The sequence below is a fragment of the Lactuca saligna genome, chromosome 9 (genome assembly GCF_052625555.1).
Source record: "Lactuca saligna cultivar CGN05327 chromosome 9, ASM5262555v1, whole genome shotgun sequence".
In the NCBI taxonomy this organism is placed as follows: domain Eukaryota; kingdom Viridiplantae; phylum Streptophyta; class Magnoliopsida; order Asterales; family Asteraceae; genus Lactuca; species Lactuca saligna.
This window is the reverse complement of record NC_136425.1, coordinates 148377249-148521427: the sequence shown is the minus strand read 5'-3', so window position 1 is coordinate 148521427 and position 144179 is coordinate 148377249. Positions and strand designations below refer to the sequence as shown.

At 35.3% G+C, this 144179-nt stretch overlaps 5 protein-coding genes and 3 pseudogenes across 5 annotated transcripts; 2 read left to right on the top strand and 6 right to left on the bottom strand.

Moving 5' to 3' along the window:
* The first annotated feature begins 3526 nt into the window (after positions 1-3526).
* LOC145017183 (alkane hydroxylase MAH1 pseudogene) lies at positions 3527-5417 on the top strand (annotated as a pseudogene).
* Positions 5418-18841: 13424 nt separating this feature from the next.
* On the top strand, positions 18842-24276 carry EMB2729 (Alpha amylase family protein). Its single transcript, XM_078975456.1, has 19 exons — positions 18842-19169; positions 19389-19460; positions 19605-19669; positions 19740-20417; positions 20656-20918; positions 21030-21105; positions 21204-21311; positions 21392-21482; positions 21589-21690; positions 21804-21906; positions 21983-22120; positions 22206-22277; positions 22368-22460; positions 22579-22656; positions 22754-22864; positions 22985-23065; positions 23162-23266; positions 23344-23429; positions 24058-24276. Exons 1-19 carry the CDS (start codon positions 18892-18894, stop codon positions 24143-24145), a joined length of 2688 nt encoding a protein of 895 aa, XP_078831582.1. The 5' UTR covers positions 18842-18891; the 3' UTR covers positions 24146-24276.
* Positions 24277-64657: 40381 nt separating this feature from the next.
* LOC145017602 (uncharacterized) lies at positions 64658-73697 on the bottom strand. Its single transcript, XM_078975600.1, has 10 exons — positions 73537-73697; positions 66824-66909; positions 66360-66630; positions 66180-66264; positions 65968-66101; positions 65815-65896; positions 65637-65727; positions 65407-65561; positions 64953-65332; positions 64658-64887 (listed from the first exon to the last, which is right to left on the bottom strand). The coding sequence occupies exons 3-10, from the start codon at positions 66484-66486 to the stop codon at positions 64802-64804; spliced, it is 1140 nt and encodes a 379-aa protein (XP_078831726.1). The 5' UTR covers positions 66487-66630; positions 66824-66909; positions 73537-73697; the 3' UTR covers positions 64658-64801.
* Positions 67127-73641, bottom strand: LOC145017601 (uncharacterized). Its single transcript, XM_078975599.1, has 3 exons — positions 73531-73641; positions 70187-71631; positions 67127-70089 (listed from the first exon to the last, which is right to left on the bottom strand). The coding sequence occupies exons 2-3, from the start codon at positions 71613-71615 to the stop codon at positions 67142-67144; spliced, it is 4377 nt and encodes a 1458-aa protein (XP_078831725.1). The 5' UTR covers positions 71616-71631; positions 73531-73641; the 3' UTR covers positions 67127-67141.
* Positions 73698-77476: 3779 nt separating the features above from the next.
* Positions 77477-79707, bottom strand: LOC145017481 (alpha-1,3-arabinosyltransferase XAT2-like). The gene is made up of 3 exons (XM_078975507.1): positions 79551-79707; positions 79314-79424; positions 77477-78810 (listed from the first exon to the last, which is right to left on the bottom strand). The coding sequence occupies exons 1-3, from the start codon at positions 79705-79707 to the stop codon at positions 77615-77617; spliced, it is 1464 nt and encodes a 487-aa protein (XP_078831633.1). The 3' UTR covers positions 77477-77614.
* Positions 79708-97110: 17403 nt separating this feature from the next.
* Positions 97111-97228, bottom strand: LOC145018952 (5S ribosomal RNA; annotated as a pseudogene).
* A 2449-nt stretch (positions 97229-99677) lies between these two features.
* LOC145016807 (ACT domain-containing protein ACR6 pseudogene) lies at positions 99678-100577 on the bottom strand (annotated as a pseudogene).
* A 3489-nt stretch (positions 100578-104066) lies between these two features.
* Positions 104067-107150, bottom strand: LOC145013979 (beta-1,2-xylosyltransferase XYXT1-like). Its single transcript, XM_078972326.1, has 3 exons — positions 106882-107150; positions 106610-106780; positions 104067-105435 (listed from the first exon to the last, which is right to left on the bottom strand). Exons 1-3 carry the CDS (start codon positions 107036-107038, stop codon positions 104240-104242), a joined length of 1524 nt encoding a protein of 507 aa, XP_078828452.1. The 5' UTR covers positions 107039-107150; the 3' UTR covers positions 104067-104239.
* Positions 107151-144179: the final 37029 nt, after the last annotated feature.

The window sequence follows — 144179 nt, the reverse complement described above, 5'->3', positions numbered from 1 at the left end:
TTCTCATTAGAGACTGATAATTAACTATCATAGACTGATTATGTCAGTCTCTGATACCCCTTTTTCTTGTAGTGTCATAAACCAACGTATTTTTAGTTTAACCCAAAATAAATTGTGAATATGATACTAATCGTTGTCGAAATGACCAAACGGTATAACCATACAATTTTCTATGACAACAAGAGTTGAATAATTGTCCTCTGCATAAATACATAGTTAAAATGTGACCAATCAAAAAATTAGTAAGTTGATCACAAAATAGTTGTAAAGTAAAAAACCAAAGCAATAAAGGATACATGAAATGAAACAATTTGGTGCTCGTAGCTATACACCTAGCTAGAAACTATTTGCCCGAAAATAACTATCCGACAAAAAACAATCAGTGAAAATGATGAAAGAAACTATCTGGCGTGAAAAGTAAACATATTCGCATGGAAACGGTTTATCGAAATGTACAATTATCTAGCACCACCGCATCACATAGGTACCCTACTAGTATATATATATATATATATATATATATATATATATATATATATATATATATATATATATATATATATAGGTATTTAAAATAATTATTGCGTTATTGTATGCACCAATCAGATTTTAGATAAATCAAATCATTTAATAAATAATATAAGGGTATTATAGTAATCTTATTATTAGTTAATTATGGTAAAATAGATATATAATTGGATATTAGTTGTATTCCTAGTAATCGCAAGAAGCACAAACATATTTATAACATTCAATCGGCATCAAGATTCAAAACCCTAAATTGAAGCCAGTATTGTTCCTGATCCACCATCTGATCCTAAATTGAACATTCAGTTGATTATCAAGATGTAAATCAAAGTCAATATCGTCTCTAGTCTACTGATTTTTCGTCTTCTTTAATCGATTGTCAACATTCAAAACCCATGACTAGGTGATGAATATCCATCTTGAATCAATCGGTAAGCTTTTTTTCCTTTTCGTTTTTTTTCTTTAATCGATCAGTCGAAATCTTAACTGACTTCCTGCTCGTGTCAGCTTCCACTTCTTCATCATATATGCCATTTCTTCTTCCCTCTTTTCTCTAAAATCACCAGCAAAATGAACATTCATCTCCACGCCTTCAGCCTTCTTTTTTCTGTCAAAAATTAAGGTTTATGTTTTCAAGTTGCCATGCCTGGACTCGATTTTCTTTCAGCAAACTAATTTACCATCTGCTTTTCATATCCGATAGGTTTTAATTTTGTCTATTTTCAGCCTCATTGGATGTTTATAGAGTGAATTTTGAGTTTTTATGAACCATTTATGCTACTTTGAGAGGAGTTTTTAATTTAATCATACAAGACTGAAATAATTGAATTGTGATTTTAGAACATATCCCGGTCAGATTCAATTCATTTGGATTTGCATTGGCTATTGTTTTTCTATTGAATTGCATATGTGAGGTTTGATTACATAAGCATAGTAGAGAAAAAGATTGAATTAACATAAACACTTTGATTTTCTTGTTCCTAAACTAGCATTGAGCTTCCAATTCAGAATGCATCTGATTTAGTGTTGGAATTAATGGAAAGCAGTTAAGTAAAATTTGTTTTGTGAGCTATCTTGGATTGGATCAGATTACGATAGCAGGTTAAGTGTGTATTTGTATGTGTAGTTTCTATATGTTTAATGTTTTTTTGTGTGTGTAGTTTAAATTCATCAACTATTTTCCTTTCTATGTTAGTACCTTCTTTATTTTCGTACACAGGGTTTGCTTTAACTCTTGATGTTATTTATCTACATTTAGAATATAAATGGCTATTTATCAGTTTGTTAATATTCTAGATATTTTTTTGTTTCAGGCTGTGATAAAGCAATTATGTGTGTGGGTTAGTGTGGGAAGCTGAAACCAAAAATTACATATTTTGCAAGGATGCATTTCTGCATTTCTGACAGCAATTCTGCCGGAATGGAATCTCGAATTCCAATTCCGTTAGAATGAGAGAACTATCCGTCGTTATATTCTGATAAAATAATTTACAATAGAATGATGAGACTATATGTAATAATATATTCTGCTAAAATATTCAGGTGGAATAATATACATGTTTTTGTTTGTTATTATTGAGTATTTCAATATCATAGAATGTTATATAAAGTTTTTATTTTTTAAGAAGGTAATGAAAATTTTAAGTTGTATCCAAAAAATTGTTATTAGTCGGTGACATTCGCATAGAAGTTCATCATAATAGACTAGAGAATATGATTCTAACAGAAAGTCATTTTAACAGAATAAAATCCAGGTTAAATAAAAAATAAAAAGTATGTTATAGTTAAAATTGAATTAATTAAAAAATTCAGAATTTTAAAATCAAGAGAATTAATTATCCTTAAAAATATGAAAATTTTCTTTTTTAAATTGATCTCAATTGTCTAAAATACTTTTATAGTGAAAGTACATTGTATTTTTTAATTATCTTTAATTTAAAAATATATATTAATCACTTTCTTAAAATAAGTAAAAATAATTGGCCCACAATCATTTGTATATTCACATAATAATCTACTATAATAAATGAAGTTTTTTTGTTACATGTCATCTTCTCATTCATTTGGACACATGGTATTTTCTAGAATTTTTAAAATTTCTATTTTCCACTTGTCATTTTATTAAATTAAAATTACACATTTAATGTGTAAGGTAATATATATGTAAAGTATTTATTAGAAAGAGTTTATATATATATATATATATATATATATATATATATATATATATATATATATATATATATATATATATATATATATATAATGTATCTAATACATTAAAGTCTTATTAATTTTAATAATTCAAATTTTTCTCATTTTTTTATAAATTCAAACTTTTCAAATTATTATAACTAACTAGGTGTGAGATTCATGTATTACATGGGTTTAATTAAAAATAAATAAATAAATATAAAATTTTAATAGTTTGAAAAGTTTGAATTTATAAAAGAAAATGAGAAAAAAATTGAATTATTAAAATTAATGAGACTTTAATGTATTAAATGCATTATATATATAAACTCTTTCTAATAAATACTTTACATATATATTACCTTACACATTAAATGTAGAATTTTTATTTAATAAAATAAAAATACAATAAAATGACAAGTGGAAAATAGAAATTTTAAAAACTCTAGAAAATGTCATGTGTCCAAATGAATAAGAATGGGATATGTGGCAAAAAAACCTTCATTTATTATAGTAGAAGCCTATATATATATATATATATATATATATATATATATATATATATATATATATATATATATATATATATATATGTGTGTGTGTGTGTGTAAAATGTATTTTTAAGATAGAAAGTATGGATAGGCCTTAATTGTATCAAGCTGCACTTAATTCACATTAGTACATATATTTTCCAAGGGTTAGAATATTTTTATTACGTACTTATGGAGAAAATACATTATGTTTATAAAATAAAGATAGGATAAGATTAAGAGCTAAAGGTTGAAATTGCTTTATTTCCTTCGTATACCAACTATCATCCATAGTAGGGGCCATCTGCTATAGTTTTTTTCCTTTAAAAGAGAGCTAACTATCTAATAGTAAACAGATTTCCCAGTACCGGCTTTCCTCCGTTACTTCGATATGCTTCTCCTTTCAGTTGTTTTGTTGGCTTCCATTGGCTTGTTTCTTTACCAAAGAAGGTCCTATCATGTCATCAATTGGGTCCTTTTTGGCATGACCCCCGATCTCATTCTAAATGCTTACCGTGTTCATGATTTCGTCACAGATCTCCTCAAACTGAGCCATGGCACTTTCATGCTTAAAGGTCCTTGGTTTACCAACATGGATATGCTCCTCACCTCCGACCCAGCCAACGTTCACCACATCTTAAGCAAGAACTTCCCCAACTATCCCAAAGGTCCCGAGTTTCGTAAGATCTTTGATATCCTTGGAGATGGAATCTTCAACGCCGATCATGATTTATGGGAATTCCATAGGAAAACAAGCATGTCTCTACTCAAACACCCCGACTTCAACTCTCACTTGGAAGAAAATATCAAAAACAAGATAGAGAAAGGGCTTCTTCCTCTCCTTGAATTCGTCTCCAATAATCAACAAGAGACGGATATCCAGGAGATATTTCAGAGGTTTACTTTTGACACTATCTGTCTATTGCTTTTAAATTATGATCCTGAAACCCTGTCTCTTCACTTACCATATAATGCATGCGAGAAGGCCTTCATGGAAGCAGAAGAATCTATTTTGTGGAGGCATTTGTTGCCGGAAAATGTTTGGAAGTTGCAACGCAGATTCAACATAGGCAAGGAGAAGAAATTAATCGAAGCTTCTAAGGCTTTTGATGAATTTATATATCAATGTTTGTCAAGGAAAGAAAATGATCTCACTGATGTTGAAAGAGTAGAGAAGGAGGTCGGGTTGTTAAAGTTCTTGATCACTAGTTTCCAAGGTCAGCATCACGGGACTTCAACGAACACAAGAACGTTTTTAAAGGACACCATACTTAATCTGATGATTGCTGGAAAAGACACCACAAGCACCGGTCTTTCTTGGTTTTTCTATCTCCTCGCTCAAAACCCTAGCACAGAGAGCAAGATCCGAGAGGAGATTGAGAAGCAAGTGGGAGGTTCAAAATGGAAATATCTTAATGCAAAAGAGTTGGATGGACTGGTTTATCTCCATGGAGGTTTATGTGAAGCATTAAGGCTCTATCCTCCAGTTGCTTTGGAGCACAAGGCACCATCAAAGGCAGACGTACTCCCGAGTGGGCATGCAGTTAATGAGCACAGTAAGATAATTCTATCGTTCTACTCAATGGGGAGAATGGAATGGATATGGGGGGAAGATTGCTTGGAGTTTAAACCGGAGAGATGGTTTTCAGAAAAAGGAGGTGTAAAACACGAACCATCTTATAAATTTACAGCGTTTCATGCGGGGCCACGAACGTGCTTGGGTAAGGAAATGGGTTTAATTCAGATGAAAATGGTGGCGACTGCAATCATTTTTCATTACCGTTTGGAGTTGGTTAAAGGTCATGAGGTTTGTCCAGCTGATTCTATTATACTCCAAATGAAATATGGTTTGAAGGTTAGGCTCTTTCCTATTAGAGAGATCAAAACTTGAGATTAAGAAACCTAACACGCAGGTTTTTGGGCATGCTTTTCATGAATTAAGTTTTTCTTTATTTAAAAGGAATAATTAAACGCAAGAATTATTTTCGATATCGTTACAATGTTCATGTATAATATTGTAAGTTTAAAAAATCTAGTGATTGGTATTAATTGAATTATGAGTTGATACCAAACATATGTTGAAATTTAGCGGTGCACGTTTATCAAATTCAAGAGGTGGGGGAGAGAGGATGACAAATGCTAATAATAATTACAAATGTTTATTTGTGTTTGTTTTAATAGATATATTTCTTCAATTCAATCAATGGTTAAATCAATCGTTAGTAATATAAAACATGAAAACTTACGTGGATGATCTCAACCTATTTTTATATCTTTCTCTTCTTTCTGTAATGATAACTTTATATCTAATCTAATGGATAGAATTAATATACACTTAATTTTTGTTAACATTTAAAGACTATAGGAATGAGATGTGGTACCCTCTCAAAAAAAATATATAAATCGTTCACATTTGATACGAAACAATGACCACACAAGTTTGGTCCCTTGTGTTTCCATGTTAGTTTATATATATATATATATATATATATATATATATATATATATATATATATATATATATATATATATATATATATATATATATAGAGTCAAGATCAAATAAGAAGGAAATTTTTGGTAGGAAGGTAAGAAGTTTTTTTTCTACATATTTTTTTGACGAACAAAATAAATGAATCACTAGATGATTCATTTCTAAGATGATTCACAAGAAAAAATTCTCAAAAAAACATCTTTATGATTCATTTATATAATGATTTTGTTGTTATTCACTAAAATTATCATAAAAATGAATTTTTTCTTAATTTACTTAAAAATGAATCATAAAGATGTTTTTTTGAGAATTTTTTCTTGTGAATCATCTTAGAAATGAATCATCTAGTGATTCATTTATTTTGTTCGTCAAAAAAATATGTAGAAAAAAAACTTCTTATCTTCCTACCAAAAAAAATTTCTTACCGGATCTATATCCTATATATATATATATATATATATATATATATATATATATATATATATATATATATATATATATATATATATATATATATATATATATATATATATAATCTTTCACATTCTATAGGAAACAATAAAGACCACACAAGTTCGGTCTTTTAGATTTTCACATTAGGATATATATATATATATATATATATATATATATATATATATATATATATATATATATATATATATATATATATATATATATATATATATATATATATATATATATATATATATCATAACTAGTCGTTTATCCGCGTAAAACAGCGGGCGGCAAATAGTTTAGTTCGGTGCAGAGATGGAAGAGAGAGGTGGTGTTGGTGATGACAGATAGTTGAAAAATTCAAGATCGGCAGATCGAACGTCGTGTTTACCTTACTTGTTAGTTCAACAATTTTTTTGAATGTATAGTTGGTTTATATTTAGTCTTTATACGGTTCAGATCAGTTTGGTTCAAGTTAATGCATGTGAGGAGCCCTCGCCGTGCTCATGGTTCACAATTTTTTTACTATCCGAACCGAACCACCTCATCAACACCCCTAATACACGTTTGATTCTTGTTTTAATAAAAAAGTAGTTATTTTATTGTAAACAATTATGTCAAAGTTAGTGAATTCCAAATTGTATAATAAGTTTGGTTTCAACCCATATTCCAACAAACGAATGAAAAATGTTAAAATAAAGTATATAGAAATAGGTTTGTGTGAGAATTATATTAATTGATCGTATTTACAGTGGGGTTTTTTAATTGAGTTTTGAACCTTTAGAAGTGCAAGTTTTTGTTAATGTAATAAAAATTGTACTAAATGTTTAGATTGATTAGATTGATGTATCTCTTAATTTTCAAAAAATATCTAATATGTTTTATAATATAGTAAAGATTAATTGTTCTATATAACAAACCAATTATTATTTATTTGGAATGTTAGTGGGGTTTTTTAATTAAGTTTTCATCTTTAGAAGTGCAAGTTTTTTTCTAATGCAATAGAAATTGTACCAAATGCTTAGAATAATGTACCTCTTAATTTTTAATATGTTTTACAATACGATAAAGATGTTAAGGATAAGCAAACCTCATAATTAATCAATAGTTGTTATAAACTAGTTGTTGTAATATAATTGTACCTATATCATATTCAATCAAATTAGTTTGTAATTATCATGTACCACAATAAAATATATATATATATATATATATATATATATATATATATATATATATATATATATATACTATTTCTATACTATTAAGTTTTTTAAAAGCATTAAAATAAATAATTGAAAGGATAATAGCATTTAGGTGTTTGAAATTGAAAGCATGGACGCCCCCAAACTAATACAAAATGTATTATTTAATTCAATGTGTGAGATCTATGTATTATATGAGTTAATTTAAAAATAAAAAAGTTAAATATAAAGATCAAAATATTTGAGAATTTTGAATTTATAAGAAAATAAGCAAAGTAATGGATTATCATAAAGAAACTGTTTTTTATCTTTTAAATTTAAACAAATAATTTAAATAAATAAAATAAATTAATGAGCTATAATTCTAGGAATTTTGAAATTAAAAGGTAGGTTTATTAATGAAATTGATATCTATTTATTATTACATTTATTGCAATTGTTATATTAAAACATTTTGTGAAATTTAGTAAAATAGAAAAACTCATAAAATGATATGTGTAGAAAAAAATTAATTCAAAATAACTACAAAAAGACATTTGGCAAATTGAATGAGAGTGTGACAAGTAGCAAAAAAATATACACTTATTAGAGAGGATAAATAATGATAACTAGTAAATAACCCGCGGCTACGCCGCTTTTGGGGTAATATGGAAAAAATCGACAAACTTTAAAACATATGTGCTGAAATTATAAATCACCACAAATTGGGGAGAAAGTCGAAAGCACTAAAATTAGATGTCAAAAGTGTACAACCAAAAGAAGGGATACAGGTAGACAAAATCCAAAAATATTGTGGCAATAATGTTAAAGTTGTCAAAGTTGGGAAAATATGGTGGCAAAATTCTAAAGGAAGTTTTTTGTGTTTTTTATGTCAAAATGTAAAAGTTTTGACTACAAGGACGAATAGTGTCAAATTCATTAAAGATTTGTGGCAAAAACACCAAAATGTAAAACCTTTGACAGTAAGGACTAAAAGTGTCAAAGTCACTAAAGATTTGTGGCAAAAACCTAAAGGCAGAAAAACTTAATCAAAAGGTAAAAATGTAAAGGCTTTGACCTTAGGGACAAAAAGTGTCAAATTCAGCAAACATTTGTGGCAAAATCCTAAAGCCTAAAAATATATTGTTCCTAAGCTCCTTTAGATTTAATATATACTATGGAAGATGCCCGTGCAACGCACGAGTCAGATGTTTTTGACTTTTGTTACCCATAGCAACAATGGACTTACATTTATAGACACATACCTGCAACAACTTTACAACAATTTTCTCATAATAGCAATGTACTTATATTTCTTTACATAAAAAATGAGTTATGCTATACAGCCATGATAATGGTTTCATATCATCCTATGACATGAATTGCTGAGGAACCCCCGAAGCATGTGTTATCACCCCAATGAAAGTCCTTAGACTAGGTCCCTTGTGTTAGATGTGTTTAGGGACGTAAAGTGAGAATAACGGGAATGGGTAAACGGGTTTGTTTGGTTTGATAAAGTTAATAAACTTATTTATTGTGGGTTGAAAACCCTATGTACTCACCAGGTTTCCCAACCTGACTCACTTAGTTTATTTATATCACAGGTGTTGATATGAAGTTACATTACACTGAGAGATTAAGGAGATATAAATCATTAGTGATAATGAATGTAAGTTCTGTTTATGCTTATGATTCTGTATTAACGATGACATCCCAAATGTTTTAAAAATAAATAGAAATACTTTTATTCGGAAATGCTTTGATAACGTATTTATCATGTTTTACTGGGAACAAATTCCGAAACATTTTTATTAAAAGAGGTACTTTGACTTTTATAAAGCATAAACAAAATCGGTCTTTTCTGGCCGTGAAAATGGGGATGTCACAACTTCACACATCGTCATGCCCGTTTTGTCGCAAAACTTCGACAAGTCATAACTTCTTCGTTATAACTCGGATTTCGGTATTCTTTATATATCCGAAATCCTTATTTTAACCGCTAAAACTTTCTTCATAGATATCAGGTTTGTATAACATTTATTTTCAAGGCTTATTTTTATCCTTAACTAGGTTACAACCCGTAGAACCCACGGGTAAGAAAGAAAACGAATATTGATGATTAAAAATGATAATAGAAAATTAAGGAATTATAAAATTTTATTAAAATAGTTTATTAAAAACATGATAGTAAAAAATTATTTTGTAAATAATAATGTATACAAAGATGAATTTAGATTCATATCCAAAAAAAAAAATCCGAATTGAATTGAATATTGAATGAAGGAGTGGTATAACTGGAAATTCACTTTGATGTAAAATGCTTGGTGGAAGTGACATGTGGACAAAAGATTTCATTTATTAAAATAGGAAGCTTCATTAAATTATAATAATTAAGCATAAAACGCATAATAATAAAATAATACATCTTATTATTTCAAAACAAGTTACAAATGTTGGCCTAGACTATTACATCATCACTAGTGTCTAGCCTAGAAACATGGGCGTTACAATAATTGTTATGCTAAGTGGTTTAAGTTGGCAATACTAATTGTAGGATACAAAGATTTCAAATATACAAAGTTTGGAAATTGTTTCGCTATACAAGGATTTAAGGGAGAGGACACTCGTACTTCCTTTCTAATCCAACAGTTTAGATTGCTTAGTTTAGTAAAACTTAGTCATGAACATATATGAATATCGTGTTGAAATGATTCAACATAGAAAATTCAATATATGGAAATACTATGGCAAGAAATTGATCAGATATCAAGTCTTTATGTAAGACAAAATGAATCAAGTCACATATTCAACAAGGAACCATTTTAAACGATCGAACCAAGGAACCATTATTTTTTAAAGTTTTAAATCTTATTATTTATCGAAAAAAATTCTAAAAATATAGAAATTCATAACTTTTTATCTTCTTTCCATTGATCGAACCAAGGAACCATTATTTTCCAAAGCCGCTGTCAACTCTGATCCTATCAGATACGCGAGTCCTTTAGATAAGGGATCATATATTCCTCCATTCTAGATATCGTACAAGACATGATTTCAAATCATTCTCTCTGTACTATTTCCCGACTTCCAATTTATGACTACTGACTAATTGAACAAATCAAATTAGCCCTAGCCCGGCCGAGCATTTACGTTTGTCATCACTAAATCATCGAGGGGCCCAAAGATATCGCTTTTATCCTACTTTGGATAAAAGGAACGGATAAACTTTGACTCAATGTTCGCTTGCACTCACTCACCGAATCACACACAATAATATGTTTTATGACACCAAGTTACTAGTGCGTTTGCATATTATCAATGTGCAACCGATTTGCAAGATACAACTCACACATCTTGGTTTCAAGAATATAAGATGTTATCATCTCACCAATCACTCGTGATAAAATCCATGGAGTTATCCAAGTGAGCGTGGGTTTAATCCAGTGCTCAAATCATATTCATAAGCGCTCATGAATGTTGCAGCAAACATTTGCTTATGTCTAATACTCTTTTAGACAATCCACACACTAATTCATGACAGTCTTCACTCATACCTACTTCCAACATATGAACGACTGTGGCTCGTTTGAATAATTTGACCGTTCTTAACCAATTAAATTATTCAGGAAGTCAAAACATGCAAAGTGAAGCACAAGAATAATACTAATCTCATATGGCCTCAAACCCTTGATTATAAATAAAACACCTTTTATTCATCACCATATCAATTACTCATTATTTGTTGTTTCGGGTAATCAGCTTCTTACTTGAATTACAACACTTGTCCCATGCTCTCAGCATGCACACAATGTTTACCTATGGTTCTTACTTTTGTGAAATAGATCAAATGAACACATTTCCAATCATACTCATTTCACAACTCTTAATCCTTTCCACAAGTGATAGAATATCAAATTCTTGCCACTTATAGAATATCTTAGATTCTAACATTTTATGCAATGATCCTTTCGTAATGTCACTGCACTAAAGTCACAATGACTATTGCTAATGAAATTACAAAGTCCTCTATCGGAGATTGTTACAATACAACTCCTTAGATATGATGTCTCTGACTCAAAGTACATTCCTTTGAATATCCTTTTGCATAAAAGTTTCTAATCTAGACATAGATTTTTAATATCTAACTCCCAATATGGAAACCTTTCCATGATTACCATATGACAACTTATTCTTAATAGAATCTTATCTACTCATAATAATGTCGATATACTCCATCCAATACTATACTTCCAACTACTCACAAGCGACCAATCCTAGGCGAACTTTGGATTGTCCTTTGATAGTTGTTTAATTATCTTAGTCAAAACCGATTCTTGTCCTTTTTCCCTCTAAATGCGCTAGACATTTGGAAAAATTTTAGAATGGTCAAATACCATAGCATTTGCAATCAATCCTATACCCGAAGTGTATGGTATACGATACGATACTTTATCAATCTTTTGTCATAATATTTTATGTGTCACGTTCTCACAATTCGAACTATGAAGAGGGATGCCACAACCATAATCGAAATTTTGAGAATGCACTATGTACTCTTCACTAAATCTCTTAACATTTCACAACCTAAGCCTTTAGATTTGAAAATGAAGCATAATATTCTCTCCCTTAATTATAGCAAAACAACTATTCAACCCTTACAACTTTGCAAAGTATGACTCTTGTTTTCTATAATTAATATTGCTAATCTTGCAATACTTGCCTTAATAATCATACAATCATAACATTTATGCTCCCACTATCATGATTATTATTATAAACATAACACTTATGCTCCCACTAGCTTTGACATGTATTCAGAAAACAGCTTAACTTCCAGAAAAACAATCCCTATTAAATCTCTTAAGTTCATGTTTCTAATACTTAATGCTTTGATAATCCTTTATCAAGGCTTCTTAATCTCATACACCTTTATCCAAGATAGCACATATGTGTCTTAAATAATTAAGACTAATTGCCAAATCTCACAATCCGAGTCATGGAAAGGGATACCGTAACCATAATTGAATTCGAGAATACAATTTCACAATCACTATCTTCTTAAAATCTCTATTAGTAAAAGCATTTCCTCACAGTCATTTTCATGAAAGAGGGAATCTTATGACACTTAGATTTAATGGTGTATGTGTTCCTATCCATGTGAACATGGACCGAACTTTCTTAATCTTGATTTCTTGTCTTATGGTAACACGGCTGCCCACCATGTCTTCCAAGCAGTTAAGCAGCTCACCCTTTCATGTCAATGTACTTTTCATTGATTAAGGTCCTTGCCTTTTATGCATAATGAGAACTCATAGGTCTCATATGCATAATTAACTTAATTGGAACGGCACATAAACAAAATAGTGTCAACACGATATGTTGTAAACCTCAACTCCTGTGCTAGTGATGATCAATTAGGTCAATTTGATTTGATTTTGAAACCTTTCAAGACCATTAAGACTTTCACTGACTCTTTGACATATAAGATTCTCTTGTCAATAAACATTTCTTGACAAATATTCAAGAGTTAGTGTAGTTTTTATCAAAACACTTCATAAATTGGTCCTAGTTGGTCTTTGTCTTATCCAAGACATCACAACTTTCCACATTTGATGAATGTTATAAACCTTCTTATCACTCAATGTCACAATCTTAACTTTAAGACTTGTTTTGGAATGAAGTATGATTGACTTCTTGATCTAACCATTTCTTCAATTCTTGATTCCTCTTCTTAGACATACAATTGTACTAAGACTTACTTAGAGGATCAATTGAGATATGGTTCTTAATCATTGAGACCTATCATAAGACATAATAAAAGGTACTATTCCTTCTTCTTAGAATAGAGAAACTTTATCTTTCTGCCTACTTGATTCTTCTTATTCGTTCTACTTATTGATTTAAACTTTTACAATCAATTCAGAATTACACTTAATCTTATAAGTGTAATCATATTTGCTAAACTTTTAGTTAATCATGACGAATATCTTTGTTACTCTTGTGGTGGACTTGATCAAGACATAACCTTGTGTACTCGATCTCCTAGTCCTTCACTTGACACTTTGTCAATGAATTAGTCTAATTTCTAAATGTGAAAGTTTATTCATTCATCATACAATTCTTGTTGTACGATTCCAAATTTCTATCCAATAGACACTTGGGCGATAAGAAACCTTCCCTATTTGGTAAATTCTCGACATTTCCACAAACAACATAATTGAGAATCACATCCATTTGTTGAACATCAATTTTTCATAACAATTTCATTGCAAGGAAATAAATAAATAAACACATCAAACAAAATTTATTTTAATTTATAAAAGCAGCGGAAAACATTTGTCCTTACAATGCAAAATCAACTGAAAAACTATGTAATAAATATTCCTAACAACTCTATCTAAGCTCAAAATCTAATCTTCGAATCCATGCGATCGAGATCTATTTCTTCATGATTAGACTCATCTTGCTCTATTTCGTCAAGCTTCCTCTCCTTTCATCGATCCTGCAAAACATTCAAATGCAATCTTATCACATTATGTATCAAGAATCAACGAATAGGAACTTAATCGAGTTAGATAGTGGATTTTACCTGAAGCATGGTCATACTCTTTGACTCTCCCATCTTCTGGACTCTTCAGGCTCTTAGGGCATACTTGTATCCAACGCCCTTTCTCTTGGCAGCAAACGCAGGTCGGTTCTCCTAGAACGTCCTCGGAAGCATGGTTGGTTGACTTTCCCAACAAATATGCTTCATTGCTTTGCCAAATCATTTCTGATTCAGCAGCAAGGAGCATGTAAGTTAGGTCAATGAGGCTTTCGTCATGATCATCATATAATACTTTCTTTTGAACTCATTATATGATTCAGGAAGTGACTGCAAAACCCAGTTCACAACCAACTTATCCGGAAATGACACACCTAACATTTTCAACCTATCAATGTGTGATTTCATTCCTAGAACGTGGGCACACACGACTTTACCATCTTCATGTTTCATTTCCAACAGGGCTTTAGTGACATTGAACCTTTCAATTGGTCGATGTTGTGGGTTAGGGAGAATAACGGGAGGAGGAGGAGGAAGTGAAGCATGCTTTCTTGTTCCTCAATCAAATTGTGGAGTATCATCTTCGTGTGGAATGCTTGTTCCACGGGATTTGGGAAGACCATAGTTGTCGAACTTTGACATCTACAAAACGGGAGAAAACGTAAATTCAAGTTAGTTGATCGATTAAGTCCTTAATAAATCACCCAAATGAGATATTAAGGCTAGGACCCAACATAATATGCTACAACCTAGAAAAGGGATGCCGTAATCTAGTTGCAGAATATTTGAAGGTAAGTGAAAGACGATTCACTAATTTTCCACTACGAAAAACGAAAAAGAAATTTAAGTTTTAAATCTATGAAAACTACTAGATCTTTTGAGATTCATTGAACTTTTCAATGGCATGTTTAAATCCCGATATGTCCTTCTTGTTTGTGACTGGGATGCCGAGGATCACAAAGCGGGTGTGAAGAACCATGCAAACTTACATGGTGCCCTCACATGTTACGGTCACCTATTCGATGTGCTGGTAAACCACACACGCTCCACCGAACTATGACAAACATTGAGTCACCCTTTGCTATCTTTACTTAGAACCATTTAGTGTGCCGGTAAACCAGACACGCTCCACTAACGTCTTCGCAAGGGCATAAAGTGTAATTTCATGGAATTGCATCAATTCACTTTTGCCTAAGTAACTAAGATTGGGAATTTTTTTTAAAAATTTTAGTTACTTTTGTACTTCATTATACTTATAATGGAAGGTTTTGTCCTATCCTACCCATTCGGCTAACAACCCTCCACTAGTCAAGAGTGCGGTGGGTAAGAGTGGATACCCATTCAATCGTCATTTTATAGGCAATTTCCTTAAACACCTCTTATAGAACATCTTCGTGAATGAGGCCTACTAACGGTAAGACTGACTTTTACTCATACATATATATAATGTTAGACTTTTAATATTATATATAGTATAGGGTGTATTTTACACTTTTAAAATACTAGGTGGTCAAATTTAACGATTATACTTTTAATTCAATTAAATATAAACCAAAACTTTTTATGGATTTATTAAACCTCTTTTAATTATACTCCTTAATTAATTAATAAAACCATAAGGGTGTGATTTGATGTTTTTCAAAACAATTCTAGGGTTTAAGAATTTAACATTTCTAAATTAACTTTTAATCAACATTTAAATTCAAAAACTTGAGGACAAGTTTTGAAACATTTCAAAACATTAGGGTTTGAAATTTAAATATATATCAAAATTAAACTTTTAATCAAACTTTAAATTCCAAAACTTGAAGGCAAGTTTTGAAACTATTCAAAACATTTGGGTTTTAACTATTTAAATTTCAAAAACAAAACTTTTAAGTTCAAATTTAAATTATAAAACCTAAAGGGGAAAATTTGATACTTTTCATAACACAATGATCAAATAACAAATAATATAAATTTAACAATTAATTTCATCATTATCTATATTTGACCTAATTTCAATTTCTTGCAAAATAAGTTATCCAATTAATATAAATAATTCAATCTTTATCATATAAGGAAGTTATTATCTAATCAATTGGTAATTATCTTGTGTTTTGGCAAGGATATTCATTAATAAACAATAAAATTCGTATTTTATAGGTTTAAAACGAATATGGTAATTATCCTTAAGCAAAACAGCAACAAAATCCGAAAATCCCTCTGTCTGACGCTCCGACTCGCCGAGTCACACTTTGGAACTCGCCGAGTAGGGCTGACTCGCCAAGTCCAGGTAGTGACTCGCCGAGTCAGGTCGAACAGAAGGCCACAAAACGATTTTCAACAACATATAGCATCAATACAATAGAAACCAATTTAGGCTCTGATACCACTGATGTGTTTTAGTCATAAGAACATCCTATGTGCTCATACAAACCCTAATGCTTGTATCTAGGTTTCTCTATTGTACATGCAATTTATCCAAGACTATAAACCCTAATACTAGCATGTGATAATCGATATTAGCACAATAATAGGTTTAAGATATTACCTTGATTGTTATGTAGTAATAACAATCACAATTCCTTCTTGTAATGACTTTAGAAAGCTTGGAGTCACAAATGTCACTCCTCTAATGGTTCACAAACACCAAGAGCAAGAGGATGAAGAGGAGAAGAGAAGGAGGCTGCCCAAAACCGTCCAAAACCCTAGAAGGAAGATTCTCCACGTTTTTGGGGCTTAAGGGTGCTATTTATACATGTAGGCTATTACGGATTTAAACTAGGAAACCCTAATATGACTGCTTAAGCCCTAAGTAGCCCATGGATTCGTTTCTTAAAGGCCTTGGACGATTTCTAATGGGTTTCCCCATAGAATTCATCCAACCTTATAATATAAGGTAATCCATAGCCCAATTGCAATTATCTTATAATTACAATTCCAATCCCTTAAGTTTAATTAATCTCTTTTAGCCACAAACTTACTTCTTATTAATTCTTGACTAATATTAATTAAAAAATGTGATTTCTCCTTTAATATATTATTCTCATAATATATTAATAAATCATATTTAATCATTTCTCTCCATAATTCATCCTATCAAGTTGCTTTGGTGAAGGCAACCCAAAAGGACCATGCATCATCGGATCAAGTACATACCAAAATAGTTATGGACTTAGACACTAATCCAACAAAATATATATATATATATATATATATATATATATATATATATATATATATATATATATATATATATATATATATTAGACGAATTGGAAACTAAAAGTGCAGGGAGTGGAATGCCGTTCCTATCATAAATGTAAAGGAAAACGAGTTTACGATGGTTTTTTAACGAACGCTGAAAGTTCAAGGGCCTTTGTTGTAAATTTGGTTTAAAAACACCAATGCGACCATTGTTTTATATGCATCTTATCTCCTTTTCTTTCAGTATCTATGTGTTTGACGTATGATCCCAAGTACGCACGATACCTTCTCCTTGAACCGTGGTCAAAAGCAAGGACGAATCTAGGATTTCGTGGTAGGTGTTGCTGGTGGTACGTAGGTGTTGCCGGTTGCATATTTTTCCTTTTAAGTAGTGGTACAAATGCAGAAAAAACGAAAAATTCGAAATTTTTTACACTGTATCCGAAAAAATAAGGGGTTGCCGGTGCCACTATGGGCACCATAGTGGAACCGTCCCTGGTCAGAAAAGAGACGAAGAAAGAAAGGGGAATTAGGGAGAGATAGACGTAAATGAGAGAAAAAAGGAAGTAGTGGTTGAATTTCTTGATTGTTGTGCGACTCTACCAGGTACTTATGCATTTTAAATTGTTTTATATGCATCCCATCTCCTTTTCGTTTACGTATCTATGTGATTGACATACGACCCTAAGTACGCACGATTACTTCTCCTTGAACTGTGGTCACAAGAGAAGAAAGAAAGGAGAATTAGGGAGAGAGAGACGTGAATGAGAGAAAAAAAAGGAGCAGTGGTTAAATTTCTTGATTGTTGTTTTTAAATGGTTACTAGAACCGATGTAAAGGGGTTGTTTGATTAAGTTTATTAAGGGCTTATTTTTCGAGCTTATTTTTTATAAACCTATTTTTTCTAGACTTATTTTACAACTTAAGAGTTTATTATGACTTACACTAAGAAAATAGACCGATCTCATGAAAAATAAGCTAGAAAAAATGAGTATAAAAAATAAGTTCGAAAGATAAGCCCTTAATAAACTTAGCCAAACACCCATAAATTTAACAAATTTGGTTATACTCTAGTCGAATATGATCCGGTTTTTCCAGTTTCATGGATGATTAGTGCACACCCCTTGATATCACATTATTAATCTAAAAGAGTAATTTACACTAGTGGTACCTATATTTTAAGTAATTTGCACGTTTGGTCCATAACTTGTTTTTTCAACTCGGAAAGGTCCTTACTATTTATTTTTGTTATGCGTTTGGTCCTTATTTTATCTAAAAAGACTATTTTCCCTTGATTTTTTAATTTATTTAAATAAACACCCTCAACTCCACTTCTTATCTTATCTTATCTTACCTACCTCACAATTTTTTCTTATTTAAATAATAATCTTTTTAGGTAAGATAGAGACCAAACGCGTAACAAAAACTAACAGTACCGACCAAACGCGTAACAAAAACAAATACTATGGACTTTCCGAGTTAAAAAAAAAAAGTTAAAGACCTAACATACAAATTACCCCAAACCATAAAGGACCATTCGTATAATTTAGAAATTTGTTAGATGTAAGGGATACTTTTTAATAAAGAAAAAGATATTATTCAAGGGGGTATATTGTAATTACTCTGTAGTTTGGCAGTTTTTTGTAACTATACGTAAGTTAAAGAGTATAATTGTAACAAACTTATAGTTAACGGGCATATATTTCCTGGTCATAACGTTGTCTGTTAAACCCAAAACCCCAATTCCTCCCTCCCTTTCGCTCTTATCTAATGACTTCATCACTCTCACTGCTCACTTTATTTCGTCTCCCGCCATCAAACGACTGCTCTCCTAGTAATCCGAGAATCAATCACCGGCGAGCCGTCGTATTTCCTTCCAAGAAATGGAGGTGTTCAATATCTCCCGGGCAGCCGCCTCCGCCTCCGCCGAAACAGCGGCAGCGGCAGTCCAAGAACTCAGAATCCGGCGAAAAAGGAATCGACCCTGTTGGGTTTCTCTCAAAATCTGGAATTACACACAAAGGTTTCGCACTTTACCTCCGTGAAAGGTATGTAAAGAATTACCCCTGAAAATTTCAAACTAATTTCGCTTCTTGATTGTGTGAAAACTTTAAAATGTTATGTAAAATTTCAGTCCTTTTCTTGTTTTTACCTATGCTTTCAGTTGAGGTTTTTCGTTAATTAGTGTAAAACAAGTCCGTTCTTAAGATTTTGTTCTTGATTTTTGGTCAATATTTTAATTTGGTTATATATGTTATGAATCACAGATACAAATCATATAAGGACCTAAAAGACGAGATCTTGAAACGCCACATTGATTTCAGAGACATGGCTTCTGGGTTACTCTTACATTGCTTAATCTTTGTTTTTCATCTTTCTATACATCGTATTGAGAAACCTACAAAATTACTTATCTTTCCTCAGTTATGGAAGATTTCTTTACTTCATTTTCTTAATTGATTCTCTTATATTCTTCCCACTAGATTCGAATTGTTAGGAATGCATCGCAACTTACAACATCGAGTGGATTTCATGGAATGGGCTCCAGGTTTTGCATCATATCAACACAATAATCCAAATTCAATCGTTTCTTCTTCTAATTTTTGAAATCAAATCAGGCGCACGCTACTGTGCAATTGTCGGAGATTTCAACGACTGGTCACCAACAGAAAACTCCGCACGCGAGGGGCATTTTGGTCACGATGATTACGGCTACTGGTTTGTCATCCTTGAAGACAAAGTAAGAGACGAAGAACAACCAGACGAACTCTACTTCCAACAATACAATTACACCGATGATTACGACAAAGGCGACACGGGTGTCACAGCCGAAGAAATTTTCCAAAAAGCAAACGACGAATACTGGGAACCCGGTGAAGATCGGTTCATAAAATCCCGATTCGAAATCATCGCAAAGTTATACGAAGAAATTTTTGGGCCAAATGGGCCTCAAACGGAAGAGGAATTAGAAGAAATACCAGATGCGGAAACTAGATACAAGAAGTGGAAGGAAGAACATAAAGATGATCCTCCTAGTAATTTGCCATGTTACGATGTGATCGATAGTGGAAAAGAGTATGATATCTTTAATGTGATTGATGATCCTGTTTCAAAAGCCAAATTTCGCGCTAAAAAACCACCTATTGCATATTGGATTGAGACACGTAAAGGAAGAAAATCTTGGGAGAAAAAGTATACTCCTGCTATACCTCATGGAAGCAAGTATAGGGTTTATCTTAATACCCCTAATGGGCCTTTAGAACGGATTCCAGCTTGGGCTACTTATGTTAATCCAGGTATTGTATACCTTTGGGCTAAATGCAAGAAATAGCAATTTGCTTTCCATTTCTTCCTTATTATAATATTGTTCCACTTTTTTGTGTGGGACAATAAATATTTTTTTGTCTTATCGACGTTACTGTCAGTCCTAGTCCAATGCATGTCAAACAGTACAACCTATTCTGTTCTGTTCTGTCGTGTCGTGTCCTGCATAACAAACTAGGAATAAATGGTTGTGTTTCTTGATATATTTAGAGGTGGAAGGAAATCAAGGTTACGCAATACATTGGGAACCTCCTCCTGAAGATGCATATAAATGGAAACATAAGAAACCAAAAGTTTCAAAGTCTTTGCGTATATATGAAACACATGTTGGTATTAGTGGTTCTGACTCAAAGATTGCCTCCTTCAATGAGTTCATTGAGAAGGTTCTCCCTTATGTTAAAGAAGCCGGATACAATGCAATACAATTAATTGGGATTCCCGAACATAAAGACTATTTCACAGTTGGATACAGAGTGAGTTTCATTTTCTACTTATCTTTTTTTTTTTTGTATTTCCATTTAACTTTTTAAAATTTTCAATTATATAAAGCTATCGAAATATTTCAACTACTAGTGTCAATATAGGTAACGAATATGTTTGCAGTCAGTAGTCGATATGGGACACCCGAAGATTTCAAGCGCCTTGTTGATGAAGCACATGGTGATAAAACATTAGAATTAATTCTAGACTTTTTTTTTTTTTTTTTTTTTTTTTTTTTTTTTTTTTTAAATTTAATTTTAATCTTTATTATGAACTAGGACTTGGATTGCTTGTGTTCATGGACATTGTTCATTCTTACTCGGCTGCTGATGAAATGGTTGGATTGTCTCTCTTTGATGGATCAAATGATTGCTATTTTCACACTGGTAACACGTGTAAACCTTTTGGATAATGGGAATTTATTACATACTCATCTTTATATATCGATATTTTGTTAATTCATTAGGTAAGCGAGGACAACATAAGTTTTGGGGTACAAGAATGTTCAAATATCAAGATCTTGATGTTCTTCATTTTCTGCTCTCGAATCTAAATTGGTAATAGTCAAGTATTAATGGATTTTAATTTGTACACGATTTCTTTTTTACTTAATACATAAACAACAAATGCCTTAACGTGTATATAAATTATAACATTTTGTAGGTGGGTTGTAGAGTACAATGTTGATGGTTTCAATTTTCATTCTCTTGCTTCAATGATGTATACACACAACGGTTTTGCCTCATTTACGGGTGATATGGAGGAGTAAGTATCCATTACCCTAATGTTTTTAACTTTTTTATTTTTTATAATGATATAAGTTTAGTGTTCTTATAATATTTATTTGGTTGGCTAATTTTTTGTTTCGATTGTTTTAGGTTTTATAATCAATATGTTGATAGGGACGCGATATTATACCTCATATTGGCAAACGAAATTTTGCATACTCTTCATCCTAAAATAATAACCATAGCGGAAGATGTAAGTAACACGTTTCATGTTTTATGGATATTGGTTACAAAAAAAAAAAACATAAATTTTTTGATCGATTTTTTAGGCTACGCTTTATCCTGGGTTATGTGAGCCTACTTCTCAAGGTGGATTAGGGTTCGATTACTTTGTAAACCCTCGTGCTTCAGAGATGTGGTTATCGTTTCTTGAAAATGTTAAAGACTCTAATTGGAGTATGAGTAAGGTTCGCATTTATAACCTATTTCTACCTTTTATAACTTCTAGAGATTTCGTTCACTTTTTTTATTAAATTTGAATCTCGTTTTCAGATTGTGAACACCCTTGTTGAGATTAGTAAAAATCCAGATAAGATGCTTTTATATGCTGAAAACCACAATCAGGTAAATTTATAACTTATAAATTTCCTTCAATTTCTTTGTCATTCGCCTTTTTTTTTTTTTTTTAAATTCTTATAATTTCTTTTTTTGCAGTCGATATCCGGAGGGCGATCTTTTGCTGAAATATTATATGGTCAATCATCGGTTATGAATAAGTCGTTACTTAGAGGCTGTTCTCTTCATAAGGTTAGTTTAGTAATTAGAAACTGTAAAAAAAAAAGAAAAGAAAAAAGAAAAAAGAAAAAAGAGGAAAATGGGGTAATTAATAATGTATGTTTTGATGGTTACACGTGTTGTTATTTAGATGATTAGGTTAATTACGTACACAATTGGTGGTCGTGCTTATCTAAACTTTATGGGGAATGAATTTGGGCATCCGAAGGTTAGATTATTTTATTTATTTATTTATTATTTTAAATCAGTTCAAAAACCCTAGAAAATGAAAATTTATAATAATGGTTGTGATTATATTTTGATAGAGGGTGGAATTTCCAATGTCGAGTAATGATTTTTCCTTCTCACTTGCTAATCGAAATTGGGATTTACTTGCTAAAGAAGGTGTTCATCAAGATTTGCTTTCTTTCGATAAGGTAACTTTTTCTCTTCAACTAAATTTTAAGGTAGTGTTTGGTAGTTTATTCCATTAGAATGTAATGGAATAAACAAGCCTATATTTTACAAATTATTTTTCTCGCTCATTTCTTTTATAGGACATGATGAACTTGGAAAATTCAGAAAGAATAGTTTCAAGATGGCTTCCAAATATTCATCATATCAATGACACTAATATGGTGAGGCGATTTTGTTTATGTTTTAATAATTTCAAGTTATATCACTATCAATAATTCAATATAGGATATTAAACCGTATTCTTACATTGAAAACAGGTGATATCATATTTACGTGGTCCATTTCTCTTTATTTTCAACTTTCATCCCACAAATTCGTATGAAAAATACAATGTAGGCGTTGAAGAAGCTGGAGAGTATCAGGTAAGCTACTTTTTTTTTTTTTTTTTTTTTTCACTGTTTGTTAATGTTATTGTGATTTTTTTTTTTTTATGTGACAGGTTATTCTGAATACTGATGAAAAAAAGTACAGTGGTCAAGGATCAATAGGGCCTGATGAGAACGTTCGGAAAACCATAAGTAGAAGGTAAGCGAATGACATTTTTTTGGCTATGTAAAATGACTATTTTGCCCTCAATTTGTCATGTGCTTAAATTCAAGGGAGCGTTTTTATAGCCTGGGATCAAACATGCAATAAAAATGCACTTTAGGGAGCATCTATGCAACAAACTAAACATATAGAGTAAATTACACGAATGGTCCCTATGGTTTAGTGTAATTTGCGCTTTTGGTCCCTAACTTATTTTTTTAACTCGAAAGGTCCCTATTGTTTGTTTTTGTTACGCGCTTGGTCCCTGTCTTACCTAAAAAGACTATTTTGCCTTTGATTTAATAAATTTATTTAAATAAACACAATCCTAACCCCACCCATTCACCTTACCTTACCTACCCTAACATTTTTTCCTATTTAAATAATAGTATTTTTAGTTAAGATAAGAACCAAGTACATAACAAAAATAAACAGTAGGGACCAAGCGCGTAACAAAAACAAACAATAGGGACCTTCCGAGTTAAAAAAAATAAGTTAGGGGTCAATCACGCAAATTACCCCAAACCATAGGGACCATTCGTGTAATTTATTCAAACATATAAGACTACATCTATAATTTTTGACATACCACAGGGGCTAATGTTGTATTTATGTTGTGTTGCAGGGTTGATGGAATGCGTAACTGCTTAGAAGTACCATTGCCAAGTAGAAGTGCTCAGGTTTACAAATTAACTCGGATATTAAGACTATGAACATCGCCACGTGGCATTATTTTTGCTGATTTTGAATGGAAACTTGTATTTAACATGTCTATAGTTCGTATTCATCTTGTACTTTTTTTTTTCAAATGTACATTTTAATGTAACATAAAACTTTAAGGTAATTAGTGTTGAGCTTGAGTTTATCGAGTATGAACCTAATCAAATCCGTGAGAATTTTTTGAGGGTTAATGTCACAAATGGGTAATGAAGTATTTGACATGATAAAAAACAACATTGTTTTACAAAAGATTATTAGAAGGTAAGCAAATGGAACATTTTGTTCACAAAATACTCTTATTTTAAAAGTTCAAACCGCTTACCTTCTCCTAGTACAATTGTTTAAAACATTGGTGTTTTGTAAAAAACAAAAAAACAAATAGTTTGTTATCTATTTATGATATTAACTCTTTTCTGATTGACACTGCTTAATTTTGTTCAGTTTGATTCGATCCATTTTTAGAGTAATCATCATATAAAGGAGGAATTATACACATGCAATGTGGATCTAGAGTTCTTATACATATACCCACGAAAGATTAGCATAAAATTAAGAAAAAAGAAATGAAAAAGAAAGGGGGAAGATTGCTTGAGCTGCAAACAAAACCATCCCTTTTCCTCTCCCCTTTCGTTTCTTTCTGGATTTGCCAATTTCTATTGAAATTTTTTACCTTAGGTAAAATTAACCATAAAAGTATAATCAAGTTTTATTTTTTGTTATAATCATTCGTTTTCCACTTCATTGATTTGTTTGTAATTACACTTAAAGCTGTAGTTAGGGAATGAGGTATTGATTCACTTTGTGAATTTACATTCCGTTATACAAATAACTCTATATAAGAATGTATAAATAACTATATATAAGATGAAAGTTTTATTATTTTTGTCTATTGAAATCTATCTATTAATTTATTGGAGTCAAAATTGGCTGTCAAAACACTTGAATAATTAAAATCTTGTAAAATTGTTGGACAACTCTCGCTACAATCACTTTCTTTGCCTCTTGTTAATTAAATAGATAGTAAATATTCCAACAATTACTATAAAACAATATATGATCTAGTTATTTAAACAAAAATAATTCAGAAGGTTGTAAACACCTACATACATTTTTGTTGACTTCTAAACCATTTGACCCATATCTTTTTACCTTTTTAATTTTTCCTTTCAATTTTTAGCATTTTGATTCCTTCAAATATGATATTAACCCAATTGACATATTTTCAACATAAATGTATTGAAATTGCTCTTTTATAAGTGGTGTACGTTTAACAATATGCTAAAGACACTTTAGTGTCGTTACATTTCTTTTGTTTTTTATTATGAAGAGAGATGAAACGTGATAAATGGAATTCTAGAATTTTCAATATATTGCGATTCACATGGATATGCAAAGAATTAATATTCATAAGAGTTAAAACTGTTATCAATTTTCAAAGCAACCTGCAAAATGGAAGCTTAACTCTTGAGGGTAGAATGTGATTCTTTCATTGAGATGTAAGTTTAGGATGAAGTTGGAACACTACAAGTTTACTATTTACAACAATGGAAGGTAACCCCATAACCATTTGTCCATTTTCTAGTCATTCTTTCTTTACTTCTTTAATTATATTACCTCAGATTTGATATCAAAAAATTGGTGAAAAACAAGAAAATGACTCCTCTATTGTGTGTGTTCTTAATAGCCGAAATGGGAGTGATCATGATCTTGTTATTTAGGACACCTCTAAGGAAACTAGTGATGATTGTTTTGGATTGTTTAAAGGAAAGTAGAGGTCCCGTGATATCAACCGTTGCAACAACCTTGTTTCTGATCTTGATATCTTGTTTGTATAGTATAATGAGGATTCAAAAACGTTCGATTGAGACTGGAGCCGTTAATCCAACAGATCAGGTTCTTTTGACAAATCATATTCTTGACGCATCGCTAATGGGTATGTTGTTCCTTTTTATTGGTTAAGACTTTTTTTTTTTTTTTTTTTTTTTTTTTTTTTTTTTTTTTTTTACCATTTAGTGTTGAATATATGATGTTATTTGGAAAAATGATGTTTTAAAATGTATTAAAGAAAATGACAACACGCTCGATGAAATTGAAGGAAAAATAAAACGAGGGAAATTTTTTCAAAAGTTGAGACTTAATGAGAAATTCTATTTACCCTTTCTTTTTATATTAAATCGATCATTTCTTTATTAAAAGTATGTTCTGCAACGAACTTTTGTGATCTTTCATGTGTTTTTGGCTTTCAGATTTTAAGAAAAAAAAAAACTTAAAATAAAGGAAAAATTACATTCGGATGTACGAACTTAAAGCTTTAAGTTTAAAAAAAAAGTCCAAACAACATTAAGATCCTTTAACTTTTATTTTTTATTGTACCTAATTTTATATTTTTTAAAAGCTTAAAACTATTTTTACCGAACATTTATATATACAAATTAAAGTTATAGCTTTTAGCTAAGGCTGATTTTATCAAAGATATCATAAATCAAAAGAAAACACACATATATAGGTTACCAATTAAAGTGTCATGTCCCCATTAAGTTTATAACGTAAAAAATGAAGCATCCCCAAGTTATTTGCTATACACACAAATTGATAATTATATGATTTATATAACGCAGGTTTCTGCTTATTTCTTGGATTGATGATAGACAGACTTCATTACTATGTTAAAAGGTTTGATGATGCTGAAAGTGTCAAACCTTTCGTCATAAACAAGAAACTTTTGGAAACAGACTCCGATTGAATCCACATTCATGTAACAAAGTTATACTACTTTCGATAATAGATTTCATTCTTTAAGTGGCAAATGTACCACACCTTTGTTAATTTATTATTAATGTATAGAAAAAATAAAAGGATGTTTCGGTCAACTTGACTATATCATCTCGATTCCTTTGGTGACCATAATTTTATCATATGATAAAATAGATTTCATGAGTTTGTATCTTATGTTTGTGATTAAGGTTATATTTAACAACAAGTTTTTGAAAGATGTTAGTTTTAGCTTTTGAGAAAAAAAAGGATTAAAAAAAATTCAATTGGATTTACGAGCTTAAATCTTTTAATTAAAACAAAAAACTTTAAATTCAAAAGTTACTTCAAGTAGATTTTAAGAAATTTTATCTTTTAAATTTTATAAATTATGTTATTTCATAAATTTCAAAAGTTTACAATTACTTTTGTCGAAAACACAAATAAAAACATATGTCTTACATTTAGGAAACCTAAATCTCATTTTAGGGATTAAGAAGTAGAAGCTAAGGATCCTAGGTGGTGTGGTTGAATTCATAGGAGGTTTTAACAGGTATAATTAAGTTAATGCACAAAGAGAGTCGTAAATAGGTCGAGTAAAAATTGATCTTAACTCGATTGTACTACATTAAGATTTAAAATTTACTACAAAACTATTCGAGTCATTTTGATAAATGCACAAATTAAGCGAATCCGAGATCGATTATAGAGCTTAAGTAGCAGGAAATTATACATGACTTCTTTACGAAATCTCAATTTAATGGGACAACATAAGTACAAGTTCAGAAATTCTACTTTTTATTACTAATATATATATATATATATATATATATATATATATATATATATATATATATATATATATATATATATAGAGAGAGAGAGAGAGAGAGAGAATAGTTTTATTCTCCTATTAACAAATGTTAGAGTATTACAATTCTTAATTAATATTATATGTCAACTATCATATCACTTGTCAACATATTAATTATCCATTTAAAATTTTAAATTTCTCACTCTAATTAAATTAAATTAATAATTGATTTTTTATTTTAAATTTCAAATTTTCTCACTCTGATTATATTAAATTAATAACATTAGATTAAAAATAAAATAAAATTAATACAGATTATAAGGTGATACAACTTTACGTATTTAATTAAATCAACGATTATAATTTTATATAACTAAAAAAAATATCCCTTAAGTAACCATTATTTAAAATATTGATTAATAATTTTGATTTTTCAACATGAAAGTTTAATTAATTTTATAACCGTGGTTTTCAGGGGTTATAACTACTATATATATATATATATATATATATATATATATATATATATATATATACATATATATCCCCTATTATAATAAAACAGTACCTTATTGACACGTGGCATCTCCTTAGCCCCCCTTCTCTCAAAGTGAATTTCCTAAAATGCCCCTACTTTTTACCCCTTGCCATTCATTACGTCCTATTGATTTAATTGCTTCAAATCAATTGTCTTCTCATCTCCATAAATCTCTCAAATTCTGGTGGTATAGATCCATAAAGCTCGCTAAATACATCTTTTTCTCTATTTTATCTCTTAAACCCTTAATCTTCTTCCCTCTCCATCAATCGATGCGATGTAGATTCCTGGAAATCTCCGTTGACTGAATCATATCGATTTCGAGTGTATTCGCTGAGAAAACCATTATCGATTGGGTAGGACTCCGATCACTGATGCACTACCGGTAGAAGATTTAAAAATCAAATAATTTCTCATATATTGATTCTCTCAAACGTGATGGTAAACATCATAAATAAGGGGAGATAGTCAAGAAATCAGAGATATGGAGGTTAACATCAGAGTTGATGGGTGTCAGTTGAGGCTCAACTCAAAGATTTCAAGATTTTCAGGTAAAATTGAGTTTCAATTTACATCATCTATAGGCCCTAGCTATAAAACAGGGTTTGTTGTTGATAAGCATCCGGGAAATATACTAAGTAAATGACATGTGGTTCTCTTCTATACAGTTGTGTGTTGATCTACAATCGGTGCTAATGGATGTGGCAAGTCGTATTTTGTAGTTCTCTTCTATACAATTAGTAATAATTATATGTTTAGAGTAACTCAATCTTTTTTGCTTTACTAATTTGGGCTGAATTCAAGAAATATGAATCTGCATTCATATATTTATGTATCATAACATCATATTTTCCTTTCTTCTAAAACATCCTTATACTTTTTTTTTCCTTAGAGTTGTTTAGGGAGGTTTAGTTTATATGTAATTTGACTTTTTTTTTGTTTTGATAGTTTTCATCTTCATTTATGAAGTAAATTACTTTTCGCTTACATGCATTTATGAAGAAATTGCTTTGGATTTATTGGATCTGATGGGATAATTATATGAACCGATATTGTTCCATGAATTTCTAGCTTTCTTGCAGTGAATATTTTGTTTTTGTTTTGGTATCTCTATTTTTAAAATTTTGTTTCTGTGTGTGTGTATATATATATATATATATATATATATATATATATATATATATATATATAAGCGAGCAACTCACTATTTATTACTCTTCTAATGACAACTGGTTGTCTTCGTCTTCGTGTTATATGTCATAATTATGCGCACACTTTGCAGTGAATTATGGAGCTCCACACAAAGAATGATAGAACATCATGGATGTGGGAGGTATGTAGTCAGCGTTTCCATTCCCATCTCATTTTATGTTTATGTTTTGTTAACTTGATTTAGATTTTGTTTGCTTTTTGTTTGTACGGATTTTATAGGGTTATATCTAATTTCCTTAAATTAATATATTTTTAGTTAGGTGCTCTCGTGGGAAAATGATGTTGCCAGAAAACATGGTAGTGGTTGTTTTGCTGCCACGTAAATGTTGGTGGGAGTTTTACAGGCTTACATTTATTTGTCAAGTTGTCTTTTCTTTTTTGGTTTGTTGTTCTTACGATTTACTAATTCCTCTATAAATAGATGTATATACACCGTAAAAATTTGAATAATGGTTTGTGCAAGTTTCTATTTGATTTTTTGAGTGCTTACAAAAAATTTAGTTGTAATCTACACATAAAAGAAATTTGTAATATACATTAGCTCTTGAATTTCTATAAAATGAAGAAGCAAATAGAGTTCTGGACATGGAAGCACCAAACAAGTAGAGCGAGTATTAAAAACGGACAAGAACATTACTGTGAATGGAAACTGAATTTGGTGAGTCTCTTCACTTGTATCTATCATTCTGATTTGAATTTGCATTGCTACTTATTTGTAACCCAGTTAGTCTATTACCAAAAACAAATGCAAAATGTATAAACATGTGTTAACTTTTCATGCAAGTTTTTTTTCAAAAAAAAAATCCGTCTTTTCAAACCACAGACACATATATGATGTTTAATGCAAGTTAGGTTTTCTTATATGATGTTTGTTATCCTTAGCTACTTATTTGTTATCCTTAGTTCCATGTTTTTTGCTTTTGTTTTCTCAGATCTTTTATCTATTGATAAAACGTAAAATGGATAGATTAGAATTTGGTTGTAAGATGTATTTGCATTAGACTCAATTATAAATTATTTCAATTCTATTTATTTTGTACGTCCAGATTAAAAATGATTGATGTTTAATGCAAGTTAGGTTTTCTTATAAGATGACATGGAGATGTATAATTGAGAAAAAATATATATATGAAATTTTGCGAGGGTATATAAGTGAATTGAGTGCTTGAAGGTCATTATTCTTTGTAATATTCTTTTTTGTTCGTGGTTTCTTTAAGCATAAGAGATTACGATAAAATATCAATGTATCATTCTCATTTTTTTTGTTTGACTTTTTATGATGCTCATTTTAAATGAGGTATCCGGAAGTAAGTGCAATAAAAACAATAAATCAATTCCATGTAAACTCAAATACGTAAATATTAAAAAAAAAACACTTGCAATGCAAGACTTTTCCGATAGGACTTAAAACTTTAGTAAAAATAGTTTATATATACCCTCTATCTCCCTAATAAAAAGACTCATAATTTAAAACAAAAGTTTAATAAAAGATATATTATTTTACTATATAATCAACTAGGTGTAAGACCCGTGTACTACACGGGTTTATTAAAAATTAAAAATTTAATATCAATATTTAAACATTAAATTTAATATCAATATCAATTTTAGAGCTCTCATTAATTATGTCATTTATTACATTATAAATATATCATTTCATTTTCAAGGAAGCATTTATTTCTCTAAATTATAACCGAAATAAGTTATGATATGTGAACAAATCAGAAAATTCCATGTGGAAATAAATAAATTCTAAAAATCTATTAAAATGCCATGTGTCCAAATTAATGAGGACATGACATGTGGCAGAAAATAGGTTTTATTTATTAGTATAGATTTTTTAATTATATTTCAAATTATTACTCGTGGGTTCCACGGGTTTTAACCTAGTATATATATATATATATATATATATATATATATATATATATATATATATATATATATATATATATATATATATATATATATATATATATATATATATATATATATATATATAAGTGTTGTAAAAATCGTTTTAGGCGGTCGATTAATTGCTAGACGGTCTTCAACCGAATAGGAATAACGCTAATCAGTTTTGATTAAGGGGGTCAAAGTCGGAGCTAGACGGTTCTAATCGGTCCTAGGCGGCCAAATTTACCAAATTTTCAAATTTTCAAATGTTTAAATATTAAACCAAAATTTTCAAAATTTCAAAAGTTCATAGTATTTCAATACTTAACTAATATATAAAAAAATTTAAAAATTAAATTTTAAAGTTTTTCTCTAAAATTTTCAAAATCTCTCCCTTCAAATATATAAATACTCAAATTTACTTCTTTTCTTAAGATAGATTAAAATTTGAATAACTTATCATATTAATTGGATGATAAATTGCTTTGCTTGTTAAACTTATTATTAAACTTTTAGGCTTATTTATTTATATTCTTACAATTAAAGTTAGATTTATAAATTTTTGAATAATTTTCTTAATAATTAATTGTCCCCGATTAATCGTTGTCTAGCTGATTAATCTCTAGACCCTAGTCCACCGACTATCTAACGTCTAATGTTTTCTGCAACCTTGATATATATATATATATATATATATATATATATATATATATATATATATATATATATATATATATATATATATATATAGAGAGAGAGAGAGAGAGAGAGAGAGAGAGAGGTTCAATTGAAAAAAAAAGTTGAGAATAGGGGAATCATCCTCAGGCGATCGTTTAATGAGCTTTAAAAACATAAAAACACGGTGACAAACTTGTAAATAATCCAAAAAATTAAACCATCCAAGGCACTTTTGTAATTTTATCGCACATCAAATCTCGGCAGCAAAACCATCATTTCCCTCTTCGAACACATCATCGTTTCCCCATAACACAAAAACCATTTGCAGAAAGATTCAATCACCGTTTTCGAATAAAAACCATATATTGGTATCACGAAGAACAAATCGAAGAAAATGTCTTCCGACGAAATCCTAAATGAAACCATTTCGTCACTGTTGACTATGAAAGGTAATCATCGGTTTTTTTCCCGATTTTTAACGATTTGTAATCATTTCTAAACTTATCACGTGATTACTTGAAATTTTTCGTAATCATCGTTCATTATTAGTTGATTTAGAACTAAAAATTTTGTATTTACACTGTTCATTCTTCTAACTAGGTTGTTTACTTCAATTTTGTAATCCTCGTTCATTATTAGTTGATTTACTTGAAGTTTTTTTAATAATCGTCCATTATTAGTTTATATATAAATGATTTTACATATTCTCTTCATTTTTCATACTTATTCACAAATTCTTTGTTAAAATATAAACGTTTCTTCACATTTCGCTTATGTTGTCCTAATATTAATCAGAAACAACACCAAGAGTCAAACATATACATAAACGAAAAACAAAAACAAATGAAAAAGATAAAATTTGTATTCTATTTAAATCTGATTAATTTTATTCATATGTGAATGCAATTAGATGCGATTTTACTTTAAAATACAACAAACAATGAAGATACCGAAGATAAATTTGTTTTGATATCATGACAAATAAAGTAACATTTAGTGGCACAGAAAAAATGCCATAAAAAACCGAAAAAATGTCAGTAAAGACCCCTCTGGCAATCAGTGGCACAAAAAAAAGTATCACTAAAAGCGCTGCCACTAAAGATCTTTAGTGACACTTTTTTATTGTGCTACTGCAGCCTATATGGGTTTTAGTGACACTTTTCGATTATGCTACTAATGCACTTGTAGGTTTTAGTGACATTATATTTATGTCACTATTTAACTGCAAAAATAAATATTATTTTCATGATTTTAGTAACACATTTTTAATACAAAAAATTTATATTAACAAATTAGATCCAATTTTTTTTATTTTAAATGGTATGTAAAATAATAATAGGAAAATTAAGATAATTAACAAAAATAAAATATCATTATATCCATTCAAACTTGTCTAAAAAAATTACTTTCAATATATATAAACAAAAACTAAATGTTGTCCAAGTACTCTAAACATAATATTATTAAACTAACTACAATATTATTAAACTAAATACTTGTTGGCAAGAAACATAAAACATCATTGACTTCAAACTTTGTATAATGACTTCTCTCGTTCATCCAACATAAAAGTAAACATTTAGTGGTTCTTGACTCATTAAGATGCACATGATACAAGTCTAACATTTATGGTTTAGTAAATCACCAACATTTCTTGTTCAACAAACAAGCAACACTTGCACTACGAGCTCCATCAGGTTGAGCAAATAAGAACTTGATGTTTTTTGTTCAGCAAACCAGTGAATCTGCTACATAAAGAGTGAAAATCCAAAAAAAAAAAAATACTAATCAACAAGGCATTATGTTGTCATGTCATATCCTTTGTGAAAATTGGAGCCTTAATATTCATGAAGAATTACCTCAACTAGCCCCATAATGATAAGCTGATGCCATTGAGTTACATCAATTTACCTGTCATGAACACGTGACACACAATAACGAAACTATGCATACCCGGGTTAACCAAATCCACAAAGAAATTACCCCAACATTCTAATTTTAATGAAAAATAATGGGATAAAAATTAACATGTCAAAACTTAAATCCTCAAATCTATTTAATAGTAAAGAAACATACAAATTAGAAGAAACATACAAATAATAATAAAAAAAATGTTAGACATTTTATTAAACTTTTTTTTTCTAATTATAGCTATGTACTTTGAAAGTACAATGCTATAAGATTGTTACCTACTTCAAGTAACATACAAATGATTTTATAGGTATAAACCCTTTCTTACATAACATAAAAGAAGTAAACACAAATACATAATATAAGAGAATGGAAGACACAAAAGTATGAATTACAATATAAAAGATTATGTGTAACATTCTTAAAAATCATGACAAAAAATTTCGTTTTAAAATCATCAATCAACCATAATCAAGTCATACATAGATCCTTATATAAAATCAAGTATCATTTCAAACACATTTATTTTATCAGAGTGAACATCCCAGGCTCAAAATTTCTTGGTGTGTGCCATGCGATCATCTCGAGCTCTTTTCTCCGCTACCGGAAGTACCTGAAACCAAAACTAAAAACTGTAAGCACGAAGCTTAGTAAGTTCCCCATACTACCACATACTAGACATATAACCACAAATTGGGCCCCCGCTCGCTGCATCGGGACTTACCCGACATCGGACTTGCTCCGACATCGGGCCCCGCCCGACATCAGGCCCCGGCTGGCATCGAGCCCCGCTCGGTATACAAATCTATTTCTCTTAGGCCCTGCCTGACTCTGGGCCTCGCCCGCCATACACATACAATCATATAACATGTTCACACATAAGGAAACATACCCTACTATATTCCTATCCTAAGGCCTTACCTAACTTGGGCCTCGCCCCTGACCTGCGACTGATGAGTCATGGGACCCCGTCCATACTCCTGCTGATAATGAGATACGGGCCCCGCCCACACTCACTTCTCCCCTATCTCGGGCCCAGCCCCTACTCTGCTACTAATGAGATATGGAACTGCGTTCATTACAAAGGTCCATTCTTGGGACCAAAATAACTCCAAAACCACACTACACTAGATCTAAGCATTCTTGAGTAAAGTTATGAACTTTATACCTCCAAAGAGTTCCAAATGACGATGCTAATCCATATCTATAAGCTCCAACTTCCCAAGTTCTTCCTTGCCAACTTCCTATTTTCTTCTTCCAAGCTTACACCACCAAAATGAGCTTCTTGAAGTCAAAATCACCCAAGGATGAAGAGATGAGGCGTTCTAGGGTTTCTTTGGGGTTGGGAGACACAGATAAGGAGACTAGGGTTTGAGCCATTATGTTCTTTATATAGTGGCTCACCCTAAAAGTTAGGGTTTCTAGACACTGAACGTATGCTGGGTGTATGCCAAAAAACACCTGCGACCTTATGACCTTATACGTTGGGCGTAACCCAGCCTTACACTGGGCGTACTCTTGCGCTGGCCACCTTGCATGCATGGTCCTTTCTTGCCATCTTTCTCCATTAAGGACCAATATTGCTAATAACTTCAAAGTGCTATAACTCCTGCGTTCTAAGTCCGTTTCCGACAAACTTTATATCCACAAAAAGGTGGCGAGAAGCCCTACGCTTCTAGAAACACACCCCGACCCCAAAATTGTTGAATAAAAACTTCAAAACCCATAAAAGACCGAAATGTCCCTGGCCCGGGCCTATGAAATCCATAAACAAACATTTTCAGAACAAAGTGTTACAACTCTCCCCCGCTTAAACTAGACTTCGTCCTCGAATGCTATCCTTACTAACACCCATCTCCCAAACAACTTATCTATGGAACACAACCGATGGTTCTACACGCGAAACAACATTCCCTAGACACTGAAAGAAAACTCGGTCTTCCCTTCTAAAGAAAACGAACTTTAAACTTTTGCAAACCCCAAGCTACTTCGCACACAGGACCCTCATGACAGACACTTCTGCCTGAACACAATACCGCCTCTTGCCTTCTTTCCAAAAGAAAGAGGACCTCCCAGGTCCGAACTTTTCTGTCCACCATCCGAAATACTGGATTCCCTCCGGTTACTTAACCCACGCTCCAAATCTCAGTCACTCCCAGCGACCTCCGAAGAAACTTCGGCTAGCTAAAACTTCTCTATCTACCTTGCCACTCTGGCTCCCTAAGTCCTAGGATCCTCGATCCTCTAACTTGGCCCTACGGTCTCAACCACATCCTACCGACACTGCTATAATCATATGGGCCTCGCCCATGGGTCTCACCCAACTACATCTTGGAGTGGCCTTTCCCACAGGTCTCACCTATCTTGGGCTATTCAGGCCCCACTCCATCCTAAAACTCAACGAAATACCCTCTCTACCGATCTTCATCATGCTAACTAGGAGATATGGGCCCTCGCCCACACTCCTCTAACTAGCTGCTAACAAAATGCTACGGTTATCCCGCAACCTTACTACTCTTCCTGCTCCGCCTAGCTGCTGGAGATTGCTACGACGACCCCGTAGTCTTACATCCTGACTAAACTTGCATCCCATCGAGAAAATCTCCCACCTGGTTCCCACCCAGGTATTAATAACCACAAAACCCGAACTTAATGTTGGGAAGTTTCCCAAACTCCCAACCCGCGCGCTCCTCTAATCCAACAACCACTGGGGCTGCTTTCCTTTCTAACAAAGTTGCGAACTCATCCCAATTTGCACTTACTCCTGCTCCTGACCTCTGGTATCTTTCTCCCCTACTTCGATTCGACTAAATCCCTATAGCTCCTAGCTTGGGAAGGATTCCCAATCCTTCTCTCCATTTAAAGGGTCGATCTACTGACATCCAACACTCACCACTGCTAACGCTCTAACCAACCAATACCAAATTTGAACCACTCTTGAAGACTAACATGATACTTCTCGAGCCCCACTCACACCTGCTACATCGACTACATCCCGAGAACCGGCTCAAAAAGGGGGGGGGTACTGTTATGAACTACCGCCCAAAAATCCATGGTGTGCAGATGGCATATGATCCAAACACGAACATAAATAAAGTTATAACATACATTCATTAACATAGATGCAGTGCCATAACAATATGATCATGAATAAAAGTTGGCAGGAAAGCAAAAGATACATACCTGCAACGTCCGGTGCTACTCACGTCTCCACTGTAGATAACTGAAAATCCATGCTCCTCACCGTAGGCGCCTCTGCTCATCCCTGACGGCCGTCGGTGATCCTCAAAGTCACAGGGGTAGGTGCCATCACCTGTCCTGCTGCAAGAAAACTTGGATAATGGGCCTTCTTGTGGCCCCTTTGACTGCATTGGAAACATATCAGGTCTGATCCCTGAGTGGTGGTAGAAGTACAATCCCTACTGAAATGACCAGTTCGTCCGCACTTGAAGCAGCCATAATCACCCCCACTACCACTCCTACACGCACCCTTGTGCGTCCTGCCACACTTGCCACAACGACTGTGGCCCTGATAATCCCTCGATCTCACATCCAACCCCTTGGGTCTCTTGCCTGAACCTGCGGCTACCTGTACCTCCTCCGACTTCCTCTCCCTGAGGTGCTCTAGATCGATCTCCCCCTCCCTAGCCCGAGCAATCATATCCTCCAGCATCTTGTAGCTGGACCTGCTCACAAACTACCTGATGTCACTCCTCAGCATCTCATGATATCGGGCTTTCTTCATCTCCTCGTCCGCAACATACTGCGGAACAAGAAGAGCCCTCTTCCTGAACTTGGCGGTGATTTCTGCCACTGTCTCTGTAGTCTGCCGTAAATCCTAAAACTCTCTGTCACACCCCTAAACCAAGGATGGCGGAAACGTCTGGGGGTGGAGGACTTCATGTACAGTATCACAACAACGTGTATAATAGTGCTCAAAGTAAAAAACAACCACCATATATGTAATTGCAAAAGTTACACCAAAGTATATGTTTACATGTTTCAAAAGCAATTACAGTATGATGACAAAATAAATTGTTGACGGTTTAACGTCCCATCCTCAAAGCGATGAAGTTTTCCTGTTTCACTGACTTCCTGAGAATACAAGTAGTTTTAAAAAGTGTCAACACAAAGGTTGGTGAGTTCATAAGAGTTTTGTTTGAAGTAGAAACCGCTTTTCCTTGTAAAATCGTTATAGTTTGATTTCCAGAAAATCCAATATTTTCTTAGTTAAGTATGAATAGAAATATTCCTATATGATGCATTAATGAACCCTAGAATGACCCGTAGAGTTCCTCTATAATCGTCCAGTGTATATAAGTTATATAAGATTTAAATTAGATAAAACGTTGAATATAGTGGGTCTGCCCTAGGTCCACAACCCAACGAGGAACAGGAGATGAGGCGGGCACCACCAATTCTAGGCCAATCAAGACTAAATTCTTATATGACTCAAACACATACGGTCAGCGATTATAGTTGAAGTCTAACAGTTCTAGATGAAAAATAGTTTGTTAATACATTATTTATATGTAGTCCTAAATTAGAGGACCGAGTAATAACAAGTATTGACCATACTTAAAAGTATAAATGTGGTTTCAAACGATGTGTAGTTGTAACTACCAAAACAAAAAGTGTACAGTAATATTTGTACTCATAGAGATAAAAAGGTGATTTTAAATCGACATAAAACTCATTTAGGTTTTAAAAATAAAATCCCGTAAACTTATGGGTTGTTATATCCCTATGTGAGTCGCTATAATCATACTATGACTATGTGAACCTGCCACGACGTTCTCAGTGTCGTGAAAAATAAAATGACATTTGTCACCCGTAGACCTGCAGGTCCAACTGTAGCTAGCAGCAAGGTGTGGGGTGTCAAACCCAATATAGATCTATATACAAGTATCACGTTCTCCCTCAAGGAGATTCTGATTATAACTACCAGGAATTATATCCCCCACTCGGACGTACGGGGAGAGAGAGAGAGAGAGTCTCACAATATAGGTTAACAAGTTTACGTGAAATGTGTGTGAATATAAATCTTTCTTGTATGAATGTACCCTTCTTGTACGAGTGCGTTGAGTGATGTATCATAAACTATACCTATTATAGTTTATCTAAAATGTATGTAATATGTATGAACTCTTTTATGGAAATGTATTAGTGTTGTAAATATATTCAAACTATACTTTTTATAGTTAAATAATACGTGTTCCAAAATGAATGAATAATATTTAATATGAATGTCTTAGTTTCAGTTCATAATGATAAACTAACAAGGAAACACATTCAAATATTAAAACTTATGATTATACACTTTGCTCAACATAATACAAAGTGTTATGATATTTACATGCTGTTGGCTAACTTTAGCCATTCTGCCCAGTTTTTGGAAAAATCATAGAAAAATCATACGAAGTCGAAAACTAGATCCGTAAATTCTGAGAGTTCAAAAAATGTGTCTAGTTTACTCATAATTTTTATCACGATTTTTAATGACCTCCAACTTGGGTGAAAAAGTCCAAAATCACAGACTGATCCGGATTGTTGTTTGAAATGATAGGCAGTTTTGTAAAAATCACCATAAATTGTAGAAAAATCGTATGGAGATGTGCAAGTAGCCATTTTAAAGCTAAAAACTTGAACTATTTGCACCTTGTACAGTTTTGAAAACAAAAATGTTTAAGATGCCCAAAACAGTCCGTGAATGGAGTTGAACTTTTCTGATGAAGGCTGTTAGAAAAATTTAGTTATGTTCTTAGTGTTTTAACTTGTATCCCCCCCCCCCCCCCCCACTGAAAACTTGAGAAAACATGAAAATGTAGGGGTATGAACTCACCTTGAGTGATTTCAGTAGATAAGTGTTGAAGAAGAGAAGTGTTCAACCCAAGAACACTCGAAGAATCACTTGAAGATTCGAAGCTCTAACGCAAATATGATGGAATTTGTGTAAGATATCCATGATTTGAGTAAAATGAAGTGAAATAATCATAAGGAGGATGAATTATACTTACTAAGAGTGGAAGAACACTTGAAAATCATCCTTGGATCTCGAAATTGGAGTGGAAAAAGTTTGAGAGAAAAGTGGTGTTTGATACTTAGTGAAATGAGAGAAAATGAGAGAAATGAGGAGAGAGGATGAATATTTCAGCTCTCAAAAACGTGGGAATGAGGGTAAATTGAGTGTGAGGGACATTGATGTGACCTAGGTAAGGTGGGGAGGTGTGGTTAGTCAAAGAGTGGGTGTGGGGTGGTTGCTTGTGACATTGGATAAGGCAAAGTCAACACTCCACCTTTAATAATTCACCCATTTGATTTTTATTATTTAAATAATGATTTTCATCAAAATATGTTTAAATTATGAATATTTAGAGTTTATTATGTTAAAATATAATTTCTGGAGAAAATCCCGCTTTAAAATCATGAAAAACGGGCTTAAAATGTTAAAAATATCAAAAATGGGCTAAAAGTGGCAAATATGCGAAATTCTGGCCGAGGCTCGGCCTTCAGGTGCTGAACCGAGAGAGAGAGGGAGGCAGAACCGAGAGGGAAGAAGAAGGAAGGAAGGAGCCGAGAGGGGAGAAGGGAACAGAGAGTGAGAAGCGGAGCAGAGAGTGAGAAGCGGAGATCAGAGACCGAGCGAGAGAATAGAGATCAGAGACCGAGGCTCGGTTCGGCGATAAAAGGCAAGAATGTCAGAACCGAGCGAACTGTAGTGAACAGTAGTGAACAGTACTTTCGGTTCGGGTGAACAGTACCTTCGGTTCGGGTGAACAGTACCTTCGGTTCGGGTGAACAGTACTTTCGGTTCGGGTGAACAGTACTTTCGGTTCGGGTGAACAGTACTTTCGGTTCCTCCTGCTCGGGTTCGGTCCTCTTACTTTCGGTCCCTAAGAAGACCTTTGGGTCCTAAGGAACTTTGCCTCTTATAAGAGGGTTTCGGTTCCTAAGGTACATTTTTCTCGTTTTCGCCCCGTTTTAAGCTGTTTTTGGCCCGGTTAAGGGTCGGAATGACCCGAATGATTCTAAAAAGTTACGGGAAGCTTTTGAGAGAGATTTGGGAGAGATTTCACATACTTGGAGAGATTTGGGAGAGATTTGACATTCTTGGAGAGATTTCTCATACAAAGAGATATTTGAGAGAGGTTTCACATACTTGGAGAGATTTGACATTCTTGGAGAGATTTGTCATACAGAGAGATATTCGAGAGAGATTTCACATACTTGGAGAGATTTGGGAGAGATTTCACATACTTAGAGAGATTTGGGAGAGATTTAACATACTTATAGAGATTTCTCATACAAAGAGAGTTTTGGGAGAAGTTTCACATACTTAGAGAGATTTCAAATAGAGAGAGGTAGAGTGAAAACGATTGAGAGAGGTTTCGAGTGTGGCATGTGTGAGTGTCCGGCTTCGCAATGCAAGGTCCGTAAACACTGTTAAGCCTTGTTTTAGGATCTTACACACTCCTGATGAGTATGCAACATTGTTTTATCGGTTTGGCTCGCCACGTACTACAGTTTCAGGTTAAGGAGATCTAGATGTTCGCACTTTTTGCTTTATTATTTCTTATTAGAATAGAGAGTTATGTAGAAGTTTCATAGTGTAAATTCTAGTACTCACGGGGAAATTGAGTCAAACGGTTTGATTTGCTGACTTTAGTTGACTTTGACTTGACCGAAATTTGATGGTTGTCACACTCTCGTGCTAACTATTGCACCTCGATCACTGGTGCAAACTCAACCCTGAACCTGATCAAGAAATCCCTCCATGTCATCGCGTCCAACGCGACATCATCCCCAATGGCATGACCAACCTCCTCCCACCAATCTCGTGCTCTGTCCTTCAGAAGACAGGAGGCAAGTCGGACCTTGTCCTCCTCGGGGCACCGGCTCGTATGGAAAGCGTTGGCGAAATCAGCCAACCACCTGCTGCTAGCAATGGGGTCCCTAGCCCCATGATAATCCGGAGCTCCACAAGCTCTGAACTCTCGGAATTTCAGCGAACGCGCTCCTATCAGGGTCATTATCTCAGTGTGGAAGGCCCTAGCCTCTCATCCAAAATCTCCAGTATGCCCTCCTTGATCGTACCAAATATCACAGGAGTCTGGTCTAGAATGTTGCGCGCAATCTCAGTTGATACAAACTCCCTCATCCGCTCCTCGAGCTGCCCGATCCCTGAAACCGAGCCCGATCTCTCTCCGGCGCCTGATCCGCCCACCGGTCTCTCACGCATCATCACCATGCTGAAAACATGCCAAAACAATCATCATAATACACATCACTATTGAGGGATCACATACGCATTACAAGTTCCCTGGTTTTATCTTGGCCCTTCTTGAATCGAGTACAGATCACTTGCTTTCAGTAGTATGGGCCCCTACTACCTTCCACATTTATCCATACTTTCCTTAATAATTGCCTCGACTACAACAAGTCCCTTTCACTGCTACTAACACTGCTCCCAGCACTACTCTCATCCTAGGCTTGCCCTAGGGTATCCTCTAACTCATTCCGTCCTCAGCTGCTAAAGGACTTCCCAGTAGTTTCAACGAGCTACCTCATGAATATATCCACATACAACAGAGATCAGATAATCCTTCGAGTAAAAGAATCATCCCTAGAATGGTTGGAGTAAAATAAGAGCTGCACAATATGGTCAAATCTTGTCACTCTGAGATTATCCAGCCTGTGCCACATGTGACTTAACATATTCACTTAATAGCTAGCTCGCATTACTGAAAGTCCCACAAGCACAAAGTAAGCAACATTCAGACAACGGGGAAAAACTAACCTCATAACCCAATCAAACTGTTCAGGAATCTGTACTAGCATGCAATTCATAAAGCTCATATAATCAGGCATAACCTAGACAGGCTGTCCTACCACTGACTAATCAATACTAGCATGCAACTCAATAAACGCATATAAAAGGCATACAAGGCATCCTTCCTAGATCCTTAGCCCTAAACTATCATGCTGATCACATAATCATATCATAACATAAACTTGTATGCGTAATTTGGGAGAACTTACTTGAGCTTGGCTGATTGCATGCACCACACCCTTTTCTCTTTTCAAAACTCTTTTCCTTTTCTCAGAACGCATTTTTATAAAAATGATTTTCTTTTGAAAATTTTCATACCATGCCCTCAATTTGAGTTCAGTCACACCCGAGAGTATGCCCGAATCCCTTAAACCAAGGCTCTGATACCAACTTGTAACATCACCAAAAATCATGACCAAATATTTTGTTTTAAATCATCAATCAACCATAATCAATCCATAAATAGATCCTTATATAAAATCAAGTATCATTTCAAACTCATTTATTTTATCAGAGTAAACATCCCAGACTCAAAACTTCTTGGTGTGTGCCATGCGATCATCCCGAGCTCTTTTCCGCTACCGGAAGTACCTGAAATCAAAACTGAAAACCGTAAGCTCGAAGCTTAGTGAATTCCCCATACTACCACATACCAAACATATAACCACAAACTAGGCCCATGCTCGTTGCATCGGGACTTGCACGACATCGGACTTACTCCGGCATTGGCCTGGCATCGAGCCCCGCTCGGTATACATATGTATTTCTCTTAAGCCCCGCCTGAATCTGGGCCTCGCCCGCCATACACATACAATCATATAACATGTTCACACATAAGGAATCATACTCTACTGTATTCCTGTCCTAAGGCCTCACTTAACTTGGGCCTCACCCCTGACCTGCTACTGATGAGTCATGGGACCCTATCTATACTCCTGCTGATAGTGAGATACCCCCCCCCCCCCCCCCCCCGCCCACACTCACTTCTCCCCTATCTTGGGCCCCACCCCTGATCTGCTACTAATGAGATATGGAACCCCGTCCATACTCAGCTAGTGATGAGATACGGGACCTCTCCCACACTCACCTCCCTACCAGGCACATACATGTATCCCACAAACAACAACTATAACGAGCATACTAACATTCCTCGGGCTTACCCCGACATCAGACCTTGGTCCGTAAACATACTACTAACACATGCAAGAATCTCAAAGACCACTAGCATACTAACATACCTCAGGCCTCGTCCGACATCGAATCATAATCCAGAACATATATCATAATAATGCCTAGGGCTAACCCCCGGGTCTTCCTACTATACAACAACATAATGGGCCAGAATTGTAGCCGTAGACCCATGCACACAATGAGGATACTCACCTTGCACTGCTGAAGTCCTACTAAAAGCTCATCTGGCTGCCAACTGGAACTTCCCAAACTGTTGATCCTTCGGATCCCCAAGCTATCAATACAAAAATAACACTTAGTCCAAATCAATAACCCTTCATAGGGTAGAATGAGCATTTTACCCCTAGGCCAACTTGGTCCATAACTAAGGCCCAAACCATAATGAAAGAAAAACAACACTAAGTGAGCTTCCTAAGCCCACTAGTGGCCCACTAATGGCCTAATTTGCTAAATTGGGCCCAATCCCTCTGATGGGCCTTACCCTAAGCCCAAACATCTTCTTGGCCCACATAATTTGGCTTCATCTAGCCTACTAAGGCCCAAAGTCCAAAGCATGGCCTAATCTGAGGCCCAAAACACAAAGCCCAAACCGACAGAGTACGCGGGGCGTACATTCACGTATGCTAAGCGTACTAGCCAAAGGTGTGTATGCTGGGCGGCCTGCATGTACGCTCAGCGTACTCCCCCTGTTAAGTCACTTTCCCATTAAGTGCTTAATACTCTACTCCAGGAGCTACAAACACAGATCCAAGTCCTTTTCCGTATCTTAATCCATAAAGTCACTGACTTGGTGACTTAACTTGGCCCAAACAAGCCCAAAATCCCAAAAATGATATTCCTCTTCCATAAAGAGGGCTATATCTCATGTATAAACCCATTAAGTCATTCAATATGGAGACTTTACTACTTAAGACACCCTTTTGGCTCTGAGGGTGGCAACCCTAAGCTCACAAACGGGATTTCATCTCAAAGGTCCATTCTTGGGACCAAAATAACTCCAAAACCACACTACACTAGATCTAAGCATTCATGAGTAAAGTTATGAACTTTATACCTCCAAAGAGTTACAAATAATGATATTAATCTAGATCTATAAGCTCCAACTTCCCAAGTTCTTCCTTGCCAACTTCCTTTTTTCTTCTTCCAAGCTTACACCACCAAAATGAGCTTATTGAAGTCAAAATCACCCAAGGATGAAGAGATGAGGCATTCTAGGGTTTCTATGGGGTTGGGAGACAGATAAAGAGGCTAGGGTTTGAGCCATTATATTCTTTATATAGTGGCTTACCCTAAAAGTTAGAGTTTCTGGACATTAGTGGTATGCTGGGCGTACGCCAAAAACACCCGCGACCTTATGGCTTTATACACTGGGTGTAACGATCAAAAATTTCAACAAAATTTAAACTTTTCAAAAACAACCCATTTTAATAATGTTATTACAAAAAGGTTTTCAATACATTTATTATCAGAGTATTCCCAGAACCATGTCATAAACATAAACACGAGGAACGGTACGATCACGCCTTCGCCTTGCTACGGTCTCCTGAAGAACCTGAAAAACTTTAAACCACTACTGTAAGCCTGAAAGCTTAGTGAGATACCTACAAAATACCAACCACATATACCATACACATATAACATGTCATATCATAACCGAATCACAGAACAACCATGCATATCGGGTGTACTGTGTAACTGGCCCGCCGTATCGGGCCTTCAGTCCACCGGATCCACCCTCCGAGTCTAGTCATGTCCCTCGAGTCTATAGTGAGGTTGGTCCGCCCGCACCAAGCCTTCAACCCACCTGGTCCGCTCTCTGAGTCTACAGTATGACTGTCCGCCCGCATCGGGCCTTCAGTCGGCCTGGTCCACTCTCCGAGCATCGGCACGTGTGGTCCGCCCTCGTGGGACCTACAACCTATCCGGACCGTTCGTTGGGCCTTCGGAACAACCGATCCGCCCTGGGTATCTTGGCCTACAGCACAAAGCAGGACCCGCCTCAACCCAACTCCAGTCCAAACAACCATGTGCACATAAACATACAATCATATAACAGTTCACAGTCAACAAGCCGATCAAACAGATCACATAACATATCATCATCCTAACCAGGATACCGACCTAACCGGTCACTATCATATACCATCCTAACTACCAGGATGCAAACATATCAAAGCAATAACATAACAACAAATACCCGGATCTCAATCCAATAAAGGGCCGGCCTTGGTGCCTTAGACCCTGTTGATATAGTGAGGATAACTCACATCGCGAATACCGATACTCTAAACTGAAGAAGCAGACTCTCGAATCACCAACTCGCCGCAAATCCCGAACTAGCCCACATAGCAAAAATACACATTAGGCCAAGCATACATCCACTTATCGAGCCAAGTCCAAAGTCCAAATCTTATATAAAGTCCAATATTAGCCCAATTTACCAAATTGGGCCCACCTCACCAAATGGGCCTAGATCCAATGTCCATAACAATAATTGGGCCCAAAATACTCTATCCACACCTTCCAGGTATGGCCCATAAACCAACAACCCACAAACGGCCCAAAATCTAAGGCCCAAAATTAAAGTCCAATCAGGGGAGTACGTTGGGCGTACCCTCCTTGGTACGCGGGGCGTACACTCTTATTCGCAACTGGGGATCGGGGCTCTGGCCCGCTACGCGGGGCATACTCTTGTGTTACGCGGGGCGTAACTGCGCTACTCATTAAGTCATTATAACTTCTTAATGGCTTAAGATATTAAGCCCAAACTTTAGATCTCTAGGCCAAATATGATTAGAATTCTAAAAGTCTCAAACTTTATCACTTGGGATATCCATAAGCTCTTAATCCATGAACTTAATCCATTAAGACCTATATATCTCACACATGGAACAACTACAGCCCTTGGGACCTCATTTTTCTCACTCAAGACCTCTCCAAAGGTTTGAAAGGACAGATAATCTCGGACAACACAAAGCATGAATCAAGATGAGGACTTTTGGGACAAGAAAGATGCTAAAACTTCACAACACTTAGATCTATGCAAAATAAATGGCAAGCAAGAAGCTTTATACCTCAAATAAGCTCCAAAGGATGATATCTCTTCAGATCTACAAGCTCCAATCGTTCCTCTTCTTCTTTGGCAATTTCTCCTTTCTCCTTCTAGCTTTTCTTTTGCCAAAATGAGCTTCCAAAGGCTAAACACACCCAACAATGTAGGGAATACGGGTTTCTAGGGTTTCTGAGGTTAAGGGTGAGCTTATGGAGGCTAGGGTATGAACCAACATGTTCCTTATATAGTGGTGGCCCTTAAATTAGGGTTTGGGGTTTCTGAGAGTACGTTGGGCGTACCTCTAGTACGCTGGGCGTACTCACCTAAACACCCGCGTATTACTCCCCTCACTATGCTGGGCGTACGTCCAGCTTACGCTGGGCGTACCCAGCCAACTTCAAGCATACATGCCATGCATGCATGGGACCTTTTCCACTTTTTCCATAAAGGGCTATAATCAATTATCATCTTCAAAACACCGCAACTCCTCTACTCTAAACCCGCTCCCAATAAACTTTACATTCATATGAGGGTGACGAGAAGCCCGATGCTTCTAACAACATACACCAGCCCGAAACCTTCTCGGATGAAAGCTATTTCCCGTAAAAGGACCAAAATTACCCTTCCTCTTAAATCTCAGGGACTCATAATTAAACACTTTAAGAACGGGGTGTTACAATTCTCCCCCACTTAAATTAGGCTTCGTCCTCGAAGCCTGTGACAACTCTACTCCAGAACTACCCCCGCAATGCACCGCCTGGCATTCACCAGACCAGGTTCCTCAAGACTCGACCATCGAAATCCGAAACCCAACTTTACCAACTTTACCTTTCTTGCTGACGGGATGACACATGATTCAGCCTCAGAGCAACTCCCACGAGTTCTCCACCGCAATCTCATATCCACACTGAACTGGCCCTAGCATCCTCGAGTTGGGAAAACCCGTCACACTGACGACACCTCCAAACATCCCCCAGGATGAACCACCACTACACACACAAATCCTTGATCAGAATCAAACTGGGAGTCTAAGACTCCATCCCTACATCCCTTCCGAGCCTCTTGGCTCAGTAGACATCCAATCCGGAAGTGATCCCATACCACTGCCGCAATCACGCTACTCAATAACCATAATTGGACCACTCCAATCATAACTCTACGTTGCTGCTTTCACTTCCATGAATTTACACTCCCTCTCGGAGCTACATTCCTCTCTCTTTCCTTACCAAGGAAATCCACTTGGCCGCCTTGTCACTACGACAAATGCCACGGTGCTCGCCCAACGCTACACCACTCCCTTATAGCATAACCGCTATCCATGCAACACACATGCTCTGAATCTGTTCGCAAGGACTCTCGAGTCCATGCACCATCTCCACTAATCAAGATCAATACTCGGAGCCGGACCTTCTAATGCTAACACATCGTGACATACTCGACCCATTTCCTTGAACCGGTCTAACAATACCTGCAGAGTCTTCGGCATGACCGGGCTGCCTTACCAGGCCTTCAGCCAATCTGGACCACTCTCAAAACCTTCAGCTAATCTAGACCGCCCTCTAGGGCCTTCAGTCTGGTTGGACCATTCCCCTGAGCCTTCGACCTGACTGGTACGCCTTCAGTCTATCCGGACTGCTCGACTAGCATTCATCACTCCGAGTTATCTCTCCGAGAAATCCTCCCATGCATACTTTTCTAGCCCTCTAGGGATTCCGAACTCTATCTCCATCATACATACTCGATCCCGGCCTGATCCCAGGCCCTCCATAATCAATGCCATAGGTCTGTATCCTGCCCCGCACGCCTGCCACTCACTCATACCAGCCTGCTCTAGGCTAACAGAAGCACTGTTGAATCCCAAGCAGCTAAACAATCTCTCAAGCCTATCGACCATCCGGAGAATTTCCAATTCTCCCCCACTTAGGGCACTGACTATCAACCACCGGTCGCTATCACCGACCTCCCAAAACAACCTTGCACAAAACCCAACACTTACACGCAGACTGATTCCCACTAGCACTAGCAACCTTCACAAAATCACATTTCCACATTGATCATCCCGCTCGAAAGAAACTCAATCTTTAGCTAACCACTCCTCAGACTACAGATGCTACCCGATATTCAGACCAACGCCATATTTCCACTAATAACCCTCATGAATGATAACCAATGAAAACCCAAACACTAACCCATAACCATACCAAACCCTCAAGGAACAACGGATACCAAAACGAAAACCACACAACGAGACTAGCAGATAATAATACTCCACAATAATCACAAGATAACAAGATATCAAGAAAGGAACATACCCGCATCTGCATCCGAAACTGCTCTGACCTCCTCTGTTGTAAGCTGAAAAGCATGACCCTAAGCCCTTGGGGGCTCCGCTCCACCCTGACCTCCACCCGTGATCCTCAATGTGGCCGATACTGGAGCATGCATCGGTCCCGCAGCAAGCTGTGGACAGTTGACCCTCAAGTGCCCAACCTGATGACAATGATAACAGATTCTCAAATCCCGACCCTGGGCTACCTGCCGACAATCCCACGTATAGTGCCCCTCCTTTCCGCACTTGCGGCATGCACCACCGGACCTACAAACTCCGGTGTGACCCCTCCCACACTTCCCACAAATGTGGCTGCTCTGATCTCCCACCCTGAAATCAACGGTCTTGGACCGTTTCGGTGCCGGCTGCGACTGCACCGGAGCCTGCCTCAGCTCACGCAAGTGCAACTCAATCTCTAACTCACACCACCTGACGGCCTCCTGTAACTCCAACAAAGTCTCGCACCTCTACGTAGACACAAACTGTCTGATATCTCTCTTAAGCATACTTAGATATCGGGACATCTGAGCCTGCTCCGAAGCAAACTCGGGGCAAAACATCGCCCTCTCAGTGAACATCCAGGTGATCTTAGTCACCGACTCCGAACCCTGCTTCAGCTCAAGGAACTCTTGAGCCAATCTCTCTTTCTCAACCTGCGAAACATAACGAGTGCTGAACATCTCTCTAAACTGATCACATGAAACCGCAGCCCTCTGCGCATCCGAATATGACCCCGTGGTCAATCTCCACCAATCCTTTGCCCCGAGCCTTAACAGGTTCAGAGCACACCTCACCCTCTGATCAGCAGGGCATGAACACGTGAATAAACACCCGCCACGTCCGATAACCATCTCATAGCCACGATCAAGTCCTGAACTCCATCAAAGGTGGGAGGCTTCGTATTATCGAAGTCCCGATACTGAAAACCTCTACCAGCTCCTCCCCCTGCCGCTGCTACAGCCGCTGTAGCCACGGCGGCAGCCGTCTCAGTGAGAGCCGCATAACGCTCATCAAAATACTCCACCATGGCGGTCTTGATCGACCCAAACAGTTCCGACAGCTCGGTCCAGAACAATGCAACAACCTCATCATGCAGGATCTCACGAATCCTCGCATCCAACTCGCACATGCTCATCTGAACGATAACCTCGGGTGGTACTGACCCGCCCGAAACTCCCTCTCCTGCTCCCGATCCTGACCCGGATCCGCTCCCAGCATGCGTCGAAATCTCCATACTGAAAATAAAATTACAAAATCTCAGACACTTCCCACTATCCCGGGAACCAACTCTCATCCCAACCCTAGAGGTCATGGTTTCCCTGATACGCGTATGGGTCCTGTGCTTTCAGTAGTACGGGCCCATACTACCTTCCACACCTACCCATATTTGTATGAAGTACTACCACAACACCCTAGTGACAAATATACATAACAAGCGCTAAATCCTCACTGCTAGAGGAACATTGGATATCTCATACAGAAGGAAACCTAGGCTAGCAGGCATCATAAAACAGACAACATTATCATGAAATCCTGAAGATCCCTAGCCTAGCACTAGCATGCTGTTCTATCAGAGCTCGAAAATAAATATCATGTATGGTATTTTGGGGTTACTTACTGGCTCCAGCTGATCGTACCTCCGCGTCCTCTTTTTACTTAATTTCAAAACCAATTTAAATTCTCTTTTAAAAACTCTCCTTGATTTGAGACTGGATTCACATGAATATTCCTCTAATTCACTCAAACCAAGGCTCTGATACCAACTTGTAACGACCAAAAATTTCAACAAAATAAAAACTTTTCAAAAACAACCCATTTTAATAATGTTATTACAAAAATGTTTTCAATACATTTATTATCAGAGTATTCCCAGAACCATGTCATAAACATAAACACGAGGAATGGTACGATCACGCATTCGCCTTGCTACGGTCTCCTGAAGAACCTAAAAAACATTAAACCACAACTGTAAGCCTGAAAGCTTAGTGAGATACCCCTAAAATACCAACCACATATACCATACACATATAACATGTCATATCATAACCGAATCACAAAACAACCATGCATATCGGGTCTACTGTGTGACTGGTCCACCGTATCGGGTCTTCAGTCCACCGGATCCACCCTCCGAGTCTAGTCATGTCCCTCAAGTCTACAGTGTGGCTGGTCCGCCTGCACCGGGCCTTCAACCCACCTGGTCCACTCTCTGAGTCTACAGTATGACTGGTCTGCCCGCATCGGGCCTTCAGTCGGCCTGGTCCACTCTCCGAGCCTCGGCACGTCTGGTCCGCCCTCGTGGGGCCTACAGCCTATCCGGACCGCTCGCTGGGCCTTCGGAACAACTGGTCCACCCTGGGTATCTTGGCCTACAAAACAAAGCAGGACACACCTCAACCCAACTCCAGTCCAAAGAACCATGTGCACATAAACATACAATCATATAACAGTTCACAGTCAACAAGCTGATCAAACAGATCACATAACATATCATCATCCTAACCAGGATACCGACCTAACCGGTCACTAGCATATACCATCCTAACTACCAGGATGCAAACATATCAAAGCAATAACATAACAACAAATACCCGGATCTCAATCCGATAAAGGGCTGGCCTTGGTGCCTTAGACCCTGTTGATATAGTGTGGATAACTCACCTCGCGAATGCCGATACTCTGAATTGAAGAAGTAGACTCTCGAATCACCAACTCGCTGCAAATACCGAACTAGCCCACATAGCACAAATACACATTAGGCCAAGCATACATCCACTTATCGGGCTAAGTCCAAAGTCCAAATCTTATACAAGGTCTAATATTAGCCCAATTTACCAAATTGGGCCCACCTCACCAAATGGGCCTAGATCCAATGTCCATAACAATAATTGGGCCCAAAATACTCTATCCACAATTTCCAGGTATGGCCCATAAACCAACAACCCACAAACGGCCCAAACTCTAAGGCCCAAAATTAAAGTCCAATCAGGGGAGTACGCTGGGCGTACCCTCCTTGGTATGCGGGGCGTACTCATGTGTTACGCAGGGCGTAACTGCGCTACTCATTAAGTCATTATAACTTCTTAATGGCTTAAGATAGTAAGCCCAAACTTTAGATCCCTAGGCCTAATATGATTAGAATTCAAAAAGTCTCAAACTTTATCACTTGGGATGTCCATAAGCTCTTAATCCATGAACTTAATCCATTAAGACCTATATATCTCACACATGGAACAACTACAGCCCTTGGGACCTCATTTTTCTCACTTAAGACCTCTCCAAAGATCTGAAAGGACAGATAATCTCAGCCAACACAAAGCATGAATCAAGATGAGGACTTTTGGGACAAGAAAGATGCTAAAACTTCACAACACTTATATCTATGCAAAATAAATGGCAAGCAAGAAGCTTTATACCTCAAATAAGCTCCAAAGGATGATATCTCTTGAGATCTACAAGCTCCAATCGTTCCTCTTCTTCTTTGACAATTTCTCCTTTCTCCTTCTAGCTTTTCTTTTGCCAAAATGAGCTTCCAAAGGCCAAACACACCCAACAATGTAGGGAATACGGGTTTCTAGGGTTTCTGAGGTTAAGGGTGAGCTTATGCAGGCTAGGGTATGAACCAACATGTTCCTTATATAGTGGTGGCCCTTAAATTAGGGTTTGGGGTTTCTGAGAGTACGTTGGGCGTACTTACCTAAACACCCATGTATTACTCCCCTCACTACACTGGGTGTACGTCCAGCTTACGCTGTACCCAGCCAACTTCAAGCATACATGCCATGTATGCATGGGACCTTTTCCACTATTTCCATAAAAGGCTATAATCAATTATCATCTTCAAAACACCACAACTCCTCTACTCTAAACTCGCTCCCAATAAACTTTACATTCATACGAGGGTGACGAGAAGCCCGATGCTTCTAACAACATACACCAGCCCGAAACCTTCTCGGATGAAACCCATTTCCTGTAAAAGGACCAGAATTACCCTTCCTCTTAAATCTCAGGGACTCATAATTAAACACTTTAAGAACGGGGTGTTACACTGGGCGTACTCTTGCGCTGGCCACCTTGCATGCATGGTCCCTTCTTGCCTTCTTTCTCCATTAAGGACCAATATTGCCAATAACTTCAAAGTGCTATAACTCCTTCGTTCTAAGTCCGTTTCTGTCGAACTTTATATCAACGAAAAGGCGGCGAGAATCCATACGCTTCTAGTAACACAACCCGGCCCCAAACCTCTCGAATAAAAACTTCAAGACCCATAAAAGACCGAAATTCCCCTAGCCTGGGCCTCTGAAATCCATAAACAAACATTTTTAGAACAAGGTGTTACATTATGCAACAAAGAAGCTACACAAATCATCTCCACCAAATCCCTCTGAATTTAACTATATATGAATATACCCCAAAAAAGTATTAGCGAGAACACGAAATAAATATACATTTTCAAAATTTGTCCTTAATTACTCATCTTTGAATAAGCATGCATGTCTAGTGATAAAAACTTAACATAGATGTGAAACATTATATCACCATACCTCTAACTTGTTCATGATCTTATCATGCCCTTTTAATTGCACATGCGCATGAATATAACACGAAAGGAATATTAGCCAATCAATTGTAAGAATTAAAACCTTGCAAAATGAACAAGAAGGACAAAATGGTCATTATCTAACTTGATATTTTAAATTCATGTGAAATGTTATAAAGTGGTAGAAATACTAACCTTACTGGAAAAATGATGTTAAACTATAGGTTGATATCTTGTAAACTATGGTGATAAATTGATGTCCAATGTGAATTGAAGATTCAATTTTAATCTGACACACTTTTTCTCTATATGACACATAGATGGGGTCAATAGATTAAATTTTAAATCTATATAATGGAATGACCAGGGAATATACGAGATCCACAAGATTATGTCAACATAATAAAATTATATGAGATGAAGCTCATGAAATTCAAATGATGAACAAAATATAATCAATTACTACATCCAAACCATCTAATCCATCATATGATTTTGATGGAAATTACTTTTCGGTTTATGAACATTCTTAGAAGTTATAATCTGTATAGAATGATCGAATGAGAGATTGAGAAACATGGCTTACCGGAGATGGAAGCCGACGATGGAAGGATTGATGATGGACGATGGAAACAACCACGTTTGATTTTGACAGAGCGATAGAAATCACGATTGCGATATCGTCCAATCTCAAAATTTTTGACGATTATGGTGGCAGAAGACTTGACGATAGACAATATCAATTATGGAAGGGTGGGTTGATGATGCAGGATGGTCGATTATGTAAGGGTGAGTGTCTAGACGATCTTGTTCCTTCTGATTTAGAGATAATGAGAGTTCAGTCTTAACTCTTAAGTATCGGCGCCTTGCTACCATCAATAGCAAACCCTAGTTGGCCGAACTTTTAATCTCTAAAGGATGTATTCAGGCCGATTGTACCAATCTAGCTTATTTCAACGACATCATTGACATAAGTGTTGACGCCAGTTGTAAAAGCTAAAGTGTATGAGCGATATTGAATCTAGACGGGAATATTATCCAGTCACACAAGTGTTTACAATACAGGGTGGGGCCATGGGGGTGGAAGGGTTAACGACGAACGATGGAGGCAAGAAAAGCGCGGGGGGGGGGGGGGAGTGAGGGTGGACGATTTCCGGTGGTAGAAGGGCGAGTATTGAGATGTCAGTTACCATCTTCTAGTTTTGATAGAAAAATAGGTGAGTCTTGAGTGTCTAGCGTCTTTTATAAATCAACATCAAACCCTAGTTGGATTGAACTTCTAATTCGGGGAACCAAGAGCGGGAGTATGAAAATCGAACCTTTAATCGGGGGGAAATAACAGCGGGAATGTAAAATTTCGAAATTGTATTCATAAATGATATAATAGCACAAAAACAATAATAAATGCCACTAAAAGTATAATATAGTGGCACAAAAAATATATGCCAATAAAAGATTATGCCACTAAATGTAATTTTATTTGTATTGTATGTTTTGTTTACTTCTGGACACAAACAAAACTAAGTTATATATGTTATATTCACATATGAATAGAACATAATTTCGTGTGATATAAATTATTCAAATATGAATAAAAAAAACTGAGTAATATATGTTCTATTCACATATGAATATAACATATATATTCATATGTAAATAGAATATATATATATATATATATATATATATATATATATATATATATATATATATATAATATGTTTTATTCAATTATTAATTTATGAACATAAAATAGTTTCTTTGTAAAATATATATCAAATTCATTAATCTTCTACTCACTAATGAATAAAGGTAAGAAGATTGACATTTCTGATAAAGACCCACCAACAATGAAAGATACACGTTCCATATAGAAAAATTATAAAGGTATAAAATTCCTATCATATCTGTTATATCCATTTATGAATAACTTGTATATCCCTGGTATATTTTGGTTCTATTAACATATAAATACTTCAATCTTGATATGTTTTATATTAAAAAAAAACTATTGAATTCCTATGTTCATATATGAATAAATATATATGGCTTAGTTTTGTTTGAATTCCTTTTTGTTTTTATATGCTTTATTGAGTTATTCATTCATCTTTAAGCATTGAGGACAATGTATCATTTGAAGCTTGGGGAGGGGGTTAGTGAAAAATTTTGCATTTTTAGTTTTAAATTTTAAAATTTTTAGTGTTTTTTAGGCTAAATTTTTCAAATTTTATTTTTCTTCTTGCATTTTTTTAGGGGTGAGCATAATAACCAAAAAATCGAACCATAACCAAATTAACCATAATAACCGAACTGTTTTAAAAATCGTTGGTTCGATTTCTAATTTTTGTTAACCGATAACAAACGATTCGGTAATGGTTTTATAGGTTAACCGAATCATTATTAACCAAACCGCTAACTTTATATTTTAATACATAAAAATTATGGATTACATATAAAATAATATAGTCAAATTTATTTAAGACCTAATAATATTTCAAAATATAATTCATTAATCCTCACTTATCAGGAGACGAATGTGCAATCAAACCATCAAAAGATGATCATGCAGATCATGCAGTCACATACAATTTTCCAAGTATGCATTGAGTGAGATTATTTATTAATGTTGTAATTCCTAATCGGCTAATTCTATAATTTGTAAACATTATTTACAATTAGTTTAATCTTCACACTCATAATCCTAATCGGAGGTTTCTAACACCGTTAATCCTAATCAAAGATTGTTTTGATTTTATATTTTTATTCGAATGATTTTTTTAATTTATAATCAAAACTTCTAGGTAAGTTAAGTTTTGGTTCTTCTCCACTTCGTAATATTATAAGAATGTATTTTTTTTTAAATTGTCTTTTTTTTATTTTTTTTTATTTACTGTTTTTGACTTAATCACATTGAATGTATATAAGTGATTGTTTTTTTTAATCCAGATAACACGTAATATAAATGTTTAGCTATTTTATTTTGTAGTATTTGATTTAATCGCTTTGAACGTGTATGAATGTTTGATTTTATTTTAATGTTAATATCAATTATCAATATATGAAGTTATTAATGTTAATTTTTTTTTAATGTTTTATACTTTTTATTTAATGTTTTTGATTTTGAATGTGACTATGTGTTATCTCACTTTGAGTATTAAGGTACACACTTTATTCTATTACTATAAGCTAGGTTACAAACATTGGTGTCGATAACTTTTTGTATTCTCTTTTCATTTTTTATGCAACTATACTTTCGCCATTTATATTATTTTGAACATTATGGTTAACCAATATTAACCATTAACCAAAACCATTAACCGACAAAAACCATTAACCATAACCAATATTAACCATACCTAATGGTTATCAAAATGCATTAACCAATCATAATGGTTATGGTTCGGTTTTGACCAATAACCGAACCGAACCACCCCATACACACCTCTAATTTTTTTTGCATTGCATTTGCATATAATTTTTTTTTTGAAAAATCCAAAAATAAATTATTTTATGTTTTTATTTTTCTAAATTCATAAAAAAAACCAAAAAGATTATTTCTAGTTATTTTTTTTTCTTCATATTAAAAATTCCAAAAAAATCAGAAAAATTCAAAAAATACGAGATGAAGATATTCTTTACATTTGATAACCCCACGAAGTTGAAAAGTGAAAATCAAAATGAAAGTCCGAAGCAACCAGATTGGTATTGGAAGTGTAGAATCAGTTGTCATAACTAGGGGACCCAAACACTGTAAGTTGAGACCCCAACCTTAGAAAATAAAAAAATGGCATACTGAAACGTTTTTTTGGGCTGTAATAACAACTTTGGGATGATTTGCTTTTGAATGTTGAAAAAGAATCTTTATCTACAATTATTGACCCACAAAACACGGACCTATTTGTTGACACGTGTTACCCTCGTGGTAACAGGGAGCCCTTATGTAACATCCAAAAATTTACAACCAATTTAAGCTTTTAAAAAACAACCCATATTCATTAAGTTATTACAAAAAGGTTTTCAATTCATTTATTATCAGAGTATCCCAGAACATCAACATAAAACTGAGGAGCGGTACGATCACGCCTTCGTCTTGCCACGATCTCCTAAAGTACCTGAAACAATACACTGAAACTATAAGCCCGAAAGCTTAGTGAGTTACCCCAAAATACCAACCACAATACCATACACATATCATATCATAAACAGAACATCCATGCATATCGAGTCTACAGTGTGACTGGTCTGCTTGTACCAGGCCTTCATTCGACCCGATCCACACACACACACACTCTCTCTCTCTCTCTCTGAGTCTACAGTGTGACTTGTCCGCCCTCACCGGGCCTTCAGTCTACCTGGTCCACTCTCTGAGTCTACAATATGACTGGTCCGACCGCACCGGGCCTTTAGTCTGTCTGGTCCACTCTCCGAGCCTTGGCACGTCTGGTTTGCCCTCTTGGGGCCTTCAGCCTACCCGAACCGCTCGTCGGGCCTTCGGTCTAACCGGTCCGCCCTGGGTATGTTGGCCTACATCACAAAGCAGGATCCGTCTCAACCCAACCCCAGTCCAACAACCATGTGCACATAAACATATAATCATATAGCAATTCATAACTAATCAACCGATCTAGCAGATCACATAACATAGCAACATCCTAACCAGGATACTGACCTAACCGGTCAAAAACATAACATCATCCTATATACCAGGATACCGACCTTAACCATGTCTCTAACATATACCATCCTAACTACCAGGATGCAGACATAGCAAAGCAATAACATAACAAACAACTACCCGGATTCCCATCCGATAAAGGGCCAACCTTGGTGCCTTAGACCATGTCGATATAGTGAGGATAACTCACTTGCAATTGCCGACTGAAGAATAAGATCACGCTGCTCCACCACTGAACATTACCAAATAACCAATCCAATAAATACCAATAATTACCAAAATACCCCTGGAAGACAACTGGTCAACCCTTGGTCAAAGTCAATGTCCTCAGTCAAAGTCAACCTTCCTGGTTGACCCTACTCGCCGAGTCAACCCGTTGACTCGTCGAGTTCCTATGCTTAGAAACTCCCATGCCACGACTCAACTCGCCGAGTCACCCCAAGACTCGTCGAGTCCAACAGGCTCTGAGTCCCTTCCTGCTCAACTCACCGAGTCATCCCTCGACTCTCCGATTCACAACTCAACCAGAAAAGGTTAGAGTTCCACGACCAAACTCACCAAGTCCAAGATAATCTTCAACAGACTCGCTGAGTTGTTCTTCTAACTCGCGGAGTTCATGCACATATTCATACAACTCGTCGAGTGCACCCATGTGACTCGCCGAGTCTCTTTAGTTCTCATTCCAAACAAAGGCTTTTCAAGCCATGCAGGGACTCCAATCCATAGATCCATTCCTCTATAGCCTAACCCCCAAATAAAGTTTCAAACTTTACGTGAAAGCAAGAAGATATAAGCCCAAAACACTTCTAGGGCTAGGGTTCAAGACAAAGGGCTTCACCAATGACTCTTAGATAGGAACTTTAGGACCTTTTGGGCCATCACACGTCTAGATCTGAAGTAGCAACTTCAGATCCAAGCCTCAAACTCGAGATAGCTCCCCAATAAGCAAATGAATCCCAAATCAACCACCATTCATGAATCAATAATAAAATAGCATAAGGAAGAGGTTCCTTACCCCTGAAATGTGCCCAAACAGAAGTAGATTCCAGATCTACCCAAGCCCCTTGATGATGGCCTCCAAATCCCCAAGCTTCTTACACCAAATTTCTCTTCTAAGCTCTAATTCTTCATTAATGGAGTCACACACACGAGATGAGGGTTTTTGGATCTCAAATGGGTAGCTAAGAGGCTGAAGGTGGCTATAATGTGCTTTATATATGGCATAATCCCCAGATTAGGGTTTTCTCCTTTCAAAACCATCTCGCCGAGTCCAGCCGCCGACTCGCCGAGTTGGTCACTTAACACTTGACCAAAATCGCGACTCGACTCGCCGAGTCTATCCATTGACTCGGCGAGTCGACCTTCCTTATTTACACTAAGAACCTTGAACTTGAACCTCGGAACTCTGGGTGTTACACCTTATATCAGATCCACATAGCCAAGAAGGAAGAAATCGTAAAACAGTCATATCTAGTACCCAAATAAAAATTCCAAGCACTTAATCGAAGGAATATTAAGAAATTCAAAAGTTGATTGAAGAACTCAAGCCAAAAACAAAAATACAAATTAAAGTTCAATCAAATCAGAAGTCATCTCAAAGTTAAATTTGGTGAATGAAGAACTATGTGATATGATATTTGTGGCTCTCGAAAAAGTGAAAGCATAGGAGCTGGGCCCCTATGGGAGAGGTCCACTGCTTCAGCAAAAGCTGATTTACCGTGACGGGTTCTTAAGGATGCGTCGATTCTGGTTCTTTACTATCTAGTCTTAAGGACATGAGATCCTGGACTGTGTTATTTTCACTCACAAAGCTAATTCAGGTGTAAAGATTAAATAAAACTATGGCTGGACTATTGAGTTACACCGTTTCGTGATCTTCCTCACTTTGGGAGTCTATGACACATGGAAGGTAGCAAGATGGTCATCTAGGTAGTAGTGATTGGAATTCCCTCAATGTAAAGTGTAGTTGTTTATATATAGTAATGATATATATATATATATATATATATATATATATATATATATATATATATATATATGAAAACACTAATTTTTTTCGTGCCTTCTAAATTAAATTCACCCGGTTCTTTGGATGCCACGTAACCAATCTTCTGGAACGGCGCTGTGGACATTAACGTCGATTCAAATTGCCTTATGATCCACTGTGACGTATCTTCCTCACATTCAACCTTTGAAGGATGCGTTGGTTCCGTCGGATCGCCTGCACAATCCATCAAATCGTTTAGTACCCATTCTCCCGGAACCAAAAACATCCACTGCATTCATCTGCATACTCTGTCTTTTCTAATTTCTAGAGCAACTCCAACTTTCTCTTCAGCAAAAAAACGATCAATTTAACCCACTTATTTAAGGCCTATTTATCTGGTGCTTTGTAAATCAGTTGAACCCGCTTATTTTAACGCCACGTCACCCACTTCCCTGAACGGTGCCATCGATATTGTTCTGTTTGCCGTATCCTCTTTATATCACGGAATTATAGAGTCGTACGCTATTTCCCTCCTGCCGATGTATTGTCACCCTTCTCCATTCATCCATCAACTCCTCGCTCTCCATTGACCACAACTCCAGGGCGCGTATAAGGTTCAGAATAAGCACCGTTGACATTCGATTATGGAAAACCCTAACTTCAAATCGGGTTTATTAGTTTATCTATTGGAAATAAATTTGCAGGATATACGTCTCTGTTTAAGAGAAAACAGACAGGTGGTTTTTCCAACGGCGAAAACATTTATTCTTGAAGAAATTTTATGCATCCAACGTTTCACCTACATCCAAAAATTATATGAACGGTTCCTCTTCCTTCTCCCGCTTATCATGTACGTTTTCTAAATATGTTATAGTCCTTGTATTTCACTGTTTATTTATTCTCTATTTGTATGGGGTTTGAAGATTAATCAATTTGGACTGTAGGTTTTGGATTCAATTTAAATGTTATTTCTTATTATATGCTTTCTGATGAACGTTCATGATTTCATTCTAATCTTCTCTTTAAATGTGCTAAGAATCTAATATCATCCTAATCTTTGTTTATTCTTGGTTTTGAAGATTAATCAATTGTGGAATTATGTTTCAGATTTTAACTAAAAGTTCTTTCTTACTATCAGTGTGGTTAACGCAAGTATTTTTTTCATATATTTTTATTATTTTCGATTTTGGCTTTGGTTTCTGGATTGTTTCACTCTTAGTTACTAGAATTATGGCGAAAATTCAATGCTTTTATGTTTATTTTAGTTTTTGACAGTATGTGGTTTTCCAACTTTCCAATTAAACAAATTTGAATTTGGTTTCAATTTTTTTTTTCTGCGATGTGCATAAATTTCAATATAATTGTTGTTTTTTGTTTTGATTTTTTAGAAGGACAAAAAATTTCAAGGGGTGGTGGTTGAAATTTCAACAGCACATAAGACAGTGAGGAACGATTTTTTTTCTTGTGAATTGATATGGGATATAAATGAGTTGTTCTTGTGAAATCCTAGGGCGAATGGAGGAATGAAATGAAGAGCTGTTTAAAAAAAGATATTAAATCAAAAGGAAAATAGTAGAACCAGAATAAACCAACTAACTTAGACTGTATGCTTCTTTAGTTTCTTAATACTCTACAATAGAGTTATATCCCCATTAGCATATATTTATTGGACTCTTACTGATAGTTAGCAACTTCTCATTTGACTTGTGAACATTTTCTTAATAGGTTTGCAAAACTTCCTTGATGCATTGATAAAAAAGCAATGCAGTTAGTTTTGGCTTTGTTCGAATGGTTATAAAGAGTTTGTTTTCCCGATCCAATCACATATAAAGGTTATTTTTAATCTCTGATCTGAATTTTTAAATAGTTTTAGCCATGGATAATCGTTCTCCAAGTGTTTAAGCACCTAAGACTTGTGAACATAATTCTACGATACAAGTGTTGGTATCCGTGACTATTATATTTTGACAATTTGTTTGTTTGTTTAAGAGATATTAGCTTGGAGCACTATTAGTCATAGTCTTATTATATATTGAAAAAGGAGTGGCTTATGATTCATGATTGGAACACATTCGGTTGTAATTAGACTGATTATTGGGAAAAATGAATGGAAATTAGTTTATATCTTTTTACTTTTCTAGAAACTTTTCAAACACCTTTCTTTTACAGATAATATACCACACTAAAATCAAGTAAGCAACATTAATTTTTTTTTTTTTAAATTCAGCCAAAAGCTTATAGTCCTATCACCAAATTCAATAAAAAATATGGAGTCCTAACCACATTTTCAGAAAAAGGTGCATACCTAAGAAACGGACCTTCTACTGATGCCTTGTTGGGTAGAATTTGACTTGAATCTTATTGAGTGGCATTTTAATTTGGTAGTAAGGAACAAAAAATAATTTTTATTTATAATCGAAGAGAATATATTTTTGTTGACTTGTCAATAATGATTTTGTAGCGTAAGTGTTGTATATATTTGATTTTTTAGAATGTATTTACTGGACATGGTTTGTCTGTTTGCATTTGAAAGAGATTTTTGAACAAGTTGAAAACAGAAATGAATCAGATCTACCAAATATGTTCGGTATGAGTTATCTGTCTAACCTCACTAATAGTTTTATACATCTATTGAATTTCAAGAGAAATACAATCACTTTGTTTTCTCTTATGAAGTTTTAATGTTTGGTAATAATTAATTTTTTGTGAAAAAAATATCAAACAAATGAGATAGTTGAGCTTTTAATTCAACAACTTAAGGTGGTCCAGTGACTCGGACAAGAAATATAGCAAACCGAATCAAATTTTCGGTTTCTGGTTTAGTTGTTTGTTTGGATAATTCTTATGTGCATGATATGGCTTAATTTTCATTTTCCTGGCAGCTTACAGTATTGGCAATAGCTTCCATATCGAACCTTCTACTTCAGGATCTGAAAACTAGGGGTGCTGAAGTTTCAGATGCTACAACTTTTCAAAGAAACTCATAAATCTTTGGGCTAAATGCAAAAAATAGCAAAATATTTTCATTTGTTTATGTACTATTATGTCATTCTATTTTTATTCTTCTTATTCTTAGATATAGTATCTGACAATATTGATACTTTTGGAAGATGTTCTATTTTGAAAACTAATGGAAACATCCAACTCACTCTTGTCCAAACCATTCTTGAGAAAAATACCAAAATTACCCATCATGGGCCGTGATTATCACGACCCTCAAAAACTACCTAGTATATATATATATATATATATATATATATATATATATATATATATATATATATATATATATATATATATATATATATATATAAAGAGTGAAGTATTTTTATTTTTTTATTTTATTCTAATTTTTTTAGGTTATCTACATCTTTCTATTTGTTTATAATGTTTAATCTTTTTCTTACTTGAGGGCAAGTAAGGTTTAAGCTTTGAGAGAATTGTTAGATTTCATATTATGCATATTTAATGGTAGTTTTCATTAGAATTTAGCATCATATTTTGTACATTTGGATGTCATTTAATTAAATAACTAGTGTAAGAGCCCGTGGTGAACCACGGGTCACGTTTAAGGTGGATGTTTGGTAGTAGTTTAGAAGATAATTAGGTGTTGATGGTGGAAATTGAAATATCGAATTTGGACGAGAAAATGTGTAAAACATCGAACGACAGAGTCAAGAGACATTATTCTAAATATAAATGGTGAATATATGTAAAGTTATATGGTAAAAGTCTAAGAGTCATAAAGTTTTATATTGTCCGGTTTTGATATATGTATATAGTTGAAGAAAAAAAAGTTTTGCATGAAAATCTTTAAACTAAGAAATAACTTTGTTTATGTAGGTGCAATTTTAAAGGATTCAAAATCGAAGTAGGTCGTAAATGTACTGGTTTTACAACGTAGAATAGACTTGTATTTTATATGAGATGAACAATAATGAAACAATATTTACCTACACTTGTTACACACACGTCTATAAACATGAACAATAAACTCTTAAATACTACAAATTTACAAATTGAAAAGTAAATGTCAATAGATATCATTCTAATTCATAGATACAACAAAAGATCACAACAATTGTCTGTTTTTTATTATTATTATTAATTTAACAGTTTTAATGAATATTTACAGATTATTTTTGTTAACATTATATGACAGTTCTTATTGAATATGGACGAAAAGCAATATTATATAGAGAGTATAGGGTAACTGTAAGTATGTTATGAAAAGATCACATAGATTCACTGCTTTTTGGGATGTGTTCCTTCGTCTGCTTCACCATGGCATTTGTATTTCTCTCGTTTTGAACGTGGTTTTTTTGGTGTTTCTGTGGAATGTAAGATGTTTGTTACGTGTCAGCTATTAAGATAAACCGCTTTAATTTGTTTTTACCTGTATGTTCCATTTGTAGGCGTTTTCCAGTTTCACATGATTTAGTAGGGGTGAGGGACTCCATAGTTGCTGTTTGTTGTTTGATTGGTGTTGAAGGTGTTGTTTGTTGTTCTATTGGTTGTAGAGTCTTTATGTCAGTGATTGTGGTGACTGTGAAACGGATATTTTTAGTGGATGAAAGTTTTGTGCATTCTACATAGACATTTTTTGTCAACCCTTTGCAACGTTCGAGTGGTTGAGGTAAAGTTTTTCTATCTTGACTGGGAAAGCGGTCTATGATTTCTTGTGCACTCGCATTTACCAAAGTTTGGGTTGCTTCATTAGACATGAAAACTGTTGTGGTATCTGTATTGTCTTCGAGTACTGCTGAGATTTTATAACTGTGGAAAAAGAGGTAATGTTGTGTGTGTTTTTAATAGATATTTAAGGTAATCATGGGAGAGCGAGAACTTACAAAAGTTTTGGTTCATTTATGGGCCCATGGGAAACACAAAACCATCCATCACCTTTTTTGTGGGTTGATTTACCACATGTGGTACATGGTACATGGTACCATTCATCTTTGAATGTGAAATCAGATAGTGTGGTCTTTAAAACATATATTTTGTCCTTGAATAGTTGTAGATGTATATTAGTGACTGTTATGTATGAAATAGTAGTAATTGTCAAAAGAAAACTACTTACCACTATTTGAGAGAAATTTGAGGTTTTTAAACGTTGTAATGTAGTATTTATCACAGTTGCTGTTGATTTTGAATGAAATTGGGTACCATATCTGTATTTATGGAAACTTTGTTAGTGAATATATAGTATATAGTTTGGTTCAGTATGGTTGAGACTTGGTAGAAGAAGTATAGGATACCTTGTAATGAGTTTGTCCGTTTCTGGTATTTTAGGATTGACGTACATGTGTGTGGCGCTGGTGCTTGTCAATGTTAATCTTCCTGTGTAGTTAAGATGGTATTTTAGGTTAGTTTGAAGTGAATAGTATAACAAAAAGGTCTTTATTACTTACCATTGTACATAGTGGACTTGACATTGGTGAAAGCTAGTACAACCGTGTTAGAGTTTGATGTAAGGGCATTTCGGTTGAATTTGCCTGGCATATCTATGCATTCCTTCCATAAGAGTATGGTAATCTCTTCCGCACTTGAATCGGTGTTGACATCAATATTAATCAAGTATATAAAGTAGGTAATACATTTTGGTTTGAATATATGTACTTACTTTTCATCAGTTAGAGTGATAACTATGAATGGTTCCTTGTTTTTTTTTGTGCGATCTTTCATGTCGATGAGTACGCCTATGAAATCTGATGTAATTGTAAGTTTAATATTAGTAACAAATTTAGAACATAAGAAATTGTTTCGTAGAAGTAATGATGCTGGGTGGATGTTATAAATGTACCTGGATGCTCCAAGTTTTTGTCTGCTATTATTTGAAAGTGTGATCTCGGACTGAAGGAGAACCATGTTAGAGGAAGGGCATTATGGTTTGGAATTTCCTCAATTGTTGATGCTTCACCAATATTCATGTGTACTGGGTAATTTAACACCTTTTGATATTTGTCTGGCTCAGTGCATGTATAGTCCTTAATACGATAACATCGAGAGACTACTAATGAAGTTTCTATGCACCCTTGATTTGTCTTTTGTGCAAGTAGTTGAATTGTATCTCCCTACTCAAATAAATGTGTTAGGGTGGTTTTATATATGAATACTTTGTATAGGAGTGTGTGTGTATGTGTGTATATATATATATATATATATATATATATTTACACACACACACACACACATATATATATATATACACACACACACACAGACACACACACACACACACACATATATATATATATATATGCTTACATGCTTGTCAATCACGATAAACCATGTCTCGTCCTTTCTAAATTGTAGTGTCCATTTTCGCAAGACACGAATTTCAAGTGAATTCCCTGGTGAACCAAATTGAAGGTTTGATATTCTATCCATGTATGAGGAGATTGCTTTGCAAATAAGAAAAAAAATATTGTTAATGTTACATGTTATCTTAAAAGAATGTACGAATATTTCCATAACAATATGATGGTTATTTGTAGCATGTATTTTAGGTATTAGATGTTTAAATAAGTATAATTGCAAAACAGGTAGAAAAGATGATATTGGGTGATAATATTATCTTAGTTATTAGATGGATTTAAAAATAAAATGTGGTGTAATAACCTCTTGCATATTAACTTTTGCTAATAAATCCTTGAAGACGACATTTCTGGTACAGTTGAATGGTAATGCCTCTTCTTGTTGTAGCAGAATCTTTATTGAATCTGGCGAGGTAGCTCTAGACAAAGCCACATATAGTTGTCCGTGTGTGAAAACAGAGTTTGTGAGGTATAAACCTACCTTTTTAAGAGATTGTCCTTGACTTTTGTTTATAGTCATTGCGTAACATACTTTAATAGGAAATTGTTTTCTGATAAATATGAAAGGTAGGTCAGAGGTATTATGTACAAATTTTATTCTTGGAATGTACACCCTTTTCCCAACAGATATTCCTGTTATTATGGAAGCTTCAATCACAGATGGTAATAGTTGTGTAACGATTAAACGTGTTCCATTACAAAGACCTTCTCTTTGATTGATATTCCTCATTAGCATAACTGGGGTATTAACTTTCAAAATTAATCTATGTGAAGGAATACCAGAAAAGTGAAGATTGTTTAAATAATCTTGAGGATATAAGGTATCTAATTCTAAGCTATCATGGGTTTGTGATTTAATAGAATCACAGCTGTTGTATACCACTTCTTGACTATTAGTTTTTGATAGAATTAAATCATTGACTTGATCAGCTGTTTCATTTTTCGGACAAATTATGGCTCTAACTGATAACTCTTCAGGCGATGGATTGGAAATTATATCTTTGCCATATACGAAATGTATTAGTGATTCTAATCCTTTGTCTCCTGATTCGATAAGGAAACAATGAGGTATTTGTATAATGTTTGTGTTTTCTAGATCATTCTTGTCCGGTGTTCTAATATTTCCATTTCCAATATCGAGAAGCCATGAAGCAAATTGTGATATTCGATTAACATCCATATTTGAATTAACTGGTTGGGCTAAACGCATATTTTGATGCAATTTGAATACCGTAAAATGTGACCATAGATAGGAATTAGGTAGAGTCAAGCTAATTATCTGTGATTTTCTACTTTTAGGTTGAACGGGAAGAGTTTGTCGAAAGTCACCTCCTAGGAGAATTGACATCCCACCAAAAAGATGGTTATCATCTTCAAGGACATCTTTTAGTGATCTATCCAGAAACTCAAAGCAACGACGATCACTCATTGGAGCTTCATCCCATATGATCATAGAAGTCCTCTTTAGGAGTTCCGCTAATTGTGTTTTTTTTTTAATGTTACAGGAAGACTTGTCTGTAAAGTCAATTGGAATAACAAATCTAGAATGAGCAGTACGACCTAAAGGCAACAAAAGGGATGCAATACCTGAGGCGGCAACAGCTAGTATTATCTTTCCCTTAGATCTAAAATATGAAAGTATAGTCGTCCATAAAAAAGTTTTTCCTGTACCACCAGATCCGTATACAAATAATAGAAGTTGGTTTTTGTTTCGTTCAGCATCCACAACTCTTTCATAAATTGTAAGTTGATCTGGATTTAATTGTGATACCATGGATGAATTTTGAGAAATCAAGAGATTTGTATCATAATTAGTCTCTTCAAGAAGAAGACGATTTTTTAGAATGGAAAGGAGGGATGGACATGGCATTGGCAATCCAAAATCAGCAAGTGATTTGGAAGGTGTTGAAGCTAGTAGTGTTTTTTGAATTTCGAGAAGTATTTGTTGTTCTAGTGTATCAACACGTAGAATTACATTGGGATCTGTAGAATTGGTTGTTAATGTATAGGCTATGTCATCGCCCATTTTAGGTTTTGCGACTTCCCATAACAAAAGAGGGTTTCCTACTTCACAATACAAAAGTAGATGACAGAAGAGAGAACGAAGTTCAGATGAGGTTGCCCAAGACGATGCTTCCTCAAATGCTGTTAGCCATTCCTTATCGTCACCAGTTAACCCTAATGCTTCACATGCATCACGAAAAGTTGAGTATATGTTTTCACGAACGGTTCTAATGTCATAGAATGATTTACATCCTTTTTGATGGAATAGTAAAATTCGTAGATAAAATAACTCCCCAGCTGTTGGATGTACATATGCAAGTCTACCAATAGTAGTATTTGTTGTGGTAGTCCTATGAATCCATCTTTTATCATTGGTGTCCCAAATATATTTAGAAGGGTAATCATTGTATGTCAAGTCAATTCCTCGAACATCATGTTGATTATTGTGCAACCATTCCGTTAAAGTCGTAACACCAAAACCGGGGGTATCAATTAAAGAGCCTAATTGACTATTTTCTTTGAAAACGGTAGTTTGCATCCCCTCCAAATGGACGGCTAAGACTTGTACAGGTGGATCTCGTTCATGAATGGGAAAATTGAGAATGCGCCATGTTGCTTCGTGTGGACATATATATCGACCATCAAGAAACGACTTGATTTCATTTACAACAACAGGTATGGTAGAGGAAGAAGCAGTTGTATTTGCCTCTAATGTTTGAAGAGTGAAACGAACACGATCAACCCCTTTTGAAATGTACTTAAATAAGTACTTAATCATCATATTCCAACCACAATATTCCACATTGATGTGAGCATCAAATCGACTACACAAACGTTTATTATACGGCACTACAAAGCCGTTATCAGTTCTAACCCCACTTTGTAAGACATGATATGATCCATCACGTCTTCTATAATGCATGTAACCATTTTCATCAAAAGTTGTTAATGGGTTGAATGGTTTAGGAAATCGTTTCATACATTTACCATCTACCATACATGGGGCACCAATATTCAGTGAACCACAAGGACCATGTATCATGCATGTAGTAACAGTCCTATATAGTGCTGGTTCAAGTATAGGATCAGGAAGCTCAGCGGTTATGTATTTATCAATATCTGCACCTTCTTGAACTCTAAAGGGTGATGTAACCCATAATAATGTATGGCAATGTGGTAAACCCCTTTTTTGGAATTCAATGGTGTATAGATCTGTGAACAAAAATATTTTCTAATTGAGTTTATATAAGACATAAAAGGAATAAAAGGAAAAATATAAGAAGAATGAAATAAGAGAATATATACTTACATGCGTTGACATCTCCAAAAGTTTTGTCCTCTTTAAGGAAGTTAATGAAAGCATGAACTTTGATTTTAAAGATGCGTGCAATGATATCTGGTCTGTTTTGAATATCTCGTTGACCAATATCATCCATGTATCTTCTATACTCAGGCCATTTAACATTGCAAGTGAAAGTGATGAAATATTGTGGCTTACCATGAACCTTACAAATGGCAAGAGCGTCCTGATAGTGTTTATACATATACCTAGGTCCCCCAACGAAAGTTGCAGGTAGAAATACACGCTTTCCAATGACACGACTGTCTGTATCACCTTTGGACAAAGCATCGTAAACACCGTTGATGTACTCTATACGTAATTGTTGCTGATGGTGTTCAATAAAGTCAAGCCTAGATTGTTCAATGCAAGTATATGCATCCACTAAATATTGGTGGAAAAGACGGCGTGAACGTAAAATAAGAGAGTAAGTGTGTCGATCATGAATTTGATAACTGTAATACATATTATTTGTTAAACTTCTGTTAGAGTTAATACGTAGATTCAAGGCAGGAGACCATCCTTCTTCGCCGTACGGGAATAGTAATGGATATTGCAAAGGCATGTAAGTTGGATGAAGCTTACTAACACGTTGAGGTGACCCAATTTTTGAATAGACAACAATGTCATACATAGCCCCAGTAACATCATCACCACAAACAATACAACCTAAACTTCCAGGGGCGGGTGGCCCATATCTTCTGTCAGGTACTACATTAAATAAACGTACACCATATGAATCTAAATTCATTGACTGAGCTATTTCTTTTGCAGTCTTAAATGTACGAACATACTCATTATGTGTATGTAACATATGACTTAAGGAATCTACAACATCTGCAGACAAAAGTACTTTGCCCTCACCATGAAAAGAATGAAGTCTATTAGCAACCTCATTTTCAGTATCACACATGTACAATTGGAGAAAACGGGGTGGATGAACGTCTTGAGGATAAAAAGATCCTATCCAATGGTAAATCTGACCACTAACCTTAAACACATATGGTGCACGACCTTTATTGATTGAGTCGTCTTCGTTTGCACCAAAAGACGTCATAGAGAACATGGAATTATATGCTCTTATGTTATTCATGAAGTGATCATCTTCGTAGAATTGCATAAGCACATTAGGTGGACGAAGAGGGTAGGGAAGAACTACATTACCCGACTTACAACATTTGGTATAGCGTGGATGATTGGCTCGAGATAGATACAATACTCTCTCCTGATACCAAAAAAAAGCCCCACAATACTCACATACGCAGGTACAATTCCCACAGTCATAATAAAAAGGCAATGCTGGTATGTCGTCTAAAAGTGAACTCCTGCGTGATCGACGTGAACGACAGGACACTATTGTATTGGAAGTAGAAGCCATATGTCGTCGTTTTGGAGGCATGTGAAGAAAGCAGTTACTGAAATGGAAATCTAAAAAAAAGTTATTGACTTTTAACATACTTTATATGTAATTGAAATGGAAATTTAGACTCTAAAAATGTATTTTTGAATATTATTTCATTAAGAACTAATTATTGGAGTATTTTTAACACAATTGAGATGAGATAAGCAAATTAACATTAGAACTTCTCAAGTATTAATCTAAAATTGTAAACAAAGTTTTTTTATATTACTATACTTATATAACCGTTTAGTTTAGTGGAAGCAGTTATCATATATTTTATAATAGTGCTAATTAAATGCATTTACCGTTTATAAACGATTGTAAAAAATCAATAGTTATAGGACCGTGGTTGACCACGGGTTCAACACTATTTTTTTTAGATACACTACTTAGATAACCATTTAGCATTACAATATATGGTCTAGTGCATTATTTCGTTATGTGAAAATGCAATATTAAATGATTGAATGAACTTGGAATGACAGGATCCACAAAATATCAATATACTTTATATCATTCCATATTACAACTACTTACTTTTTTTTATTGAGTAATGGTTATGGCTAATACGTAAGTAATGAGAAACTAACCTTTTACTGAATTTCTTTATTCATAAATTTCCATTGTGTGTGATTTATGTTTTAGCTAAATTGTTTTAAAAGGTATTGAAACTTTGTGATAAAAAAGTTATTTCGAAAATTTCCGTCTAGCAATTCTAAATACGGTTAAGGGCATTATTGTCTTTGGTGAAAATGTAATATAATTTATTTTTTCAAAATAAACTACTTGTAATGTCCATTCACAAAAGTATGTTCAATTGTCAATTTAGTCTTTCCCTTTTCCAATATTGTAATATTTCGATACTTTTCAACATTGTTCTTTTTTAATATTTTTTTTGCATTGTATAATTAAATTAATGAATGTTTCTTTTAGAATTAATATGTATTTACCGTTTTACCCTTTTTTTTTTCTTCTCGAATATGTTGTATCAAGTCATGTGAAGCAGGGCCTTAGAACCTTTTTTTTTTCTTTTGGAAACTGTTGTATCAAGTCATGAGAAGTCTAAATTGTAGTCTAATTGCATAATATAGCAATTATCAATTTATTAATGCTGAGTAGCACACCCCAACACATACATATGTAAACAATAAATACTTATTAAAAGTGTAAGAGTTGGTAACCTACATAATTTTGAAATTCTGGAAAGCTATATGTTATGGTTGTTTCATTTTTACTTACTACATATTTACCATTTTACCCTTCCTTTGTTCTTCCAATTCCTTTTATGTTCTTTCCTGGGTTTAAGAATGGTATAATAGAATTATTAATATAACTATAATTAATAATTACTTTTAATTGAACATTTAGTTTATATATTATTTTTAACAATCCAAATAAGTAAACATTAAAACAAATCAATAACTTTTATGTTTTCTTTAGATTGTTATGTGCTGTTATATATATATATATATATATATATATATATATATATATATATATATATATATATATATATATATATATATATATATATCAAGCTTAGTTTAAGTTACTAAATGATATTATGGTTAAATATGATTACATTTGTATTGTATATTTATAATTTAATGGCTGTTTCTTTTAGTATTAATATGTGTTTACCGTTTTACCCTTTCTTTTTTCTTCTATAAACTGTTGTTTTTAGTCATGTGAAACAGAGCCTTAGAACCTTTTTTAATTTATTTGAATTTTTCTAATTAAGAATGTTGTTATTATTAGTGTTGGATTTTATCAAATGGCTAAGATTGCAGTAACCCCAACAATTATTTTAGCATAATTCATGCTCTACAACAAAAGAGCATATTTGGAGGATTCATTTAAGAAAAACAGAACCAACATCAATTCAATTATACAGAAGTTAAAAATCACTTACACATACCGAGTTGTGAAGAATAACGTAGAAAAGCGTTTGGTGGCTGACGTTTGGTGGTGGTAATTGACGGCAGGTGTTGTTGTTGACAGAAACCTGATCTTGATTCTTGGACTGGATGTTGATACTCAAACCCAAAAAGTCGAAAACATCGCTCAAAAACACAAAAGTATTAGAAAGAGGAGCAATTGGACCACAATTATAAGGAAATTGAAAGAATCAACCACTCACCGAAATTGCTCACATGGTTGGTGGCGGTGATTGACGGTAGACTTGTTGGTGACAGAAGTCGATTCGAAGGCTGATTCGTTGGGAATCGTTATCCCCTCTTAACTTCCTTCGATGAAGATACAATATACAGATTCAAATCATTCGATTATAGCAATGAAATCAACCAAAACAAAGCAAAGTCTCCTGATCCTATATCCATATACAGACTTAAATCATTCGATTATAGCAATGAAATCAAACAAAAGCAAAACAATCGGAATTCAAATCAAAGTGGTTAGGCACTTCGGAAAGAGAATTTCACCGGTACGTCTTGAATTCTCAAGAACGAAATTCCCAACACTACAGGGTTGCAGGCATTTTTTGGCGGCAATAGAGCGGTAGGAGGTTGTCACTGAGGATTCGGTACTACAGGGTTGCAGGCATTTTTTGGCGGCAATAGAGCGGTAGGAGGTTGTCACTGAGGATTCGGTTTTCTTTCTTGTTGGATGAGATCGTAATCCTTTTTTTTCGGATGAGAATCGATGGGAGAAGCAAACGGTTAGAGTCTCGTATTCCTTTATTTGGATGAAACGATCAGAAGGATGAAATTGTATTTTTGTAGAAAATCATGTGGTGGAGTTGTAAAACTTGAGAATGTTACTGTTGATAGACGTCTTAGGATTTAATATTATATATAAATGTTCAGCTCATGTCTTTCGTTAGAATTTCCATACTAGTCAGGTTTTTTATGTCAGTTTTAGATAGTTCGAGTGGAGTAACGCTTTGAGAGCAGTTGGATGTGCGTTCAGAGCTTAAAATGGAGCTTGGAACTTATGAAGAATTCTGAGGAATGCTTGGAAGATGTTTTGGTTAAGAAACATTCAGTCGAATTGATCACACGAAGATAGATTCTACAATCTGAAGTTAAATGATGTTGTTGGCAGCTTTGACACCCTGTCAGTATTTTGACCATATCTCATGAGCCGTAACTCTGATTGACGAGATTCAAAATGTTCTGAAAACTAGACAAAATTTCGAACGAGTTAGGAAAAACATGTGATCGCAAATCTGGTCCATGCGATCACATGGAGCCTTTATGCATTCGAATTTATGCTCGCAACATGTCTTCGAGGTTTTTTAGTGCTAAAATTCATCTGGGAGAAGAAAATGAATAAATGCGATCGCAACCTATGTACATGCCATCACAACTTTTTCCTATGTGATTGCAACTTTGCCAAAAAGTTCCAAAATAACATCCTACTTCATTATAAAGGCTCGAGACGCGTTTTCTTCAAAACATGCGATCGCAACTTGAATACATGTGATCACATGCATGTCGTTTCTTGCTGTTGGACGTATAAATAGACACACATAACCTTCCAATAAGGAGATTTGGTGCCCTAGTCGACTCCTAAGGCTCTAGGCAACGAAAAAGACGATTTTGGAGGTATTTCTTCTCTGATTTCAACGATTTCTGAAGATCTGAAGACTGTAGATCACCTCCTTCAATTAGATTAGTAAGATTAGTTGTTTGATGTCTGTGTTCATCAAATTTTAGCTATGTTTGGCTAAACCTTAGTTTTCAGTTATGTATTAGTCTAGTACTTTTCATGTGATTGATCATTAGATTTGTTTTTTTGACTTGTGCTTCTATTTAGATTCTTCAATTTTGTTCTTAATGAATGTTGGTTTTAAATTCTTGTTAGTTTGATCACGTAATTAGGGTTTAATCATTCCAATTAACCAGTTAATAGAATCCGTAATTGTTCTAGTTAATTGGTAATAAGTAACAAGTAATAAATTAGTTCCGTGTTTGGGATTTGACTTTATTATAAATTGAAAAATCGTATATTTACGCTTCCGAGCTTGTGAGAAGTATTGGATATTACTGGAAACTTTACAAAGAACTTAATGCAATTTTTCTGATTTAATTAAGAGTTTGTTTAATTGAACAATAAAAAGTTAAGGTTAATTTAAAGAGCTTGTTTTGATTAACTAGTTTAGGTAAAAGAGATTATACTAGGGATTGTTAGTTTTTCTTACTACCAGCTTAAATAGAACACATCTCGAATAATTAGATCTGGGTTAGTTGCATGATTAGGAAAATCGTAGAAGAGTTGAAACCGTTTTTATTATTGATTTTCGTTTTATTTTAATATCATTGCATTTTTTAGTTTTTTTAGTTTAATTTAAAAAATCCCCCTTTTATATTTTTGTTTCTTGACTAGATTGTGCCTGATGCAAAAAGACATTGACTTTTAGACTGTGTCCCTGAGGATTCGACCCTGCTTCCCTGTGCTACCAGCAGTGATAAAATTTATTTGTTTAATACGCATGCGACAACGTGTTAATAGTGACACATGTTTTCTACATATGACCTTCTTTTAGGTTATCATCAAATGAGAGTGAGTAAAAGGGTGTTTAGTGGGCAATCTTCAAGGTGGGTTTTGATCATCAAGGGTATGTTGTGATGCCGTTTAGGGCTCACCAATGCACCGCCAATATTTATGAGATTTATGGGTTTAGAGTGTTTACCTCATGTTCGATCGGATTGTTATAGTGTTCATCGTCAACAACTGAGGTTATTTGAGGGTCTTTAGCTTGAAGTATTGAAGGGTCGGGTAAAGTGGAAACTTTTTGTCAAGATCTAAACATGTGACTTTGGTTGCGATAAACTTAGTTTCAGGACACCTTGTCAACCAGGATGGTAATTTGGTCGATCCATCCAACACTTAGTCGACATTGCAATAAAAGGTTCTTAAAACTACTAGGAGTTTTAGTAAATTCAACGATGTATTGCCGATAATCTATTCGGGTTTCTAAGTTTGTGCGCCCTTGATTTGTTTGGTTGTGGAATATGTTGTTTCTAGCAGGTTAGTGTTCGACAGTCGTTTTGAAGTTCTTAAGTTTGGGATTAAGTAAAACTCCAGTTTTATAGTACTAGAGAAATTGAAGATGTTAGTGTTGGTGTGTGCATTGAAATAATCGAATAGACTTTGTTCAAGGATTATGAGGAAAATTTATTTTCTTGTTCTTGTCTTATAAAGACTTAGGGATTTGAGGCATGGTCTAAACACTTGATGAAGTTTATCTAAGTTTCCTAGGTTCGAGTTGCATTCTGGCTAGAGTGGTCTTTTGTTTGGTAGTTGTGCAATTATGTGTTGATGTAAGATTATGGTTGCCCTATAGCATTTGTTTGGTTGATGTAAGACTATGGTTGCCCTATAGCATTTGTTTGGTTGATGTAAGACTATGGTTGCCCCATAGTATTCGTTTGGTTGATCTAAGACTATTGTTGCCCCATAACATTCCTTTGGTTGATGTAAGACTATGGTTGCTTCATAGCATTGGTTTGCTTGATGTAATACTATGATCAACAACAATTTGGAGTATTTCTCAGTTTCAACCCCTAGAATACGATCATCTATTTCTTTTTAGTATCTCAAATCCAGAGTAACACCCACCCCATGCACAATCTTATTCAGGTTATGATCGCGGTCCTTCCTTTTGAGTTTAGTTACATCAAAAAATAAAGACATATTCAGATATAATGAAAAAAGTAAACACATATTTATTCTTCTAAAGAGGGTCTCATCCGAAAGAGAAATCAAATATAATTCTATATTTTGTTTCTATTCATTTTTTTCCTTACCAGATCAAGACAAATGTTAAAATTAAAAAAGATGATTAAGAAAGAACTAATGAATTCTACGTTTATTATTTTATATGAATAAAAAGATTAAATGTAAAATGTAAAAGAATATTTAATTTATTCCTTGAAAACTATATATAAATTTTAAGTATGAAATATTTAACTATAAGATACTGACTATGATCAAAAACAATTCCATGCATTTCCTAAAAGAATTTAAAATAATCAAGCGTTGGAGACATCAATTCGACGTCCAACAATTCTCAACGCTTCAACAAGTGTCTCTCTAAACCTATCAAGATCTATTCTCAAATCTTGTTTATCTAAATACATTTCTCGTGCAGCTTCATATCCTCCTTTTGCCGCTACAGACGCAGTATCTCTAAGCACCGGATGATCCAGACCGTACACGTCAGCCAACGAGCTCTCCTCCGGTTCAATCCTGTACTCCAAATACTTCAATCCCATCTCTGGACCCGGTTCACTGTAAAAAGAATCGACGTCCCACTGGAACCCCAGTGGTCTCACCTGTACCATAACACCCCCATCTGGCAGAAAGATCTCATTAGCTAACCCAGCTCCATGCGCCCCCACCATAACAGAACAAGAGTTTATCACCCGCGAAAACTTCTCCACGTTCGACATTTCTTTTGCTGAACTAGCGATGATCACTCGAAACCCTAGTTCTTCCATCATCTTCACCATTTCTGCTTGATTTAGGAATTTTCTTGTTGTTTGGCGAGAAATTAGAAGTAGAACAGGAGGATTCTGTGTCTCGAAAACGCTTCGTGTTTTTAATCTGAATGTTTGTCTGATGAATTCTCTGAAATCTGGCATTGAATAGTAGCCTTGTGGATTGTCTGATGTGTTTACGCCAAGGAATTTGTGAAATTTTAAACCGGTTACAGCTCCAGGAAAGCAATGCACGCTTGAATCCACCGCTGGATCTATGATTTCATGATCCGATAGGCGCGAAAACACACGTCTGTATTTTTGAATGAATGAAGGTTTGTAATCGACAACGATGAAGTGCACTTTAGATCTGAAAAGTCGAGAAGTGATGAATAAAGGTATAATGTTCTCGTTGAATTCGTGGAATATGTTTCCGGTGTATCCACCAGATGAGAAGATCACAGCTGGATGTTGGTGGTTATGATCACAAGTGGGTGGTTCTGGCTCGGAGCTCGTGATCGTTACCGGAGTTATGTCGTTGATAACGTACGGATTTCCTTGCATTGCATATGGCCGGACAACGGTGGTGGTGTTTTCACCGGCCGGTGTGAATCTCAGATCCGACGGCTGAAGGTGGACTCGCATTGTGCTCATGTCAATTTTTACAGGTTTGTCTGCAACACATACTAGTGACCATGAACCCTTATCACACGCAAATCCTGTTGAATCAAACTTGGTTCGATCTTCACCTGTTTTCAAATATAAAATTCAGTAAAATTTCCCAAGTAAATATGACTCATTAATCATTATGTCTCCAATCATCATTCATAGAATATTTTATTTGTTTGACATTAATACCTCGTCTTCACAAGAACGTGGCTCGTAGCAGATGGTGTCCATTGTGTAATAAGATTAAAATAACAAGAAAAGTCGACATCTGTAAGCTGATGCGCATAAAGCCAGACACAAATTCTAATACAAGCTTTTTTTTTTATAATGAGCATGTCACTGACATGATACATTGATGACCTAATCGATTGAATTTTATGTAAGTAACAATCCATTGATGTTGTGAAAAGAGAGACAAATTATATGTCATTTATTAAAGATTATGCACTAAAAAAAAACATAAACATAACATGCAAAGGAAAAGATAAATGCAGGTGTGTGTGTGTGTGAGAGAGAGAGAGAGAGAGAGAGAGAGAGAGAGAGAGAGAGAGAGAGAGAGAGAGAGAGAGAGAGAGAGAGAGACCTTCAAGTAGTCTTGATAAAAGATATTGCAGAGATTGGTGTTGATCATCGTTGCTAACGACATTGATCAAATGATCAGCCTTCGATTCTGATAAGATTTGTCTCCCTGTAACTACAATTCACATTGATAGATATGATTCAACTTTAATTACTGTAAATCATTAACATCGAAATTAATTATCCACAAAATAGTAGGAAGAATTGAAAACGATGAATATATTAGTGAAAGAAAACGTACATTTTATTTGTTTAGATGGTGTAACCTTATAGGCCAAAAATTGGACATACATAAAATGAAGAAGAATAAACCCACAGAGTGCCTGAGTTGCAAACAAAATCAACCTCTCTCCTCTTCCCTTCTCCATTTTTCCAAGACTTCTCTCTTTCTCAACCATTTTTTGCTTTGTGTTATGCTTACACGACTCCCTTCATATAGACAATATTGCATATGCCACAGTTGACCTCACATATATGAAGACTTTTTTTTTTTTTTTTTTTTCTTTCATTATTTATTCTTTTGCCCTCACATGGGATTACAACTCAACTAATTGGTTTTGTCCTAGAAATAACTTAGATATGATATATGGTTAAGACTTAGCTAGTGTAGATTTTTTAGCAACTACAACAAAGTTAGAAATGATGGTTAAATTTCAGAGGAGAAAATTAGAAATGGGGTAATCTTTTGACTTTTAAGGTATTTCAGTGATAGTTTTTGGATTTTTTGTTTACAAAATTATCATCTCAAGTGGTTTCAAAAACAATTCATATGTTATTTCTTTCGTAAAATAATATGTATCTTTTTCAATATATAAAGCTTAAAAAATTGCAAATGTATTTCTTATTTTAAAAATATGTATCCTTATTTAAAAAAATATTTATATCTTTAGAAACTATTAATAATTTTATAAAATAATAATAGTTCGCAAAACCCATTATGTAAAAGGAGAAATAAACCCTTATTAAACATTAAAATATTATATTTATCAGTCTTAATTTTTAAATATTATATTATAACCTTTCATAAAATTTCAAAATGATTATATTTTTATCCAAAATTTGTTTTATATTTTTTTAAATATATTTGTAATAAATTCTAATAATTATTTAATCAATTGACTATTATATCCTCTTATAACCTAAGTTTAAAATATCAATGCTAACCACCATTAATTCCCTCAACTAGAGAAAAAAACTAAAATTTATCCATAATTTAGGGTTTTTTAATCGCAAGTTGTGGTTATATGGAAAAACAAATACACAATGGACATTAATGTTAGATTAGGGTTCTTGCAATTGCCTCCAAACTCTAAAAAATCACAGTTGTCAATAAATAAGATCAAAGAAAATTCCGCGTTTCATGAATTTTGATTAAGACCAATATAATTAGATTGGTATAGAAAGCTTTACTTTCTTTATCCTTTATTCTTTAATTTATTTATAATATATTTTCTTTTTCTTCTTTTCTTCTTTTTATTTTTTATTTTTAAAGTCAAATGCTCCCTTCTCTATCTCTAATCATTTCATCGACTAAAGTTCAGAATTTGTAAATGGGTTTTCAATTGTTTGAAGCTTTTATGATCTGGTTGTATTTATAATAAGGGTACTAATGGACTAATAAAAATATGCATCTAAAAATAAATATAGAATATTAAAACTAAATGTTTTTTGTGAAAGTTTATAAAGATTAAATATGATATTTACAAAATTATAAATTGGATAAATATAATATTTTATATATAATAATTGTATATAATAAGAGCATATACATAATTCTTTCTAAATTTGTTTGTTTATAAAATTAATTATCATTTGTTATAAAACCCTTCTATTTTGGTGATTTTAGTGATACGTCAAATTAGAAGTATATAATTTTTTAAAACTTTAATCTGAATTAATTTGCTTAGGATATCATAAATGTTATGTGTAATTGAAAATTTTATTCCATTCCAAATTATCAAATTAACGTCAGTCGACCATAGACATTTTGTGGCCACCAGTTTACTTACCTACCATCTATGAGTTTTCCACTCACCGTTTAATTTGAAAAATCTAAATTCAACCATTATTTGATGTATGCATGTATATAGTCAACTTTTGTAACGTGAAGCAACCTGATTACATGCCTCCTCTAATGGAAAAAAAAAAAAAAAAAAGATTTAATTTGATGTTCAACCCAACATTGATACAAGTTTGATCACCAAGTATTTGACTAATTCCTAGATCTTTAATAATGTATACCAGTTGTCTTTCTGTAAGAACACAAGTATGAAAACCCAAAATTAAGTATTCAAGATTTTAAGAGACTTTATAATGGGAAAGTGGATTCATATGATATAAACGTCTTCATAGTGTCATGTTCTAGTTAAACGCCGTGTATTAACAGTTGTACATATAATATCCATAGTATATATATATATTGAAATACTTAACCTTTTTTAACGCACCGATAGAATTATTTTCTTTAAATGTTTTCGTGTGAACAGCTTAATTCCGTTAGTATTTTTATATCGTAATCTCAGGTACGTACATTAGTACATTACTAAGTCAGACATTGTCCATTTAACCGACCACATGTACTTCATGCTTACACCGAACCCAAATTCAGGGAATACTAATTAAATAGTAATCATCAACTCAACATTCAAATTTATAGGATTAAAGAATGGAGTTGCATGTGGTAGTCCCATGAATCTATGAACAGCATGAGACCGATGAAGAGGTCCATACCATATTAATATAGTAATGTAAAAAAACGAATTATCACCATTTATTATTGTCGTCATCTCATATACGGACAAATATGGTTTTGAGTAAGTTAAATTTGCCTTTTTTTTTTTTTTTTTTTTGTTAAGTATTTATTTTGACATCTATATTGGTAAGGGTGGTTTGATAAGTCGCGCTGAGTGTTGAACCTAATGGTTCAAACCTTTTAATGGTAAAGAGAATGTAAATTGTTTAACAATTAAGAGACAGTTCTAGGTCAATTTAGTCATTAATCAAATATGACCTATGAATAATTATATTCATATGTTACCACAGCCATTTAATTACTTCAACTTATACCTTTTAATTTTCACTTTTAGCATAAAATGGAAGTTGAGACAAGTTTGTCTTCAACATAATAATGTAAGACAAATATATTTTTGATCGGTGGCGGGCCTGGGGTGTACGGACAACACAGTCGTACGGGACTTCTGATTTTAATGGGCCTCCGAATTTTGGAACAAATCTATAATTATTTTTGTAAAAGACATTTTTATGTGTTATCATCAATGAAAATTAGTCGTGTCACTTACTTATATACACAAGATAACATTCATTTGCAATATTAAAGTCATTTAATTATGAAAAAAAATAAAAAAATCTAAATCTAATAATAAAATCTAAAATTTATCACTAATTTAAGAAAAAATGTCTATATCTAAAGAAACATACAAATATTTTTAATGTAAACTCTAGAAAACAATTTCATATTTTACAAAAAAACACTTTTCCCAAAAAATCTAATAAAAAATCAAAATCTAATCATAAATTCTAAAAGATATTTTTCCGAAACAAAGTTTCACTTTAAGATCTTTAGCAACTATAATGTGGGAAATTAGGATTGAAAGTTTAAAAGCAATAGAGACTCAAACTCCTAAAATAATAGAAGTTTTGTATAAACTTGTTGATAAACAGACATACAAAAATAAAAAATGAAGCTATTTGTCTAAGATAATATAAACTTGATAGATTTGAATTTATAACTATTATTTTTATATGATATCATATATTGCATAAAGTAAATAACCTGAGACAACAACTTCAATCTATGATTATGCATAGAACTATAATTTCTTTTTTAGGAATGGATTCAGTATTTGTTGAGAAAAATAATTAAAAAAGAATTTAAAAGAAAGATGAGAGTAAAGTTGGGTCATCAGAACCAGTACATAAACTTTCATCTTAATAGTCATTCATGATTGGGTATTTTGTGTACACAGTTAATCAAATGGAAAGAAAGTTTGAACAATACAAACAATTTGAAAACATTTTGGGTTTCTTATTCACAACATAAAAGACATCACTCAATACTAGCGAATTAAAGACAAGTTGAAAAAATCTTTAAAAAATGTTGTAAAATGGTCATATCTCAAACATCAATGCTCATGATTTATCCAACGAACTTGAGTTGTTACAAAAAGATTTACCAATTGAAAATAGTACATTTAATACAATACTAAATTTCTTAAAATGATAAACTTTTTTAGTTTCTTGTCTAACATACACAATATTGTTGACTATTTACATTGCCATTGTATCAAGACAAAAAAGCTTTTCAAAAGTAAATTTTTTAAATTCTTATTTTTGATTGACTATGTCTCAAGAGAGATTAAACACTTTAACTTTAAATTTAGTTAATAACATATTTTTTGAGAATATTTATTGGGAAAATGTAATAAATAATTTCTTCAAAAAAATGCTATAAAATCAATGTTTATAAAAAACTTCATTTTATTTTTTATTTTTTAAAGTTGCTTGTAACAATTAAAACTTATTACTAATAAGTGAAGAAATGATGTTGTCATAGTGAATTTATAAGATGTTTGTTAACAAATTTAAATTTTAAATTTAACGGTAGTAAAATTACTAAATAATATCTTACAAAAACAATTATAGGTCCTCACTTTCATTTTCACAAAAGGCCTTTAAATGTTAGTGTTAGGACCTGTTTTTGATAGGGAAAATGACTTTAAAAGGCAACGAAGTTTCAAAAATGTACAAAAAAAAATCATTGTTTTTTTTTTACACAAAATACCATTTTACCGGCTATTGTAGGTTACTCGGTTTCCAAATGTTCAAAAAATACCATTATTGTTTCTTTAGTTAAAAAATACCATTAATGTTATTATTTATACACAGAATACCAACGAAATACACATGTGTTCAACTAAAACATTATGGTAATCAGGTAGTTCAGGTAAATGGGAAAATAACTTAAAGTGTAACGAAGTTTCCAAAATGTTTAAAAACTACCACGCTATTTGTTAATTGTGTTGTTTTCGGATTATGTAGAACACAATCACCAAAGATCACGAACCTTATATCAGTTCACAACAATTATGCAAATCTCTTTCATTCTTTCATTCGATTGTTCTTATGGTAACAAGAGAAGTAAGTGGGTTATAAAATTAGTTAAACATTCTTTCTTCTTGATCACATTATATGTCTCAAACCTAAAACATATATACGTTATATAGATGCACATCTTATACATCAATGTTAGCCGTTCATTAGTGTTGCGACACAAATGAGAAATGAGTGTGATGTTATGTCATGAGAATTCTTAAATATGGGTTTAGATACAAACTGATCGAGTGATACAATGAAAGATAATAAACAACTAGTGTGAACTAGTACGACGGTGACTAATCTCCGATTAACTGTGTTCTATATAATCCGAAAACAACGAAGTTAACAAAATGTGCTTTGAAAAAATAACAATGGTTTTTTTTTGAACATTTTGGAAATTTCAATGATATTTTTTATACTAAAAAATAATTGTATTTTTTGAACATTTTTAAAACTTTGTTATCTTTTTATGACATTTTTCCATTACCTGCGATAACAGGTTACCCATAAGGTTTTATTTAAACATATGTGTACTTCATTGGTATTTTGTGTATAAAAAATACACTTTAATGGTATTTTGAGTACTAAAAATAAAACAATGGTATTTTTTGTACATTTTTAAAACTTCATTATCTTTTTAAATCATTTTCCCTTTTTGATATATAAGAATGAATATATCGTAATTGTTTACTGTAGGCCTTCTTAGTCCATACGATAAAAAATTTACAAACATACAAGAATACAAGATCAATTCTTTTATTATGAGAAGAATCGGATCCAAGTACTAACAAATAGAAAACTCTCTACAATCACACTCAACATATAATCCTCGCTACATCTCTCAACTAATCTACACTCAATCCCAAACTAAAATAAGAAGATCGCTATATCAAACAAATATGTATCTAGGAAGAAAGTGATGATGAAGTTCTTGAGATAACAAAAATGAGAGAGAATGAATGTACGGTTTGTAAGAGATATGGATGACTAAACCTAAAACCCCTATCACTATCCGTATATAGTAGCAGAAGTTACCCAAATAGTCCTCTAAGTATCAGCAAAAGACTCCATTACCCTCCAAGAAAGCTGAAATATTCATAAACAACAACTACCTTCTAAACTTTAATTTCTACGCACAAATTTACCAAATTATCCCTATAATATGACAAACTTTAAAGATAGTTTGGAGTTAGGAAACTGTATATTTTTAACACCTTCCCTCAACATATACTTGGAAAGCGTTAAATTAAATTCAGTTTATCACAAAGAAAGTTGTGTTGATTAGTTCCAAGTGACTTAGTGTAACGCCAGAAAATTCGGACTAGACATTTAAGATACATTAAATAATTTTAGCAAAAGATGTAGTACTCGTAATGTTATATCTTGGATACAAGGAGCACTTAAACCTGACGTCGTATCATGAAGTTGTGTTTTTTCGAAGTTTCGCGATCAATCCGACACATTTTTGCGTGTCATAAAAAGTAAACTAGAGATAGGTTTCTTATTAGCCTAACTAATCTAAACGAAAGTCACAGTAATCCTAAAAGCGAGAGTGTGCTTATAAGGAAGGCCTAAATCTGACTTCGTATGAGGAAGTTGTGATTTCTCGAAGCTTCAGCGCAACAGTGTGGACACAAAAATTGAAATTAAAATCAGCTAATTGTTAGGCAAAACAATCTAAACGAGATTTGAAGATTTTGTAAATACAATCTCAACGACATAAATACAGTTGAGAACGGAATTTATATAAATGAGTTATGGTTTTTATTCGAGGTTTAGCAGTCTAATCCATTTAAAAATATAAACTGAAAAATAAAGTGAGTTAGCTAACGGAGTCTAAATGAAAGTTGTAGTACTCGTCGATAGCTACCCGTGAATATAAAGAACGTCAAACAAAGAGTCCGTATGAGAAAGATATGATTTAAAAAAAATAATAATAAAAAGAATTCGAGCGCATGCAGGCAGGGCGCGATGCACAATGTTTCTAGAAGATGGGATGCATCCCATCAATTTTTCGACATATGTCATAAGACAAAAAAAGTGATGTAGTTGGAGGGTGTGGCATCCCTGGTAAAAACCGCATATAAATAAAGCCTTCAGCTCCTCGTTTCATCCTCACAACTTTCCATTCATTCTCTAGAAATTCACTCTTCTTTAGTCCGAAAATTCCCTGAGCTTTAGAAGTTTTAGCGGGGACCTGGGTCATCGAAGAGTCCAACAAATAAAAGTGTCCGTGATTGGAGTTTTGCCTCCGAAATTTTTGAACTTTCTATCAAGAAACTCTGTAAGTTCAGCTGCATTTATTTTATATCATGTGTGTTGACGTATCCCGTTGGGAATCGGTCATAGATAATGGAATCACTAGGTCAATAGACAGATTAGCCAATGAGCAACACATAACTAACGATGGGCCTTCACCCTCGCCTTTGAGACCATGTATCTATTCCTTGGTTCCCAAGCTCCACGACTAACATTGAAGACAAAACAGTACCAAGAGTTCCCTAGAGCGACAGGTGTAGTGCTTTGGACGCCGCTTCTGGCAGAGTCTGTACCAATAGCAAATCGGTGAGTTAACGTAAGTTAAGCTGCATTTATTTTATATCATGTGTGTTGACGTATCCTATCGGGAATCGGTCATAGATAATGGAATCACTAGGTCAATAGACAGATCAGCCAAGGAGCAACGCATAACTAACGATGGGCCTTCACCCTCGCCTTTGAGACCCTGTATCTATTCCTTGGATCCCAAGTGCCACGGCTAACATTGAAGACAAAACAGTACCAAGAGTTCCCCAAAGTGACAGGTGTAGTGTTTTGGACGTCGCTTCTGGTAGAGTCTGCACCAATTGTGAACAACTACTCATGGAAAACGATCCTCCAATCAAAAGCCATCAGCCCCTGCCAAACCTGAAAAGTTAGAAGATACTACCGGGGATCTGTTCCCCTATCCACAGGTATAAAAGGCACCCTTCTCCCCCCAAGAAAAGGGGTCGAGATCAAAAACCCTTCTATTCTCTCTTTACGGTTTCAACTCTCTCAGGCCCTCACTGACTTAATCGTCGGAACCTCGTTCCGGGACCACCCCTCGGACGAAGACTGGCGGTTTTAACTTCCTTGTTGTGATCCAGAAGACCTTCATTCCTGCCCTCGGACAGACGGAGTTAAGCCAGTGACATATCACAATAGTTGGTGCCATCCGGGATTGCACTCAATCCTGTAAAACCCACTCAGCAACACTAGGCACCGAAAATGATGGACAAAGGACAGCAACGACAAGAAGGTGACACCACTAGCCTAGTTCGACCAATGCAGTCCCTAGACGGGAGCAGTCCGTCGACATTGGAAGGATAGTCGCTAGTACAACACGGAAAACACCTCCAATCGGCTCCGCGATGGAGTTCATGGCTAGTTTATGGTGACCGACACCCGCCGCAACGCCATATCTGGCCATGACAACCACCACGATGCCCCAAAGGGAACCCAAAACACAATCACAACCATCAACTCACCAGTAGCCACCCACGGGGAAGGCAGGGACTAGCACCTGGTGCCCAAGCACCATCACATCCGCTATATAACCAATTCCTGCAGGTCATCCGTCTTCCCCGATGGCCGCCATGTCCCGCGTCCCGCTACGCGCAAAACAACCATCGTTCAACCCATACTCCTACTAATACCAAGACATGTACCCCCCAACACAACCGTAAAACAACAAAAGTCAAGACATACCAGTACAGAGAACACACCCACACACCATAGGACCAACGGAGTCGAGCTCACAGTCAAATCAGTTGGTGCATTCATACCCCACACAGGCAGTGTATGTGCCAAAAACGTCGGGGTATAACCAAGGATACCATTATGACAACCCCTATCATATGCATCACACAATAGCCAGTAGAGCACCTGTATATCCATACATGTATGACTCGGTGCCAAGCATTAGCTCGACATTTTTCCAGGAGCTCCTGCAATACAAAATACCACATTCCGACATGATCCAAAATATCCCAAAATATAACAGCGAAACAGATCCCGACGAACACATAGACACTTATGAATGGACGATGACGTTGCTCCAGATGGACACGAGGTTCACCTGCACCTACTTCCCAGTCACACTGTCAGGAAATGCTTACAAGTGGTTCAAGGCATTACGATCACGAAGCATCTCCAACTTCGAACAATTGAGACATCTATTCCTCCACAATTTCATGCAGTTGAGAAAAGTCAAAGGAGATGCCAACTCGATCATGGCATGCAAGCAAAATGAGGGAGAGTCTACCTGAGCATATTATGACCGGTTCACATTAGTAACTTTAAGCGTCCCAGGACATAAAGAATTCTTAGTCATAGTCGCCTTCGCCCAACGGCTACTCCTAGGACCACTGTCAAGAAAAATGCAAGGCACAATACCGAAATCCAGAGACGAGTTAAAATTCAGGGTTGAAAAATACATCTGACAGATCGAAACAGAAGAGCGTAAATAAACAAATTTAAAGGCCGTAGCGAATTCCAACCTCAAACAATAATCAACCGCCTCCTACTCCCGTCACAACCATAAAGAGCACAACGACATAAACCACGACAAACAAAGCAGACATTTGAGACATTCCTCCTGCAGATTCCGCCCATTCGTCAAAGACGATCCGAGGAGCCACATGTCGAAAGTACATGCCGTAGAAAAATCCCACAGTGGACAGAGAAGGAAAAAAGTAAATACTATGAATACCACAAAAGCAAAACACAAGACACCGGAGAATGCACGATACTCAAAAGAGAAGTAGCAGACAAGCAATTGAAAGGTGTAACGCCCGTAGATCAGGGCTAGTCAATTTAGAGACAAGGAACATCAAAAATGTCTTTTTGATAGAAGATTATTTAGTAGGATTAGTCTTAACTAATTTGTAGTATATATTACAAGGATTCCGTACATATAAAGAACGTTGAAATCCGAGTTATAACGAAGAAGTTATGACATGTCAAAGTTTCGCGACAGAACCAACACGACACAACGCGACGTAAATAGTGAATTTACGATAGAGTGATATTTAGCCTTAGCGATCTAAACGAAAGTCGTTGAAGACGTTAAGCCGATAGCGTGCATAAAAAGAACGTCCAAATCTGACTTCGTATGAGGAAGTTATGATTTTTCTAAGTTTCAGCTTAGCAATATGCAGCCCGAAGTTCGACTTTGAGATCGTGTGAGTTCTATCCAAAACAATCTAAACGAGAATCGAAGATATCGTTGATAATAGTGCAACGGTGAAAAGACAGCCAAAAACAGACGTCAGATGAAGGAGTTATGAATTTCTAATGCAGTTTTCATGTCCCGGCCTACTAAAAATAAAATATTATTAATATATTAAATATAAAATCAAAATTAGCCAACGAAGTCTAAATGATAGTTGTAGAGCATAATCTCACCTAACGCGTGGATATAAAGAACGTCAAAAACAGAGCTCATATGTGAAAGTAATGAATTTCTGAAGTTCGGGGCGCGAACACCAAAGTTGTGTCAGAGTTCACGACGTGAATATAGTGTTCACGATGTGAACTCAGTATTAATGACTTCTGGAGCCTGACAGATGCAAGTTGCAATGACGCACCTGATGACTACTGAACTCACGATGTGAATATTTGAGATTCAAGACGTGAATCCAGAAAAATGGCCCTATAAATAGAAATCGAATGGTAGCCGGCCATGGTTGCTATTTCCCTTACTCTCTCACTCCCGATACCCTCTCTAGCCCTCTTGAATTAACCCCGAAGCCCCAATTATGTCCCGAGACCCTAATTGTGTCCTGACGCTCCGAAGATCCCAAAAAGAAAAGAGTTTTCTAGCCGAAATCTACCCGCAAGAAGTCCGGTGTATGAAGATATCTCGGTTTCACCGAAGAGTTACTACTTGGAGAGCCATAGTGCTGCCTGATAATCATCTTATCAAGTGAGTGTATAGTCCCTTTCATAAACATGATTTTAATACAAGTATTGTTTGAATGTATTAAGTATATGTTTTGGGTAAGTGTATAGTTACTCTCTTCTAACACATAAATATGAAGTATTTGCTATGAAGTACGTGCTATGCGTTTATATATTGTTGTATGATGAGTGTGAAATGGATGTTTTATATAGTTTTAAATTAGTTAAATTATATATGTATTTTATATCTACAAATATGTTGGGTAGAACATGGGTAGATGAGATAGTTGGTGTGTGATAAAAGATGAGTTGGATAATGAGTTCAAGAGGTTAGTTTTAGACCCGTGAGTATGGATCAGGTAAAGAGAAAAACTTGTTATTAGTCTGGGAGTATAGATTAAGACTAAGTTAATTGTCCCTAATCCGGGAGTATGGATTGGGCACAGTTTTAGATCCGGGAGTATGGATCAGGTGATGAGATTAGTTTTAGATCCCGGAGTATGGATCAGGTGAAGAGATTAGTTTTAGATTCAGGAGTATGGATCAGGTAAAGAGATTAGTTTTAGATCTGGGAGTATGGATCAAGTGAAGAGATTAGTTTTAGATCCGTGAGTATGGATCAAGTAAAGAGAAAAACTTGTTATTAGTCCAGGAGTATGGATTAAGACTAAGTTAATTGTCCCTAGTCTGGAAGTATGGACTGGGCACAGTTTTAGATCCGGGAGTATGGATCAGGTGATGAGATTAGTTTTAGATCCCGGAGTATGGATCAGGTGAAGAGATTAGTTTTAGATTCAGGAGTATGGATCAGGTAAAGAGATTAGTTTTAGATCTGGGAGTATGGATCAAGTGAAGAGATTAGTTTTAGATCCGTGAGTATGGATCAAGTAAAGAGAAAAACTTGTTATTAGTCCAGGAGTATGGATTAAGACTAAGTTAATTGTCCCTAGTCTGGAAGTATGGATTGGGCACAGTTTTAGATCTGGGAGTATGGATCAGGTGAAGAGATTAGTTTTAGATCCAGGAGTATGGATCAGGTGAAGAGATAAGTTTTAGATCCGGGAGTATAGATCAAGTGAAGAGATTAGTTTTAGATTCCAGGAGTATGGATCAGGTGAAGAGATCAGTTTTAGATTCGTGAGTAGGGATCAGGAAAAGAGGAAGGTTTTAGATATGAGAGTTTAGATCGTGTTATTGTGAGGATTGATGGGGTGGGATAAAAGTTGCTTTTATATGGTGAAATTATATAAGTTTGTGAGTTCTAATATATATATATATATATATATATATATATATATGTATGTATGTATATATATATATATGTATGTATGTATGTATATATATATATATATATATATATATATATATATATATATATATATAACATTGTGGGATGAAAACGCTATATGCTCACCAGGCTCCCAAGCCTGACCCACTCATTTTTCTTTGTATTACATGTTATGGCACGAGAGCATAAGTTGGCTGACATAACGAGAGATTTTGGATTATAGGCCAGTAGTTATGAATAACTGTTGTAAGGTATATTTTGTTTTGTTTATGCTTTTGGTATGTATTGAACATGACATCCCAAGATTTTGTTATATAATGAAAATACATTTCTTTAAAGAAATGATTTGATAAATTCTTATCATATTTTGTTTTGGGAATAAATTCCGCAATTGTTTTCTATAAAAGATTACTCTGATTTTAAAAACAAAGCATAAACAAATCAGTCTTTTTTGGCCGTGAAATTTGGGATGTCACAAAAGGAGATCTAACAGAAATAGAAAGGACCCTACGGTCAAAGTTCAAAGCTGACCAAAAAGATGGGAGAACCCGCAAGGAAGTAGGCAAACAACCAATCAAAAAAGAGGAGATTTTCACAATAACGAGACCCAAGGATCGAGACAAGTACCAACGGATGGCCAAAGGCGATGTGATCCCTCCCGGAGACACTCTAAACATCAGTTTCTCGCCATCAAACCTACGAGTGCCTGACTAGGACCCAATAGATCCAATCATAATCCCCGCCACGGTTATACATCAGAAGACCTAGCGAGCCTTAGTTAACGGAGGTAGCAACATCGATATCCTTTACGAACACTGTTTCAAGAAACTTTCATCATGTTGGAGAAGGATCCTGAAACCGCCAACCCAGTCACCAGTCGTTGGCTTCGCGGGACATAAGTTGTGGCCACTCGGTACCATAAACCTACCATTAACTATATTCGGTGTCAATAGGAACGAACAAGTAACCCGGATAATCGAGTTCTCGGTAGTCAAGCAAAGATCCGATAACAATATCATCCTTGGGTGCCCGAATCTTTTTCCAGTACAGGCTATCCCATCGAAAATACATGGCTTGGTCAAGTTATAAACAACCAAAGGTTCAACAACGGTCATAGCCATTAACACACGAGCACCGCCAACCCGGGTAATCGCCGTGTAGGCCACCACATGCATCCCAAAAAGAAGTCGGACCATGATACTCCCACCTAAAACGGTCAAAGACGAGAGGAAATGTGGCCACACCTCTGATAAGAATGTGACATCCCCATTTTCACGTCCAGAAAAGACCGATTTTGTTTATGCTTTATAAAAATCAGAGTATCTCTTTTAATAAAAACGTTGCGGAATTTGTTCCTAGAAAAACATGATAATTTCATTATCAAAGCATTTCCGAAGAAATGTATTTTTATTCATTTTAAAACATTTAGGATGTCATCGTCAATACAGAAACATAAGCATAAACAGAACTTACATACATTTACACTAGTGATCTATGTCTCCTTAATCTCTCAATGTAATGTAACTTCACCTCGTCACCTGTGATACAAGTAAACTGAATCGGTCAGGTTGGGAAACCTGGTGAGTACATAGGGTTTTCAACCCACAAGAATATAATTATTATGTTTAATCATCAAACAATTAACCCAATTACCCATCCCCATTATCTTCTTTATTCCTAAGTACCTTCCCTAAGGATTTATCCTAAGGATCATCTCCTACATCATATTTACATCTCATCTCCTTACATCACATTTCCTTATATGTTTGTTCCTAAGGACTCTCCCTAAGGATCATCGCCTATTGATTCAGGGATTACTCCCTCAATACATGCCCAACAAGGGTTAGGGTATCATCGCATGAATACGTAGTTACAACATCTCCTGGACTCGTAATTCATAGTAAGGGGTTAGAGTATCGTCGCATGAATACGTAGTTACAACATCGCCTAAAATCGTAATTCATCACCTACAGGTTATGATTCTGCTGTTGTTTCCATGGGGTTGTCTATAATAGTCTGTGGTCGCCATCTATACTCTGTAGATGACTACATCTCCAAATTGTCAGACAAGGTTATAGTATCTTTCATCCTACATCACTGATTCATCATCACATATCTATCCTCACCTAATTATCATCACATATCTCTCATCATTTTATTTCATCACACATCAACTATTTCATCTACCCATGTTTTATCCTAACATATTTGTAGATATAAAATAAATATATAGTTTAAATCATTTAAAACATGTATAAAATCATTCATCCAGCATAGACAGCCAGTATCCAGATAATATGCACACATGGCATGTAATTTATATAAAATACTTCATATCTATGTGTAAGATGAAAATAACTACGCACTCACTTGAAAATGTGGCGATTCCGAACTTAGACAGTGCTTCGCTTCTTAAAAATAATTTCCTTCGACGAAACCTAGTATTATTATCACTAGAGTTTGATCTATTATTCGCCGAGACTAATTAATCGTTTAGCTATTACTACTATTATATAAGCGTTAAACAATACTTATATAACCCATAATAATAGCTCAAGTACTTATTATAAGTTCCTAATCACGTTACTATAATTAAATAAAAGCTATATTAAAAATAGTATAGGCCTAGCTCACTTACAGCGGGTTTAATAGAAAATCGGGCTTTGCTTGGAGCAGCGTTGTCGAGATGAAAAGTTCTTCTTCTCGAAGCCGTCAAGCACTCTGGGGCTTCCGCCTCGTGTTAGGGAGGTTCTCTAGACTTTTCGGGGGGTTTCGGGGCTAGAGAGAGGTTCTAGAGAGAGAGAGAGAGAGTAAAGAGAATAAAGAATGGGAAAGGTGTGAAGAAAATGAGGGTGGAAGAGGTTCTATTTATAGGGTGAAATATGGTTGAACTTGGTGCCACATGTCACCATTTGGTGGCAAGAGTTGGGGAGAAAGTAATGGCCAAGATTGTGCCACGCCACCCATTTTGGCACAACACACTTCCGACTTCTAAAATCCGTAACATTAACATACGAGCTCCATTTTTTATGTTCTTTATATCCACGCGTAGGTAAAAATAATATCTACAACTTTCATTTTGACTCCGTCGGATAATTCTCGACCGATCTTAAATTTAACAGTACGAGAAGATTAGACTGTTAAATGACCGTGAAAAATTCGTAACTCCTTCATACAGACTCCGTTTTCGTCTATCCTTTTACTGTTTAGTTCCTATTAATGAGATCTTCAACTCTCATTTAGGTCGCATAAGCCAAAAACCGCTCGAACTAAAATTCAAGTTTCAGGTCGTGCACTGCTAAGCCAAATCTTAGAAAAATCATAACTTCCTCATACGAAGTCAGATTTGGGCGTTCTTTTTATGGACGCTTTCAGGTTAACATATTCTATGAATTTCATTTAGATCACTAAGGCTAAATTTCGCTCTATTATGAATTCACTATTTACGTCTCCCCGGTGTCGTGCCGGTTCCGTCGCGAAACTTCGACGGGTCATAATTTCTTCGTTATAACTCGGATTTCGGCGCTCTTTATATGTACGGAACCCTTGAGACATATTCTACAACTTGGTTAAGATTATTTATTGTAAATAATCTTTTGTCGAAAAGTGATTTTCAACCCATATTATCTCCAAATTGACTAGCCCGGATCTACGGGCGTTACAAAGAAGAACGATCGCAAACCTCGGGCATGTAGCATTGGGGGGATGGGTGCGGTAGCAAAAATATTACCACACCAGATACATCGCATATTGCTAGTATGAACACCATGAAGGGCTGGCTACCACTAATCATGCCCATGCGCCTTCGCGAAGAGAAGACACAAGGTATGAAGAAGAAACCTGATAGAAAACAAAACCAAGAAACCGCGAAAGCTGGGGAGGGAAAGACAGGGAACTACCATGTAAAAGAAGATACATACATGAGGTTGCCAGCAATCGAAAGAGCCTGCAATTGGTAGAAGCTTTCCCCAGGATGACATCTGGTCCAAAAACCCCGTGAAAAACAGAATCAATAACAAAAATGTGACGCCAGATGACATGAAACTTCCAAAAGATACTAACCAAGCAACCGACACTAGAGAATGGAAGAGATTGAAAATCGTCTTCCGAAGGACGATTGTCCCAGAAATAGCTAGTCATGTGAATGCAAACATCAGAGAACTTGTAAGCACATGAAACTTCCTGTGTATAAACTCCATTTCCATTTATCCACTGCAGTGTTGCTAGTCAGAAGCTACACTCATCCCAATCACTAGTCGTAAGATTCACCTATTTAAAAAAAGTTAATTTTTAACCCCTTAAGTCCTATGATGTTGATTGGAATGGAATCAGAAAAGATTACCTGAATCTTGAGGGCATTAGCAAATTCACCATTGGGCTTTGTTGGAACCGCATTCGCTCCTCCTAATGCTTCCGATGTCTCATTGAAAAGTCTAGTCAAAGTCCTAATAACTGCCATTTGTTGAACTATCAAAGTCCCAATAACTGCCCTTTGTTGGTACATTGGATACTTGAGCAGTCTGGATAGTTAGAGGGGCAACAGGAGGTGTGAGGGACTTGGTGGTTGCATTTGATTTGAGGAACTTCTTTGTAATCTTGTGTTACCAGGTCTCTGAGAAGACTTCACTTCATTACCAGGTTTATTTGTAATACTATCTTTGCTGCAATGAAACCAAAGAAGAAATATCTTTTTTCTGAGTAAATGACCTAAATACCCTCATAATTGTAAATCATAATAACAAGTAATAGACCTTGTAGGAGGCAATGTAGAGGTCTGGATAGTTAGAGGGGCAACAGGAGGTGTGAGGGACTTGGTGGTTGCATTTGATTTGAGGAACTTCTTTGTAATCTTGTGTTACCAGGTCTCTGAGAAGACTTCACTTCATTACCAGGTTTATTTGTACTACTATCTTTGTTGCAATGAAACCGAAGAAGAAATATCTTTTTTCTGAGTAAATGACCTAAATACCCTCATAATTGTAAATCATAATAACAAGTAATAGACCTTGTAGGAGGCAATGTAGAGGTCTGGCCAGATGGCCTAGCATGATAAGCACCATCCATTGTGATATAAGGTGAAAAATATGTTGCCCTTAAAGCTTCTGCAGCACTTAAAGTGTAACATCCCCCTCTGGCACGTATCACAATATTGTACGCTTTGGGCCACTCGGCACGAGGACTTCCCAGGGGGTCACCCATCCCGGTACTACTCCCGCCCGAGCACGCTTAACTGCAGAGTTCTTATGGGATCTGCTGCCCTCACGGCTTTAAAACGCGTTGTGATAGGGAAGGTATCCACACCCCTTATAAGGAATGCTTAGTTCTCCTTCCCAGCCGATGTGGGATCAGGTGCAACCCACCTTCACCCCCCATTATAGGGTTCGACGTCCCTGTCGAACACATCGACCCGTGCCCCAGCTCTGATACCATTTGTAACATCCCCCTCTGGCACGTATCACAATATTGTCCGCTTTGGGCCACTCGACACGAGGACTTCCCAGGGGGTCACCCATCCCGGTACTACTCCCGCCCGAGCACGCTTAACTGCAGAGTTCTTATGGGATCTGCTGCCCTCACGGCTTTAAAACGCGTTGTGATAGGGAAGGTATCCACACCCCTTATAAGGAATGTTTCGTTCTCCTTCCAAGCCGATGTGCTTACGTTTACAGTTTTGTTTTCAGGTACCTCTGCATCGAAGGGGAAGGAGCCGGCGCGGTAGAGGCACGTCATACACACACTCTTCGGTTTCCGCATTTACGAGATTTACTGGGATTGTACTCTGATATTTTGATGGGATGTATGGTTTGACCTTTTAGAACATGGTTACGATGTGTTATGGTGTGATCAAACAATGTCTTTATTTATTAATGTTTTCTAAAGTAATATTTTAAAATGAAATTTTCGGACGTAAAATTTGGGTCGTTACAAGTTGGTATCAGAGCTAGGTGGGTTAGATCTGATCCCACATCAGCTGGGAAGGAGAACTAAGCATTCCTTATAAGGGGTGTGGATACCTTCCCTATTACAACACGTTTTAAAGCCGTGAGGGCAGCAGATCCCATAAGAACTCTGCAGTTAAGCATGCTCGGGCGGGAGTAGTACCGGGTTGGGTGACCCCCTGGGAAGTCCTCGTGCCGAGTGGTCCAAAGCGGACAATATTGTGATACGTGCCAGAGGGGGGTGTTACAAATGGTATCAGAGCTAGGGCACGGGTCGATGTGTTCGACGGGGACGTCGAACCCTATAATGGGGGGTGAAAGTGGCTTAGATCTGATCCCACATCGGCTGGGAAGGAGAACTAAGCATTCCTTATAAGGGATGTGGATACCTTCCCTATTACAACGCGTTTTAAAGCCGTGAGGGCAGCAGATCCCATAAGAACTCTGCAGTTAAGCGTGCTCGGGCGGGAGTAGTACCGGGATGGGTGACCCCCTGGGAAATCCTCGTGCCGAGTGGCCCAAAGCGGACAATATTGTGATACGTGCCAGATGGGGGTGTTACAAATGGTATCAGAGCTAGGGCACGGGTCGATGTGTTCGACGGGGACGTCGAACCCTATAATGGGGGGGTGAAAGTGGCTTAGATCTGATCCCACATCGGCTGGGAAGGAGAACTAAGCATTCCTTATAAGGGGTGTTGATACCTTCTCTATCACAACGCGTTTTAAAGCCGTGAGGGCAGCAGATCCCATAAGAACTCTGCAGTTAAGTGTGCTCAGGCGGGAGTAGTACCAGGATGGGTGACCCCCTGGGAAGTCCTCGTGCCGAGTGGCCCAAAGCGGACAATATTGTGATACGTGCCAGAGGGGGGTGTTACATAAAGCCCCAACAACACCTAAAGCCCTAGCAGCACCAGCCAAAATAGGTAGCCTACAACAAAATTTCACAATTTTATCCATTTACTCACCTAACTATTATTATCTTAAATATTTATTTATTTATATATATTTAAAATACCATGTCATTTATGAATTCCCTATTCTAGCCAAGGAACGCCATGCCAACAGCAGGAACTCCAAGCCCACTAGAAATTGCAGATTAGACACCATAAAAATTTAACATTGTTTTAATGACCAAATAGCCCTGGGTTTATTTAGCAAAAACGTTGGAGCACCAGGGAAATTCTAATCACATGGATCCCAATGACCACCATCTTATCATTAAACCATGCTCAGAGAAAGCTATCAACCCCTGCCATATGTTTTTAAAAAAATAACTGAAAAACTTCTAGTGTTTCTGTTTCATCATGTATGAAAATAGAATGAATGGTTGTACCTCTCCATCAGGTGAAAAGCTCAAAACAGAAATTACAGTATTTGCACTAAACAATGGGTTGGCTTCTATAGGAAAGCATCCTTCTCAGGAAACTTCAATACATTCTTCTGGTTGTTGAGTTTTGCCACATTAATAGGTGCTTTCCCATCCATGTTTTGCAGAGTACTATATATCGTAATAATAATAATAATAATAATAATAATAATAATAATAATAATAAAGAAAAATCAAAATTAAAATAAAAAATATTTAAAAATAATTGATTATATAAAAACTAAACTTACATGGCTGCACCGTTATCTAGCAAGAGGGATACACATTCTTTTCTTCCATAACTAGCTACGTAATGGAGGGCAATGTTCTTGTTTTTATCTAATGCATCCACTTTAGCTCCTGCTTCCACCAGAATTTGTGCACATTTCACCTACAAATTTACATATTTGCCCATCACCTCATATTAAATTGGCTTGTTTTTTTTTATAGATAAAACCATTATGTGTTGAAAAATACCTCCCCGTATCCACAGGTAAAATGTAAGGTCTTTTATGAGATTAAACCTTTTTTAACTTTGAAAAATCCACCCAATTATGCTAGTCAAAATTGTTTTGTGCTATAGAAAGAAATGAAATTAGTATATGCTAACATAATAAAATAAATAAATAAAAGTACGTTGCTATTTCTTGAATTTAACCTTATTGTAAACTTTTGGCTCATCTAATCATGTATTATGCTCACAATTCATAAAGAACAAATGAAACCAAACAAAAAACTAAAACACCTGATATGCCTCCATTTTCCTTGTGTGAACTACTCCATGAAACACAACATATTGCTTATCAGTCAAAGTCCAGATTATATTAAACAAAAGCTTTGGTCGATCCCTAAACCTCATAGTAATAATCGTGTAATCCTTCTCAGCACAATCCAACACACTAACCTGTGGCCTCCATCTATTCTCCTTTTCTTCATGTTCTACCCTTCCAACATTCTCATAATCCCTCTCAGCAAACATAATCTGATGCAATCGTCTCTCCCTATGCGTAAACCCCGGGTTCGAAAGCGTCATTTTACCAGTGTTCAAGTTATTGTTCCCCTTAAGAACATTACACAACAGTTTCTTAATAGTTGAGAGTCTTTTATGATCTTAACTACACTTCTTGTTTTCTCATCTGTGACATGTACAACAGCTACGACTCTTGTATTGAGTCCATATTTCAACATTGACTACATTACATCCAAGATTTGTGAGAACTGCAGATACTTTTGATAATAGTCCAGGTCTGTCTATTCCAGCTAGTTCTATTACTGTGTAATCTTCGGAAGGCTTTAACCAACTGAACCAGTTAATGAAGGGACATAAAAAGCATCACTTTCAAGCACCTGTAATGAAAGAAACATTACATAGTGAGCTTTGTTCCAAGATAGGCTTTAGAAGGGGTAGAAGTAGAAAAGATGTGTACCTTTTTTATGTAATTGACAACACCTTCATCTTTAATTTTGCTTCCGCTAGGGTTAATATGATTGAAAACTGTGGATTGTCAAAATCAAAGAAATAGGATCAGATACTCTAGGGAGAAAGAGAATCCAGATGGAAATGGCGTAAAAATTTATTCAGATTCTTATTTGATGCAGTGACGTGAAGAAGAACAAAGAATAATGTACCATCCATGAACCATCTGTTGGATTAATGTCTAAGTCCATAACTATAATTGGTAAGACTTGACCCGACCCGGCATGGTCCATTTGGGTTGCATGGCATCATGCATTTGGATAGACTATAATGAGAGAAATAACACTTAAGGTTGGTTAATATATTATAAGTTCTAATATATTAATAAGGTTATTTAATTAGTATTGATCAAGAATTAATTTGGAATTAATTAAGTGATCAAAAGGAGACTAATTAAATATATGGGTTGATTGTGTAAATCATTCATTCTTATATATGTGGGCTTGTGATCCAAGATTCCTTATGTTGGACTAAGTCCATGGGGTGACCCATGGATAATCCATGGAGCATAACGAATGGGTAAAGTGTAACACCTGGCTCCTGGTATGTATTTTGATCTATGTATTTTTGGCATTTTAGCTGCACTCGACGAGTTGTAGGCCCGACTCGCCGAGTAGACCCGCGTTTGTGAGCACGTTTAAGTTGGAAACTCGGCGAGTCCGCTTGTCTGGATGAAACCCTAACTTTAAGGGTTTGCACCCTATTTAAACCATGTTATGAGCCCCAAACTCGCATCCTTCACCCTCAGAGCATCATTTAGCAAACCCTAACCATTCCTTGAGCATTTGAGCATTTCTTGTGTGAATCTTGAAGTTTTGAAGAGAATAAGGAGGCTAGATCCAAAGGAATAGAAGAAAATCCAAGATCTTGCACCCACTACAGAGTTTATTGAGGTAATAATCGGATTTCCTTTTGCTTCTATGATTGATTCTCCATTATAAGCACATTTAGGCCATTTTATCCATTTCTTAGCTTGATTATAGTAGAGATATCACTTTGGGTTGATTAGCCTTCGGATCTAGCCATGTTTCAGTTCCAGAAACGTAGATCTAACACCTTTATGGAGCCATTTTGCATGAAAGCCCTAGATCTACTCTTTTAAGTGTCTTTTGAGCCTTTAAATCCCTTTTCATGCATATGTACACGTAAATTTGGAAAGTTTACGTGGTGAACAAGCTATAGGAACCCATATCTATAAATTATATGCAGTGGTTTTGAGCAGAATCGATTGTATAGAAGTTGCATGCAACCGACTCGGCGAGTCATTCTTCAGACTCGGCGAGTCGGGTCACGAGTCCTTGGGTTTCCCCTTCTATGTATTATGTCGAGTGGAACCAGTGAGTTTTAAGGGGACTCAGTGAGTCGGAGATCGGACTCATTCATGGAAGGACTCGCCGAGTCAGGGCATTGACTCGGCGAGTTGTTAATACAACTCGGCGAGTCCCAGTTGGAGTGTTCATATGATGAAGAAGAACTCAACGAGTTGTTCATACAACTCGGCGAGTCGGATGCAGTTTGACTAAGCGCTTGTATCAAAGGGGAACTCGTCGAGTCTATGCCATACTCGACGAGTAGTAGCGAGCAGAATTGAGAAATGGGAGTAGGGACTCGACGAGTTGGTGGCCCAACTTGACGAATCAGGTCAACTGTATGTTGACTTGCATCAAGAGGTTGACTTTGACCAGGGGTAAAATAGTCATTTTACCCTCAGTATAGTTATCAGTATTTGATTGAGTGTTCTTATGGAAATTGTAGCCGGGGTGAAACCGGAGCAGCAGCAGACAAATTCCAGAGCAGCAGCAGACAAATTCCTAGTAACCTCAAGATGCTAGAGGAAAGCCCCGGAGCACCTGAAGGTTCTAAGAAAAAGAGCTTTTTGGTTCTAAAAGTTCTGCTCCCGCAGAGCCCGGTTTCTAGCATGGATAGATGATATAGTTGGGATCACCACTTTATCAGGCGAGTGTATAGTTACTTTATCAGGAAATCATATTGTTAAAGGAAATCATATTGTTAAGAAGCGAAGCGCTGTCCAAGTTGGGATCACCACTTTATCAGGCGAGTGTATAGTTACTTTCATCTTACACATGGATATGAAGTATTTCATATAAATTACGTGTTTTGTGTGCATATTATCTGTTTACGTGAGATCTATGCTGGATGATCGATTTAAACATTTTTTTTATGATTTAAACTGTATATGTATTTTATATCTATAAATATATTAGGTAAAACATGGATAGATGATATAGTTGATATGTGATGAAATAAAATGATGAGATGCCTCGATGTTTACGATGATCCAGTCATCTAGCAGAGTATAGATGACGACCACATGTTCACCAGGTGTTTATTTGAACCACATGTTCACCAGGTGTACTCCACCCCCTCTTGGTTGCCTTATTTGACATGTATTGCTAAGGAATCCCCTAAGCAATGTTGTCCACCCCGATGAAAAATCCTTAGGCTAGGTCCCTTATAATAGATGCTTTAGAGGATAACGTGAATGACTAATCGGGTTGAATGATTTGATGAAAATAATAAACTTATTTATTGTGGGCTGAAAACCTTATGTGCTCATCAGGCTCCCAAGCCTGACCCACTCTGTTTCTTGTATTATAGTTAGTGACACAAGAGCATAAATACAATGATATGATGAGAGATTATGGATTATAGGCAAGTAGAAATAAATAGAATGGTGTAAGGTCTATGTTGTTTTTGTTTATGCTTTTGATCTGTATTGACAATGACATCTCAATGTTTGTAATATAATGAAAGTACATTTGTTCGTAAATGCTTTGATAAGTTCTTTATCATATTTTTGGGAACAAAATCCGAAAGATATTTCTTTAAAAGTATACACTAATTTTCAAATAAAGCAAAAACAAATTGGTCTTTTCTACCCGTGAACTTGGGTATGTCACATGTAATATGTATACAATCGCGATAATCTATTCATTTCAAACATCAAACAAAATAAAATAGTATTGTTAGTTGTTAATGTGATGGAAGTCAAGAAGAGTATATTGTACTCTTTGGATATCTTTAAAATGTCATAAATGAGAGCTTTCTAATCAAGGCAATGTATTTGAAGCAAAGTATGGAAAGAAATTAAATTATCAACCGTATAACAACTTTTTTAACATCCGATATGTATGTGCTAAGAGCTTGTGAACGATCATCTTCCTCAGTGGCAAACTAACAACTAAACAATTCATTAACAATTCTTCTTAAATAGAAGTAAACCCTTTAGAAGAATCATGAAATTGGTTGAGATAAAACTCAAACAAAAACAATAGACAACAAAATAAAAGTTGTTTTAACCGTCTGATGAAGATGATCAGAAACCTAATTTTCTGAAAAGATTCCTACGTTTTTGAATAGATAAGGTTATTATGGTCTAGATAAGGGTATTATTGTCTATTTTATTATTTTTTTCAATTTTAATGATTTTTAATTGTAAAAAGTGATTATTAAATAATAAAAACTATTTAAAAAATAGATTTGGGTAAATTTGATTTTTTTAAAAACATTAGCAAAGATAAATATGATATTTAAAATATAAACCCGATATATATATATATATATATATATATATATATATATATATATATATATATATATATATATATATATATATATATATATATATATATGAAATTCTCACAAATTTTTTTATTTCACTCCAACTTGTTTGCATCAAGGCAATGTTTAATTTACACCAATCAAATATTTTACTTGATGGCACCTGATCTATTTTTGTACGATAAAATTCAAAAAAATCACAAAAATAAAAACAATAAAAGAACTACAAATTCTAAGAATCATCGAGCGTTTGCAACGTCTGAATGACGTCCTATAAACCCCAAAGCTTCAACTAAAGTTGCTCTAAATCTATTCAAATTTATTCTCAAATCCTGCTTATTCAAATATATATCCCTTGCGGCGGCGTATCCTCCTTTCGCCGCCACAGACGCCGTATCCGCCACCACCGGATGATCAAGACCATACACCTCCGCCAACGAGCTCTCCACCGGTTCAATCAAATACTCCAAATACCTCAAACCCATCCCTGGACCGGGTTCGCTATAAAAAGCATCAGTCCCATACTGAAACCCCAGTGGTCTAACCTGTATCATAACACCTCCATCAGGAAGAAAGATTTCGTTAGCTAACCCTGCTCCATGAGCCCCCACCATAACACTACAAGAGTTTATCACACGCGAAAATTTCTCAACGTTCGACATCTCCTTATCGTTGCTAGCGATGATCACTCGAAACCCTAGTTCTTCCATCATTTTCACCATCTCCGCTTGATTTAGGAACTTTCTTGTTCTCTGGCGAGAAATTAAAAGCAATACAGGTGGATTCTGTGTTTCGAAAACGTTTTTTGTTTTCAATTTATATGTTTGTCTGATGAATTGTCGGAAATCTGGCATTGAGTAGTAATCAGTTGGGTTTTCTGATGTGTTTATGCCTATAAATTTGTGGAATTTTAAACCGATTACGGCTCCGGGAAAGCAATGGACGCTTGAATCCGTTGCTGGATTTATGATTTCGTGATCGGAGAGACGTGGAAACACTCGTCTGTATTTTTGAAGGAATGAAGGTTTGTGATCGACGACGACGAAGTGTACTTTAGATCTGAAAAGGCGAGTGGTGATGTACAGAGGAATAATGTTTTCGTTGAATTCATGGAATAGGTTTCCGGTGTATCCGCCGGTTGAGAAGATCACGGCGGGGTGTTGGTGGTTATGATCGCAAGTCAGTGGTGCTGGGTCGGTGGTTGTGGTTGTGATTGTTACCGGAGTAATGTAGTTCATAACGTATGGACTTTCTTGCATTGCATAAGGCCGGACGACGGTGGTGGTGTTTCCGGCGGCCGGTTTGTCCGGCGGTTGAAGGTGGACTTGGATTTTGCTCATGTCGATTTTCACAGCTTTATTGGCTACACAGATTACCGACGATAAACTTTTATCACAGGCGAAGCCTGTTGAATCGAGCTTTATTCGATCTTCACCTGTTTTCATAAGAAAATAAAAAATCAAAACTTTATGAATACATAAAGAATAATGGCGTGCATATTTTTAACTTTAGTTATACATGGAACATTCTAAAATTATATATAATAACATGGCTCATGCACTATTATAATATTGAAATAACGTACATTACAGTTGACATTCAAGTTTGGGTTAACAATTGGCTTTTTATGATTCCATAAGATCCGTTCCTTTCTCACATCATTACTCCATATAACTCAAATTCTAATACAAGCACATGAACATGTATATATTCATGATTAATTAACCTCTCAAGAGATTATTTTGTTGAATCGGATTTTCAATAAAAAGTTTTTTGATAGAAAAAGGTTTTTATTTTAAACTCTTTCAATAATTAAATTTTTAAAGACAAGGAAATTAACTAATGTATTTTTTTATCTTATTCATATGTTATATAAATTACTTTTATATGAAATTTCCAATTTATTTTATTCATATGTTATATATGTAAATTAGTTTCATTGATTTTCTAATATTTAAGTCAATGTCATTATTTTTAAAAATAATGTTAGCTTATGTTAATAATCTAGTAAATAAATAAAAATGATTAAATATTATTTTAAGATAATGTCTTTTTTTTTATCTTTGGTATTTATATCATTTTGAATGTTTTGACAATTATTTGTATGATATAAATTTCTATAAAATATATTCAAACTATTTTTTATATTTACTCAAATATATTAAATTATAAAATTTAAAATAAAATTACTATAATGAGAGTGTAAAATAAGTTATTGTGAAATATAAATGCCAAAATAGACAAATGTAAAAAGATAATTAAAATGTTAGAGAATACTTGGATCAATCACCTATTAAAAAGAAACTGATCATGCATCTTTCCTAACTTTCTAAAAGCTTCATCAAAAAGTTTTTAAAAAGCTACCGCTGAAATTCTCTTAGATTGTTGTAAATGCGTATAAAATATAGCTATCTAACATTCGAAAACATAAAACTAAAAGCAAGGCATCACATGCATGTTCGTTTGGAGTTTTATATATCAAAAAGGAGATCCAACTATCATATCATGAGATGCTATCCTCGAAACTTTTATGATCATGTTGCATGAACACTTCATCTTTGTGTGTGTATGTGAGAGAGAGAGAGAGAGAGAGAGAGAGAGAGAGAGACCTCCGACTAGTCTTGTTAAAAGAAATTGAAGAGATTGGTTACGATCATTCTTCTTAACAGCAGCAATCATATTCTTCTTAACTTCAGGACTTGTCTCCTTCTTAACTGCGTTACTGATATCATCAGGTTTCCAATCTGATATAATTTGCTTTCCTGTAATCACAATATCCACTAGAATTCCAACATAAAAATAAGTCAAATAATATCACCAGAAAAAAAAGTAAAAATAAATAAGAAAGTAAAAACATGATCATAATCAGAAGAAAACGTACGTTTTATCTGTTGAGATGTGGTAGTACCCTTAAAGCTCAATTCTGTGTAAAGTAAACTAAAGAGAAAAAAGGCACAAAGTGTTTGAATTGCAAATAAAACGAGCCTCCTTCCTCTTCCTTTCTCCGTTTTACCAATCCTCGTATCTTTGTGAACCATTTTTTTGATGTTTTTATTTTGTGCTCGTTGCCTTGTGCTTCTCTAATCTCTAGCCTTCATATATACAATTTTGCGTAGTTGCATGTGCTATAGTTGACCTCACAATATGATAGATTTTCTTTTTCTTTTTAGAGTAGATTTCATTTTTTTATGAGTATTTGTTAATTTTTTCAAATTTATTCATAAAAATGTTTCTTCTTACAATTTTGGTTCTTATTTTTGTTTTTTTTAACGATTTAGTTCCTATACTATAGTTGTGGGACGTAAAATTACAAAATCAGCTAATATAAAAATATAGTTGTTTGCCTTGGGAAAAGGGACAAAAAAAATGTTACAAGAAAATCAAAGAAACTCAAACAATGACAAAAATGAAAAATAAACATTTTAGACCAAAATTTTAAAAATTGGCTTTACTCATGTCTAAAAATGTAATTTTTTTTATTCTTTTAATAATGTTGTTCCAAAACAGGAACGGCAAGTTTAATGGTTTTTTAATGCTTTGCTATCAAGGGGTTCGATTGTTAGACGGCACTTCTTGTCCTATTAAAAGTTGTGAGACATTTTTTTTTTAATATTTTAGGTGTGGTATAAATTTTATATTGAAAATACTCGTTTGCCCTTAGTTTTGTTTGCTAATAAACGTCATCAAAGTCAGAAAACAATCGATAAATTAAAATGTTTCCCTATCGTAGCTTTTAATATTAGGGTAGACTGATAGTTTGCAATATTCTTCTGTTTATTGCTTGACTTTATATTTTGCCCATCGGTCCTAACAACACGTTCGCCAACATGTACTTTTAACTGAAAAAGTGAAAATAAAAAATTGTAATATTTTTTAATCGATTGTCAAATAATACAAAAAGTTAACCAAGTTCTCATTATAAATACATATTTCGCACGAGAAATTGTTGCGACGAAATGCAATAAACAGCGAAATTTAGCATAAACACTCCTTTAAAATAACACTTCATGAAAATGGACCATTATTTAGTTTGATATGCCAAAAATAAAAGTTAGCACAGTGAAATTTAAAATTGCAGTCATAAATTGTTATTCATGTGAAATTGTTCATATCATCATAAAAAAAAAATTAAATTACCTCTGTCTTATATATATATATATATATATATATATATATATATATATATATATATATATATATATATATATATATATATATATATATAGGTTCAGGTTCATTTGAAACCATTCTAATTTTGTAAGACCGTGAAACCAAATCTAAAAATAATTTTAAAATGCAAAATAAATGGAAAAATCCAAAAATTGTTTTTTTAAATATTATTTTCGGAACTTGAATTAACTAAAAAAATATAAAAAAATAAATAAAATAAAAAAAAATTCCGTTTTTTTTTTTGAAAAATACGTGAAATATTCTAAATAGAATATTACACTGACATATTCTAAAAAATATTTTTAAAATGCAAAATAAATGGAAAAATCTAAAAATTCTTTTTTTAAATATTATTTTCAGAACTTGAATTAACTATAAAAATTTTAAAAAAATAAAAAAAAATTCTATTTTTTTTGAAAAATACGTGAAATATTCTAAATAGAATATTACACTATACATATTCTAAAAATAATTTTAAAATGCAAAATAAATGGAAAAATCAAAAAATTCTTTTTTTAAATATTATTTTCGGAACATGAATTAAATAAAAAAAATAAAAAAAATAAAAAAAAATAAAAAAATACGTCTCACGGTCTCACAAAATATAGGTGGTCTCAAATGAACCTAACCCTATATATATATATATATATATATATATATATATATATATATATATATATATATATATATATATATATATATATATATATATATATATATAACCATTAAATTAAAATGATTAAATTAAAATAATGACAAGTGTCATATTTTAACAATCAATTTAGATTTATGATTTTTTTTATTAAATATATATATTTGAGTTTTTTTTGGTAGAGATAACATTCAATTTAGGTTTACGATTTTTTTTTAATTATATATATATATATATATATATATATATATATATATATATATATATATATATATATATATATATATATATATATATATATATATATATATATATATATATATATATATATTTTGGTAGAGATAAAGACCATACCATCAAAAGGAGGTCTTAAGCATCGTCGACAATTTTTAAGGGAATAGTGGATTTTTTCATAGGTCGACATAGAAAATGAAAATTGGTGTGATTTTATGCTAGTTCTTTGCAAATGATTATTTCTTATTTTTTAACCTTTAATTTTTCTATTGAGTGAATTACACAAATGATCCATGGACTAATCGGTAACCTTCATTTTTATTCCTTCCAAAAAAGGTTTTGAATGTATGGTTCTAATGTGAATGTCTCGTATCCCAAACAAGTCCCTAGTTAATTACTTGGTAGTTAACACCCATCAATTCAAAATTCACTATTTATCTTCCATTTTCATGTATATATTTCGCTTTTTCTTCATTTTCTTTTGAAACTGAAATAAGGTTTAACCAATTGTCTAGCCAAATTAACTTAAGCTTTTGGTTTGCTTCCAATTAATATCCTTTCAACAAATATTGACATTAAGATGAAACTGTCACAATAGACCCCTTTTAGATTGTATGTGAGGGTCTAGTAAAAGACTTGAATGAAGGACTTTGTGAATTCTGCACACTGACAAATAGATCTTAATTAATTGAAGAACACGATTTGTTAATAATATATATAGTCGACTTCTATAACTAACATGTGAGTAGGCTTGTTCCAATGTACTTTTCAAATACAAAGAAAAGTTTGATCTTCCATCCTACATAAAGTAAAGTTTGATAATCAAAGTATTTGACTCGTTCCAAAATCTTTTTGATCATACAAGTTTCTATCTTTCTAAGCAGAATAAGTACAAAAAGTCAAACGTATTCAAGAACTTAGTATGGAGAAAAGTATCATTTAAGCATATTTATGATGTCATTATACAATAATTGTACACCATACAATTTATTGGGGACCGAATTGGGAATTGACTTGTAGGTAGCGAAGTCTTCTCTATTGATATAAAGGAGCATTTTACATGAATCGTATAGGATTAATCTAAGGATGATATCCGATGTATTAATACCATGTATATATTAAAAAAAAAAAATTAAATAAGTGAGGTGATATGTAGGGTTGACAATTCTCGATACGACCCGCGACACGACCCACAACATGACACGAAATAAATGAGTTTGAGTTGAGTTTTTCAACTCGCCAACCCGTTTATTAAATGGGTCATATATAAGTTTCTCAAAAAATAAACGGGTTGACCCGCCAACCCGTTTATATTCATATTAAAAAAAATTAATTTATTTTTGAATATATTTATGTATCAGGTATTAATATTAATAAGTATTATATTATATATACCATTAATTCATAGGCTATTTGATTGTTTTGATATTTTAACTCGTGATAGATGGTCTAAGGTTATAAATCGTAACATATAAGGCTAAGTCTGTAAAATGTTTTATGAATGTTTTTAATTTTCATTTTGATGTTTAAAACTTAAATATCTAAAATTCGGATATGTTTACATCAGCTATCAAGAATTTATTTATTTTTAATTGTCAAGTTTATTTATGGAATCTGACCCACGAATTCAAATCTGATCTACGAACTCGTCAACCTGTGAACCCGTATAAATAAATGGGTTGATGTGTAATATATGAGTTTATATTCCAAAACCTCCAACCCATGATCCGCCAACACGTGACTTGTATATTTAAATGGGTCGTGTTTGGGTTGACATATTTTGACCCGCCAACCTACCAATCCGCGACACGTCAACCCGAACACGACACGATTGTCAAGCCTAGTTATACAGGCATCAGTTGGACTATTTGAATGCATAATCATCTGTTAATTTTCTAATTGTTTTGTTTCTAATGGGTGGTTTTTCTATACAGTTTCATCATTAGTTAAAAAAAAAAAAAAAAAAAAGTTACTACTTTAACATAGTAATAGCTCTACCATTTAAGAATTTTAAGTCAACTTTTGCCATCTCTCCACATGTATTCTCATTTATGCACCGTACCAAAGCGAATATCAGGTACCGATACGCTCTTAATGTCCAAAATTTTATATTAAACAATGTTAGTTGCATTTGTCACTCCCATTAGTATTATAAAAACCATTTGTTTAGGTAGAAAATTAAAATTATGATACATAATCTATTATTATTATTATTATTATTATTATTATTATTATTATTATTATTATTATTATTATTATTATTATTATCTGTGTAGAAGCTTCTTATTGTTAAAAGTATTTAAATCAAACAAAACTCTGCTTAAAAGAAGTAAACCAAAGATTCAAACATGAGGCCTCTAATAAGAATTTCATGGTGGTAGAGTTTGGGTGTTTAAAATTTAATCCTCCATTAATATATGTATTTCTTTATTGCTTTAACTATTGATTTATTGCTACTAATTAAAGAAAGGATTGATAGGGAAGCTTGAACCATAAAGCTAAACTGAAGGTCAGGTCTTGTTTTATTGTTGATTGTGGTTGTATATTTTATTTAGAAGTTCTGGTGGCTTCTTTTTCATTAATCATTGACGCAACCACATACTTAATTATTAATTAATTAAGCAGCTACTTACTATTTTGTAAGTTGCCGTGAGATGTGGTAAATGGAAGGGTTGCGTCATGCTTCAAAACGGAAATTTTCAGTAATTAAATCTGCTCCGTTTAAGTTAAACACAAATGTTAAAATATTTGACAAAATTGCAGGTCTAAGTTGTTTTCTTAAGGTTTTTAAGAACAATTTTGAAAATGATACGTCACAGGTCCTTGTGGTTTGAAAACATTACATGCTTGGTCCTTATTGGTAACCGCGTTTAATTTTTGGATGTTATGCGCGGCCACGTGCTTGTATCCCCTCACAGAAGGATAACTAGTCGTATACCCATCCGTTAGTCCAGTATATTTATGTAAAAGCCATAGATTGATTTTACTTTCGTGTATAATATCACACTTTTATTTGTTCCAATTATAGCATTGTACTATGGAATTCATTATATTTTTGTACTTATATCGTTCATTTGTTCCAATTATACAAACACATATTCACTTATTTTTTGTTTATTATACCAATCTACATTCATTTTTTTTGGCAGTTAACCTACTTGTAAATTCAACTACAATCGCATTAGATGATTAACTAGAACAAATAGAAATACACTTATGCTAATTCTTATAATCAACCCAGATACGGGCTAAATGCGTTAAAAAGCATTGTACTTTCATTTGTTTTTACTAAAATAATATATTTATCATATTTGTATTAAAAAAAATATTACTTATATTTTTAAAATATTGCAAACTAAACCATTGTACTTCAAAAGTACATTGGTATAACTCATTGGCAGTAAATAACAATGTAGTTTAGTATGGCCACAATCACATTTAGCCCACATTACTATGAGTTTAAAAACGGTTAGAATGTTATTTAAACACATGAAATGAATGTCAAGTTAACCCTTAAAACTCACTGCATATTATATTGTTAAACTAATTCTCTTTAATTATAGTTAACATTCACATACTTTACTTGAAAGCTATCTAATTATTCTACGAGCAAGTTAAGTTTAATGGAAAAATAAAATAATATGGCTCACATGGGTAATATCGTCCAAAAATTTGATTGCATCTTTTTTTGGGCAAATTGCAAAGAATAACAACTTACTCTACCCAATTTTCCAATATAGGAGATGAACTTCTTTATTACATGTAATAAAATTGTTAGTACATTATCATTATAGGTAAATAGATGGCAAGTTTTTCCAATATAAGTAAAAGAATAGCAACATATATAACTTTGACATGCGGGAGGGATTTGCAAAACTCTACAACAATAAATAAAACATAAGAAATCCTACAAATGTATCTTTAAACCACATCAAACCTTCTTATAGAATCCTACTTTATTTTTTTTCTCATTTGTACCCATTATAACATTTTACTATGATGTTATGCGCTTGTAGCCGCCAATGCAACATGAGGGATCAACATCGATCTACAACATTTGTCTCAAATGTTTGCATCAACTCTCGTTGGAAACCCGATCTTCTTTCTTGTCTTGCTTTTGATCTTTCTCTTTCAACATCGTTTTTATAAATATTAATTAAGTTTCCAATTTTATTTAAAAATATTGTATAACATTTCATGATTATGTTAGTTTCTTGGCATCAATTGCATCCATTCCATTCCCTTGATAATATGAAGGTTAATTTAATGACCCAAAATGATGGATTATGAATTTCAACATTAACACTAATAAAAGAGTATCTTGGCTCAATGTGAATAAAATATAAAAGATTTTGTTTTTAAAACACAAATTCATATGTCCAAAAGTTTCTAAAACATTGTTTACATTCATGATAAGTCAAAACATCGAAATTCAACTTATTCAACATAAACTGCGAAAAGATGTGTACAATCACACAATCGCCTTTTCCTGCTCATCAGTAGTACCTGTAACATAAAAATCTAAATTGTAAGTCAAAGATTATTAAGGTTACAAAGATATCCAACACCATAGTAAATACATATACAATACAAGCATGCAAATAGGGTTTGTTGGTCCTTGACCTTAACCCAACCATTCGAGGTTTTTTGGTTTACAACACGGAGTAGTAACACCTCAAACCAATCATCAAGGTTTATTGGAACATAGCATCAACCTAACAATCCAGGTTTGTTGCCATGTGGCCTCAACCTTACCATATCGGGTTTGTTGACCTCCAGTCTCAACCTAACCATATCGGGGTTGTTGGTCCATGGCCTTAACCCAACCACATATATGTCGACATATATATATATATATATATATATATATATATACATACATATATATATATATATATATATATATATATAATATAACCAATTAGCACGTAGAACTATCATAGCAATCATACACCTTAGGATACATGAACTCAATAAATGGGTTGGACTTCATGTCTTCAACCTATTGGCATAATGAGAGAACTTACCTCACGATCGACGAGTAACTGTGCATAACTCTGAAACACACACCGACTCTACTGTCCGCCTAAAAAATAAACCGAAACCCAATTCGTAATGTTAGTCTACAATACTCCCAAAAACCCAATAGTCAAACTTGGTCAACGGTCCAAAAGTCAACGCTCCGAAGTCAACTCAGACCGATTACGCCCGGCGTACTCAGCTAGTACGCCCCGCATACTCTTGATCCTGATCGGGATTCATACAGTGTACACTCAGCGTACACCGAGGTGCGCCCAACGTATGCGATGGCTTAAGAACCCCATGTTTAAGGACTTAATCATTTAATTCATTTCATCCAAGTCTCATATCTAGCCTAAAAAATATCCCAAACCATAAAGTTTCCATCTTTATGGTTTTACATGCTTAGAACAAACCCAACAACAAAACCCTAACTCTTCTTAACTACTAAAGCTCTTAATGACTTCCATGAAAGGATCCCAAGGGCCTAGATCATATTTTTATGACTCTAGACATGGAAAAATGTCCAAAAGGACAGCTCAAATGTTCTATAGCATGCTATGCACAAGAAAGGCCATATTTGGGGACAAAAGCTCATATTATCATCAAGCAAGTTAGATCTAGCAACTTAATCATCGAGGTGGGGACTTTATCCCTTCTGGATGATGCAAGACTTGAAGTTCCAAGCTTGCTTCTAGCTTCCAAGCTTCACTACCACCTTATTCTTTATTTTGAACACACAAATACACTCTCAAAAGTATCAAAATGAAATAAAGGGGCTTGGGTTTACAAGAAAACATCTCAATTGATGGAGGTTGGAATGGAGTAAGGAGTTGAGGCTTAAGGATTAACATATATATATATATATATATATATATATATATATATATATATATATATATATATATATATATATATATATATATATATAAGGTCCTAAACCCAAATATTTAGGGTTTTCATACAGACCAAGTACCCCCAGCGTACTCCAAAATGACATCATCTCCAAAAGTGATCCTTACGCTTAACGTACCACCCAGGTACTCCCCGTGTAAGGACTGAACTTGAAAAAATTATAAAGTGAAATATAGGAAAAGAAACTAACTAGGACTCGGTGTAACAATTCTACCCCACTTGGATCCGACTTCGTCCTTGAAGTCCGATGAAGTGAATAACTCCTGATAATGATCCCTCATCTCCAACTCTAGTTCCTAAGTCCACTAGGAGCCCTTCATATTTTTCAATACACCTTAACCAAGGGAACCACCTTGTTGCGTAATGTCTTCATCTTCCGGTCAAGAATCTCTATCGGCCTTTCACTATAGTTCAGGCGCTCGTCGACCTGGATATCATCTAGCGGTACCACTGCTGCATCATCAACCAAACACTTTCATAACTAAGATACATGGAAAGGGCTATGAATTTTACTAAGCTTCTCTGGAAGGTATAGTCGGTAAGCCACCTTGCCCACCCGGGCCACTACTCTAAAGAGACCAATAAACCTGCAACCCAACTTGCCCGCTTCCTAAAGCAAATAACACCCTTCTAGGGTGATACCTTCAGAAGCACCATATCTCTGACCTAAAATTCTAGCTCAGAGTGTCGTCAGTCCACATAACTTTTTTGGCGACTTTAGTTTTTCAGTAATCTCTGTCTGACTTGTTAAATGAGCTTGGACGTCTTGAGCACTATCTTAATGCTACCCATGACCCTCTATTTAACTTCCCCCTAAAAAATGGGAGTTCGACATCTCTTCCCGTACAGAAGTTGAAAGGGAGACATGTCAATGCTAGCATGATAGTTATTGATATAAGCAAACTCAGCCAACGGGAGATAGGAGTCCCTGCTCCCACCAAAATCAATGATGTAGGCACGCAACATATCCTCGAGTGTCTAAATTGTCCGCTCACTCTGCCCGTCGGTCTGTGGATGATAGGTCGTACTGAAATGCAGCCAATTGCCCAACTCTTCTTGAAACTTTTGTTGGAATAGGTGTCTAAGCCCATAACTATAATTTTTATGTACTTGACCCGATAGTAGCATGGTCCTTTTGTGTTGCTTTCACTAGAGCAATTTGATAGGATGGATTTTTGAGAAAGAGGTTATTTGTGATTTATTAATATATTATAAGAATAATATATTAATTGAGAAATCATATTATTTAATTAGTATTGATCAAGAATTAATTTGGAATTAATTAAGTGATCAAATCAGACTGATTAAATTTACAGGGACTGATTAGGTAAATCAATAATATTTATAGTTTGAGCTAATGATTCATGTTGATTAGGGATGGGCTAAATCTATGTAAGAATCTATGAATAGTTAGTCCAATGGGCCTATCATATGGATCACTGGAATACCTAAAGGCTTAAGTAAATTAGGGTTTTATGTATGAAATCCTAGGGATTCCACAGTATGAATTGAACCCTTGCACTCCTAAAATCGGCACTTATACTCCAAGGTGTAAACCTAGCCGTTTTTGGTGCCTCATAACCTTTCTCTCATAATCCTCCCTTTGATTTTGGTGTTTGTGACTCCATTAGAGGTATCACACTTGAGGTACTAAGCTCTTGAAAGGCCAAGAACTACAAGCTACAAATAAGAGGTACTCATCTAACTAGTTTTTATATTCTATATCTCCAATTCCATGCTAGCCAGGGTATATGCTTTGGATAAAATGAAATTGCATGTATAACCTTAGAAACTTAGATCCAAAGATTAAGGTTGTGAGTGCACCATAGGGATGTTATAGTGCTCAAAACCCATTAGTGGTATCAGAGCCTAGGGTGTTTTGAGTTATATTGATGCAATTGTGTTATTTTCAAAGCTGAAAAAAGAAACTTCATTTTTGCTTCAGACTGTTGGACTCGATGAGTCCCATGTGGGAACTTGACGAGTTGGATCATCTAGTGACAAACTCGACGAGTCCATGCCCTGACTCAACGAGTTGGACCATCTGTTGGTAGATTTTTCGAGTTTTTGGCCTGAATTGGATTATGATCATTACCACAAACTATTTTGAATCATAAAATTCATTTTTTCTGATATGGTAGTGATTATCCTCATCCATTTAAAAGATAAACTGTCATATTTTAAGATAATTATTTGATTATATGATAAGTTGATTATTTGTATTATTTGATTTGAATTGTCTTACTATATGAGTTGAATTAGGTCTAATTAGTAAAAGATAAAATGATATGATTATTTTATTAGTTTAAAATTTTGATCTAAAAGATTTTGAAGAGTTTCAAAATATGCCCTAAAGTTTTTGAATTTGAAAAGTCTTAATTATAAAATATTAAATTCTAAAACCCTAGTAATTTGAAAAGGTTCAAAAGTGCATCTCTTCGTTTTGTAACTTGAAATTTAATTAAATAGCCTTAATTTTGAAATCTTAAATTTAGAACCTCGATATCTTGAATAGTTCAAACTACACCCTTATGGTTTTATTAAATTAATTAAGTGTTTAATTAAAAGAGAGAATTAATAAATCCATAACGACATGGTTTAAGTTTAATTAAATTAATAGATTAAACCACTTAGTATTTTAAATGTGTAAAATACACCCTTTGTAACACCCCGACTCTCGAGTATTAACTTTACAGATTTATTTTTCATAATTGAAAGGTCTACTCGACGAGTTGGATGCCCTGACTCGTTGAGTAGGAACGTTTTTGGCTACTTGTTTAAGTGACCAACTCGCCAAGTCAGAGCCATGACTCGACGAGTTGGAGCTGGAGGATGAAACCCTAAATTCCAGGGTTTTACATCCTATTTAAAGGATTATTAGCCTCGCTTGGCCTCCCCTCACTGTCCCTTTGAGCTATGAAACCCTAATTCGTGTGTGTGCTCCATTTTGTAAGATTTTCAAGGTTGGAAGGTGGTTTGCAAGAAGAAGACTTGAAGTATAAGAGGATTGGTGCATAGAGGAGCTGGTGGATCTGATTCTTCTGCTTATTGGCATCAGTTTGAAGGTAACAAGTCATTACCTTGACCTTCCCTCCTTCTTGATCTCTTCATGTTTAATATTAGGGCTTTTCTAGCATGTATATTAACCTTTTTCGGGTATGGGCTAGGATGTGAAGTTCTAACTTTAGATCTGAGCTTATCTTGGTCTCTATAGATATAAAGTCTCTAGCTTTAGCAAGTATGAACCTTCCCTTTTGAGTTAAACCCCATTATAATCTTGGATTTGATACTCTAAGCCTTTAGAGCCTTTCATGCACGTAAAGTTTGCTACTTTACGTGATAAACACGCCTTGGGAAACTTGATCTAAAATATGGAGCTTTGGGGTGGCTTAAAAGCATCTGAATGGAGAAAGGACTGAAGGGACTCGACGAGTTGCATGGCCAACTCAACGAGTCTGATGAAGATTGTTGTGCAAGGATTTCTGCATTGGACTCGGCAAGTCAGTAGGATGACTCGGCGAGTCAGCTAGGGTTTTCCCTACATTTGGACATGCATGGACTCGGTGAGTTGTAAGGAAACTTGACGAGTTAACTGGGGGATTCACGACTTCTTGAGTTCTGGAATGACTCGACGGGTTAGTAAGCTGCACTCGACTATTCGGGTCAACATGGACTATTGACCTTGACCGTTGACTTTAGCTGTCACCAAAGGTTGACCAATTTGACTTCTGGGGGTATTTGGTAAATTGGAAATTTACGGAATGGCTTTATGGTAAATATAGGTTATGGAGTCCATGGTTGTGATTCGATAGTTTGAGCTTATCTTTTCAGTTCGACATTTGCGAGGTGAGTTTTCCTCACTATACTCAAGGGTCTAAGGCACCAAGGCTGGCCCTTTGGATTGTTATCCTGATATATTATGCTAGTATGATCTGTTAGATCGGTATCCTGATAGATAGGATGGTATATGCTATTATGATATGTTAGATCAATATCCTGGTAGATAAGATGTTATTATGTTGCTATGATCAGTTAGATTGGTTTATCTGTCTATATACTATTATGTAATTATTTGTTATATGTGCACATGTTTAATTAGTGGTTGAGGCTTGTCTACTTTGTGTGAAAGCCAATAGACCTGGGCATTCCAACCCTGGGCCGTAAGTATTCCATCCCGAGGATGATTGGACTCGTATTATGTAGGCATTCCAACCTGTTGGTTGTAGGCCTGGGGTATTCCATCCCGAGGATGATTGGATCTATAGTATGTTGGCATTCCAACCGGATGGTTGATGGCCTGGGGTATTCCAACCTGATGGTTGATTAGACCCATATTATGTTGTTTGTGATTATATGTGTATTATTATGTGTATGGGTGTTTGGGGGGAACTCACTAAGCTTTGGGTTACAGTTTCAATTTTATTTCAGGTACATCAAATGATCGTGGGAAGGCAAAGACGTGATCGTACAACTCCTCACATTTATGTTTATGTTTCTGGGATACTCTGATATTATACTATTTTGAAACAAGTTTTGTAATGTTTAATGATTTTGAAACATTTTAAAAAGTTTAAATTTGGCATGATTTTATGGATGTTACAAGTTGGTATCAGAGCCTCGGTTTGAGTGAATTGGAAGAACACTCGTGTGAATCCAGTCTCAAATCAAGGAAAAGATTTTTAAAAAGATTAATGGTTTTCAAAATAAGTAAAGGAGGATGCAGAGTGTACGATCAGCCGGAGCCAGTAAGTAGACCCCAAAATACTGATTGTGATATGTTAGAACAACATGCTAGTACTAGGCTGGGGATCTTCAGGTATTTCATGATAGAATTTCCTAATTCTATGATGCCCAATAGCCTAGGGTTTTCCTTATATAAAATTGACATCCTTACTGTAGTTGCTTAGTGTATGCATCACGGCTGTACATAATTAAGATCTTATAGCCCGAGAATATTTGGTTTAGCTTTATTTCCTATTCCTTGTTTGGTTGTGGGCTTAGAGTAGGACCGAGTATTCAAATGTCTATGGGGTCCAACATTATGTATGGTTAGCATACACGAGTGCTGCAGGGTTGGTGGAAGTTTCATAGGTGGGTTGTGTGAGGCCGGTAGGTCAGTTATGAGATAGTTAGCTTTCATCCAGGAGTATGGATTGAGCGACCATCATGTATATGCATATTGTTAAGGTGTTAGGATGATACTTGAGACAAATATGGGTAGGTGTGGAAGGTAGTATGGGCACATACTACTTAAACCACAGGACCCATACATGTAGCGAGGAAGTTGGTTCCCTATTATTTGTGCAGATTATCTGATATCTTCCTGGTGTATTTTCAGTATGGTGGTTACGAGGCGTTTTATGAATGGATCCTTATCGGGACCAGGGCAGGATGATCAGGGTACCCTAGCAGCACCCGAGATCATCAGTTAGGATGGGCTGACATTGATAGAGGATCGAGTCAGGGAGATCATCCACGAGGAGGTGGTCGAGATTGTCTGGGGTCAGATTTCGAATATGTTTGGGTCTATCAAGACCGCTGTGATGGAGTATTTTGATGATAGGTATACAATCCTAGCCGAGACGGCTACCGCAATAGCTACAGTAGTTGTAACAGCAATAGGGGGAGGATCCAATCGGGGCTTCCAGTATTGGGACTTCGATAAAAGGAATCCCCGACCTTCGATGGGACTCACGATCTAATCATAGCCATGAGGTGGCTGTCTGACGTGGAGGGATGTTTCTTCACGTGCTCATGTCCTACTGACCAGAAGGTCAGATGTGCCCTAAACTTGTTAAGGTCTGGGGTAAAGGATTGGTGGAGACTGATGACTGGGTCATATACGGATGACCAGAGAGCTACTGTTACTTGGGAGTAGTTCAGGGATATGTTCCGCGCTCGCTACATTCCACGGGCCGACCACGAACGATTGTCACAGGAGTTCTTTGATCCGAGACAGGGTACGGAGTCGGTGTCGGAGATCACTCGCATGTTTACCGAGATGGCAATGTTTTGCCGGTAGTTTGCTTCAGAGCAGGCTCAGATGACACATTATCTATGCATGCTCAAGACTGAAATCTGTTAGTTTTTTGCCACCTAGCGATATAATACACTATTGGAGTTATAAGAGGCTGATAGTGTTGGATAAGGTGTCTACGTCTGTAACTATATTTGGTATGTACTTGTCCCGGCCCAGCATGGTCCATTTAGGTTACACTTTACTGAAACAATTTGTATGAATAATCTTTTAAGAATAGTATATTTATGATTTATTAATATATTATAAGTTATAATATATTAATATGAAATCATATTATTTAGTTAGTATTGATCAAGAATTAATTTGGAATTAATTTAGTGATCAAAAGAAACTAATTAAATATGGACTCTTGTATATATAGAATGAGCCAAAGTTCATTTAGGACGGGCTAAGCTTGCATGGATTGTCCATGGAGTTTTTAACCCATGGATCCTATGGAAATGAAAGGTAATTGGTATTAGGGTTTACATGGATGTAACCCTAATCCACCATACTATATAAAGAGGTATGTGGCACATGAAATGACACTAGTGTATGAGATAACAAGAGTGGGCTGATTTCTAGAGTGCTTCATATTCTCTCAAAGTCTTCCAAGTTATTTTGGTGATTTGTGATTCCACTTAAGGCATTCACATTATTGGTACTAGGCTCTTGAAGCTCCAAGCAATCAACCACAAGAAAATGTATGTCATCCTACTAAGTTTTTATATTACAAGTACCCCATGATATGCTAGTTAGGATGAAAACCTTGGAAAAATCATATTTGCATGTATAATAGAGAAAACATAGATCCAAGGTTTCTAGGGTTTCGTGTACACCATAGGAGTGTTAGAATGCTCAAAACCTATCAGTAGTATCAGAGCATAGGCTTGTTTTCATTACACTTGATGAAAATTGCTAAAAAAAGGTCGAAATCCTTCTCACTGTTCAATGAACTCGCCGAGTCCATTGGGGGGGGATCGACGAGTCCAAGTGAAAACTCATCCTACTCGTCGAGTAGGAGGCCCTGTGTGTTGAATTTCGAGTTTTGTTGCTGGAATTGGACTATGATCATTACCCTAAACTGTTTTAGGTTGTTAAACTTGTTTTTGATGTGGTAATGATTGTGCTTATCCAATTTCAATGATAATTATCAAAGTTTCAAATTTTATATTAAGTTCATATGATTCTTGAAAATTGTTGATATGAATGTTCATGCTTATGAGTTTTGGTAGATCATAGGAATTATTTGCAAATTGTTTGGTAGTATAATTCTTGATCTAAATGCCAATTAATGGACTCCATAACTTGCCCTCAATTTATGGAATTCCAAAATTCTTTTCTTTAAAACCATTAAAACTCATAAGTTATAGAAATGAAAAGTTTTGAATAGTTTCAAAACTTGCCCTCAAGTTTTGGAATTTGTAAAGTCTCACACACACTTTAATTCCAATCCCTAAAGTTTTAAAAAGTTTAAAATTCAACCCTTATACTTTATGGTATTATAAGTTTATAATATATATATATATTATATATATATATATATATATATATATAAGATTAAGTCAGTCTTACTGTTAGTAGGCCTCATTCACGAAGTCGATCTACAAGGGGGTATAAAGTTGCTGCCTATAAAATGGCATCTTAATGTGTGTCCACTCTCACCCACCGCTTCCTTGACTGGTGGAGGGTCGTTAGCCGAATGGGTAGGATAGGACTATAATTCTCATTAAGTATAATGACAATGATAAAGTAACTAAATCTTTTATAAATTCCCAATCTTATTTATTTTAGGAAAATGTGAATTTGGTGCTAACCCATGAAATTTCACTTTGTACCTTACCAAGTCATTGGTGGAGTGTGTGTGGTTAAGCGGCACACTAACTTGGACTAGTAAGAGTGAAAATTGTTAACTTAATATTTATCATAGATCGGTGGAGCGCGTGTGGTTAACTGGCACGTCGATTAGCTGATAAACTTAAGGGTACCAAGTTAATTTTCATGGTTATTCACACATTGTTTGTGATCCTCGGCACCTCAGTCACAAACGTGAGAGTGCACAATCGAGATTAAACATGCCATTGAAAAGTTCAATGAATCCCAAATGATCTAGGAGTTTCAATCCAATTAAAACCTAATACCTATTTCATTTTTTTATGGTGGAAATTGGTGAATCGTCATTCGCCTACCTTCAAATATTTCATAGCTTGGATTTCGACATCCCTCTTCCAAGTTATAAAATATTGTGTTGGATCCTAGCCTTAATATTACATTTGGGTGTCTTATTAAGAACTATTTATTTAATCTAAACTTGTATTTATTCTTTTCAAATGTCTTCCAACAATGCTTCTGGCTCAAACCCTACCGGCTCCTTTTCTCTCATGAATCTTTGTGAGAGAGTGATCTTTGATGGTTCCAACTTTAATGATTGGATCAGGAACATCAGGATGGTCACACGTTACGAGGAAAAGGAATATGTCCTTAACAAAGAGCTAAAGGAAATCGGTGAGTCTGTTGCTACTCCACAGGAGATCGTTGACTTTAGAACTCATGAGAGAGATGCCACCAAGGTGGCATGTATCATGTTTGCCACAGTGACAGCTGAACTCCAAAATTCCTATGAGGACTTTTACCCTTTTGAGATGCAGATATACCTGATGGATAGATACCATCAGAGTGCTCGTCAAGAGAGGTAAGAAATCATCTCTTCCATGATAACAACCCGAATGAAGGATGGTGAATTCATCATGGGCCACATGCAGAAAATGCAAAGGTTTGTGGACCATTTATTGAAGTTGAATGTGAACTTCCCTAAGGAGTTGGATTTTGACATTATACTACACTCCTTACCTACTTGTTATGATCAGTTCTAAATGACCTATCATAAGAACAAGGAGGAGGTCACACTCAGCAAGCTTCAAGGACTTTTGAAGACCGCCAAAAGTGGTCTCATAAGTAAAACGTTTGTTACCACTCTTATTCCTAACACTGCCCTTGTTTTGGAAATCACGCAAGGTAAAGGGAAAAAGAGGTAGACGCCTTCGAAGGGCACCAAGGGAAAGTCTCTTGATGCCTCCTCTTCGAGTGGAACCAAAGGTGGTTCTACCACTCCCTCTTCCAACCCAAAAGAAGCTGAATGCTTCTATTGTCATGATAAGGGGCACTAGAAACGAAACTGCCCCAAGTACCTGCAGGATGTTAAGGATGGGAAGGTTAAACCTACCCATGCAGGTATTTACACTATATTGTCTAACAACTCACTACATACTACTTCTTGGGTTCTTGATACAGGTTATCGTATTCATATATGTTCTGATTTGCATGGCCTAAGAAGAAGTGAGGATGTGGAGCACTGAAAGATAAACTTGATCATGGGGAATAGGAAAGCTTTACCTGTCACCAAGATTGGAGTTTATTCTTTGATGCTGAGTAGTAGGTTAATATTAGATTTGAATAAATATTGTTACTCGTCTGGAATGGCGAGAAATATTATTTCTTTTCATGGTTTGTACAAACAAGGATTTACTTTTTCATTTGATAATGAATGTGGTGGTATTAATGCTTTTTATAATAATGTTCTTTATTTTAAAGCATTACCTTGTGATGGTTTATATGAAACTATGTCAGTTGTAGACAACTTAGGAAATAATGTATTGTATATTGATTCTTCCACTACTTTGAACAAAGCATCCTTGTGGCATTGTCATCTTGGACATGTTAACAAGAAGCGCATTGTCCAACTCCAAAAGGTTGGAGTCTAGGAATCATTTGACTTAAAGTTAGATGATAGTTGCGAGTCTTGTTTTCTTGGAAAAATGACAAAGTCACCCTTCACTGGTACTTGTGCTAGGGGTGAAGGTTTGTTGGACCTCATACACACAGATGTGTGTGTACCCTTTAAAACCGCCACAAAAAATGCTACCCGCTTTTATGTGACTTTTATTGATGATTAAAGTAGATATGTTTATGTTTACTTAATCAAGCATAAGTTAGAAACCTTTGAAAAGTTCAAAGAGTTTAAATAGGAAGTGGAGAATCAATTGGGCAGGAACATTAAGATGCTTCGATCCAATCGAGGTGGAGATTATCTTAGTACAGAGTTCCTTGAATATCTTAAGGAGTGTGGAATTGTTTCACAATTGACACCTCCCAGGACACCACAACTTAATAGTGTAGCTGAGAGGCACAATCGAACCTTGTTGGACATGGTTTGTTCCATGATGAGTCAAGCTTCGTTACCAATCTCATTTTGGGGGCATGCCTTAGAGACTGCCGCCCATATCCTTAATCTAGTCCCAACTAAAAAGGTTGCCAAAACACCTAATGAGATGTGGACTGAGAAAGTTCCCACTTTATACCACATCAAGATTTGGGGTTACGAGACTTTCGTGAGGCGTGAGACTCATGACAAGCTCAAACCTCATAGTGAGTGGTGTATTTTCATCGGCTACCCCCATAAATCCTTTGTTACCTCTTCTACAGAACTAATGAGAATGTGGTCTTTTTGGCAAGGAGAGGAGTCTTCCGTGAGAGAGAATTTATAAGCCAAGGAAACAGTGGGAGGCAAATTGATCTTGAAGAGATTCAGGAGTCAAGCTGTGAAGGAACCTCAGACACTAGCAATCAACCTGAAGAGGAAACTCCTGTTGAGCCAATTGACGAGTATGTACCTCTGAGGCGTTCCACTAGAGTAAGAAATCCGCCTGAGCATTATTATGGTTTCCATATTATTGCAGAAGGTGATACATTTATTAATGATAGTACACTGGTAAATTTGGATGAACCTAACAGCTATATGAAAGCCATGGAAGGCCCTGAGTCTGCTAAATGGAAAGAGGCTATGGACAGCAAGATTCAGCCCATGTATGACAATCAACTTTGGAACCTGGTTGGTAATGTACCAGGTCGTAAGACAGTCGGGTGCAAATGGATCTTCAAAAAGAAGACCGACATGGATGGGAAAGTGCACACTTATAAGACGTGATTGGTTTCTAAGGGCTTCACTCAAACTTAGGGAGTTGACTATGATGAAACCTTTTCACCAGCAACGAAGATTAAGTCTTTTAGGGTTATGCTAGCCATTGCTACATTTCATGATTATGAAATATGGCAAATAGATGTGAAAACCACTTTCCTTAATGGAAAGTTAGCTGAAGTTGTTTACATGAGTTAGCCAAAGGGTTTTGTCAATGCAAAGTACCCTGATAGAGTGTGCAAGCTTGAGAAATCCATTTATGGATTGAAACAAGCATCTTGCACCTGGAATCTTTGTTTTGATGAGAAAATCAAAGAGTTTGGTTTTTCGAGAAGCGAGGATGAGTCCAGTATGTATGTCAGAGCTAGTGGGAGTATAGTTACCCTTTTGGTATTGTATGTGGATGACATACTACTCATAGGAAATGACATCCCAACTTTTCAGGAGATTAAGTCTTGGCTTGGGAAGTGTTTCGCTATGAAGCACCTTGGAGAAGCTGCCTATATCCTAGGAATAAGGATATTGAGAGATACGAGTAAAAGACAAGACCATTTTACCCCTCCATGGGCTTAATAGACCACATGTTGACCAATCCTAAAAGTCAACCGAAAGTAAACAGCAGGGAGTACGCTGTGCGTACCAACTCTTTACGCTGGGCGTACTCGATTGCTATGCAGGCATCGGGGATACTCGACCCCTACGTTGTGCATACTGGGATTACACCCAACGTACGTCCCAGTTTCACTCTCTTCACATTTTTGGTCTTAAACAGTTAAGACATTGGCTCATAATTCAGATATGGGCTCCCTAATGTCTCTTAATCCATAAAGTCGATGACTTTAAGCCTTTACATGGCTAAATAGGTCACAAACACTCAAAACACCCATCCCCTTTTCCTTATGAAGCTCATAACTCGTGCAAGGCTCACTCCTAACGTCCAAGATTGGATTTTTATGACTTTACTTCACAAAATACATTGAAAACCCTAAAACATTCCATAAGAATGAACCAAACCATACAATGAGAAAGCTTGAAGCTTTATACCTTTTTGTGAAGATTTCCACATAGCTAAGATCAAATCCAAACTCCTGGGGCTCTCACTCCTTATTCTCCAAGCTCCTTCTCTTCGTCAAGAACACAAAAGTACACTCACAAGCTCCCAAATGCACTCTCCAGCTATAAGGACGAAGATTTAGGGTTAGGAGGGTATGGTGTCTGGGAATGGTGGCCAAGAATGACGCCATCATGTCCTTTAAATAGGGAGCTCAATAACAATTAGGGTTTCATTTTGGGCCTAGTACGCCCAACGTACCCACTGGTACGCCCAGCGTACTAGGTGGCCTCCACATCACATGCACGCATTTGAGTACGCTGAGCGTACACTCTAGTACGCCCCACATACTCGTTTACCACCTTTGCTCTAATAAGGGCCAAAATAGACAAGATCTCAAAAGATCAAGGTTTACAAAATATACATGGACTTGGGATGTTACAATTCTCCCCCACTAGAATCAGACTTCACCCTCGAAGTCATGCTCCACAAATAACTCTGTATGTTGCTCATGTTGGGTTTTTAGCATTCTAACTATCCTATGGTGTAACGCCCGCAGATCCGGACTAGTCAATTTAGAGGCAATAGGGGTCGAAAATGACTTTTCGACAAAAGATTATTTAGAATAAATAATCTTAACCAAATTGTAGAATATGTCACAAGTTTTCCGTACATATAAAGAACGCCGAAATCCGAGTTATAACGAAGAAGTTATGGCTCGCCGAAGTTTTACGGCAAAACCGGCACGGCACCGGAAGACATAAATAGTGAATTTACGATAGAAGACTTTTTAGCCTTAGTAATCTAAACAAAAGTAGTAGAATATGTTAAACTAAGAGTGTTGATAAAAAGAACGCCCAAATCTGACTTCGTATGAGGAAGTTATGATTTTTCTAAGATTCGGCTTAGCAGTGTACAGCCCGAAACTCGAATTTTAGTTCGAGCGGTTTTTGGCTTACGTGAAATAAATGAGAGTTGAATATCTCATTAATAGGAACTCAACGGTAAAAAGACAGACGAAAACGGAGTCCGTATGAAGGAGTTACGAATTCTTCGCGGTCATTTAACAGTCTAAACGCCTCGTACTGTTAAATTTAAGATCGGTCGAGAATTAGCCGACGGAGTCAAAATGAAAGTTGTAGATATTATTTTTACCTACGCGTGGATATAAAGAACGTCAAAAACGGAGGTCGTATGTGAAAGTTACGGATTTTAGAAGTCGGAAGTGTGTTGTGCGAAAATGGGTGATGTGGCACAATCTTGGCCATTGCTTTCTCCCCAGGTCTTGCCACTAGATGGTGACATGTGGCACCAAGTTCAGCCATTTTCACCCTATAAATACCACCTCTCCCACCCTCATTTTCTTCACACCTTTCTCATTCTTTCTTCTCTTTACTCTCTCTCTAGAACCTCTCTCTAGCCCCGAAATCCCCCGAAAAGCCTAGGGAACCTCCCTAGCACGATGCGGAAGCCCCAGAGTGCTCGACGGCTCCGAGAAGAAGATCTTTTCGGCTCGGAAACGCTGCTCCAAGCAAAGCCTGGTTTTCTATAAAACCCGCTGTAAGTGAGCTACGCCTACGCTATTTTTAATATAGTTTTTATTTAATTATATTAACATTATTAAGAACATATAATAAATACTTGGGCTATTATTATGGGTTATATAAGTATTTTTTTTTGCTTATATAATAGTAATAATAGCTAGACTATTAATTAGTCTCGGCGAATAATTGACTAAAATCTATTGGTGATAATACTAGGTTTCGTCGAAAGAAATTATTTTAAAGTAAACGAAGCGCTGTCCGAGTACCGAGTCACCACCTTCTCAGGTGAGTGCATAGTCCCTTTCATCTTACACATAGATATGAAGTATTTTATATAAACTACGTGCTATGTGTGCATATTATCTGAATACTTGCTGTCTATGCTGGATGAACGTTTTATACATGTTTTAAAGGATTTAAACTGTATACGTATTTTATATATACGAATATGTTGGGTATGATGATGGGTAGATAAATGATGAGAGATAGAAGATGATGTGAGTATACATTGGCAGCTATAGACTTAGTGCCTATGGGACAAACACCGGTAGCTATGGACTTAGTACCTGTTAGACGTTGGTAGCTATGGATTTAGTACCTGTTGAACATTGGTAGCTATGGACTTAGTACCTATTAGATAAAGACTGGTAGCTATGGATTTAGTACCCGATGAATAGACTATAGCAGCTATGGAATTAGTGCTTTATGAACGAACATTGGCAGCTATGGATTTAGTGCCAGTCCTAGAACCCTGGAAGTAAGGGACTTCGGAATAAACGAATGAAGAATAGATGACTCTTAGGATAAATCCTTAAAGAGTAAAAAAAAAAAGATAACGGGGATGGGTAATTGGGTTGATTCTTTGATTGAACATAATAATTATATTATTGTGGGTTGAAAACCCTATGTACTCACCAGGTTTCCCAACCTGACCCACTCAGTTTATTTATATCACAGGTGTTGATACGAAGTCACTTTACACTGAGAGATTTAAAGAGATGTAGATCACTAGTGTAAATACATGTAAGTTCTGTTTATGCTTATGTTTCTGTATTAACGATGACATCCCAAACGTTTTAAGATGAATAAAAATACGTTTCTTCAAAAATGTTTTAATAACGTATTTATCGTGTTTTTCTGGGAACAAATTCCGCAACCTTTTTATAAAATGAAGTACTCTGATTTTTATAAAGCATAAACAAAATCGGTCTTTTTCTGGCCGTGAAAATGGGGATGTCACAGTTGGTATCAGAGCATTAGTTTAAGCGAACTAGGAATATGGATTTATTTCTAGACTTAAACTTAGAATGCTAAGCGATGATTGTGAGGTGTGAGCACTAGCTTATTTTAGGAATGATGCTTAAATTGCTTTTATGTGCTAAATGCTTTGTGCATGATATGTTGTTAATTGTTCGGATCTATGGTCTGTTGCCGACCGGATCTGGAAACTTTATGTGTTTAGGATTCTAAACGTACGACTACGGTATTAGAACTAGCATGTAAACGTTACGGAGCGATAAGGATGATTTAAACGTCAAGTAAAGGTCTAAATTCACCTTATTCGGTGTATAGATCGAGATGGTAAGGACCCGTAGCGGAAACGTAAACGCAAATGGGAACAGGAACCAACCCCTAGTGGTTCAGCAAATACCTGTTGTTGAAGAAGTTGCGCCTGAGCCAGTCACCATGGCTGGAGTTCAAGCCATGATTCGGGCTATGTTAGCTGAACAAAGGGAAGAAATGAGACAGATGTTGAATAGGGACGAACCTACCGTACATGTTGAACCGACGGAGCCAGTTCCCGAGCAATCTGAGGAAGGGAACTACAGCCGCCAAGTGAGTTGAGTAGGGACTCAAGGTGAGCAAAGGGATGGCCCAGAAGGGAGAAACAACAAGGATGGGCGGATGTACAAGAATTTATTGGGTGCGAAACCACCAAGCCTCTCAGGAAGCCCGAAGCCGGTTGAGATTATGGATTGGATCTCTGAGATGCAGATGGTGTTTGAGAGCTGCAGCTATAACGAGAAACAGAAGACTGTCTTCGCAGTAAGACAACTGAAAACTAGAGTCTTGAGCTGGTGGAAGCTATTGGCAGATACGATGCCACGAGGAGAAGCCTTAAGGATGTCGTGGGAAGAGTTTTTGGAACAGTTGAAAATGCAATATTGCTCGGAGATAGATCTGATAGACCTAAACAATGAGTTTCAGAACCTGAAGAAAGGGAAGATGAGTGTTAATGAGTATGCCACCGCATTTACCGAGAGGATGAAGCTATTTCCCTACTTGGTGCCTACTGAACTCTCCAAGATTGATAGGTTTGCTAACGGACTGCCCACTGACTTTGGCCCAATGGTCAAAATGACAACTACCTTGAAAGCAGCTGTTAGGGCAGCTAAGAACGTAGAGGCTCAGATAAGAGAAAAGGTAGGTCTAGAAAAAGATAAGGTAGGAGAGAAGCGGAAGTTTGAAGGATCTTCGAGGCCGAACAAGGAAAGCAAATTCTCAAAGTTTGGAGGAGCAAATGGAGGTGAAGCAAGATGGTGTGATAGATGCAAGAAGAAGCATGGTGGAAAGTGCAACGAAGAAGTGACTTGTTACAAGTGTGGGAGGACTGGTCACTATTCCAAAGACTGCACGCATAATGACAAAGTATGCTATGGATATGGAGGCAAGGGGCACATGTCCAGAGACTGCCCAAAGAAAAATAAAACAGCAAGACCAGAAACGCCACCAAGGCCAAGGGCATTTCACATGATCCTCGACGAAGCAGAGAACCATGCGAGGAATCAAGAATGAGGACTTCTTACCCGAGGATCGGATTATGCAGTAGTCATAGTTTCGTATGATGTAGCCTAGTAGAGGCATAGTCTAGGGTGAACTTGAACACCTATGTAATCGTTTCAAGAAATGATATAAAACCTTCGTTTTGTTATCTGATGTGTTGAATGATTGTATGAATTGCTGCATGGTGACTTGGGAAACTGCGGGACAATACTTGGGACGAGTATGAGTAGGTGTGAATGGTAGTAGAGGCCTATACTACCGGAAGCACAGGACTCACACTTGGATCAGGGAAAGTCACAAGGTTACCAAGAAGCCAGTAATTGATTTCGTTTTATTCAAGTATGCCGTTACCATTGTTTCGGTAATGACTAAGAAGATTGTTGTTATCCAACCCTAGTGGTCATGTCACATTGAGTCCGACTACGATGAGTAGGTTACGTGGTTCAGAGAACCAAGTTTGATATAGCGTCCGACTTAAACCAAACGATTAAAAATCAAAGCGACCAATAGAAGTATCGGCTCGACGCTAAAGAAGTTGGTAGCTAGAAATGCTACATGTTAAAGTGTGATTATATCACATTAGAACGTGAAGGAAGGCATAGTTTATTTCAGAATTTAACTCTAAAAGACCTAAGTCTAAATGAGCATCACATGATGATACGTCGTAATCTGGAGTCTAACCTGAAGAAGATAGCAGGTGCACAATTAAGTACTACTTACAGACAATAAGTCTAAAAGATAGACTCGAAGGAATAAAGAAGTTATAATTATTACCTAGGATGAAGAGATGACGTATGGAGTCATTATACGAGCCCTGTTTCGTTGATGATTCCGGGACGTAATCATCCTAAGGGGGAGATAATTGTAACGCCGGCAGATCCGGGCTAGTCAATTTAGAGGCAATAGGGGTCGAAAATGACTTTTCGACAAAAGATTATTTGGAATAAATAATCTTAACCAAATTTTAGAATATGTCACAAGGTTTCCGTACATATAAAGAACGCCGAAATCCGAGTTATAACGAAGAAGTTATGGCCCGCCGAAGTTTTACGGCAAAACCGGCACGGCACCGGAAGACGTAAATAGTGAATTTACGATAGAAGACTTTTTAGCCTTAGCAATCTAAACAAAAGTCGTAGAATATGTTAAACTAAGAGCGTTGATAAAAAGAACGCCCAAATCTGACTTCGTATGAGGAAGTTATGATTTTTCTAAGATTCGGCTTAGCAGTGTACAGCCCGAAACTCGAATTTTAGTTCGAGCGGTTTTTGGCTTACGTGAAATAAATGAGAGTTGAAGATCTCATTAATAGGAACTCAACGGTAAAAATACAGACGAAAACGGAGTCCGTATGAAGGAGTTACGAATTCTTCGCGGTCATTTAACAGTCTAAACGCCTCGTACTGTTAAATTTAAGATCGGTCGAGAATTAGCCGACGGAGTCAAAATGAAAGTTGTAGATATTATTTTTACCTACGCGTGGATATAAAGAACGTCAAAAACGGAGGTCGTATGTGAAAGTTACGGATTTTAGAAGTCGGAAGTGTGTTGTGCGAAAATGGGTGATGTGGCACAATCTTGGCCATTGCTTTCTCCCCAGGTCTTGCCACTAGATGGTGACATGTGGCACCAAGTTCAGCCATTTTCACCCTATAAATACCACCTCTCCCACCCTCATTTTCTTCACACCTTTCCCATTCTTTCTTCTCTTTACTCTCTCTCTAGAACCTCTCTCTAGCCCCGAAATCCCCCGAAAAGCCTAGGGAACCTCCCTAGCACGAGGCGGAAGCCCCGGAGTGCTCGACGGCTCCGAGAAGAAGAGCTTTTCGGCTCGGAAACGCTGCTCCAAGCAAAGCCTGGTTTTCTATAAAACCCGCTGTAAGTGAGCTACGCCTACGCTATTTTTAATATAGTTTTTATTTAATTATATTAACGTTATTAATAACATATAATAAATACTTGGGCTATTATTATGGGTTATATAAGTATTTTTTTCGCTTATATAATAGTAATAATAGCTAGACTATTAATTAGTCTCGGCGAATAATTGACTAAAATCTATTGGTGATAATACTAGGTTTCGTCGAAAGAAATTATTTTAAAGTAAACGAAGCGCTGTCCGAGTACCGAGTCACCACCTTCTCAGGTGAGTGCATAGTCCCTTTCATCTTACACATAGATATGAAGTATTTTATATAAACTACGTGCTATGTGTGCATATTATCTGAATACTTGCTGTCTATGCTGGATGAACGTTTTATACATGTTTTAAAGGATTTAAACTGTATACGTATTTTATATATACGAATATGTTGGGTATGATGATGGGTAGATAAATGATGAGAGATAGAAGATGATGTGAGTATACATTGGCAGCTATAGACTTAGTGCCTATGGGACAAACACCGGTAGCTATGGACTTAGTACCTGTTAGACGTTGGTAGCTATGGATTTAGTACCTGTTGAACATTGGTAGCTATGGACTTAGTACCTATTAGATAAAGACTGGTAGCTATGGATTTAGTACCCGATGAATAGACTATAGCAGCTATGGAATTAGTGCTTTATGAACGAACATTGGCAGCTATGGATTTAGTGCTAGTCCTAGAACCCTGGAAGTAAGGGACTTCGGAATAAACGAATGAAGAATAGATGACTCTTAGGATAAATCCTTAAAGAGTAAAAAAAAAAAAAGATAACGGGGATGGGTAATTGGGTTGATTCTTTGATTGAACATAATAATTATATTATTGTGGGTTGAAAACCCTATGTACTCACCAGGTTTCCCAACCTGACCCACTCAGTTTATTTATATCACAGGTGTTGATACGAAGTCACTTTACACTGAGAGATTTAAAGAGATGTAGATCACTAGTGTAAATACATGTAAGTTCTGTTTATGCTTATGTTTCTGTATTAACGATGACATCCCAAACGTTTTAAGATGAATAAAAATACGTTTCTTCGAAAATGTTTTAATAACGTATTTATCGTGTTTTTCTGGGAACAAATTCCGCAACCTTTTTATAAAATGAAGTACTCTGATTTTTATAAAGCATAAACAAAATCGGTCTTTTCTGGCCGTGAAAATGGGGATGTCACATATGGTGTACATGCAACCCTATAAACCTTGGATCTATGTTTTCTCTATTATACATGCAAATAAGAACTTTCCAAGGCTTTAATCCTAACTAGCATATTATGAAGTTCTTATACTACAAAGTACTAGTTAGATGACATACCCTTTGATGTAGCTTGATGTCTTCAAGCTTTAAGAGCTTAGACCCAATAGTGTGGAAGCCTCAAGTGGAATCACAAATCACCAAAACACCTTGGAAGACTTTAGAGAATATGGATACTTGGTTCTCTCTAGTGAAATCGACTAGCCCTTCTTAGTGTACCACACTATTGGCAATTTCACCAACCAATGACATCTTTATATAGTATGGAGACTAGGATTAAACCCATGACCTTTCATTTCATATGATCCATGGGTTAAACACTCCATGGACTATCCATGAGAGCTTAGCCCAACCTAAATGAACTTGGTCCATTCCATATATATAAGAGTTCATATTTAATTAGTTCATTTTGATCACTTAATTAATTCTAAATTAATTCTTGATCAATACTAATTAAATAATATGATTCCATATTAATATATTAGAAATTATAATATATTAATATTAATCATAAATATACTATTCTCAAAAGACTATCCATATAAATTGTGTTGGTGAAGTGCAACCCAAATGGACCATGCCGGGTCGGGTCAAGTACATACCAAATATAGTTATGGACTTAGACATTAATCCAACAGTCTCCCACTTGGATAAGTCTAAAACTATTATTGAGTATGACTTCAAAACCTAACTGGCAATCGTAGATCTTAAAGCCGTTGTCGAACTCTGATCTTGTCAACAAACTTGTCCATTAGATAAGGGATCATATATTCCTCCATTCTAGATATCATATGGACTGAGACATGGATTATAGTCATTCTCTCTGTCCATTTGTTGTTTCCCGATTTCCGATTCATGACAACTGACTAATTGAACAAATCAAATCAGTACTGGCTTGGCCAAGCACTTACATGTGTCATCATTAAATCATCGAGGGGCCCACTGATATCGCTTTTATCCCAAAGGTAAAAGGAATGGATAAACTTCGACTCATATGGCTTGTTCTACTACTTGTTGAATCATACACAAAGACACGTTTTATAGCACCGAGTTACCGAATGCGTTTTCATGCAATCAATGTACAACCAACTCATAGTAACAACTCATATCTCTAGGTTTGAAGAATATAAGATATTATCATCTCATGATCACTCGTGATAAAATCCATGAAGTGATTCCAATGAGCGCGGGTTGAATCCAATACTCAGAACTTATGAGCACTCATGAGTATTGTAGCCCTTTGTCCAACACCTTAGACCTCTACAAGCCAACCCATGACAGTCTTGATTCATATCTACTTCCAACATATGACCGACTATGGATGGTTTGAATAACTTAGTCATTCTGGAAGAATAACCTAGTTTATTCTGGAAGTCAAAACATGCAAAATGAAACACACTAATAATTGAATCCAATATGGTATCAAAACCTATGAACGTAAATAAAACACCTTTTATTTATCACCATATGATTACACATTATTCATTGTATACTGTTTCAGCTATCAACTTTATTCTTGAATTTAAAACAATGGTTGTCCCATGCTCCAAGCATGTACACTATGTTTTCTAAACACTAGTTATTCCATACACCAAGTATGCATACTATGTTTGTCTATGATCTTTACTTTTTGAACTTGATCAATTGAACATAACTCCAATGATCCTCTTTTCACAGTCCCAAATCCTTACTGCAAATGCAAGAATTCCAAATTCATGCGATTTACTGAAATCTGTTAGATTCTAAACTTATATGCATTGATCCTCTTGTAATGATTATGCACGAAGTCAGAAAGACTTGACAACAACCATTACAAAGCATTCCAAAGGCGATCAAATCCTTAGAAACATCCTTCTTGCATTAAGTTTTCTAATCTTAAACAGATTGAAAATTTCTAACTTTGAAACATTTCCAGATTCCATTTTAACTGTCACTTCTGAACAAGAGTTGCCTCTTTTCAAACTATGTCAATATGGTCCTTTCAAAGTCAACACTATACTTCCAACTATCCTTGAGCAACCAATCCTTGGTAAACCTTAGATTGTCCTCAACAATTGCTTAATCATTTTAGTCATATCCAATTCTAGACCTTTTCCCTTCTTAATGCCCCGGGCATTTGGAAAATTTTTTAGAAAGGATGAATATAGCACATGTAATCGATCCTATATCCGAAGTATATGGGACACGATTCATGATGTCTCACATAAAGACTAAACCAGTCTTTTGCTATAATATTTCCATTTCTATTTGCCAAGTTCTCATAATTCAGATTATGAAAAGGGATGCCGTAATCATAGTCGAATTTTAGAACGCAAATAATGGACCCATATATAGAATTTCCTTATGTTGAGCCATTCCAACATGAAATTCATATATATATTCTTGACTAAATACGATTAAAACCTCAATCTAAGCTTTTAGATTTGAGATGAAGTATAATATCCTCTCCCTTAATTATAGCAAAACAACTTTTTCCCAATTGAGACCTTTTTGTTTTTCTATAATTAACATTGCTAACTTGCAACCGTTATCAAAATTATCATGCTACCACTAACATGATAATTAATAGTATAACACTTATGCTCCCACTAGCTTTGACATGTACCCAGAAATCAACTAGACTTCTAGAAAATAAATACTTTACCAAAGTTCAGATTTCTGATACTAGATTGCCTTGATAAGACTTTATCAATATCATACACCTCTCTTTGATAGCTCACATGTGTGTCTAAACAACTTCAGAACTATGAAAAGAGATGTCGTAATCATAGTCTAAATTGTTTAAACCTTTTTCCATTTCTCATAAGTCAATGTTAGTGTGCCGATTATCCACGCACGCTCCACTAACGACTTTGAGAACTGCAAATATCACAATTGCTATCTAGCTAAAATCTACTTAGTGAAAGTGTTTCCTCACCATCATTTTCATGAATCGGAGAGAAACCTTATGACACTTAGATTTAATGGTGTATGTGCTCTTATCCATGTGAGTTGTCAAACCATAGTCACAAGACAAGGATAATGACAAATCCAAGCTCATTTGGACTGAACTCAATCTTAATTTCTTGCCAACTGGTAGCTCAAGGGCCTGCCATTGCTTCCAAGTTGTTGTGCAACCAATTGAGAACTCTAAGAACTCATATGCAAAGCTAACTTTAACTGGAATGGGCACAGAATATGTCAACATGATAAGTTATAAACCTCAAGCTGTGTGCTAGTGATGAAATAGAAGTTTTTGTTCTTGATTACTTCTTGAACCCTTTTAGGATCTTTTAGACTCCCACTGTCTCTTTGACCTATAAGACTTTCTTGCCAAATGTTCAAGAGATAGTGTGTGGATTCTAATCAAGACAAACACTTAACACAATTAGCCTTAATTGGTCTTTGTTTTATCCAAAACATCACAACTTACCAATTTTAAATGTCCAAGAGTAGAAAACTTTTACTCTTACATTTGACAAGTGTTTTAAACCTTCTTTAAGACATGTCACTCAAATTACAATCTTGGAGTATGACTCTAAGACTTGTATTGGAACAAAGTATGACTCATCTTCTTGATTTAACCATTCCAACAGTTCAAGTTCCTCTTCTTAGTCATAAGAATGCACTAAGATTTCCTTAGAGAACTAATTTTGATATGGTTTCTTAATCATTAAGATGATCACAAAACTGATACTAAAGTACTCTCCCATCTTTTCAGATTTGAGAAACTTTTATCTTTCTATCTAAGTTAATTCTTCTTATTCGCTCTTCCTTACATTGGAACCTTTTCCAATGTCTCAGAGTTACATTCAAGCTTGTAAGTATAACCATATTTACTGAGCTTTAGTAAACTATGACGAATAATCTTATCAATCTTTTGTGGTGGACTTAATCAGTGCACAAGAATGTGTACTCGATCCCTTAGTCCATTACTTGACTCACACATCCATGTGATCAAGTAATTTTTCTTAATTTTCCAATACTTGAAAGTTCTCATTCATCATGCTATACAACTTGCATGATTTCAAGTTCCGGTCCAATTGAAACTTGGGTGATGAGAATCTTTCCTTATTTGGTAAATTTAGACATTACCACAAATGAAAGAATCAATTTCATATTTCCACTCTTGCTATTAATTGAATCATATAAGCAACAATTTTTCCTCAAATGCCATTGTAAGGATATTTAAAATAAATAAAATCAAAAATTTTTCTTTTATTTTAAAACTTTACGGAAAAACTTATCCTTACAATCCATATGAAAAATTTGTTGTTATATATTCCTAAGCAATATCTCAAAACTCCTAAGAAGTAGCTCAAGAATCCAATCTTCAAACTATACGATAGAAATCGATCCATGCGATCAGATTCAGCATATTCTTTCTTTAAGTTTCTTCACTTTTCTTTGGCAGCTTCGCAACTAATGACCCTTCCTTTGGCAATATAAACATATGGACCCTTTGATAATGGTACACGGGACTATCTCAGACTTAGCCTTTATCTTTACCATTTGGTCAACCAAGTTGACTATGGCCGATCCCTTTCCACAGGGAAGAGAGAGCTTTACTAGATATCCAATGTCATCATTGTCAATGTCCATAAAGTTTTAGGAAGTTGATCTTAGCAAATAAATAAGATCATTAAGGGTCATGTCATAGTCTGTTTCATAGGTGTTCCAAAAGAACTCACTATGTGAACTAGAAAGTAGTTGAACCACCAACTTTCTCAAAACTTTGACACCTAACTCTCCCGGCTTGTCAATATGTGACTACATCTCCAAGATATGATCACACCTAGACCTTGCCTTGCTAATAGGGCTTGAGTGACCTTGAACTTGTGGGTTGGGGAGAATAATTGGAGGAGGTTAAAGAAGTATGATTTCCAAAGGACATCATCTTCATTTAGGAAAGCTTGTTTCAAGAGATTTGGGAAGATCATAGATGTCTAGACCAGACATCTTTTGGGAGATATTCAAGATAGTTGATCTAAAGTCCTTAATAAGACACCCAATATGAAATATTAAGGATAGGACCCAACAAACTATTTTATAACTTAGAAGAGGGATGCCGTAATCCAAGCTATAAAATATTTGAAGGTAGGTGAATGACGATTCACCAATTTCCACCAAGATAAACGAAATTTATTATAAGGTTTTAATTGGATTTGAAACTCCTAGATCTTTTTGAGATTCATTGAACTGTTCAATGGCATGTTTCAATCTCGAGTGTGCCCTTCAGTTTTTGTGATTGGGATGCCGAGGATCACAAAACAAGGTGTGAAGTAACCATGCAAATTACTTGGTACCCTTAAGTGTTTACCCCTCAATCGATGTGCCAGTTAACCACACACGCTCCATCGATACTATGATAAACATTAAGTTACCCTTTGCCTACCTTGTTAAATACGAGTTAGTGTGCAGGTTAACCACACACGCTCCACTAACCGACTTAAACAAAGTGCAAAGTGTAATTTCATGGATTAGCACATTATTCACATTTTTCCTAAGTAACTAAGATTAGGTATTATTAAGAGTTTAGTTACTTAGTATTTATCATTAATACTTTTAATGAAGGGAGAATTATAGTCCTATCAAACCCGTTCGGCTAACGACCCTCCACCGGTCAAGGAAGGGGTGGGTGAGAGTGGACACCCATTAAACTGTCATTTTATAGGCAGTAACCTTATACCCCTCTTATAGACCGGCTTCATGAATGAGGCCTAATAACAGTAAGACTGACTTTACTCTTATACATATATATATATATATATATATATATATATATATATATATATATATATATATATATATAAATATTATGAACTTATAATATTATAAAGTATAAGGGTTGAATTTTAACTTTTAAAATTCTAAGGGCTAACTTGGAATTAAAGTATTCATAAGAGAACGCTTTTCAAATTCCAAAACTTGAGGGCAAGTTTTGAAATTATTAAAAACTAATTAATTCCATAACTTATGAGTTTAAAGTAGTTTTAATTAAAAAAACTCTTCAAGTTCCATAACTTGAGGACAAGTTATGGAAGACTTTAAACTAATAAAAGAATTAACTTTTCTTTATTTTATAACTTATGGAAGTAATTAAGGTTACACATTTTAATTATTTATTTATTATTTAATGAAGAGACTCTTGGTCCTCCATAACTTGAGGACAAGTTATGGAGTCATAAAACCATTTAATTAGAACTAGACTCTTCATTTTTGTAACCTTTGCCAACATTTATGAGTTTTATGATTCTTAAATGTGACTTTTCATATAACTTGAGGACAAGTTACAAAAACACACTTTGGAATCAACTCTTAGATTAAAATGGATTGAAATCAACTATTTCACACAACTGTACTATTAATCTAAGCAACTCATAAGAACAAGATAATTCAAATCAAACTTTTTCATGTAATTAGTCTAAACTTTAAACTAATACAAAACATGAATCAATTGACAATTATCTTTGAAATTGGATTAGCATGAACATTACCACACTAAAATCAAGTTTATAAGTCCAAAAACATCTTAGGGTAATGTTCCTAGTCCAATTCCAGCCAAAAAAGTCGAATTTATGTTGTTTGGGGGTCCAACTCGTCGAGTGCATGACCCAACTCGGTGAGTTGGATCCATTTGATCACTTTTTTGGCATGGACTCGCCGAGTCTGATGATCAGACAGCAACAACTTCGATTTTTAAGTAGTTTTGCAAGTATAACAAGAAAACAAGCCTAGGCTCTGATACCACTGTTGGGTTTTAAGCATTCTAACACTCCTATGGTGTACATGCAACCCTATAAACCTTGGATCTATGTTTTCTCTATTATACATGCAAATAAGAACTTTCCAAGGCTTTAATCCTAACTAGCATATTATGAAGTTCTTATACTACAAAGTACTAGTTAGATGACATACCTTTTGATGTAGCTTGATGTCTTCAAGCTTTAAGAGCTTATCCCCAATAGTGTGGAAGCCTCAAGTGGAATCACAAATCACCAAAACACCTTGGAAGACTTTAGAGAATATGGATACTTGGTTCTCTCTAGTGAAATCGGCTAGCCCTTCTTAGTGTACCACACTAGTGGCAATTTCACCAACCAATGACATCTTTATATAGTATGGAGACTAGGATTAAACCCATGACCTTTCATTTCATATGATACATGGGTTAAACACTCCATGGACTATCCATGAGAGCTTAGCCCAACCTAAATGAACTTGTTCCATTCCATATATATAAGAGTCCATATTTAATTAGTTCATTTTGATCACTTAATTAATTCTAAATTAATTCTTGATCAATACTAATTAAATAATATGATTCCATATTAATATATTAGAAATTATAATATATTAATATTAATCATAAATATACTATTCTCAAAAGACTATCCATATAAATTGTGTTGGTGAAGTGAAACCCAAATGGACCATGCCGGTCGGGTCAAGTACATACCAAATATAGTTATGGACTTAGACATTAATCCAACAGCTCATGCAACTCCGACTTCGGCTCCCAAGTCAGCTCGGACCCCCTCCAATGCTGCCACTGGACTTGAACCAGAGGCACTTCCTTGTTCCTCAGAACCTTAACCTTTCGATCCAAAATCATGATCGGCCACTCGGCGTAATTCAGGCTCGCATCCACCTGAATGTCCTCTAGTGGTGCCACTGTCGTCTCATCGGCTACACTTCCTCAACTGGGATACGTGGAAGGTGTTATGAATCTGACTCAATTCCGCGTGTAGCTCCAACTGGTATGCTACTCTAACCACTTTGGCGGTCACTCTGAAAGGACCGATATATTGGGGTCCCAGCTTACCCCGCTTCCTGAATTGGATCACCCATTTCCATGGGGATACCTTCAGAAGCACAAGATCTCCAACCTGAAATTTTATCTCGAAACGTCGCTTGTCCGCATAACTCTTCTGACAACTCTGGGCCGTCAGTAACCTCTATCTGACCTATTGAATCTACTCTTTCATCTTTAGCACTATCTCCGTGCCACCCATCACTCTCTGTCCCACCTCTCCCCAGCAAATGGGATCCCGACACCTCCTCCCATACAGAAGCTCAAATGGAGGCATACCAATACTCAAATGATAGTTGTTGTTATAAGAAAACTCAGCCAGAGGTAGGTGGGTATCCCAAATTCCTCTGAAGTCCATGACACATGCACACAACATGTCCTCGAGCATCTGAATTGTCTGATCGCTCTATCCGTCCATCTGCAGGTGATACGCAGTGCTGAAATGCTAGCGCATGCCCAACTCCTCATGAAATTTCTTCCAAAACCTGGAAGTGAAACACACATCACGACCTGACATTATCGAGACCGGAACTCCATGCCGAGCTACCACCTCTCTCACATAGATCTCGACCAATGTCTCTGCAGAAGAGCTCTCACTAATAGCAAGAAAGTGAGCACTCTTCGTTAGCCTATCCATAATCACCCAAATCGCATCAACTCCATGCGCCGTTCTCGGTAATTTGGTGATTAAATCCATGGTAATCTGCTCCTACTTCCACTGGGGAATCTCTAAAGGCTGCAATGGACCATGCTGTCGTTGGTGCTCTACCTTGACCCGGGGGCAGGTCAAGCACCTCCCAACTACCCATGCAACATCCCTCTTCATACAGGGCCACCAATAATCTCTCTTTTGGTCCAAATACATCTTAGTGGCCCCGGGGTGGATCGAAAATATCGATCTATACGCTTCCTCCATCAGTATGCCTCGAGCTCCGCCCATATAGGGCAGCCAAATCTGCCCTTGGTATCCAGGACTGGAGTCATCACCGTCATCCTCATACCCATGTCTCGAATCGGGGAACTCTCTGCTCGGCAGCTCAGAGCGTCAACTACCACATTAGCCTTGCCCGGATAATATAGGATCTCGCAGTCATAGTCTTTCACCACATTTAACCATCTCCTCTGTCGCATATTAAGGTTGGGTTGGTCTATGAGGTACTTCAGACTCTTGTCGTCCGTCTATATAGTACACCGAACCCCATATAAATAGTGGTGTCAGATCTTGAGGGCGAACACTACCGCCCCCAGCTCTAGATCGTGGGTGGGATATCTTGTATCATGAGGCTTTAACTACATCGATGCGTATGCTATCACGTGCCTTCTCTGTATTAGCACCGCTCCTAACCTGGATATGGGTGCATCACAGAAAACCACAAAGTCGTCCACTCCCGTGGGGAAGGCCAACATCAGGGCTTTGCACAATCTCTAGCGAAGAGTCTCAAATGAGGTCAGCTGCTCGGGACCCCAAGTAAAAGTAACGCCCTTCCGGGTCCAACTGGTGAGGGGGATGGAAATCGTGGAGAAATCCCTAATAAATCTCCGATAGTAGCCAGCCAACCCTAGAAAACTCCTGATCTCGGTAGGGGGGATCTTGGCACCTCACACCTCATCACTTCCTCAATCTTAGCCGGATCGACCAGAATCCCATTCTGATTAACGAGGTGTCCTAAGAACTGGACCTCTCGTAACCAGAAATCACACTTGGAGAATTTGGCATAAAGCCTCTTCGATCTCAATACCCCAATAATCTCTCTCAAATGATCCCCATGCTACTCTCTTGATCTCAAGTACACCAGAATATCATCGATGAACACGATCACTGATCGATCCGAAATGGGCCTG

Coding starts and splice junctions, on each gene's coding strand:
- LOC145017481 (XM_078975507.1), bottom strand. CDS start 79,707: ATGGTTGAGAAAGAGAGAAGTCTTGGAAAAATGGAGAAGGGAAGAGGA. Junction 79,425..79,550: donor ACCATCTAAACAAATAAAAT/GTACGTTTTCTT, acceptor TGTGAATTGTAG/TTACAGGGAGACAAATCTTA. Junction 78,811..79,313: donor TTTATCAAGACTACTTGAAG/GTCTCTCTCTCT, acceptor ATTTGAAAACAG/GTGAAGATCGAACCAAGTTT.
- LOC145017601 (XM_078975599.1), bottom strand. CDS start 71,615: ATGCCTCCAAAACGACGACATATGGCTTCTACTTCCAATACAATAGTG. Junction 70,090..70,186: donor TTTTGGAGATGTCAACGCAT/GTAAGTATATAT, acceptor TTTTGTTCACAG/ATCTATACACCATTGAATTC.
- LOC145017602 (XM_078975600.1), bottom strand. CDS start 66,486: ATGAATATTGGTGAAGCATCAACAATTGAGGAAATTCCAAACCATAAT. Junction 65,728..65,814: donor ACGGACAAACTCATTACAAG/GTATCCTATACT, acceptor CCATAAATACAG/ATATGGTACCCAATTTCATT. Junction 64,888..64,952: donor CCTACAAATGGAACATACAG/GTAAAAACAAAT, acceptor TACATTCCACAG/AAACACCAAAAAAACCACGT.
- EMB2729 (XM_078975456.1), top strand. CDS start 18,892: ATGACTTCATCACTCTCACTGCTCACTTTATTTCGTCTCCCGCCATCA. Junction 20,418..20,655: donor GGCTACTTATGTTAATCCAG/GTATTGTATACC, acceptor TGATATATTTAG/AGGTGGAAGGAAATCAAGGT. Junction 21,106..21,203: donor CCTTGTTGATGAAGCACATG/GTGATAAAACAT, acceptor ATTATGAACTAG/GACTTGGATTGCTTGTGTTC.
- LOC145013979 (XM_078972326.1), bottom strand. CDS start 107,038: ATGGTTCACAAAGATACGAGGATTGGTAAAACGGAGAAAGGAAGAGGA. Junction 106,781..106,881: donor CACATCTCAACAGATAAAAC/GTACGTTTTCTT, acceptor TTGGAATTCTAG/TGGATATTGTGATTACAGGA. Junction 105,436..106,609: donor TTTAACAAGACTAGTCGGAG/GTCTCTCTCTCT, acceptor TTATGAAAACAG/GTGAAGATCGAATAAAGCTC.